Source organism: Zophobas morio, unplaced genomic scaffold, assembly GCF_036711695.1.
Source record: "Zophobas morio isolate AGI-343-1 ecotype UQ-CSIRO unplaced genomic scaffold, CSIRO_AGI_Zmor_V1 ptg000030l, whole genome shotgun sequence".
NCBI lineage: Eukaryota > Metazoa > Arthropoda > Insecta > Coleoptera > Tenebrionidae > Zophobas > Zophobas morio.
The window spans coordinates 6918500-7040395 of record NW_026972135.1 but is presented as its reverse complement, the minus strand read 5'-3'; the positions used below and the strand labels follow the sequence as shown (position 1 = coordinate 7040395).

The following is a 121896-nucleotide window of genomic DNA, read 5'->3' as shown; positions in this document are numbered from 1 at the left end:
TTTTGTAGTTCCTGATTAAATCAATAAAATAAATTTACGCATTCATTAATTTTTTTGAGTCACTCTGAATATGCAAATCCAAAAAATATGAATGGAGTGATAAATGACAAGTACAGGCTCATCATATTTTGTACATTTTAGATATGATTTATTCGGCAAACTTTCGAGCTGACGTCATCAAGTTTTTGGAGGAGATAAGCAAATATATTTTGACTAAACATTTATTATGCTCTTTATGACCTTAAAACATCTGCAAGATTTCAGAGCATTCGGTTTTGTAGTTCCTGATTAAATCAATAAAATATATTTACGCATTCATTAATTTTTTTGAGTCACCCTGTATATGCAAATCCAAAAAATATTAATGGAGTGATAGTTCACAAGTACAGACTCATCATATTTTGTACATTTTAGATATGATTTATTCCACAAACTTTTGAGCTGACGTCATCAAGTTTTTGGAGGGGATAAGCAAATATTTTTTGACTAAAGATTTATGATGCTCTTTATAGCCTTAAAACATCTGCAACATTTCAAAGCATTCTGGTTAGCAGATTAAAAATTAAATTTCAAAATGTTGTTTTATAATTTTGATTTTTTTTCCAAAAATCTGGACGTTTCGGGTGAAAAGTCGATTCAGAGTTGTAAACTACATGTGTAGGACTATGTTATTTTATACAATTGAAAACCCATTTACTATGTACAATTTTGAAGTGACGTCATCGCTTTAGTGGTGGGGATGATTAGACAAATTTTGGTTAGCGTTTTACCATCTACATGATATTCTTAATATAAGTACAAAATTTCACAACAATCGGTCGAGTACTTTCGGAGATTATCTGTCTAATAAAAATCCGTGACAACAGACGGACAGACGGACAGACGGACAGACGGACGGACAGACGGACAGACGGACAGACAGACGGAAATGGGAGACCTATTTCTTCGTCTTCTAGGGGTCATGAAAGATCGAGAAAACGTAAAAGTAGAGAGTCGGCCGACGGACTCGATTACAATACTTCCTTTGCTTACGCTCGGGAAGTAATAAAAGCTGGAATTTTCAAAATTTGCAACCACTTTTCAAACAACCCTTGAAGAGCAATTGTCGAGCTTGTAATTGTGAGTTATATTGTGATTATTATTATTACAATGACCACCATAAACAGTGATCTTCATTTACCTTGGCTTGGCTCGCCTAAAAATTTAAAAGCGCAATGTAAGGTTTGGGTACCTGCAACAAAAATTTTATCTTGCAGCTTAGCATCGTCCTGAAGTCTGTAGAAACATATTTTGGTAAGTACCGAAATAATTTATTTTCAATTAGATCTATTGAATCAATGTGTTCCATATTTTAGAGACACGTTTATAAAAAATGTAATACAACAAATGTGAAACGTAAAAGGTGATTTTTATTTCGCGCATAATTAAACACCATTTATTAACTTTATGTATTTATTCGCTAAATAAAATCGTCACCGCCAAAAAATCTCACGTGTGTTGTTCGAACTAACATGAAATTTCACACTAGTGATACTGATAACACTGATAACAGTGTTTAGAAATAACAGCTACCTTTTCAGTCGTGAATCCGCTTAATTAAAAGGTTGACTAATGAAGTTATCAAGTGGACAAGTTTGTGACTTCTTGTGAAAAATATTAAAAAAATTAAAAGTAAGTAAAATAAAAAAAACCGTTAGGATGTCTTAGATTAAATCTACCGATTAAAACTGTCGAACATTTCATTTTTTTTTTTTTTTGGAAAATTGCACGAGATATCTTTTTTATTTTAAAACTCATTCACTCACTATTGGGTCGCTCACTCTCTCACTTTAAAACATAGCATTAGTAAAAATGAAAGAATCAGACAACAGGGAAACATTCTGCCTTCATTTCTTCCTATTTATTTTATAACTATTAAAAGAGTATGTTAAAAAAATCATCGAAAATATTTTGTTAATTGTGATGGGTGGATTTCAATTTTGCATTAGGTATTCATTGCTTGAAAGTGAATTTTGTTTTTCAAAATATACTGATTTCCATAAAAATCCGAATACCTTGAATTAGTTAACTGATAAAACTGACAGTTACACCAAATGTGCATTAAATCGAACCAAATAAATGATTAAAATAACTGGCCTAAAACTTGTGAAATAAAAAATTTATCAATAATGTGTGGGTCCACTGTGATTTCTAATGCACTCATTTACTCGGCGATGCATGCATGAAAGAAGATGGTTTATGGTGTCCTGTGGGATCTCGCCCCAAGCTTCCTGAAGCCGCATACGAAGGTCATTTAAATTATTCGGGGGATGCTGCAAGTAACCTAGACGTGTGCCCATGATATCCCACACATGTTCGATTGGTGACAAATCTGGTGAACAAGCAGGCCAGGGGAGAACTTCAACATTATGTTGTTGAAGGTACTGCGTTGTGTCTCTTGCCGTATGTGGGCGTGCACTGTCTTGCTGAAATAGGGGTCGATCTAACCCTCTGAGATAAAGCACTGCAAGGGGCTCCAGTACTGGATCGATGTATCCCCTTGCATTCAAATTTCCCTGAATGAAAACTATAGGGGACCTGCCACCCTGCGGCCTTTTTCAAACTCACTCACTTGATGAAAATGAACCGGCTAACGACGTCTTGGCATTTCACTTTGTTTTCTACGCGATAGCCCTAAAATTTTCTACACAACTAACGCAGATCAACTAGCAAAGCCAAATTCCGCTAGACGAAACTTTGTTTTTAAAAAGTAATTACGTTAGTAGTTTTTGTTGAAATTTTAATCAGTTCTTCCATGACTGTCCCCATATCGAATCCGATAATATGAACAAAATGGGTCAACTCCTTCGAAGTGTTCGGATTTTTATGGAAATCAGTATATTTCACTGTGTCATGTCAATAAAATTGCTTTTTTTTATATTCCTCCTCTAAATCATTATTCATCAAAGATACCTTATGCCTGATATTGTGATCGAAAATATTACTGTATGTTTTATAATTGATTTTCAGGTCTGCGTGTTTACGTAGTGTAAAATTATCACTTATCATTATGGAAAATTTATACCATAAACAATCCAGCCATGAATTGTCGCCTAATTTTCAACCGAAAGAGAGTGCATCTTCCCCAGAAAAGGTATTACAATTTCTAATTTATAAAATTAAATATTTAAGTCTAAGTAAGTATACAAAAAAATATTCTTTTTCTATAAATGCTAGTAAAAAACGAAATTATACGAAAATTGTAGAGATGTGGCGATAAGATGAGAACGTCATAAAGTTTATAATTATTATTAATAAATAACATTTTAACATAAATGATTGAAGTTCAATTACAAATAATGCAAAATCTTAGGTATATTATACTTTTGTTTAAAAAAAATAACTTGATGCTGAATTTTAGAAACTAGTCAAGATGACTACTGTTTTCAGCAAATATTTAATTTTCGAATATTTGAAAAGTGGCCCCATAAATTTAAATAGCATTTTATTTACTGATATTAAGTCACTTTACATTATTTTATAACGTTCTAGATCTTTCGGAAAAGACTTGGTACTACAGATAAGGGGAAGAAGTACGAAAATATGGTAGCTGCCAACAGCATACTTCGTATGGTAACCACCGACAAAGTAAAAAACTTCTACATTTCGTCGGATGATTCAAATTTTGGAGTATTCGATGATGTAGTTATTGAAATGGAGACAGATGAAGGAATCAAAACAATTGCAGTGCAGTTAAAACACAGCAACAGTAAAGGAAGTTTAGGCATACCGCGACTAGCAAGTGAAACGGGAGATTTTAGCCTACTCAAATATTATAAATCGTTCCAAGAGTTGAACAAGAAACCACATCAATCCATTTTGTTCACGAACCTTAAATTTAAGGTTTCTAAAGACACAAAATTTCAGCTCGACGGAAAAGAATTTTTCTTGGAACCGTACAGAGTAGAAATTGCTGATGATTGTTTGAAAATTTCTCAACATATAAGTCACTGTTATAAGTTCCGAATTCGAGAAGACCAAGATGCTGGAGTGGTTCATTCAGAACTTCAACAGTTCAAGACATTTTTTGAAAGCTTTTATCTTTATACTAACCAAGAAAGTCTGGAAACACTTGAAAACTCGACAGCGAACAACTTCGTGAAGACGTTCTGTTCTAATCAAGAAACTTTCGAAAAGTACGTTAGAATTATATCTGAGTGGGATATGATAGAAGGATCAAAAATAAAGTTATACAAGAAGTTGATGCAACGTGCAATTGCGCTTTGTCTGTTATCTCCTTACGTCGAATGTTTTACTTCTGGTCCAGTCAGCGACAAAGGGAAAATTCTTCGAGAAGCGATTTGTTCATTTGATATTACGCTGTTGGAAAACACCGAGTGCGATGTGGTGAAAGAGTTGTGGGACGACTTGGACAAGAATATTGACATCAAGGAACTAAATAGACTGAGATCTTTTTATCGCCTTTCTCCTAATTACATATCCAAGATAGAAGATGTAGATGGAAATGTGTTGGCGCAATTGTTGTGGTTGATGGAGAAACGTCCCTTAATTGTAAAAGAAAACGAAAATATCGGAAAAGCTATTCAACTTTGTCCAGATGGTAAATTCATCTTGATTGGGGAAGGAAAACGGAGAGAATGGATGAAAGGTCGCTCCGTGTTTCAGAACTTGCTGGATTTGAAATCAGAAGACAATTTGTATGAAACAGTGATGCAGAATTTTACCATTTCCTTGCAAGGGAAAGGTGTGCTTAATCTGATGGATATATGTGGAGGAAATGAAAAATGTTTAAAGAATATTGTTGTAAATGGTCTTTTAGGGATGATAGACAGTCCATGCTTAATAGATGGGGAAAAAGAAGTTCTTCCCAATCCTTACATCGAAAGGTATTTGTCGTTAAATGTTATAGATATTAAATATTTACAACATGTTAATCGTAATACCGTAGTTATTTTAGATGGCGCAGATAGTTCTAATGAAATAGAAAAACTTCCAAATATTATAATGAGAAACATCGACGATTATTTAAATGAACCAGAATATAGAACTTCTGATGATCCAATTTTCATTATAAGTAAAAACCAATGTAGCGAGTCTGAATTTGAGAAAATATGCTCCAAAACTCCAAAATCAAAAACTGTTCATTATTTCAAATTTCTTAAAAACAACATTTTAGAATGGGTCCGGAGCAAAGGCGATGTCGGAGATTTGCAAAATTATAAATTAACTAATCATTCTAAAATCGAAAACGAATTCTGGTCCTGCGAGTTTAAGAAGAGCATTAATTTAGTAGTAGGTGATCCGGGGATGGGTAAAACTGAACTAACAAAAAGCTTAAAAAATAAGTGTTCTTCTAAATTCTGGACAGTACTTGTTAGCCCTCAAGAAGTTAATTTATTCTTTAAACAATCAGAAGAGTGTAAAGTATCAGATCATGTAAATTTATTTGAAAAATTCGTCTTAGACACGAAATATCAATCTCTCAGAAGGTTAGACAAAGTATTTTTTAAATTGTGTTCGGATCAAGCGCGTGTTTTCTACGTGTGGGATGCCCTTGATGAAATTTCTACTAAATATTTGGAAGACGTATCAGATTTGATTGTTTTGCTATCAGAGAAAGGATTCATCCAATGGGTTACCAGTAGAAAACACTTGAAATCTTTCCTTGAAAAAAAATTTAATACATTTTCGTTGAACATAAGTCAGTTTAACCAGCACGAACAAGAAGATTATATTAGAAAACGTCTTGATTCTATCGTTTCAACTGACAAGATAGAAGGTGCTGTTCAAAAAATTAAGTCTAGCTTTGCTTTCATAAAACATGTGGATATTTTAGGAATTCCACTTCAAATTTTTATGCTCACAGAAATAGTTCTTCAAAATGACAATTATTTAAAATTATTAGGCGATTCTTGGCGCTTAACTGATTTATATCATTATTTTATTGAAGTCAAGTTCAAAATTTTCTTTCAAAATAAATTGTCTCTTAATTTTCAGGATTCTAAGTTTAAGCGTATGTTTAACAATCATAAAGAAAAAATCTTAACACATTATGAAAAACTTGCCGTTAACGTAATATTTTTGGACTGTGAAGATATTAAATGTCAAGAAGATATAGACCGCACTTCTTACGAATACGAATCCATCGGTATTATAACTGGTTTACAAAGTAACACACCGCTTTTTCTGCATGCATCTTTTGCGGAATATTTGACTGCGGTGTATTTTTCGAAGAATTTTCAAGTTATACCTGGGGATAAATTTTTTGATCGGAAATATGACAACGTACGATTTTTCTTTGATATGTTGTTGGCAAAAAACTCACCAGTTCACATATCAGTCTTGTACAGAAACTTTGGCACACTAAAGGGCTATGACGAGGACATATTAACAAGTAAAGATGACGGTGAAAGAAGTGTTTTACATTTGATTTGTTCGTGGGGACAAAGGCATCCGCGGCTACGAGTTACGAGTTCTAAAATAGATAGAAATTTGTTTTCACATTTTACTTCTGTCTTGGTAAACAAAATTTTCTTTTTAAGTAATATACGTACCGTGAGATACACTGTCGATGATCCCGAATTTCCTGCAACATCACTAGAAACAAGAGAATATTTAGATGCGGTGCTACGCTTGTGTAGTAAATGTAACATTTCAGAACCCGATGGGCTATTTAAACTGACGCCTTTTTCATATGCTCAAGTCAGTGAAAGTTTAGGTGTGGAACTCGAATTGTTACAGTCAGAAATGTTACAAACAGAGCAGCTGTATAGTGATTGTGATAGAATTAATATTTTATATTATTCTAGTATGTTTGGTTATGAGAAGGCTATTAAAACCGTTGTTACTAAAAAATTAAGTACTTATTACGACGAAGTAAATTTTAGTTGTGAATGGTTGGATGACACTGCTCTTACGATAGCGTCCGCAATGGGGCACACAGCAGTCGTTGAATATTTGTTACAGTTAGGGAGCGAAATTAATCGGGCTAATAAAAATGGTCTGACACCGCTTCATGAAGCTTCTTCGAACGGTCACGAAAAAATTGTCGAATGCCTAGTGAAATGCGGAGCCGAAATTAATCACGCTACTAGTAGTGGTTGGGCCTTTGAGTTGGCCAATGTGCATTTGAAATTGGAAGCCATACTTTCCGCCCTACGTAGTAGCCCGCAAAATCTCGAATTCCACATGAGAGACAAACTTAATCGGTATTATAACAGTTTGGGCTGGACACCGCTTTACACAGCTTCAATGAACGGTCACGAAAAAATTGTCAAATGTCTAGTGAAACACGGGGCCGAAATCAATCGCACTGATAGTGATGGGAAGACACCGCTTCACGCAGCTTCCATGGAAGGTCACGAAAAAATTGTGGAATTCCTAGTGAAATGCGGAGCCGAAATCAATCGCGTTGATAAACATGGTCGGACACCGCTTTACGCAGCTTGCTTGGAAGGCCACGAAAAAATTGTAGAATACCTAGTGAAAGGTGGAGCCGCAATCAATCTCTGTAATAATGATGGTGAGACACCGCTTTACATAGCTTCGTTGAGCGGCCACGAAAAAGTTGTCGAATGCCTAGTGATAGGCGGAGCCGAAATCAATTGCACTAATCGCCTTGGTCAGACACCGCTTTATATAGCCTCCACACTGCGCCACGAAAAAATAGTAACTTATTTAAAAGCAAATGGTGGAAAATTAACATTATCATTACCCAAAAAATCGTGACCATGTAGGCCATTTTTTCAATTAAAACTAAAATGTAGTAAGATTTTAACGTAACTATTATTGACCCGTCAATTTTGAAATGTTTTCACTCTTTGGTTGGTAATTGTTTCAAACATCCAAATTAGTTTGTAGGTATGCAAGTGACCCAAACTAGAACACTGGGTTCCTAAATAGCATCAATATATTCTTAAATTGGACCTACTTGATAAAAACCCGTGAAATGAACATAATTTTATTTAAAACTAGCTTTTACCTGTGGCTTCGCTCACGAAAATTTAGTTTTGTTACTTTAGTTGCCTTCTCATAATTGTAGCAGTTACAGCCTACTTCTTTTAAACTTGGATGTCTATCTCTGGAAATATCTACTTAACTGAAATAGACAATATCTTAAAAATTGTGTAATACAAAATAGCGTCACGGGCTATCCCGTCGGGAAATCGGTGTGATGCTAAATCTATACCTAAGCACTATATACGGCAACACTGGTTTACTTGCCATATGAAATTTAATGCCGCCAAACACGTACATATACAGGCTGAATCACTAAAAAAGTCAAAGACCAAAATTTCACGGTTCTGTTTTTACGGCGTAACATACACTTATTTTTTTAATGAAGCACTTTGTACAACTTTGCATATTTGAATCGGCCTCTTCTTAGGCTAAATCTACTACAACACCTTACTTTTGAAATTCCGATGCGACGTCGCCACGTTATTCCATTTTCGATGGTCTCTTGCGCGTTCTAATGCATTTAAATTTTTTGTGTGGGCACCTATTCATAATAATATTTTTTGATCTTTCATAGGTTTGCTTGTTTTAATAAAATGTTTGGTAAATAAATTAAAATTTATGTGTCCGTTTTCCGATAATTCAGCAAGACTTCCCGGTGGTACCCCATTTTTTAGAGATTTTTAAGAGATTAATAAACAGCGAATTAACCATTAAAACATGGTTTACCAGTTTCAAATCTAAGCCATTATAGACGAATAATACACCAGTAAGACATAAACAAAATTATGTTGACATTTGTAAAATTGGTTTATTTAGATTTTTCCTGCGATTCAGTGTTTATTCAAATTTTACTCGTAGAGCCTAGAGCGAATGATGGTAAATAATAACTTCTTTTAATAATTATTGATCAAAATTACAAACTTTCTGTTTTAACTTTTAAGCAAGCCTGACTAAACACAAACATCAATTACATACATATTACTATTGTATATTAAATATACAGAGTGTCCCAGTTAGAACTTCGCGACCTTATATCTTGATAAGGGAGAAATAATGAAATTCTGTAAACGCTATTGTTTTTTGCTTCAAGTGGAAAGCTTAATTTAGTACATTACAAAGCTATATTTTTTTAAACTGCAACGTGTATTTTTTAAATGGACAAAAGTAAAGATCATCACTACATTCACACAAGAGGTAATTTTGAAATTACTGTTCTCTTATCTGAAAATCCTCTGATTAACCGGTATTTATTTATTTCCATATGTATAATTTTATGTAAATAAAGTATTTTATTTATTATGTAGAGGAATTTTTTGAAAATAATTCTAGTGATAGTTATGTGTGTACACCGAGAGAACAATAACAATACAACCAAAGACTAACCTTCAAAAATCCATGACTGTCTTTGATCGTATTTTCTATTGCTCTCTCGGTAGTTTATATTTTTTGTTATTAATTGAAAGTAAATTTATAATACATATCTTATGTTTCTAATTAGCTTGACAAATATTCTGAGACTGACTATATGTATGTACCTAATAACCAAACACGGAAAAACTTTTCACATATATGTATTTAGAACTCTGCGTAATAATTGTCGATTGTATAAATACATCTCCAAGATTTCAAAGCATTCGGTTTTGTAGTTCCTGATTAAATCAATAAAGTAAATTCACGCATTCATTGATTTTTTTGAGTCACCCTGTACATACATGCATATCCAAAAAATATGAATGGAATGATGAATCACAAGTAGAAACTCATCATATTTTGTACATTTTAGATAGGATGTATTCAGCAAAATTTTGCGGTGGCGTCATCGATTTTTTAGGGGGGATGAGCAAATACATTTTGATCAAAAATTTTCCATACTTAAGTCTTTATACATCCTGTCATCGACAACGGTAAATACTCTAGGTTTTTGGGTTTTCGTATCTAGAATGTTAACAACAAGAACAGAACCACGATCTTCTATTATACATATATATATATATAGCTCTACAAACTTGAAGGTTTGACATTCTTTGCTTTTTCGGACAAATAGGCGAGGATTATATCCTCATTGACGCCTCTGGCCGCTTTCTGACTTCTCCAGTTGCAAAACTTCGTGTATTTTTTTCATACAATTTGCTTGATTTTTCTGGGAGCAAATTGTGTTGCCGTTTCAGCTGTTTCGGCAACATTGTTCGGAACAATATACTTCTGAAACTGCTTCTAAGTCCATCTTAGCACACCCAAAAATCTCAATTGACATTTTTTTTTTTTCAAATAAACAACGTTGCTATCAATTCATTTCAAATAAGACTAATTTTGACGTGTGCAAATGCCAAATGCATAGGTTGCATGCTTGCACTAATAAATAGGAGTACCTACATTATTCTTGCAAAATTGCGAAATTAATATTCAAGATTCAGTACGAGTTGATGATGTTTAAAATAAACCACCAAATAAAATACTCACCATTGGAAAATATCCAGTATGTTGTTCGAGTAAACATCGAATTTCAATGCTGATAAGTGATAACCTGATAACAGTCTTTATCGGATCGGTAGATCAGTTACAGAAATGGGTTAAACAGAACAACTCGAGAAATAACAGCCACTCAATCGTGAATCCACTAATTAAAAGTTTAACTAGTGAAGTTATCAAGTTGACAAGTTTGTAACTTCTTGTGAAAAATATTAAAAAAGTGAAAAGTAAGTAAAATGAAAATAACCGTTACGACGTTTTAGATTATATCTACCGATTAAAACTTTCGAATATTTCCTTATTTGTTCTTTTGGAAACAAGCGCGAGATATCTTTTTCGTTTTAAAACTTATTTACTCACTCACTCACTCATTCATTGCCTCGCTCACTCAATCACTCTAAAACATAGCATCAGCATATTTTGTTAAATGTGATGGGTAGATTCTAATTTTGTATGTATTAGGAATTCATTGGCCGAAAAGAAAAACTTGCTTGCATTTTCTTATATTCCTTGTTGATATTATAGAAAACTACCCTTTTGCTAACTGTATTACCGACATAAGCTTGCGCATGTGCGCACTTGACACAGTAAGTTCAGTTGATGTACCACGTTGTTGCAATACACATTTCAATCGTTTCGTTCAGTTTTATTCACCTATAATTTCCAAACAATCAATTCCACTGGATAAAGCAAAACCTTGCTACAGGTTATGGGCCCAGGGTACTGCTGATTGTTTGGCCGCGTGTAAAAATAAGGTGAATCCGATATATCTCAGTGATAAAAACTTTTGTGTTCCGGCAACAAAATGGCAGCGTCCACGCTACCACCGATCGAAAAACTACTAGGGCGCGAAAACTTCAACTCATGGAAATTCGCAATGCAAACATATTTGGAGCATGAAGAGTTGTGGGAATGTGTTGAGGGTACGAACACTACGGCAAAACAAGTTGCAAAGGCTAAGGCCAAAATAATCCTGTCGATACACCCCATAAACTATGTCCACGTGCAAAATGCGAAGACCGCGAAAGAGGCATGGGAAAATTTAATCAAGGCCTTCGACGATAAAGGACTTACGCGAAGAGTTGGCCTGTTACGTACCTTAATCACAACTCAGTTGGAAAATTGTGATTCCGTAGAAGAATACGTTAACAAGATTATTTCAACAGGACATAAATTGACGAATATTGGTTTTGTTGTAAGTGATGAATGGCTCGGGACGTTATTACTTGCTGGATTGCCAGACCATTATCGCCCAATGATAATGGGACTAGAAAGCTCCGGTATCGCCATTACCAGTGACTCCATCAAGGTGAAACTATTACAAGAGGTCAAGGTCGATACAAGCAGTTCAAACAAAAATGGAGTAGCGTTCTTCGGAAACCACGCCGAAAAGAAGAACTATACTAAAAATGGGCCACGGTGTTTTGAATGTAATAAAATTGGTCATCTCGGGAAGAATTGTTTTAAACGAAAGGCTCGCCTGCAGAGAGAAAATGGCAAATCTTCCAACACGAAGGAAGCGAAATCCTTCTTAACAGTCTTGTCAACGGGAAACGATCATGTTGAAAAAAATGAATGGTATATCGACTCCGGCGCATCGGTCCATCTAACAAACGACAAAACATGGCTGACATCCGCAAGCAAACCTCCTTCATCCACGCAGGAAATTATAGTAGCCAATAAAAATCGTCTAAATGTCGATGCAGTGGGGGAGGTAAATTTGGACGTTTGTACAGGTGGTACACCTGACAAAATAAACGTAAAAGAGGTTATGTTTGTGCCAGATTTGACAACAAACTTGCTGTCTGTAAGCAAAATAACCAATAAGGGGCACAAGGTCTACTTTGAGAGCAGTAAATGCAGTATATACGACAAAAGCAACGCCCTCATCGCCAGTGCCACACTGAAGAATGGCATGTACAAACTGGATCGACCGAAAAATAAGGTGCACGGTGCTAACTCAGTATCGGTTGCTGACAATATACATCTATGGCATAGTAGACTAGGCCATCCGTCAACGGACAGCATGAACCGAATAAAAAACGGGGTCGTTACGGGAACGAATTTCAAAAATTCGCTGAGTGAACCTTGCGAGGTATGTGTGCAGGGCAAACAACACCGTCTACCATTTAAGCCACATGTCAAGAACTCAAGCCGACCCTTGGAACTAATCCATTCAGACCTATGTGGTCCTATGGAGGAAAATTCATTGGGAGGATCAAAATACTTTCTCACTTTTGTGGACGACTTCACCCACAAAGTATTTGTTTACTTCCTAAGAAACAAATCAGAAGTACACGATGTTTTCCAAGAATTCAAGAATATGGTAGAAAATCAGACGGGAAATAGGGTCAAGACTCTGAGGACTGACAATGGAACTGAATATGTCAACAACAGGTTGCTCAAGCTGCTGAAATTGTCTGGTATTTGTCACCAAACAACGATTCCACATACGCCCGAACAAAATGGAGTTGCAGAGCGGATGAACCGCACCATCATAGAAAAAACGCGTTGCTTATTAATTGGTGCCAATTTGAAGAAAAGGTTTTGGGCAGAAGCCGTAAATACAGCTGTCCACTTGATCAACAGAGCACCGACAAGAACATTGAAAGATGTCACACCAAATGAAGCTTACACAGGTAAGAAACCTGATCTATCCTATTTAAAAGTGTTTGGTTGTAGGGCATTTGTTCACGTGCCTAAACAACAACGCAGAAAATTGGACCCGAAGTCAGAAGAATGCATTCATGTGGGCTATGCAAATGGTTCGAAAGGCTACCGGCTCTATCACATAAGAAAACAGAAAATTGTGGAGGCTAGAGATGTTGTATTTTTTGAAAAAGAACTTCCAAAGGCATCGCAATGTGAAAACAATGATTGGTTGTTTTACCCAATCACCGATGAAACGAACCTCCATGATCATACCGAAGAAAGTGAAGAGTGTGAGATCGAAGAAACTCAAGCAGACGAAATTGATGAACAAGAAATTGAAGAAATTCAGGTTGAATGTAATGTCCATGAAATTGAAACCAATGATGATGTTGAGCAAGTCGAAAACACTGAAAGAGAAGAACCCGCTATAAGAAAATCAAGTAGGGAAAGAAAAGCAAAGGAATTTTCTGAATATATTTGCTACCATGTTCAGTCGTTGACGAGGGAGCCCAAAAATGTTGAAGAAGCTGTTTCGAGTCCTGAGTGTACAAGATGGCTTGAAGCAATGCAAGCTGAATACGATGCACTCATTGAAAACAAAACGTGGACTCTTACAGATTTGCCAACCAATGCCAAAGTGATTGACAGCAAATGGGTATTTAAAACAAAATTAGATCAAGACGGGAACATAGATCGATTTAAAGCCAGACTTGTAGTGAAAGGTTGTTGTCAACATAAGGGGATAGATTATCAAGAAACCTATTCACCTGTGGTACGATACAATTCGATTAGATTGATCTTAGGGCTTGCAGTCAAGTATGACCTTGACATTGATCATATGGACGCAGTGACTGCGTTCTTGCAAGGAGATCTTAACGATGACATTTTTATTCAGCAGCCTGAATTATTTGAAGTTAGAGGCCAAGAAAATAAAGTTTGCAAATTAAACAAGGCAATGTATGGTTTGAAGCAAGCTGGAAGACAATGGAATTTGAAGTTACATCAAGCGTTTATAGAAATTGGGCTAAATCAATCAAAACGAGATGAGTGCATATATTATCTTTGCAAGGATAATAAGATTGTAATTGTCGCAGTCTATGTAGATGATTTACTCATTTTGGGCAACGATTCAAAAATGAAAAATGAATTGAAGAAAGAATTGGAAAGCAGATTCAAAATGAAAGATTTGGGAGAATTACAGTATATCCTGGGAATTCGGGTAACAAGAGACAGAAAAGAGGGCAAATTATGGTTGGACCAATCAAAATATTTAGAAGAGGTTTTATCAAAATTCAACATGGCAAACTGCAATCCGACTAAAACTCCGTTAAGTCCATCCGAGAAGCTAACAAAAGAAATGTGCCCAAAATCAACGAACGAGGTTCAAAACATGGAGAATGTACCATATCAAGAGGCAGTTGGGTCATTGATGTATGCATGTCAGGGTACGCGTCCGGACCTGGCATATTCTCTAGCGTTATTGAGCCGATTTAACAATAATCCAGGCTCTGCTCACTGGTCAGCTGTGAAACGAGTCCTTCGATACATCCAGGGCACAAAGGACTTCAGACTCTGTTTTACAAGGACAGAGAATGGAAAACTTGCAGGTTTTTGTGACGCAGACTGGGCAGGTGATGAAGATGAGAGACGGTCAACCACAGGATATGTCTTTACATTCCAAGGGGCCCCTGTATCATGGAATAGCAAGAAACAACCCACCATTGCTTTATCCACAACTGAAGCAGAATACATGGCTCTAAGTGCAGCGGCGCAAGAAGCTATTTGGTTACAGGGCCTTCTAAATGAATTAATGCCTGAAGTCGATGACGAAGGACCTATTCTGAAATGTGACAATAAAAGCGCAGTGGATCTGAGTCGAGTGGGAGGATACAGAGCAAGGACAAAGCACATAGATGTGAGACATCATTTCCTTCGTGAGCAAATTCAAGAAAAGGCCATACAAGTTCAACACATTGCTTCGAAGGAAATGACAGCTGATGTGATGACCAAAGCATTACCTCTGGAACTGCATGAAAAGCACCTGAAGGAAATGGGACTCAAGAAGCGTTAATTTTACTTTATTTAAATTTAAAAATTTTTGTTGTTGATAGTTGTAGTTTTCTAGTGGGAGTGTTGATATTATAGAAAACTACCCTTTTGCTAACTGTATTACCGACATAAGCTTGCGCATGTGCGCACTTGACACAGTAAGTTCAGTTGATGTACCACGTTGTTGCAATACACATTTCAATCGTTTCGTTCAGTTTTATTCACCTATAATTTCCAAACAATCAATTCCACTGGATAAAGCAAAACCTTGCTACATTCCTCCTCTATAATCATTAGTTCATTACTCATTAAACATAGGTATGTCTGATATTGTGATCGAAACTATTACTGTATGTTCTATAATTGATTTTCAGATTTGCGTATTTACGTAGTGAAAAATTATCACTTATCATTATGGAAAATTTGTACCACAAACAATCCAGCCATGAATTGCCGCCCACGTTTCAGTCTGAAGAGAGTGCATCTTCCCCAGAAAAGGTACTACAATTACAAAAAACGAAATTATACGAAAATCGTAGCGATGATGAATTTAAAACATTTACAAAAGCTTTGTGTACTAGACAAACTTGTATCAAATTTTATTTACCTAAAACCACAGTTACATTTTATTTACTGATATTAAGTCAAATTTTTTTTATAACGTTCTAGAACTTTCGGAAAAGACCTGGTACTACTGATAAGGGGAAGAAGTACGAAAATATGATAACTGCCAACATCATACTACATTTGGTAAGCACCGATAAAGTAAAAAACTTCTACGTTTCGTCGGACGATGCCAATTTTGGGGCATTCGATGATGTAGTTATTGAAATGGAAACAGATGAAGGAATCAAAACAAACGCGGTGCAATTAAAGCATAGTAACAATTCAGGAAGTTTAGGGATACACCGACTAGCAAGCGAAAAGGGAGATTTTAGTCTACTGAAATATTATAAATCGTTCCAAAAGTTGAACAAGAAACCACATCAATTCGTTTTGTTCACGAACCTTAAATTTAAAGTTTCTAAAGACACAAAATTTCGACTTGACGGAAAAGAATTTTTCTTAGAACCTTACAAAGTAGAAATTACTGATGATTGTTTGAAAATTTCTCAACATATAAGTCACTGCTATAAGTTCCGAATTCTAGAAGACCAAGATGCTGGAGTGGTTGATTCAGAACTTCAACAGTTCAAGACATTTTTTGAAAGCTTTAGTCTTTATACTAACCAAGAAAGTCTGGAAACACTTGAAAAATCGACAATGAATAACTTCGTGAAGACGTTTTGTTCTGATCAAGAAACCTTCGAAAAGTACGTTAGAATTATATCTGAGTGGGATATGCAAGAAGGATCAAAAATAAAGTTGGACAAGAAGTTGATGCAACGTGCAATTGCGCTTTGTCTGTTGTCTCCGTACGTCGAACATTTTACTTCTGGTCCAGTCAGCGACAAAAGGAAAATTCTTCGAGAAGCGATTTGTTCATTTGATATTACGCTGTTGGAAAACACCGAGTGCGATGTGGTGAAAGAGTTGTGGGACGACTTGGACAAGAATATTGACATCAAGGAACTAAATAGACTGAGATCTTTTTATCGTCTTTCTCCTAATGACATATCCAAGATAGAAGATGTAGATGGAAATGTGTTGGCGCAATTGTTGTGGTTGATGGAAAAACGTCCGCTAATTGTAAAAGAACACGAAAATATCGGAAAAGCCATTCAACTTTGTCCAGATGGTAAATTCATCTTGATTGGTGAAGGAAAACGGGGAGAATGGATGAAAGGTCGCTCCGTGTTTCAGAACTTGCTGGACTTGAAATCAGAAGATAATTTGTATGAAACAGTGATGCAGAATTTTACTATATCCTTGCAAGGGAAAGGTTTGCTTAATCTGATGGATATATGCGGAAGAAATGAAGAATTTTTAAAGAATATTATTGTAAATGATCTTTTAGGAATGATAGACAGTCTACGATTAATAGATGGGAAAAAAGAAGTTCTTCCCAATCCTTACATCGAAAGGTATTTGTCACCAAATGTAATAAATATTAAGTATTTAGAACATGTTAATCGTAATACCGTCGTTATTCTAAATTGCGCAGATAGTTCTAATGAAACAGAAAAACTTCCAAATATTAAACTGAGTAACATCGACGATTATTTAAATGAATCAGAAAGTAAAACTTCTGATGATCCAGTTTTCATTATAAGTAAAAATAACTGTAGCGAATCTGAATTTGAGAAAATATGCTCTAAAACTCCAAAATTAAAAACGGTTCATTATTTGAAATTTCTTAGTGATTGCAGTTTAGAATGGGTCCGGAGCAGAGGCAATGTCGGAGATTTGCAAAATTATAAATTACTTAATCATTTTAAAAACGAAAACGAATTCTGGTCGTCCGAATTTAGGAAGAACATTAATTTAGTAGTAGGTGATCCGGGGATGGGTAAAACTGAACTAACAAAAAACTTAAAAAATAAGTGTTCTTCTAAATTCTGGACAGTACTTATTAGCCCTCAAGAAGTTAATTTATTCTTTAAACAATCAGAAGAGTGTAAAGTATCAGATCATGTAAATTTATTTGAAAAATTCGTCTTAGACACCAAATATCAATCTCTTAGAAGGTTAGATAAAAAAATTTTTAAAATGTGTTCGGATCAAGCGCGTGTTTTCTACGTGTGGGATGCCCTTGATGAAATTTCTACTAAATATTTGGAGGGCGTATCAGATTTGATTGTTTTGCTATCAGAGAAAGGATTCATCCAATGGGTTACCAGTAGAAAACACTTGAAATCTTTCCTTGAAAAAAAATTTAATACATTTTCGTTGAACATAAGACAGTTTAAGCAGCATGAACAAGAAGATTATATTAGAAAACGTCTTGATTCTATTGTTTCAACTGACAAGATAGAAGGTGCTGTTCAAAAAATTAAGTCTAGCTTTGCTTTCATAAAACATGTGGATATTTTAGGAATTCCACTTCAAATTTTTATGCTCACAGAAATAGTTCTTCAAAACGACAAATATTTAAAATTATTTGGTGATTCTTGGCGTCTAACTGATTTATATCATTATTTTATTGAAGTCAAGTTTAATATTTTCTTTCAAGATAAATTGTCTCTTAATGCTCAGGATCCTAAGTTTACGCCTATGCTCAACAGTCACAAAGAAAAAATCTTAACACATTATGAAAAACTCTCAGTTGACCTAATATTTTCCGACTGCGAAGATATTAAATGTCAAGATGATATAGACAGCATTTCTCACGAATACGAAACCATCGGGATTATAACTGGTTTCCAAAATAACACACCGCTTTTTCTGCATGCATCTTTTGCGGAATATTTGACGGCCACGTATTTTTCAAAGAATTTTCAAGTTATACCCCGAGATAAATTTTTTGATCGGAAATATGACAACGTACGATTTTTCTTTGATATGTTGTTGGCAAAAAACTCACCAGTTCACACTGCAGTCTTGTACAGAAATTTTGACGCTCTAAAGGGTTATGACGACAAAATATTAACAAGTAAAGATGACGGTGGAAGAAGTGTACTACACTTGATTTGTTCGTGGGGACAAAGGCATCCGCGGCTACGAGTTACGAGTTCTAAAATAGATAGAAATTTGTTTTCACATTTTACTTCTGTCTTGGTAAACAAAATTTCCTTTTTAAGTAAAATACCTACCGTGAGATATACCGTCGATGATCCCGAATTTCCTGCAACATCACTAGAAACAGAGGAATATTTAGATGCGGTGCTACACTTGATTAGTAAATGCAGCATTGCAGAACCCGATGGGCTATTTAAACTGACCCCTTTTTCATATGCTCAAGTCAGTGAAAGTTTAGGTGCGGAACTCGAATTGTTACAGTCAGAAATGTTACAAACAGAGCAGCTGTATAGTGATTGTGATAGAATTAATATTTTATATTATTCTAGTATGTTTGGTTATGAGAAGGCTATTAAAACCGTTGTTACTAAAAAATTAACTACTTATTACGACGAAGTAAATTTTAGTTGTAAACGGTTGGATGACACTGCTCTTACGATAGCGTCCGGAAAGGGGCACACAGCAGTCGTTGAATATTTGTTGCAGTTAGGGACCGAAATTAATCGGGCTAATAAAAATGGTGTGACACCGCTTCATGAAGCTTCTTCGAACGGCCACGTAAAAATTGTCGAATGCCTAGTAAAATGCGGAGCCGAAGTTAATCACGCTACTAATAGTGGTTGGGTTTTTGGGTCGGTCAATTTTCGTTTCACATCGAATTCCATACCTTCCTCAATACGTAGTAGCCCGCAAAATCTCGAATTACACGAGACATACAGAAGCAAACTCAATCGGGCTTATAACAGTTTTAGCTGGACACCGCTTTACACAGCTTCCGTGAACGGTCACGAAAAAATTGTGGAATTCCTAGTGAAATACGGAGCCGAAATCAATCGCGGTGATAAATTTGGTCAAGGGACACCGCTTTACGCAGCTTCCATGGAAGGTCACGAAAAAATTGTGGAATTCCTAGTGAAATGTGGAGCCAACGTCAATGGCCTTAATGATTATGGTGAGACACCGCTTTACGCAGCTTGCTTGGAAGGCCACGAAAAAATTGTAGAACGCCTAGTGAAAGGTGGAGCCGCAATCAATCACTGTAATAGTGATGGTGAGACACCGCTTTACATAGCTTCGTTGAGCGGCCACGAAAAAGTTGTCGAATGCCTAGTGATAGGTGGAGCCGAAATCAATCGCACTAATCGCCTTGGTCAGACACCGCTTTATATTGCCTCTCGACTGCGCCACGAAAAAATAGTAACTTATTTAAAAGCAAATGGTGGAAAATTAACATGATCATTATCCAGAAAATCGTGACCATGTAGGCCATTTTTTCAATTAAAACTAAAATGTAGTAAGATTGTAACGTATCTATTATTGACCCGTTAACTTTAAAATGTTTTCAATATTTGGTAATTGTTTCAATTTTTTTTAAACATCCAAGTTAAGTAGTTAAGTTTTTTGTAGGTCTGCAAGTGGTCCAAAATAGGACAATGGGTTCCTAAATTGAGTCACTATATTGTTACTTGGTGAAATAAACATAATTTTATTCAAAACTAGCTTTACCATAGTTGTTTTTTCACAATTGTAGCAGTTACAACCTAACTCTTTTAAACTCGGATGTTCTATCTCTGGAAACAGACAATATTTAAAAAATTGAACCATGTTTTACCAGTTTCAAATCCAGGCCATTATAGACGAGTAATAGACCGGTAAAAGACAAACAAAATTATCGGCAGCAATGTTAACATGTCAATTCAGAGTTTGACTTGGTGTCCTAAATTTCATTTTGACAATTAGAGTCATTAATAATCATCCAGGTTATTAACCTTGAATAGTTACCCGGTACATCAGTGACAATAATTAACGCACAGACGTCATTGATAGAAATTATTAGCGAATGATGGTAAATAATAACTTCTTTTAATCATTATCGATCAAAATTACAAACTTTCTGTTTTAACTTTTAAGCAAGCTTGACTAGACACAAATATCAATTGCACACTTATTAATTACTACTGTAAATTACCTGTACAGAGTGTCCCAGTTAATTCTCCGCGACCTTATATCTTGAGAAGGAAGAAATAATGAAATTCTGTAATTGCTTTTTGCTCGAAGGGAAAGCATAATTTAGTTACAATATGACGCTCCACCACCATATTTTACGCACTTCTAAGACGCTCTTGAAACAAATCGTGTTGGTTGTAACTTACAGCACAGAGCCTGACTACTTCATTTCACTAAATTTTCATTTTTTTATGTTTATAAATTTTATTTTTTGATCAACAGATAATAATATAATTATGTGTTTTATATCATTGTAATTCAGTTTAAAGCTCCATCAAAGTCCCTGTACATTTATGTTGATAGAAATTTGAACTGATGGTAATTCTGTAAACACCATTGCTTTTTTCTTGAAGAGGAAAGCTTATATTTTTAAGGGTACTTAATTGCAAATCTTACCAAATGGACCAAAGTAAATATCGTCACTACATTCATACAGCAGGTAATTTTGAAATTACTGTTCTCTGATATTTGAAAATCCTTTGATCATCCGCTATTTATTTATATTTATATGTATAATTTTATGTAAATAAAGCATTTTATTTATTCTGTATAGGAAATTCTTAAAAATAATTTTAGTGATAGATATGTGTGTACACCAAGAGAGCAAAAACAAGTACGACCAAAGACTAACCTTCAAAAATCCACGACTGTCTTTGATCGTGTTTTTTATTGCTCTCGGTAGTTTTATGTTCTTTATTTTTAATTAAGTAAGGAAGTTTATAATATCTTATGTTGTTAGTTAGGCTTGACAAATATTCTAAGAATGGCTATATCTATATGTTATAAGATAATGTACAAGATGTACCCTAACACCTAATGTAAAAAACCAACAAAACAAAATCAATAAACCATAATAATAGTTATAATAAAACTGAACGAATTAATTTTCGATGCCGCTGGAAACAAAAATACAGATAACATAAATTCTTAATTAAAAAAAAAACATTCTCAACCAGATGGTCCTTATCACCTGAATTACAAATGTACAAATATCCAAAAAACTGGAAGACCATCGTAAAACAGTTATGCATTTGCTACAATAATCATGCAGTTTAGTATTATTGGTTGCCTATAGTCAAAATTTAAAAATATTAATCAATGTTTCAAATTCTCAAACAGGTTTCAGCCCTATTACGCAAACAAGAACAACAACAACAATATCAGAAAAAACAATATTAGACAAAACACAGGATTAAATTGAAGCTAAAGATACTAGCAACAGATGCGTTTAATTCTTTTGTTTTTTATTTAGACTTCTTTTTTACAATATATTGTTCCAAAAAATCACAAACAAAAAGATTTTGTCAATATTTTTGTAAATTTTAATTAATGCCTTGATATTAAAAAAAAACTGTAATGTCATGTTTGACTTCACTTTTTGTAATTATTGCACCCGCATGCTTTCACCTTGCACCGCCACTGAACGATGACACATTGCACAAAGATAAAGATTGTGTTGAACAGTGATATAAAACAATAATAAATAACAAGAATCAGCAGGGCACAATAAAACCGCTGGCTGACGTCATAGCAAAATATTTATTCAACACCGATAAAAAATCCCAATCGCAAATCCCAGGAAAGGAAAAAACCCTCGACCTAATCTCCCTCTTCCTCCCACATCCCATTGACGCAACATTTTCAAAAAATGACATTATTGTAAACAATGGCGATTCCGTGCATGTGTAAACGTGGCTTTAGCACTCTCATACCACTTTGCGCAAACGCAACAATTCCAGATCATAGTCGCCATATTCCAATCTGTCTAATCTGAAAATTCAGTAAGTAAATATTCGTATTTGAACGGAATCGTGGTGAAATTGGGCGAAATTGTCGGAAAAAGCCGAAAGATCTAGAAATTGCGTGTAAGTAGCTCTAACCCCGTCGAAATCCCCGCGCCCCCTTCGCCACAAATCCGTCCTTAAATTTTCCAACTATTGCATAAAGTACAATAGAAGTAGCAACAAATTAAATTCCGCACAAAGGGGGCCAGCGCGTTTCGACGCTTCCTGGGGCATCCTCAGCCCCGGCGGGGCCGTCGCCTCGCTCTGACACGTCGCGAATCGCGAAAAAACCCGCTGTGAAAATTTGACAGATGTTGGAAATCCGTGGGAAATTTTCTCCGCATTCGCAATAAGCAGCCCCAAAGCGACAGATGTTGGGGGTTTGTGCGGCGCCTGGCGCGGCCTCGGGCCATCCGCAGCCCCCTCGGGACTACTCTAGATTTGTGCATTGCAGGTGACCGTATTGAGCAGTCGAAGCCATGTCAGTGTTGAACCAGAGCGGCGAAGAGCAAGTGGAGTGCCCCCTCTGCATGGAGCCTCTGGAAGTGGACGACCTCAACTTCTTCCCGTGCACTTGTGGCTACCAGGTAGCCCCCTCGATTTCCGCGTAGCTGTAAAACATTCATTGTGTGTGTCGCAGATCTGTCGGTTCTGCTGGCACAGAATCCGCACCGACGAGAACGGGCTGTGTCCAGCGTGCCGCAAGGCCTACTCGGAGGACCCCGCCGACTTCACGCCCTTGTCGCAGGAGCAGGTGGCCAAGCTGAAGGCCGAGAAGCGCCAGAGGGACCAGCAGAGGAAGGCGAAGCTGAGCGAGAGCAGGAAGCACCTGGCCAGCGTGAGAGTGGTGCAGAGGAACCTCGTGTTCGTGGTGGGGCTGCCGATGCGGCTGGCCGACCCCGAGGTGCTCAAGAGGCACGAGTACTTTGGCAAGTTCGGGAAGATTCACAAGGTGGTTATCAATCAGAGTACGTCGTATGCGGGATCGCAGGGGCCCAGCGCAAGTGAGTAGCGTAAACAAAGAGATTAGTGGGTTCGTATGATCGGCGATAAGATAGCGCGTTTCCGCTAATTAAGGGGTCAACTGATCAAAAAATCGCGTCTGAAGTGAAAGTTGGAAGAAATGATTTGAGTTAAAGTTGAAGGTCGCCGCAAACAAAAACAAAGCTGGGAAGGATTGGGTGGACAAAAACGGTGTCGTTGACATCTGGGGGTTTTTGCGCTGGCGTTTTTGGGGTGAATGTGGCCGGCGATGTTTGCAATGTTTGTTGAATAAATTAGACGCTGAATGTGCCTTTCACCTAAAGGAATTCTAACCTCAAATTTATGCATTACCTAACGCGATAAAACTTTATCAAAAACAAATAAAATTATAATAACAAATGCACTTTTTGATATTGGAATGTTTTAACGTGGAAGTGAGCCAACGTGACTACCATGACCTTCACAGATGAAATATAAGTTAACTCGGTTGGTATTTATATTAATTTTTTTTCAAATTGAATTCCTGGCTGAAGAATCCTGGAAGGATGTTGCAAATATCCACTTAATTAGTTTTTAACGTGATGAATACTCCAACTGGAGGTCTTCATATGTTTCAAAGCTACCTTCAGAATTCAGAAGTTAATGTAGGTCAGGGCTGCCAAACTAGCAAACTAATACTAATTTTGTCTAATTATTCAAAATCTCGCTATTAACTTTCAAGGAAAACATTTTTTCGAGTCGATAATACTTTCTTTCGTCGGTATTTGTGTGCATTTAGAATGTGAGCAATAATTTTCATAGTGGTTTCAAAGGAAATTTTATTAAAACACGTAGATTCTCGCCCACATGGCGTTCCGGAAAATCGATACAATGAACGATTGGTTTTATTATTTTGCTGCGGTTGGTTATGGTGTTATGGAACTGAAAGGTGATAGTTGTTTGTTTTATTCACTAGGGAGATTGATTACACTTGGCATCACACTAAATTTTTTATTAATTGCTGTGTCCTCTCAGGGGTTATTAAAGTCAGTTTTACCGACCAGGAAAGGTCGAGAAATCTTTTCATTTAAGTGGAACAAAAGTAGTTAAAGTTTGTTTTCTTTTTGATTGATTTTAAAATACCAATAACTTGATTATTAATTAATTCTCAGCTCAGGTTGACCTATTTTTTGCATAATCGTGTTTATGTTCTAAATTGTTGCGTTCTAATTTAAACAAAACGTTTATTTTCGTGGGTTTACATTTCTAAGGTTAAATCATTCACATGAAAGTAAATACTAATTTGGGAAGAACTGTACACAAATCGTGTTACATTATTTTCCTTTTTACGTACTAGTAACAATTGTTCAATTTAATAGTATTAATGCCCTGTGTTTTAACGATTACAAGTCATGACAAAATCCACCAATGACAGCGAAGCATTGAGGGGAGGGGGATGGTCCGTATTGATGAGCGATTATACTTTTAACGACGAGATATACTCACTTATTTGATCAAAATACAATGTTGTGTTATTTATTAATTATAGTAAATGTTGAAAATAAATAAAACATGGAAAACGAACACACTAGTGACTAAAGTAATTAAAGATGTGTTTTCGTTCGAGAATGTTTAATATTTTTTACACTATTTTTTTGTCTCATTTTGCGTCAGGAACCTACTACGACAATAATTATAGCAATTTTAACGCAATGATAATTAGTGTTTGTTCGTTTTTGTTTTTTCGGAACGTAGTGTCAATCGGATTTGGTGATTTTTCTTTTCTAGAAGCTTAGTTCCATTGACTACAAATATAGGCCATTAATTTTAATTTATGTGTTTACAGCTATTATTGTTCAGATAAAAATTATGTAAAATAATATTGTTGTTTTTATTTATTGTATATTTTGTTTATAATGGCTTATAGTTACAAAAGAAAAAAAGTGGCAAACATGGTAAGAACAAGCATTTAATAATTTTTGACATGACGTCATCAGTTTTTGCAAGTGATCGATAAATCAATGTGACGTGAAGATAAAACATTTTCAAAAAACATCAAGTCGCCCTTGATTTTTTTATAAGCATTGTGAAGTATGTCCACAATAAACCCAAAATTTAATCGGTGAAACGTAAAATGGTACAATTTAACCTCACTTTTTCGTATAATAAAATTAACACTTTTCAACAACTTTTCTTTCAAATGTCAATTATACACAACAGAGTGGATTAATAAGACATATTGCAGGGCTTGTGAGATTCAGAGCTATTTTCTATTTATTTATTGTTCTATATACAGGGTGTTTTTTTATTTGATACAACTCCTGTAACTTTTTACTTCTGGGCGTAAGCTAAGGAAGTATAGTAATCGAGTCCATCGGATGAATGACCACTAGAGGACGAAAAAAGTTGTGTCCTGTTTCCGTCCATCCGTCTGTCTGTCTGTCTGTCTGGTGTTTGTATCCATTTTTATTAGACATGTAGTCTCCGAAACCGATTGTTGTCAAATTTTGATGTATATTAGAAATACCATGTAGATGATTAAATGCTAACCAGAATTTTGCTAATCATCCCCACCAACAAGTTGATGACGTCAGTTCAATGAATTTTATATTTATTTAATTTAACTGTTATACAACAATATATTCCTATTGGCCTTTCGTTTTTTTTTCCCCTTTTTTTTTTCTCGTTTTCTCTCACAGTGTATTGTCTATATTTATGAGGTCACAACAAATTTTTTATTGATGTAATTACCCCACTTTCTCGAATACGCCCTTCTTTATTTAAAAATGTAAAACCTCCTCGGGGGTGCGAAATGTATTTTTTTAAGAATATGAAACCGTCTTGGGGGTCCCAACTGTCTTTTAAAAATCTAAAACCTCGGGGACCCCAAATGTATTTTTTTAAGAATGTGAAACCTTCTCGGGGGTCCCAACTGTCTTTTGTAAAAATGTAAAACCTTCTCGGGGGTGCTAAATGTTTTTTTTTTAATGTGAAACCTCGGGGGTCCCAAATGTCTTTTGTAAAATTGTAAAACCTTCTCAGGGGCCCCAAATGTCTTTTTTTTAATGTAAAACCTTCTCGGGGACCCCGAATGTATTTTTTTCAAGAATGTGAAACCTTCTCGGGAGTCCCAACTGTCTTTTGTAAAAATGTAAAACCTTCTCGGGAGCGCTAAATGTTTTTTTTTTTTTTTTTTTAATGTGAAACCTCGGGGGTCCCAAATATATATTTTTTTTTTCAAAAAACCTTCTCAGGGGCCCCAAATGTCTTTTTAAGAATGTGAAACGTTCTCGGGGGTCCCAACTGTCTTTTGTAAAATTATAAAGCCTTCTCAGGGGCCCAAATGTCTTTTTTTTAATGTAAAACCTTCTCGGGGACCACGAATGTATTTTTTTCAAGAATGTGAAACCTTCTCGGGAGTTCCAACTGTCTTTTGTAAAAATGTAAAACCTTCTCGGGGGCGCTAAATGTTTTTTTTTAATGTGAAACCTTCTCGGGGGTCCCAAATGTATTTTTTTTTTTTTTTCAAAAAACCTCAGGGGCCCCAAATGTCTTTTTAAGAATGTGAAACGTTCTCGGGGGTCCCAACTGTCTTTTGTAAAATTATAAAACCTTCTCAGGGGCCCCAAATGTCTTTTTTTTAATGTAAAACTTTCTCGGGGACCCCGAATGTATTTTTTTCAAGAATGTGAAACCTTCTCGGGGGTCCCAACTGTCTTTTGTAAAAATGTAAAACCTTCTCGGGGGCGCTAAATGTTTTTATTTTAATGTGAAACCTTCTCGGGGGTCCCAAATGTTTTTTTTTTTTTCAAAAAACCTCAGGGGCCCCAAATGTCTTTTTAAGAATGTGAAACCTTCTCGAGGGTCCCAACTGTCTTTTGTAAAATTATAAATCCTTCTCAGGGGCCCCAAATGTCTTTTTTTAATGTAAAACCTTCTCGGGGACCCCGAATGTATTTTTTTCAAGAATGTGAAACCTTCTCGGGGGTCCCAACTGTCTTTTGTAAAAATGTAAAACCTTCTCGGGGGCGCTAAATGTTTTTATTTTAATGTGAAACCTTCTCGGGGGTCCCAAATGTTTTTTTTTTTTCAAAAAACCTCAGGGGCCCCAAATGTCTTTTTAAGAATGTGAAACCTTCTCGAGGGTCCCAACTGTCTTTTGTAAAATTATAAAACCTTCTCAGCGGCCCCAAATGTCTTTTTTTAAGAATATGAAACCTTCTCAGGGACCCCAAATGTCCTTTTTTTAATGTAAAATCTTCTCGGGGACCCCAAATGTATTTTTTTTTTTTTTCAAGAATGTGGAACCTTCTCGGGGGTGCTAATTTTTTTGTTTTTTAATGTGAAACCTTCTCGGGGGTCCCAAATGTATTTTTTTTTTTCAAAAACCTCAGGGGCCCCAAATGTCTTTTTTTTAATGTGAAACCTTCTCGGGGATCCCAAATGTATTTTTTTCAAGAATGTGAACCCTTCTCGGGGGTCCCAAATGTCTTTTGTCAAAATGTAAAACCTTCTCGGGGACCCCGAATGTATTTTTTTTTTCAAGAATGTGAAACATTCCTGGGGCTCCCAACTGTCTTTTTTAAAAATGTAAAACCTTCTCGGGGTCCCAAATATATTTGTTTAAAAATGTGAAACCTTCTCCTGGGTCCCAATTGTCTTTTGTAAAAATGTAAAACCTTCTCGGGGGCGCCAAATGTTTTTCTTTTTTTAATGTGAAACCTTCTCGGGGATCCCAAGTGTATTTTTTTCAAGAATGTAAAACCTTCTCGGGGACTCTAAATGTATTTTTTTTTCAAGAATGTGAAACCTTCTCGTGGGCGCTAAAATTTTTTTTTTTTTAATGTGAAACCTCGGGGATCCCAAATGTATTTTTTTTTTTCAAAAACCGCAGGGGCCCCAAATGTCTTTTTTAATGTAAAACCTTCTCGGGGACCCCGAATGTATTTTTTTCAAGAATGTGAAACCTTCTCGGGGTCCCAACTGTCTTTTGTAAAATTATAAAACCTTCTCAGGGGCCCCAAATGTCTTTTTTTTAATGTAAAACCTTCTTGGGGACTCCAAATGTATTTTTTTTTTCAAGAATGTGAAACCTTCTCGGGGGTGCTAAAATTTTTTTTTTTTAATGTGAAACCTTCTCGGGGGTCCCAAATGTATTTTTTTTTCAAAAAACCGCAGGGGCCCCAAATGGCTTTTTTTTAATGTGTAACCTTCTCGGGGATCCCAAATGTATTTTTTTTTCAAGAATGTGAAACCTTCTCGGGGGTCCCAAATGTCTTTTGTCAAAATATAAAACCTTCTCAGGGGCCCCAAATGTCTTTTTTTAAGAATATGAAACCTTCTCAGGGACCCCAAATGTCCTTTTTTTAATGTAAAATCTTCTCGGGGACCCCAAATGTATTTTTTTTTTTCAAGAATGTGGAACCTTCTCGGGAGTGCTAATTTTTTTGTTTTTTAATGTGAAACCTTCTCGGGGGTCCCAAATGTATTTTTTTTTTCAAAAACCTCAGGGGCCCCAAATGTCTTTTTTTTAATGTGAAACCTTCTCGGGGATCCCAAATGTATTTTTTTCAAGAATGTGAACCCTTCTCGGGGGTCCCAAATGTCTTTTGTCAAAATGTAAAACCTTCTCGGGGACCCCGAATGTATTTTTTTTTTCAAGAATGTGAAACATTCCTGGGGCTCCCAACTCTCTTTTTTAAAAATGTAAAACCTTCTCGGGGTCCCAAATATATTTGTTTAAAAATGTGAAACCTTCTCCTGGGTCCCAATTGTCTTTTGTAAAAATGTAAAACCTTCTCGGGGGCGCCAAATGTTTTTCTTTTTTTAATGTGAAACCTCGGGGATCCCAAATGTATTTTTTTCAAGAATGTGAAACTTTCTCGGGGGTCCCAACTGTCTTTTTAAAAAATGCATAACCTTCTCGGGGGCCCAAATGTATTTTTTTAAGAATGTGGAACCTTCTCGGGGGACCCAAATATCTTTTTTTTTTTAATGTGAAACCTCTTACCAGAAAAAATCAAAGCAACGAATGTTCAAAAATTAATAAAATAGTTATTCAATAAAATAGACAACATATAAAAAGACCCATATTTGTGGAAATAATTTTAAATTTTAGCCCTTATTAACACGATAAATTCGTAATGTTTAAATATTGTACACGATATGTATATGTACAGTTAGTTGTCGCTTGAACGAAGAAAACAGTGCCCAGTATATTTTTAATAGTGCGCAAATGAATGTCTCTAACTGTAACAAGCGAAAATTAACATTTTTAAACGTGAACAGCATCGTCGTTATTTTCCAGGTGCCTACGTGACATACATGAAGAGCGACGACGCGTTACGGGCCATCCAGAGCGTCAACAACATAACCATAGACGGTCGCCTGATAAAATCCAGTTTAGGCACGACAAAATATTGCAGTCACTTTATGAAAAACCAACCTTGTCCGAAACCAGATTGCATGTACCTCCACGATTTTGGTGAGTTCCGGTCGAATTGCGAACGTTCACGAAACGTACGTATCGTGTGTTATCTTAAAAAACTATTAGCCTAAATAGACCACGTCCAGACGAAGTTGGCGAACCGGTTCACTTTAATAGTGCTGTTCTTTGTTTAAAGGAGATCCAGAAGCCAGCTTTACGAAAGAACAGATGCACGCGGGGAAACACCAGGAGTACGAAAAGAAATTGCACGAGGCGCTACTGCAGAGGAGCAACAATAATAACACTAATAATAGTAATCAGAATAACATAACTCAAGGTAAGGATGATCGCTGTGGGTGTCGTTGAGGATTGGGTTTATTATTAACGTAATAAATTGCTTTAAAGGTTGTGCATAATTTTTTCCGAGGTGGCATGTGTTCGTTCTAATGTATCTATGTGAAGGTATTTGGTTTCGAAAAGGCGGGAATACTCAGATTTTGGGAAATTTTTGGGGTATTTATCTTTTATTTACTCAAGTAAAAGTTGAATGAAAATACATATATTACAAGAAATAAATGCTGTGTTGTGCTCATGTGACAAACATCCGACAGTAAAAATTAGTACAATCAAAAACAGTCTGCTTTTGTTTTGATAAGTTCAAATTGGTTACAGATTTGATAACTTACGTTTGCTTATAAATATTTCGATATCGTTATCAGATAAAAAAATAACCGTCTTATCCGAAACAAAATCTGAGACACCCAGCTTGCAAAGTATTTTTAGAAGTTAGAAAAGTTTATTAGTAACTTTCGGTCTAAATCATTAAAATACCTGGGATTGCTAGACGTCGAGAAATATTTTTATTCAATGAAAAGCAAGAAAGCGTGAAGGTTAATTACATAAATATATAATGCAAAATTCATGACTATATAGGTACTTTATTTATTGTTAACGTTTTACCTATTTTGTACAGCTGTTACATAATATAGAAGCTATTTTGTAAGACGTAGATAAAAATAAAACCATATTAGAAATTCTGTTGATCAAATTTAAAAAACTCCCTTTTTATTTTTTCTCACTATTTTCAGAAGTTTTCACGGTTTTCGTTGTTTATAATAAGAACTGAATTACAAAATCGTCAAACCAATTTCTGTTTAAACAATTTTGCACGTTTTCAAGTTCCGCGTTTAAGATGTTTGTGTCTTAAGGTCGATTTATAAACTTGTCGTTGACGTTGTCGTAAGATAAATACGCAGCGAAGGTATGCGTCGTTTATATTATCCGCTGAAAGTTGGCACGCCTGAAGGAAAATCTCCTGAAGTAGGAGGGGCATTTTCTGGTTGACACCACTAATTGACGACGAATAAAAAAATCATCAGAATTGAGATAGGGCGGGTGGGCGGGGCTTATATTTTACCGTTTTTCTTAATATGTGTAGACTTATTTCGACAACGAGAAACTTAAAAAATGCCTAAAATGGTGAATTTTTGCAAGGAAATATAGATTTTTCAATTATGGGGCGGAGCCTAATTGCAAAATCGATATTTCCTTATAGAAATTTTCCATTTTAAACTTAAGTTTCCTGTTGTGAAAAGAAGTCTACACATATTAAAACGAAAAGATAAAATTTAAGCCCGCCCACCCACCCTGTCTCAATTGTGATGATTTTTTTTATTCGGTGTGAATCAAGAGGGCGGAGCTTAACTGCAAAATACTTATTTCTTTACTAGAAATTAAAAACATGTTTTTGAGTATCGTGTTCAAAAAATACTATGTATATTAAGAAAAAAAGGCACAATATAAACCCCGCCCACCCACTCCATCTCGATTGTGATGATTTTTTATTCTTAGAAACTTAAAACACTTTTAAAATGGTATTTTTTTTACCATGTCTTACATGGCTTATATTTTGCCTTTTTTCTAAATATACATAGTATTCTTTGAACAACAGGATACTCAAAAACATGTCTTACATGGTAATTTCTTGATGAAATTTCTTGTAGAGAAATAATAAGGATTTTGCAATTAAATTCCGCTCTTTTGGCTGTCGACGATTTAAAAAAAAATCATCACAATTGAGATAGGGTGGGTGGGCGGGGCTTATATTTTCCTTGTTTCTTAATATACATAGTTGTCTTTTCAGAACAAGAAACTTAAAACATGTTTAAAATTGTAAATTCTTGTAGACAAATATGGATCTTGCAATTAAGCCCCGCCCCTCGATCTGACAACGAATGAAAGATTCATCACAATTGTGAATTGAGGTCGGGGCGGGTATGGGTGGGGCCTAATCTTTGGCTTTATTTTTGTCTCAAAACAGATAATATTCTTTGAACAACACGATACCCAAAAACATATTTTTACTTTCTCGTAAAGAAAGAAGGATTTTGCAGTTAAGCTCCGCCCTCTTGGGTCACAACGAATAAAAAAAATCATCACAATTGAGATAGGGAGGGTGGGCGGGATTTAGATTTTGCCTTTTTTTCTTAATATGTGTGTGCAGTCATCTTTTCACAACAATGAACTTAAAACATGTTTAAAATGATAAATTTGTATAGGGAAATATCGATTTTGCAATTACGCTCCGCCCCTCGGTCTGACAACGAATGAAATTTCATCACGATTGAGATCGAAACGGATGGGTGGGGCTTCTCTTTTGGTTTTCTTTTTTAATTAGTACATTTAGTTTTCTTTGTATAACACGAGTACTTAAAAACATATTTCATATGGTAATTTCTCGTAGAAAAATCAGGATTTTACAATTAAGTGCCGCCCCTCGGCTTACGAAGAATAAAAAAAATCATCAGAATTGAGATAGGGTGGGTGGGCGGGGCTTATATTGTCAATTTTTTTCTTAATATACATAGCCATCTTTGGATAACAGGAAACTTAAAACATGGTTAAAATGGTACACTTTTGAAAGGAAATATGGATTTTGCAATTATGGGGCGGAGCCTAATTGCAAAATCGATATTTCCTTAAGAAAATTTCCATTTTAAACATGTTTTAAGTTTTATATCGTGAAAAGAAGTCTACACGTATTAAAACGAAAAAGTAAAATTTAAGCCCGCCCACCCACCCTGTCTCAATTGTGATGATTTTTTTTATTGGTCGTGAACTAAGAGGGCGGAACTTAACTGCAAAATACTTATTTCTTTACAAGAAATTAAAGACATGTTTTTGAGTATCGTTTTGTTCAAAGAATACTATGTATTTTAAGAAAAAAAGGATAAATATAAACCCCGCCCACCCACCCCATCTCGATTGTGATGATTTTTTTTCTTATAAACTTAAAACACGATTAAAATGGTACATTTTTGTAAGGAAATATGAATTTTGTAATTAAGCACCGCCCCTCGGTCCGCCAACAAATGGAAACTTCATTATTATCAAATCAGAGCAGGTATGGGTGGGGTTAATCTTTGGTTTTAATTTTTTATTGATATACATAGTGTTCTTTGAACAACAGGGTACTCAAAAACATGTCTTACATGGTAATTTCTTGATGTAATTTCTTGTAGAGAAATAATAAGGATTTTGCAATTAAATTCCGCTCCTTTGGCTCTCGACGATTTAAAAAAAAATTATCACAATTGATAGGGTGGGTGGGCGGGGTTTATATTTTTCTTGTTTCTTAATATACGTAGTTGTCTTTTCAGCACAAGAAACTTAAAACATGTTTGATATGATAATTTTTTATAGACAAATTTGGATCTTTGGCTTTATTTTTGTCTCAATACAGACAGTATTCTTTGAACAACAAAAATACCCAAAAATGTTTTTAATTTCTCGTAGAGAAATAAGGATTTTGCAGTCAAGCTCCGCCCTCTTGGCTCACGACGAATAAAAAAAATCATCACAATTGAGACCGGGTGGGTGGGCGGGGCTACATTTTGCCACTTTTTTCTGAATATGTGTAGACTTATTTCGACAACAATAAACTTAAAACTTGTTTAAAATCGTCAATTTTAAACGGTTGAACATCAAAGGTACTGTCAACGGCAACTTCAACGTCAACAGCAAGTTTATAAATCCCACTTTAGCAGTGAGATTTGCTTAAACAGCGCATGCGTTTGTGAACGTTTTTAAGCATGGTTCAAAAAGTGTGACGTTCCTCCTGAGAATTGAAAAAGTACAGTTTTCTCCCTGTCCTGCATGTAGTAGAAAAAGATAGACTAACAAACTTAGAAGAAAATTTATAAACTAACATCTTAGAATAAACAATGTTAAAAAGAAAAGTTTAAAACACTAATAAACACAAAAACATTGGTCGTAATTTTGAATTGCATGGACTAAGTAAGTACACACATAGAAGAAGTAATTATGCGACAAAACAAGTACAGTTGAGGTTATAAAAATTTTTGTGACAGTCCTTCGGTAGCGCCATCTATACCAGTCGTCTGTACGTCTTGGTTATATCCTTCGTTCGTGCTCTTTGTTCCATAAAAAATCTACAATAGCAAAATTACAACTGAAAGACCATATTCAGTGAAATTTCGTTCCATAAAGTAATTCGGTTGTTTTGGTTAATAGAACTTGCTAAATATTTTCATATTTTTTCAAAAGAGGACGATCACAAGAAAACCGCTCCGTTTTTTGTTTAATTTATAAACTATAGTGACGTCATTGTGCAAACAAACTTAAATAAAATCTTCAGAACGGTCACTCGGTGCACTGACACAAACACGTTATTAACTGTCGACGTGTTTCGACAACTTCATTGCCATCTTCTTCACACTAAATTGATTAATTGATTTGAGTTTTTTAATAATAACGTGCTTGTGTTAATTTAAACTGACTTAAACAAATATTATGTGCTTAGTGGTTTCTTGCAGGTAAGACGATGAATGGATTATTTTTCTTTTTTGTACATTCATTCAAGTGTTTTATCGTCTCTCATTCGTCCCAGCACATGTTTTCACCTCATTCTCGTTCACGTCAAAACGTATCCATTTTTAATAGTAACCCCGTTTGAATTGACAGATGTCAAAAATAATCCGAAACGTCAAGTCTTGATCCATGCCTACTATGTTTGTTGTATTTCAGAATATCGTTACCGACTTTCATGCAAATTTTGTTTTTCACTGAATATGGGCTTTAACGAAATTACTATTAGTATTATCATTCCGGGTGAATTTTATCCATATTTAAGTTGAACTACATTATATCATAAACTTTATTTTCTTGTATTTAAATCGGTGACAAATTTGATGACACACTTCGTCCACAGGTCAAAGTAACACCACCACAACAGCAACCACCACGACGACGACTTCGGCAACGACGACAGAACAAACGAAAGCGACCTCAAAAAGCAAAGAAACGACGACGACGGGGGCGGCGGCGGCGGCGGCGAACGGAACAAACAAAGAGAACTGGCCACAGTTGACCGACAAAGAAAAAGAAAAGAAACAGGAAAAAACAGAAGGCAGTAAAGACAAACCAAAAGGCAAAAGCAAAGTCGCGAAAGAAAAGAAAGAGAAGAAGTCGGGCGAGAGCACAAGTCAAACCGCAAAGACGGAGAAGGAGAAGGAGAGCACGAGTAGCAAGAGCGCGAAAGAGGAGAGCATCGAAAAGCTGTCGATCCTCGACGACAATTCCAGTTTCTTTTCGCACAACACTTTCCAGAAAATCGTTCCAGAGAGCCGGGAGGACGACACCAGCCCGGCCCACCCCTCCCCCATCCTGACCGACTCGATGCCCGACATCGGCACCAGCGAGGACTGGGCGGCGGCGTTCGGCTTCAACAAGATCGAGACCCTCCAGAACTGCACCGAGAGCAGTTCGCCGATAGACTCGTTCTTTCGTACGGACGACTTTAGGAACTTAATCGAGGCGTCGAAGCTGCAAGACAACATCAGGGACGCGCTGGCGAAGAATAACGGGTACACGATGAAGCCGCAACCGCAGACGCAGGACAGTTATTTCGGGAAGGAGTCGGGGTTGGACCAGCACATGTCGAAATTTTTCATGGACTTCCACCAGAAGAACGGCCAGAAAGAGAACTCGTACAATATGGGGGTGAATCATAGTATGAACAGCGGTATGAACGGGTTTAGTCATCTGAACAACTACTTCATGAATCCGGATCGGTTGTTGTTGTTGCAACAGAAGAAGTTGGAGGAGCATCTGATGAGTCTGTCGATGAAGCAACACCAGAGTTACGGGCCGATGAGCACGCACAGTAGTGGACAGTATAGGAACGGGGACGTGGGGCAGAATGGGTACGGTGATCAGTGGTCCTTCCAAAGCCAACAGACGCAGATGAGTAAGAGTAGGACACATTCGGAGGACGATTTGGGCTTCGATCCGTTCCAAGAGACGCAGAAGGCGTTAGCGGAGTTAATAGCGAACGAACAGAGTTATAAGACACATAATAATGGTGAGTAACTGCAAGGGTACGTGGAACGAGTTATTTATTTGTATTAGTGTGACGAACGCTGCAAAAATGTGCTCTAGATGCTGGTTTTTTCTAATTGTAAATTGGAAATGTAGCAGGTGTCTCACTTTTTGTTTCACAACGAAATGCGGTATTACTGGATGAGCAACCTTTTTTTTTTCACAAAGTGAGTCATAGACCAAAATTGTACCGTTGTTCGAGGACTACTCTCTAAAATTGTTTTTAACTATACACCCTATATATTTTTACATATTTTAAATGCTTACAATTACAGTTCATTTTTGAGATTTCGATCCAATGTTGCCACGTTATTCCAATTTTCTTGAACTTTTTTAGTAATAGGAAGGTCCGAAAAAATATTCCATTAAGGTTATTTTTACCATCTGTGTTACAATATTTTGTGGAGGGATGAAATTAAATTTTCATGTATAGAGTGTTTATTAAAAAAATAATTATTACAATCTTCAAATATCGATATTTCAGTTTTCTCAAATAAAACACCGTACATTTTGTTTTCTTTCTTTTTTATTAAGTATTTTCTATATTTAAAGTTGATAGTTACCCACTGCAGTTTTTTACTTTTTAGGACACATCGACATATTAAAAGAATAAGAACAGCAAAGTAGAGTAAGATACAGTAATAAAACACAGGGTGTCGTATTTAAAAAAATTGAAATGTCGATATTTGAAAGTTGTAAAGTTTACATTTTTTATAGACACTCAGTATATTAAAATTTGATTTAATTGACACCACAACAAAGCTCCTATTAATATGTAATAAATGAAACAGTACTAGCCCCGCCCACCCACCCTTTATTTTTAAGGTAGTTCTCTTTTGATTAGATTTCTTGTGATCAATGCTCCTATTTTTTTTTTTTTTTGTTAATACTTTTACTTTCCATACAGGTGAAACGTCAATTTTACACACTACGTGTTACTATTTCTACATAATGGAGACTACACCAAATAAAATTGATATTATGATATTAGTTAGTTTTCGAGGAAAAAAAGGTCCAATATCCTTTGAATGCGTTCTGTTTTATCTCGATTTCGTTTTAATATCTACCTTGAATTTATATTCTAACCTATAAAAATAACTTTTTGAGGTCAGCGACTACCAACAATTATTTTAAAATAAATTTCATGGCCTACTAGACGACTCGATTTTTTCAGTCGCATGGTGAAATGGATAAAACGAATTAAAAACAATAAAAATTGAGGATAAAAATAAACGTGAAGCCATAGGTTTGCATTTTTATGTAACTTATGGTTATTTTTTTCTATTTTTAGTCTGGTACATCATTAATTTACATTGACAAACTAAGTAGTTAATAATTTATGAAGTTTCGTTAGATTCATGTTTATTTCATAAAAAATTGGCCGAAGGTTATTTAGACAGGACTCTAAGAAAAGAGGGCTAGTAGCTGTCAAAATGAGACTTGATTTTTTCTAATGAGATACTTTCTAAGATAAAACAGAGGGTGGGTGGGCGGGGCTAGTACCTGTTAAGATAAAACTGAATTTGGCAAATGAGATACCTTCTAAGAAACGAGAGGGTGGGTGGGCGGGGCTAGTACCTGCTAAGATAAAACTGATTTTGGCAAATGACATATCCTCTAAGAAAAGAGGGGGTGGGTGGGCGGGGCTAGTACCTGCTAAGATAAAACTGATTTTGGCAAATGACATATCCTCTAAGAAATTTAATTAAATTATTATAAGAAAAGACATTACAGACTCCAAAGCACTTTGCATTTTTTTCCAAACACGAATACCCACAACCTCAAGATTGTTTTAAATTTTTCAAAAAAATCTCCATGGGCTCCCAAAATAATACACCATGGTTACCCAAGAGTTTCCCGAATTAAAAAAAAAACACTGCGGCACTGAAAACTTTTTCAAATTCATAAAAAATAAAACACTAAAAGCTCATTTGTTCAAGTTCATCCAGCAACGAAACACCAGATTCCTGTAAATTTATCCGAAAATAAAACACCAAGGGACCTAAAATTAACTGTGAACATTTTAAATGTAGGGTTTTGAAAACTTTGACAATTTTTGATACGTCAGTAGCTGCTAAGATACTTTGGCAAATGACATATTCTCTAAGAAAATAAAGGGCGGAGCCTCTAGTGTCTCCTCTTATGACTTCTTCTTGAATTTTTTGCTGATTTTTAAACAAATTCGCCAAAATTTCAAAATTGTAAATGAAGCTTTTTACTTTTTCCCAAGTATCGTCAGAAATTACCAAAGGAGATCTTTGGGTTGGTTGGATTTTCAAAAGTGTCTTCAAGCTTTATTTCTCGAAATTTTCACGCATTTTCCAAAATATCAATTACGAAATATGGCAATATATTTTGAAAATTTGAATTTGACCAAGATTTTTTTTCATAATTTTTCCCCCGAGTTTTTGGTAAATTTTTTAACAAATTCGCCAAAATTTCGACATTTCAAATTTAAATTTTTGACTTTTTCCCGGCATCATGATTCTACAGAAATTACTAAAAGAGATTTTTGGTTCATTTGGGCTTTCAAGAGTGTTTTATAGCGTCGTTTCTTTAAAAATATTCACCAATGTCCCAAAATCGCCATTATATTTTGAAAATTTGAATTTGGTAAAAGTAGTTCGAAAATCAGTAGTCGTTTAGGCTTGAGATTACTTTTTCTCATAGATTCATAATTCCTTCGACAACACGATTTTTTCATTACTTTCTTGTAGATTTTTTTGCTGATTTTTAAACAAATTCGCAAAATTTCAACATTTTAAATGAAACTTTACGTTTTCCTAAGTATCGTCAGAAATTACCAAAGTAGATCTTTGGGTTGGTTGGATTTTCAAGTGTCTTCAAGCTTTATTTCCCGAAATTTTCACGCATTTCCCAAAATCTCAATTATGAAATATGGCAATATATTTTGAAAATCTGAATTTGACCAAGATTTTTTTTCTTAATTTTTTCCCCCGAATTTTTGGTAAATTTTTTAACAAATTCGCCAAAATTTCAACATTTCAAATTGAAATTTTTGACTTTTTCCTAGGCATCATGATTATACAGAAATTACTAAAGGAGATTTTTGGTTCATTTGGGGTTTCAAGAGTGTTTTACAGCGTCATTTCTTTAAAAATATTCACCAATGTTCCAAAATCGCGATTATGAAATATGGCAATTTTTGATATATTTTAAAAATTTGAATTTGAAAAAATAGTTCGAAAATCAGTCGTCGTTTAGGTTTGAGTTTACTTTTTCTCATAAATTCATAATTCCTTCGACAACACGATTTTTTCATTACTTTCTTCTAGATTTTTTGCTAATTTTTAAACAAATTCGCAAAATTTCAACATTTTAAATGAAACTTTTTACTTTTTCCCAAGTATCGTCAGAAATTACCAAAGTAGATCTTTGGGTTGGTTGGATTTTCAAAAGTGTCTTCAAGCTTTATTTCTCGAAATTTTAACGCATTTCCCAAAATCTCAATTATGAAATATGGCAATATATTTTGAAAATTTGAATTTGACCAAGATTTTTTTTTCATAATTTTACCCCCGAATTTTTGGTAAATTTTTTAACAAATTCGCCAAAATTTCAACATTTCAAATTGAAATTTTTTACTTTTTCCCAGGCATCATGATTCTACAGAAATTACTAAAGGAGATTTTTGGTTCATTTGGGCTTTCAAGAGTGTTTTATAGCGTCATTTCTTTAAAAATATTCACCAATGTCCCAAAATCGCCATTATGAAATATGGCAACTTTTGATATATTTTGAAAATTTGAATTTGGAAAAAATAGTTCGAAAATCAGTCGTCGTTTAGACTTGAGATTACTTTTTCTCATAGATTCATAATTCCTTCGACAACACGATTTTTTCATTACTTTCTTCTAGATGTTTTGCTGATTTTTAAACAAATTCGCCAAAATTTCAACATTTTAAATGAAACTTTACTTTTTCCTAAGTATCGTCAGAAATTACCAAGGTAGCTCTTTGGGTTGGTTGGGTTTTCAAAAGTGTCTTCAAGCTTTATTTCTCTAAATTTTCACGCATTTCCCAAAATCTCAATATGAAATATGGCAATATATTTTGAAAATCTGAATTTGACCAAGATTTTTTTTTTCATAATTTTTCCCCCGAATTTTTGGTAAATTTTTTAACAAATTCGCCAAAATTTCAACATTTCAAATTGAAATTTTTGACTTTTTCCCGGTATCATGATTCTACAGAAATTACTAAAGGAGATTTTTGGTTCATTTGGGCTTTCAAGAGTGTTTTATAGCGGCATTTCTTTAAAAATATTCACCAATGTCCCAAAATCGCCATTATGAAATATGGCAATTTTTGATATGTTTTGAAAATTTGAATTTGGAAAAAATAGTTCGAAAATCAGTCGTCGTTTAGACTTGAGATTACTTTTTCTCATAGATTCATAATTCCTTCGACAACACGATTTTTTCATTACTTTCTTCTAGATGTTTTGCTGATTTTTAAACAATTCGCCAAAATTTCAACATTTTAAATGAAACTTTACTTTTTCCTAAGTATCGTCAGAAATTACCAAGGTAGCTCTTTGGGTTGGTTGGGTTTTCAAAAGTGTCTTCAAGCTTTATTTCTCGAAATTTTCACGCATTTCCCAAAATCTCAATATGAAATATGGCAATATATTTTGAAAATCTGAATTTGACCAAGATTTTTTTTTTCATAATTTTTCCCCCGAATTTTTGGTAAATTTTTTAACAAATTCGCCAAAATTTCAACATTTCAAATTGAAATTTTTTACTTTTTCCTAGGCATCATGATTCTACAGAAATTACTAAAGGAGATTTTTGGTTCATTTGGGCTTTCAAGAGTGTTTTATAGCGTCATTTGTTTAAAAATATTCACCAATGTCCCAAAATCGCCATTATGAAATATGGCCATTATGAAATATGTTTTGAAAATTTGAATTTGGAAAAAATAGTTCGAAAATCAGTCGTCGTATAGGCTTGAGATTACTTTTTCTCATAGATTCATAATTCCTTCGACAACACGATTTTTTCATTACTTTCTTCTAGATTTTTTTGCTGATTTTTAAACAAATTCGCCAAAATTTCAACAATTTAAATGAAACTTTTTACTTTTCCCCAAGTATCGTCAGAAATTACCAAAGTAGATCTTTGGGTTGGTTGGATTTTCAAAAGTGTCTTCAAGCTTTATTTCTCGAAATTTTCCCGCATTTCCCAAAATCTCAATTACGAAATATGGCAATATATTTTGAAAATCTGAATTTGACCAAGATTTTTTTTCATAATTTTTCCTCCGAATTTTTGGTAAATTTTTTAACAAATTCGCCAAAATTTCAACATTGCAGATTGAAATTTTTTACTTTTTCCCAGGCATCATGATTCTACAGAAATTACTAAAGGAGATTTTTGGTTCATTTGGCCTTTCAAGAGTGTTTTATAGCGTCATTTCTTTAAAAATATTCACCAATGTCCCAAAATCGCCATTATGAAATATGGCAATTTTTGATATATTTTGAAAATTTGAATTTGGAAAAAATAGTTCGAAAATCAGTCGTCGTTTAGACTTGAGATTACTTTTTCTTATAGATTCATAATTCCTTCGACAACACGATTTTTTCATTACTTTCTTGTAGATTTTTTTGCTGATTTTTAAACAAATTCGCAAAATTTCAACATTTCAAATTGAAATTTTTTACTTTTTCCCAAGTATCGTCACAAATTACCAAAGGAGATCTTTGGGTTAGTTGGATTTTCAAGTGTCTTCAAGCTTTATTTCTCGAAATTTTCACGCATTTCCCAAAATCTCAATTATGAAATATGGCAATACATTTTGAAAAACTGAATTTGACCAAGATTTTTTTTCATGATTTTTTTCCCCCGAATTTTTGGTAAATTTTTTAACAAATTCGCCAAAATTTCAACATTTCAAATTGAAATATTTTACTTTTTCCCAAGTATCATGATTCTACAGAAATTACTAAAGGGGATTTTTGGTTCATTTGGGCTTTCAAGAGTGTTTTATAGCGTCATTTCTTTAAAAATATTCACCAATATCCCAAAATCGCCATTATGAAATATGGCAATTTTTGATATATTTTGAAAATTTGAATTTGGAAAAAATAGTTCGAAAATCAGTCGTCGTTTAGACTTGAGATTACTTTTTCTTATAGATTCATAATTCCTTCGACAACACGATTTTTTCATTACTTTCTTGTAGATTTTTTTGCTGATTTTTAAACAAATTCGCAAAATTTCAACATTTCAAATTGAAATTTTTTACTTTTTCCCAAGTATCGTCACAAATTACCAAAGGAGATCTTTGGGTTAGTTGGATTTTCAAGTGTCTTCAAGCTTTATTTCTCGAAATTTTCACGCATTTCCCAAAATCTCAATTATGAAATATGGCAATACATTTTGAAAAACTGAATTTGACCAAGATTTTTTTTCATGATTTTTTTCCCCCGAATTTTTGGTAAATTTTTTAACAAATTCGCCAAAATTTCAACATTTCAAATTGAAATATTTTACTTTTTCCCAAGTATCATGATTCTACAGAAATTACTAAAGGGGATTTTTGGTTCATTTGGGCTTTCAAGAGTGTTTTATAGCGTCATTTCTTTAAAAATATTCACCAATATCCCAAAATCGCCATTATGAAATATGGCAATTTTTGATATATTTTGAAAATTTGAATTTGGAAAAAATAGTTCGAAAATCAGTCGTCGTTTAGGCTTGAGATTACTTTTTCTCATAGATTCATAATTCCTTCGACAACACGATTTTTTTCATTACTTCTTCTAGATTTTTTTGCTGATTTTTAAACAAATTCGCCAAAATTTCAACATTTTAAATGAAACTTTTTACTTTTTCCCAAGTATCGTCAGAGATTACCAAAGTAGATCTTTGGGTTGATTGGATTTTCAAGTGTCTTCAAGCTTTATTTCTCGAAATTTTCACGCATTTCCCAAAATCTCATTTATGAAATATGACAATATATTTTGAAAATCTGAATTTGACTAAGATTTTTCTCATAATTTTTCCCCCGAATTTTTGGTAAATTTTTTAACAAATTCGCCAAAATTTCAACATTTCAAATTGAAATTTTTTACTTTTTCCCAGGCATCATGATTCTACAGAAATTACTAAAGGAGATTTTTGGTTCATTTGGGCTTTCAAGAGTGTTTTATAGCGTCATTTCTTTAAAAATATTCACCAATGTCCCAAAATCGCCATTATGAAATCTGGCAATTTTTGATATATATTTTGAAAATTTGAATTTGGAAAAAATAGTTCGAAAATCAATCGTCATTTGGACTTGAGATTACTTTTTCTCATAGATTCATAATTCTTTCGACAACACGATTTTTTCATTACTTTCTTCTAGATTTTTTGCTGATTTTTAAACAAATTCGCGAAATTTCAACATTTTAAATGAAACTTTTTTACTTTTTCCCAAGTATCGTCAGAAATTACCAAAGTAGATCTTTGGGTTGGTTGGATTTTCAAGTGTCTTCAAGCTTTATTTCTCGAAATTTTCATGCATTTCCCAAAATCTCAATTATCAAATATGGCAATATATTTTGAAAATCTGAATTTGACCAAGATTTTTTTTTCATAATTTTTCCCCCGAATTTTTGGTAAATTTTTTAACAAATTCGCCAAAATTTCAACATTTCAAATTGAAATTTTTTACTTTTTCCCAAGCGTCATGATTCTACAGAAATTACTAAAGGAGATTTTTGGTTCATTTGGGCTTTCAAGAGTGTTTTATAGCGTCATTTCTTTAAAAATACTCACCAATGTCCCAAAATCGCCATTATGAAATACGGCAATTTTTGATATATTTTAAAAATTTGAATTTGGAAACAGTAGTTCGAAAATCAGTCGTCGTTCAGGCTTGAGATTACTTTTTCTCATAGATTCATAATTCCTTCGACAACACGATTTTTTCATTACTTTCTTCTGGATTTTTTTGCTGATTTTTAAACAAATTCGCCAAAATTTCAAAATTGTAAATGAAACTTTTTACTTTTTCCTAAGTATCGTCAGAAATTACCAAAGTAGATCTTTGGGTTGGTTGGATTTTCAAAAGTACCTTCAAGCTTTATTTCTCGAAATTTTCACGCATTTCCCAAAATCTCAATTTTGAAATATGGCAATATATTTTGAAAATCTGAATTTGTCCAAGATTTTTTTTCATAATTTTCCCCCCGAATTTTTGGTAAATTTTTTAACAAATTCGCCAAAATTTCAACATTTCAAATTGAAATTTTTTACTTTTTCCCAGGCGTCATGATTCTACAGAAATTGATAAAGGAAATTTTTGGTTCATTTGGGCTTTCAAGAGGGTTTTATAGCGTCGTTGCCTTAAAAATATTCACCAATGTCCCAAAATCGCCATTATGAAATCTGGCAATTTTTGATATATTTTGAAAATTTGAATTTGGAAAAAGTAGTTCTAAAATCAGTCGCCGTTTACAGTTGAGATTACTTTTTCTCATAGATTCATAATTCTTTCGACAACACGATTTTTTCATTACTTTCTTCTAGATTTTTTGCTGATTTTTAAACAAATTCGCGAAATTTCAACAGTTTAAATGAAACTTTTTACTTTTTCTCAAGTATCGTCAGAAATTACCAAAGTAGATCATTGGGTTGGTTGGATTTTCAAAAGTGTCTTCAAGCTTTATTTCTCGAAATTTTGACGCATTTCCCAAAATCTCAATTATGAAATATGGCAATATATTTTGAAAATCTGAATTTGACCAAGATTTTTTTTCATAATTTTTCCCCCAAATTTTTGGTAAATTTTTAACAAATTCGCCAACATTTCAACATTTCAAATTGAAATTTTTGACTTTTTCCCAGCCATCATGATTCTACAGAAATTACTAAAGGAGATTTTTGGTTCATTTGGGCTTTCAAGAGTGTTTTATAGCGTCATTTCTTTAAAAATATTCACCAATGTCCCAAAATCGCCATTATGAAATATGGCAATTATTGATATATTTTGAAAATTTGAATTTGAAAAAAGTAGTTCGAAAATCAGTCGTCGTTTAGACTTGAGATTACTTTTTCACATAGATTCATAATTTCTTCGACAACACGATTTTTTCGTTACTTTCTTGCAGATTTTTTTGCTGCTTTTTAAATAAATTCGCAAAATTTCAACATTTTAAATGAAACTTTACTTTTTCCCAACTATCGTCAAAAATTACCAAAGAAGATCTTTGGGTTGGTTGGATTTTCAAGTGTCTTCAAGCTTTATTTCTCGAAATTTTCACGCATTTCCCAAAATCTCAATTATGAAATATGGCAATATATTGTGAAAATCTGAATTTGACCAAGATTTTTTTTCATAATTTTCCTCCCGAACTTTTGGTAAATTTTTTTACAAATTCGCCAAAATTTCAACATTTCAAATTGAAATTTTTGACTTCCCAGGCATCATGATTCTACAGAAATTACTAAAGGAGATTTTTGATTCATTTGGGCTTTCAAGAGGGTTTTATAGCGTCATTTCTTTAAAAATATTCACCAATGTTCCAAAATCGCCATTATGAAATTGGCAATTTTTGATATATTTTGAAAATTTGAATTTGGAAAAAGTAGTTCGAAAATCAGTCGTCGTTTAGACTTGAGATTACTTTTTCTCATAGATTCATAATTCTTTCGACAACACGCTTTTTTCATTACTTTCTTGTAGATTTTTTTGCTGATTTTTAAACAAATTCGCAAAATTTCAACATTTTAAATGAAACTTTACGTTTTCCTAAGTATCGTCAGAAATTACCAAAGTAGATCTTTGGGTTGGTTGGATTTTCAAGTGTCTTCAAGCTTTATTTCCCGAAATTTTCACGCATTTCCCAAAATCTCAATTATGAAATATGGCAATATATTTTGAAAATCTGAATTTGACCAAGATTTTTTTTCTTAATTTTTTCCCCCGAATTTTTGGTAAATTTTTTAACAAATTTGCCAAAATTTCAACATTTCAAATTGAAATTGTTGACTTTTTCCCAGGCATCATGTTTCTACAGAAATTACTAAAGGAGATTTTTGGTTAATTTGGGCTTTCAAGAGTGTTTTACAGCGTCATTTCTTTAAAAATATTCACCAATGTCCCAAAATCGCCATTATGAAATATGGCAATTTTTGATATACATATTTTGGAAATTTGAATTCGGAAAAAATTGTTCGAAAATCAGTCGTCGTTTAGACTTGAGATTGCTTTTTCTCATAGATTCATAATTCCTTCGACAACACGATTTTTTCATTACTTCTAGATTTTTTGCTGATTTTTAAACAAATTCGCAAAATTTCAACATTTTAAATGAAACTTTTTACTTTTTCCCAAGTATCGTCAAAAATGACCAAATTAGATTGGAAAATTTTCATCAAAATTTTCAGAATTTTGTTACGAAAACACTGTTAGCTTGTTCATATTTGGTATGAAGTACACTTTTCTTACACCCTTGATAGAAAACGGATTAACAATGGTTCAAAAAATATCGGGTGAGAAGAAATTTAAAAAATCACCAGGTATGAATCCATTGACAAAGGATACGTATGTCAATTCCAACACGTGCAGTGTAATATTAATAATAAAACACTGGGGTGCAGCATAAGAAATCGTTGATAAAAATTTGTCCGTTTGTCACAACAAATCGACAAATATACAATCAAACCTAAATGAAAGCAGCCGAAGCTACGCTGTCAAATGACAAGCATATTTTCCACCGCGCTTTGTTTAGAATATAAAAATCTCCTGAAAATTTTGACACAAATGACGTTTCGTTGTATGGAGTTATTCGCGTTAGTAATGTTGGTTGCATAATCATCGAATTTTAACTGGGTTAATTTTAAAACCTAATATAGCCATATTTAAAAGTGTGGGTGTAATAATTCGATGGGACTAGCTGTATTATTGTGGCCATTTATGTATTTTTATATCGAAAAATTGAGGCGCCATTTTGTTTCCAGTACGGAGCGGTATGCCTAGCGGTCAAATGAATGGAGTAGTACACAATCAAGGGAGTAAAAATCACTTACCCCCGCCCCCACCCGGTTTCGTTCAGCCAACAACACATATGAATTCGTTCGGTAAGTGTGGGGTCTAAGTTTAAAAACAAAATTAAAGTCACGATTTCAGGTAGTAAAATTTTACCTTTTTTAAATATGTCAAATAATCAACAACAAATTAACTCGACAACACAAAATTGGCCTAGCTATAACGTGCAGGTGCAACAACAACAACAACAGCAGCAGCAGCAACAGCAACAACAACAACAACAGCAGCAGCATAAAAGTTCGTATTTTGTAGCCAATGTAGGTTGCGATTAAGTTGAAGTTGTTTCAGATATGAACAGTAACGATTGGAAAGATTTCGACTCGGCAATAGTCACGACCAGTCGTCACTACCCCCTAATGCCCCCAATCAGTAACCCCTTTAGGTCGTTACAACAACAGTTAGGCACACAACAAATACCGAACGGATCGCTAAGGTCCCACGAGTATACAAATAACGCATTTTCAAATTTCACACAACAACTCCAACAGCCAAATTATACTAATTATTCATCACATTTAAATTCGACATCGACAACACAACAACAGTCAAACTTGAGTTGGTTCACTAGCGAATTAAATACACAAATATCAAGTCCACCCGGATTTAGAAGTAATCAAACGTCGAAACAGCAGGAGTGTTAGATCAGATTATTAAAGCAACCAAACTTGATGCGATGGTGTGTGGATCCGTTAAAATATATTATTTCTTTCATTTCGGTTTTTTCCTTTCCTTGTATTCAGCTGCAGCGAGTCCGAGTTCTACGATTTGTGCAATATGAAGTTAACAACGGAGTTTTCAGAAGATCGGTTTTAAGTTTATCGTTATCGTGATTTTCGTATTTGGATCCATGCCGTTTAATTCGTCTAATCGGTGAAACAAGTACTAAGATGTGCTTTATTTTTATTATAAAATTCTGTGGGTGCTTGGCCAACAATCTTCAAATGATTAAAAACTAATATTATCATTATATTCATTTGATTATATAAAATAAAACAGCTAAATATATAATACAATATCTGAGTGGGGCGTTTCATTAATCGTACCTTGGCCAGCGCCGACCACCCATGTCATAATGAATCAATAGAACGTTGCACGCTATAAATTTTTCAAACGACGTCATCAATTTTTTAGAGGGGATGACTACACAAATTTTATAAAAATTACACGTAAGTAGAAAATAAAACCACGAAATGTTTATTCTAATGGTGTATATTTATATGCTTTTTTAAATTAGAGTTAACTGTACTTTTGAACATACACTGGTTGCATTCATACCATTTAACGTCTTTCTCGTCTGAATGTCGCGTATTTTCGTGGCTTCTCAAATGCGAACTGTACTTGGCTCTATATGGGCATTCTTTACACTTGAACCATTTAATCTCGTCTCCAGTCAAGTGGCACGCATTTATGTGACTTTTCAAAGCCGATTTATACTTAGACTTGTACGAGCACTTTTCACATTTAAACCACTTAATATCCTGCTCGTCCAAATGACTAACGTTTATATGACTTTTCAAATTGCTCTTCTGTTTAGTCTTGTACTCGCACATTTTGCATTCATACCACGTAATAAACTGCTCATCTAAGTGCTGCGTCGTTATGTGTCTTTTTAAATAAAAACTCCGTCTTGTCTTGAATGGACACTTTTCACATTTGTACAATTTCACGTCTTTTTCGTCCAAGTGCTTGAATTTTACGTGTTTTTTTAACTCATAGCTGGTTTTAGTTTTATATTGACACTCTCGGCATTTATACCACTGGACATCTTTGTCTTCCAAATGTCGCGTAATCACGTGTCTATTCAACGTCGACTTATACTTGCTTTTATAGACACACTTTTGGCATTCATACCATCTAATTTTCTCTTCACTTAAATGACACATACGAGTGTGAGCTTTAAGATTTGCTTTGTATTTAGTTTTGTAGGGACACTTTTTGCATTCACACCATTGGATATCGCGTTCATCCAAATGGTGAGTGTTCATATGGCTTTTTAAATTGTGGTTTTCTTTAGTTTTGTAGGGACACACTTTGCACTTGCGCCATTTAATATACTGTTCATCTACGTGGCGAGCAATTACGTGTTTTTTTAAGTAACTATTTCGTTTTGTTTTGTATGGACACATGTCACAATTGAACCATTTAATATCTTTTTCGTCCAGATGCTTGTACATTATGTGCTTGCCTAAGTCACAGCTGGTTTTAGCTCTATATGGACAGTCATTACAGTTGTACCATTTGATGTATTTTTCGTCCAGATGGTGTGTAATAACGTGTCTGTTTAGTGTCGATTTAAATTTAGTTTTATATTCACATTGTCCACAGTTGTACCATGTTACATCTTGGTCGCTTAAATGTCGCGAGATTAGGTGACTTCTTAATCCAGATTTGTTTTTAGATTTGTACGAACATTGTGTGCAGTGGTGCCAAACTAATTCATCTTGTCTTGTTTTTTCGTTGTTTATCAAACATGCTCTAACATGTTGGAGCCAATTAATAGCGGAATGTGTTAAAAAGCTGCATGTTTCACAAAAATAATTTTTAATCCGGTATTCATTATTTAGTGCGCCTGGATCTTCTTTCTTCACGGAGTGATATCTTGAAACGTGTTCTTTAAAAAATACTGTTAGTTCAGTCTGGAAATCACACTTCTTGCAATAATAATCTTCGATGATTGCGTTTTCGCAGTCGAAAGGTGTTAACATGGGATGGACAGACATTTCAGGCACCTGAAGTAATTCATTGCCATTTTAGTATTAATTCGTCTATCTGTTAGGACTATTCTCACCTGATAATTCAAACAGAAATTGTTAAAACTTTGAAAAAACCGATCAAAATAATCAGTCAGTGACAGATCCCACCATGTTGCAGAGTCGAACTGTCAATTGCAGGTGCACCAATCACGAACACAATATCCCTAATTAGTGGATTGGGTTATTGGAAAATTAAAATTGTAAGTAACAATTAAAATATATCCCTTATAACTCGTTCTTTTAATACCAGATTTAGCTTCTTTTTGAAAAATAACTACAAGAGTCAATGATCTAGTTGTGTGGGGTTTTTCACTTGTGAGGTTGGTTGTATGAAGTGATAGCTGACACATCGAGATATTGATTGGATTATCTAATTAAAAAAAAAAACAATTTGAAACTAAACAAGATTTTATTGAAAATTGTCAACAAGGAACAAAATTGCAGTCAGTTTTGTAATTTCTTCTCTTGAATTTTTCTGTTGAAGCCATGCCGTGATTTATCATAAGAAAAAGGATGTTATCATAGTTACAACATCGCTTTTTCTTATGATAGACCAAAGTGGGTAAACTCTGATCGTAGACTTGTGCGTAAAAACAATAACATGTAATATCTTGAAGCCATGCCGTGATTTATCATAAGAAAAAAGATGTTACCAAATTTACAACATCACTTTTTCTTATGGTGGACCACGATGGACAAAATTTACCAGCTGGTTCATTCAGTTCTTAGTTCCACGTGTCTGTTACCTTTGAAAGCTTGAAATTACAATTGTAGTTTTGGTTTACCTGAAGTAAATGTACCACGTAGATCTATCTATATTTACCAACATGTGGACGTTGAGCACCCACGTGTTGACCACTACTCGGACCACTATAAAACCAAGCAAAGAATTAAAATACTAATCACTCTCGTTTCAAATAAGTGAAAATAAGATTACTCTTAACTTACTTGTGTTTTAAAGTTTTATTTTCATTGTTTCATGTCAGGGTTGCGAAAAGAAAGAACATCTGAACCCACAGGTTATAACAGTTATGGCAATTATGGCATGAGTTTTTGCGCCATCTGCTGAGAATTATCAATATTTTAACGCGGTAAATTTAAAAGAGGTAACAACGTATTCTTGGCTATTTTCGAATTTTATCTACTCTTTTGAAATTGCAGTGGTTGAAGGTTATTTGGACAGAAAATTGTTTGCGATTTTTATTTTCTGATAAACTTTATCAGAATTTTTCGATTCTCCATTTTTTTCCTTTTTTTTTCACTTCAGTTTTTCAATTTTCCAGCCTTCGAATTTTTCAATGTCTAGTGTTGGACGTAAAGGCTTTGAAAACACCTTTTTTTTTCGCGGCGATTTTACAATTCCAAAAAAATATATTAAAATTTGGATCGAAGCTGACAAACGCATCAAAAGGTCACCTACCTTGTTTTGTTCAGCCTCCTGGGTTGAGGGTTTGTAGACCGCATGCACAAAGGAACCACGTGTCTAAGTTTCGCGACAACAATTCGCGAGTGACGTCACACAAGATGGCAACTGCGTTCACTTAACGCCCACCTTAGCGATGTTACCTCTCTGAGGGTTTCTCGATGACTCTCTTCGATAACAGCGCCAACCCCAAGTACCGGGCCTTTTTGCTCGGTACTATGGCGCCTCTAGTGGAAAGTGACCAAAATACACTTGTCAGCAATCCGCGGGATAACAAACAAAATCAAAACAAAATTTTAAACAAACTTCGAACCGGAACATCTAGATTTTGCTATTTTTTAGTTTTGTTTTTTTCAGTTATTCGATTTTTCTCGTTTCTCGTTTTATCAATTTTTCATTTTGCGATTTTTCGATTTTCAATGTTTTTGTTTTTTCATTTCAATATTTTAATTTTTCAATTTCTCGATTTTTCAATTTATCATTTCCTCCATTTTAGGATTTATAATTTTTCGTTTCTTCAATGTGAAATTTCTTAATTTTTGGATTTTTCAATTTTACGGTTTTCAGTTTTTCGATTTTTTCAGTTCAAATTATGCAGTTTGTCAAATTTCCAGCCTTCGAATTTTTCAATTTTTAGATCTTGTAATTTTTCGATTAGTTTTTTCTGTTTTGACTTCGTAGTTTTTTTGTTTTTTCAACTTTAATTTATTTTTTCAGTTTCCCGTTTCATCAATTTTTCAGTTTTTCGATTCTTTAATTTTTCAATTCTTCAAATTTTTAGTTTATAGTTTTTCGTTTCGATTTTTTGTTTTCTTTATTTTACAATTTTTGGATATTCGGATTTTATAATATTTTGTTTTTTAATTCAATGTTTCGTTTTCCAATTTTTCAGTTTTTAATTTTTTTCCAACTATGCAATTCTTTGAGTTTTCATTTTAGAATTTTTCTGTTTATCGTTTACCAACTTTTGGATGTTTCAGTTTTTAGATTTTGCAATTTCACGAGTTTTCAATTTTTCGGTTTTTCAAAGTCCTGATTTTATAATTTTCTTTTCTTCAATGAAATTTTTTTATTTTTGGATTTTTTAATTACTAGATTTTGTACTTTTTCGATTCGTTTTTTTTTCTTTATTTTTTTCCATGTTTTGATTTTGTAATTTTTTTGTTTTTTCAACTTTAATTTTGTCAGTTTCTCGTTTCATTAATTTTTCAATTTGCGATTTTTCAGTTTTTCATTTTTTTGTTTTCAAAATTTCCCCATTTTTCAGCTTAAAATTTTTCAGTTTTTAGATTTTTCGAGTTTTCATTTTAGAATGTTTCTGTTTTTCGTTTACCAACTTTTGGATATTTCAGTTTTTAGATTTTACAATTTTTCGTTTTTTTTCCTTTATTTTTTCCATGTTTTGATTTTGTATTTTTTATTTGTGTTTTCAACTTTAATTTTTTCAGTTTCTCGTTTCATCAATTTTTCAATTTGCGATTTTTCAGTTTTTCATTTTTTTGTTTTCAAAATTTCTCCAATTTTCAGCTCTTAATTTTTCAGTTTTTAGATTTTGCAATTTTTCGATTTGCATTTCATGAGTTTCAATTATTAATTTTTCGTTTCGGTTTTTTTCTTTATTTTTTCAATTTTTCGGTTGTTCAAAGTTCTGATTTTATCATTTTTCTTTTCTTCGATGTGAAATTTTTGATTTTTGGATTTTGCAATTTTTAGATTTTGCACTTTTTCGATTCGTTTTTTTCTTTATTTTTTCCCATGTTTTGATTTTGGTTTTTTTTTTGTTATTTCAACTTTAATTTTTTCAGTTTCTCGTTTCATCAATTTTTCAATTTGCGATTTTTCAGTTTTTCATTTTTTTGTTTTCAAAACTTCTCCAATTTTCAGCTTTTAATTTTTCAGTTTTTCGGTTCTTTAATTTTTTAATTCTTAAAATTTTTAGTTTTTTCTAATTTTACGATTATTCAACTCTTCAAGTTCATTTTAGAATTTTTCTATTTTTCGTTTACTAACTTTTGGATATTTTAGTTTTTAGAATTTACAATTTCTCGATTCGTTTTTTTTTTAATTTTTTTGATTTTGTATTTTTTTTTGTTTTTTCAACTTCAATTTTTTCAGTTCCTCGTTTCATCAACTTTTCAATTTTCCATTTTTTTTATTTTCCAAATTTCTCGAGTTCCCAACTTTTAATTTTTCAATTCTTCAAATTTTTAGTTCGGAATTTTTGGTTTCATTTTTTTATTTTCTTTATTTTACTGTTTTTCGATATTCCGATTTTATAGTTTTTTGTTTTTTCATTTCAATTTTTCGTTTTCCAATTTTTCAGTTTTTTATTTTTTTCCAATTTTACGATATACAACTCTATGCAAGTCTTTGAGTTTTCATTTTAGAATTTTTCTCTTTTTCGTTTACCAACTTTTGGATGTTTCAGTTTTTAGATTTTACAATTTTTCGATTTACAATGTTACAAATTTTCAATTTTTAATTTTTCAATTTCTCGATTTTTCAGTTTATCATTTCTTCAATTTTTGGATTTATAATTTTTCGTTTCGGCTTGTTCCCCTATTTTTTCAATTTTTCGGTTTTTCAACGTTCTGATTTTATAATTTTTCTTTTCTTCAATGTGAAATTTTTGAATTTTTCAATTTTTCAATTTTTCGGTTTTCAGTTTTTCGATGGTTTCAGTTCAAATTTTTCAGTTTGTCAAATTTCCAGCCTTCGAATTTTTCAATTTTTAGATTTTGCAATTTTTCGATTGTTTTTTTTTCTTTATTTTTTCCATATTTTAATTTTGTAATTTTTGTTTTTTCAACTTAAATTTTTTCAGTTTCTCGTTTCACCAATTTTTCAATTTTCCATTTTTTGTTTTCAAAATTTCTCGAATTTCCAACTTTTAATTTTTCAATTTTTCGATTCCTTAATTCTTCAATTCTTCAAATTTTTTTTTTTTTCAATTTTACGATATCCGACTCTTCGAGTTTTTATTTTAGAATGTTTATGTTTTTCGTTTACCAACTACTTTTGGATGTTCCAGTTTTTAGTTTGTTTTCTTTATTTTTTCGATTTTTCGGTTCTTCAAAGTTCTGATTTTATAATTTTTCTTTTCTTCAATGTGAAGTTTTTTAATTTTCGGATTTTTCAATTTTTTGATTTTGCAATTTTTCGATTGTTTTTTTTTCTTTATTTTTTCAAAATTTCTCGAGTTTCCAACTTTTAATTTTTCAATTTTTCGATTCTTTAATTTTTCAATTTTTCAAATTTTTAGTTTTTTTTTTCCAATTTTACGATATCCAACTCTTCGAGTTTTCATTTTAGAATTTTTCTGTTTTTCGTTTACCAACTACTTTTGGATGTTCCAGTTTTTAGTTTGTTTTCTTTATTTTTTCGATTTTTCGATTTTTCAAAGTTCTGATTTTACAATTTTTCTTTTCTTCAATGTGAAGTTTTTTAATTTTCGGATTTTTCAATTTTTTGATTTTGCAATTTTTCGATTCGTTTTTTTTCTTTATTTTTTTAATTTTTTTTGATTTCGAATATTTTTTGTTTTTTCAACTTTAATTTTTTCAGTTCCTCGTTTCGTCAACTTTTCAATTTTCCATTTTTTTTATTTTCAAAATTTCTCGAGTTTCTAACAATTTTCAATTCTTCAAATTTTTAGTTTGGAATTTTTGGTTTCAGTTTTTTATTTTCTTTATTTTACAATTTTTCGATATTCCGATTTTATAGTTTTTTGTTTTTTCATTTTAATTTTTCGCTTTTCGATTTTTCGATTTTTTATTTTTTTGTTTCTTCAATTTTACGATATTCATTTTTTAATTTTTCTGTTTTTCGGTTATCAACTTGTGGATGTTCCAGTTTTTAGATTTTGCAATTTCTCGATCTTTCAATTTATAATTTCTTCAATTTTTCGATTTGTAATTTTTCGTTTCGGTTTTTTCTGTTTTTTCGGTTTTTCAGTTCTGATTTTATAATTTTTCTTTTCTTCAATGTGAAATTTTTCAATTGTTGTATTTTTCAATTTTTTGATTTTGCAATTTTCCGATTCATTTTTTAATTTTTTTTTCAATTTTTTTATTTTGCATTTTTTTGTTTTCAAAATTTGTCGAGGTTCCATGTTCTAATTTTTCAATTTTTCGATTCTTTAATTTTTCAATTCCTCAAATTTTTAGTTTGCAGTTTTTCATTTCTGTTTTTTCAGTTTTTCAATTTTTTATTTTTTTTTGTTTCTTCAAAATTGAAAAATTTCAAAATTGGAAAATCAAATAATAAAAATGTAAAGTCGAGAAAATGATGACTAAAAAATTGTGAAAATGGAAAATTGAAAAAATGCAAAATTCAAAAATTGTAAATCGAAAAATTGAGAAATTTGGAAGTCGAGAAACTGAAATATTGAAGAAATTAAAGTGGAAATCACGAAAAATTATGAAACCGAAACGCCAAAAATGGAAAAATTGAAAAACGAAAGAAAATGAAAAAACGAAAAATTGTGAAATCAAACAATTGTAAAAATCAAAGGAAAAGGAAAAACGAAAAATTGTTTTTCAAGGTTTTTTTGCCGATTTTATTTTGTACATACCTTTCAATAACACGCTGTATATACTACTTGATTTTGCGAAATTTAGTTGTATTTTTTACAACTAAAAAAACGTATAATTAATTTTAGGCAACCCGTAATGTCGCAGTGAAAGTGATGTTATTTTGGTTGCCTACTTCAAAAGTTCGTCTAGCTTTCTATTTTGAGGTTATGTGTTAATAAAAATGCTGTAAAAGTCATTTTGAAAGTTACAATCTATTTCAACCATTCTCCTTTAAGCCTTGAGGTAAGAAACAACCCATTAATTGTTTTTGTACTTAAACACAATTGTAGAGAACGGATTAAACATAACCAAAATGTCACTGTTGGAACACTCCAAGACAACACCCTCAAAGAGCCGTTCACCATTACCCCCCTTCAACTGCGAAAACGCCAACATCGCAAATTATTCCTGCAAAAACTGCAATTTCCAAACCCAACTAACCCTTCTCTTCAAGCAACACGTCAAGCACAACCACAACATTAAAAAAGACAACCAAATAAACAAATCAAATGAATTTATTATTCACAACTATATTTGTGAAAAGTGCAAATTTGAAACCCATTTTTCAATGAAGTGGCTTCAACATTTTGAAGAATGTTCGGAAGATGAAAAAAATACCCAAGTTACGAACAACCATGACCAGTGTGAGAGTTTGTTAAAAAGATACTTACTTGCCGAAAACATCAACGACGTCGAAATAACCCGTGAAAATAGTTCAAACAGAACCAAACACAAGCACTTCAGTGTACCCTACCGAAACACGAAAAAGAGCAAGTGGTTTGAATGCAATCAGTGCCCCTTTAAAACCAAATACAATTATAGTTTAAAACTTCACATAAATTGCTTCCATTTGGATGATCAAGATGCTCAGTGGTATCAGTGCAGTGCGTGTCCGTACAAAACCAAACATAGCTCGTGTATAAATAGGCACATCGACGCGCTACATTTGGACGAGGCGGAAATTAAATGGTACAAATGCGAAAAGTGCCAATTTAAAACCAAACGAAGCAATTATTTGAAAACGCACATTAATGCGTTGCATTTGGACGAGGCTGAGGTTAAATGGCACCGGTGCAAAGGGTGCACCTATAAAACTAAACACAAAAGCCATTTAAACAGTCACCTAAGAATGCGACATTAGGTGAAGTACAAAGTTGCATAATTGTATGGAATTTGGACGAATATGCTGTTAAATGGTACGAATGTGACAAGTGTTCATACAAAGCTAAGAAGTATTCATTTTTAAAAAAAGACAAGTACACTCGTCGTGTGGACGAGCAAGATATAAACCGGCGTGAATAATGTTTTTTTTATTTATGTATTTAATTTTTAATTAAATAAAAAAATTTGGCGAAGGCTATTTTACGAATTTTTGTTTTCCAATAACCTATATAAATTTGCAATTTTTGGGTTAAATTTTTTAGTGTTTCAATTTCCAACTTTTGAATTTTTCAATTTGCAATTATTAGATTTTTCAGAATTTTTCAATTTTTTTTCTTTCCAATTTTTCGATTCATTAATTTTTGGATTTTTAAGTTTCTCGATTTTCACTTTTTCAAGGTTAGTTTTTGATTTTGCAATTTCACAAATTTTTGAATTTCTCGATTTTTTAATTCATCATTTCTGCAATTTTTGGATTTGTAATTTTTTGTTTTGGTTTTTATTCATTATTTTTTCAATTTTTCTGTTTTCAATGTGTTGAATTATAAATTTTTCTTTTCTTCATTTTCTTTTAGTTTTCGTATTAAATATGTAATAATTATTAGATTTTTTTTTAATTTTCACTTTTTCTATTTTACAATTTTAGAATTTTTCCATTTTTTTTTTTTTTTTGGCTTATTAGATTTTAAAACTTTATCATTTATTCGATTTTTGAAATTTTAGATTTTTAATTTTTCAGTCTCTCAATATTTAATTTTTTGGGTTTTCCAATTTTTCGATTCCATTCGTTTTTTCTTCTTTCCAATTTTCCGATTGATTATTTTTTTCGAATTTTAAATTTCTCGATTTTGAGTTTTTCAAGAGTACAATTTTTCGTGTCTTCAGTTTTTCAATTTTCAATTTTTCGTTTTTTCACCTTTTCGAATCAAAAAACTGAAAAAATTACAAAATTGTAAAATTGAAAATTAAAAATGAAAAAATGAAAATGTTCAAATGAAAACTCTGAAAACTCTAAAAAACTAGAAATGAAAAACTTGAAAAAATGCAGAAACGAAAAATTCAAAAATTGAAAGACTAAAATTGAGGGACTTGAAAATCGAAAAAGCAAAATCTGTATTGTAAAATCGATATATTGAAGATTTAAAAAATCGCAAAATTGGGTAACTGGTAATTCAAAAATTGCAAAATTAAAAAATTTGGAAGTCGATACATTGAAATATTGAAAAAATTAAAGTGGAAAAAACCAAAAAATCACGAAACCGAAACATTGAAAAATAAACAAACTAAAAAACGAAAGAAAATTCTATATCTAATAGGTGTAGACTTAAAAAAAATCACTGTTTCAATTTTACGATTTTAGAATTTTTGTTTTTTTTTTTTGTATATTAGATCTTAAAACTTTTTCCATTTATTCGATTTTTCAAATTTTTAATTTTTAATTTTTCAGTTTCTCGTCATTTAATTTCTTTCCAATTTTTCGATTAATTAATTTTTCTCGAGTTTTAAGTTTCTCGATTTTTAGTTTTTCAAGGTTACAATTTTTCGAGTCTTCAGTTCTTCAATTTTCAATTTTTCAATTTTTCACCTTTTCGAATCAAAAAATTGAAAAAATTACAAAATCGTAAGTTTGAAAAATCAAAAATGAAGAAACGAAAACGTACAAAATGAAAACTTTGAAAAATTCAAAAACTGGAAATCAAGAACTTGAAAAAATGCAGAAACGAAAAATTCAAAAATTGAAAGACTAAAATTGAGAAACTGGAAAATCGAAAAGCCGAAAATTGAAAAACCGAAATCTGTATTGTAAAATCGATATATTGAAAATTTAAAAAATCGCCAAATTGGGTAACTGGTAATACAAAAATTGCAAAATTGAAGTATTGAAAAAATTAAAGTGGAAAAAACGAGAAAAATCACGAAACCGAAACATTGAAAAATACACAAACTGAAAAAGGAAAGAAAATGAAAAACACAAAATTGTGATATAAAAAAAAATGGTCTAAGGTAAATAAATCCATATTTTTCGAAACATTTGATTTTGCGAATTTTATTTTTATGATAAACATTTTACGTTTTGGATGTTTCAGTTTTTAGATTTTGCAATTTTGCGAGGTTTCAATTTTTTATTTTTCAATTTCTCGATTTTTCAATTTATCATTTCTGCAGTTTTCGGATTTGTAATGTTTCGTTTTGGTTTTTATTCTTTATTTTTTCAATTTTTCTGTTTTAAATGTTCTGAGTTTAAAATTTTTCTTTTCTTTATTTTTTTTAGTTTCCGTATTAAATATGTAAAAATTATTAGATTTTTTTTAATTTTTCACGTTTTCAATTTTACGATTTTAGAATTTTTCCATATTTTTTTTTTATTAGATTTTGAAACTTTTTCGTTTCTTCGATTTTTCAAATTTTAGATTTTTAATGTTTTAGTTTCTCGATATTTAATTTTTTGGGTTTTCCTATTTTTCGATTCCATTCGTTTTTTCATCTTTATAATTTTCCAATTCATTTTTTTTTCGATTTTTGAGTTTCTCGACTTTGAGTTTTTCAAGAGTACAATTTTTCGTGTCTTCAGGTTTTCAATTTTCAATTTTTCGATTTTTCATCTTTTCGAATCAAAAAACTGAAAAAATTACAAAACTGTAAAATTGAAAAATCAAAAATTAAGAAAGGAAAACGTACAAAATGAAAACTTTGAAAAATCTAAAAACTAGAATTCAAAAACTTGAAAAAATGCAGAAACGAAAAATTCAAAAACTGAAAGATTAAAATTGAGAAACTTGAAAATCGAAAAGTGGAAAATCGAATAAGCGAAATCTGTATTGTAAAATCGATACATTGAAAATTTAAAAAATCGCAAAATGGGATGGATAATTGGTCATACAAAAATTGCAAAACTGAAAAATTTGGAAGTCGAGAAATTGGATTATTGAAAATATTTAAGTGGGAAAAACGAAAAAAAATCACGAAACCGAAACATTGAAAAATAGACAAACTGAAAAACGGAAGAAAATGAAACACAAAAAATTGGTCTAAGTAAATAAATCCAGATTTTTCGAAACATTTGATTTTGCAAATTTTATTTTTATGATTAACCTTATAAGTTTTGGATGTTTCAGTTTTTAGATTTTGCAATTTCACGATTTTTCAATTTATCATTTCTGTAATTTTTGGATTTGTAATTTTTCGTTTTGGTTTTTATTCTTTATATTTTCAATTTTTCTGTTTTCAATGTTCTGAGTTTAAAATTTTTGTTTTCTTCATATTTTTTTAGTTTTCGTATTAAATATGTAATAATTATTAGATCTTTTAAAATTTTTCACTTTTTTAAACTTACTTTTCGATTTTTAAGTCTCGATTTTTACTTTCTCAAGGTTACAATTTTTCGTGTTTTCAGTTCTTCAATTTTCAATGTTTCGGTTTTTCACTTTTTCGAATCAAAAAAATGAAAAAATTGCACAATTGTAAAATCGAAAAATCAAAAATGAAGAAACGAAAAATTCAAAAATTGAAAGACTAAAATTGAGAAACTTGAAAATCGAAAAAGCGAAATCTGTATTGAAAAATCAATATATTGAAAATTTAAAAAATTTGGAAGTCGAGAAATTGTAATATTGAAAAAATTAAAGTGGAAAAAACGAAAAAATCGCGAAATCGAAACATTGAAAAATAGACAAATTGAAAACGAAAGAAAATAAAAAACAAAAAATTGTGATATCAAAAAAATTGGTCCAGATTTTTCGAAACATTTGATTTTGCAATTTCACGAGTTTTCAATTTTTAATTTTTCAATTTCTCGATTTTTCAATTTATCATTTCTGCAGTTTTCGGATTTGTAATTTTTCGCTTTGGTTTTTATTCTTTATTTTTTCAATTTTTCTGTTTTAAATGTTCTGAGTTTAAAATTTTTCTTTTCTTCATTTTTTAGGTTTTCGTATTAAATATGTAATAATTATTAGATTTTTTTTAATTTTTCACTTTTTCAATTTTACGATTTTAGAATTTTTCCATTTTTTTTTTGTTTATTAGATTTTGAAACTTTTTCGTTTCTTTGATTTTTCAAATTTTAGATTTTTAATGTTTTAGTTTCTCGATATTTAATTTTTTGGGTTTCCCTATTTTTCGATTCCATTCGTTTTTTCATCTTTATAATTTTCCAGTTCATTATTTTTTTTCGATTTTTGAGTTTCTGGACTTTGAGTTTTTCAAGAGTACAATTTTTCGTGTCTTTAGTTTTTCAATTTTTAATTTTTCGATTTTTCAACTTTTGGAATCAAAAAATTGAAAAAATTACAAAATTGTAAAATTGAAAATTCACAAATGAAAAAACGAATATGTACGAAACGAAAATTTTGAAAAATCTGAAAACTGAAAATCAAAAGCTTGAAAAAATACAGAAACGAAAAATTCAAAAATTGAAAGACAAAAATTGAGAAACTTGAAAATCGAAAAGCGGAAAATCGAAAAAGCGAAATCTGTATTGTAAAATCGATATATTGAAAATTTAAAAAATCGCAAAATTGGATAACTGGTATACAAAAATTGCAAAATTAAAAAATTTGGAAGTCGAGAATTTGAAATATTGAAAAAATTAAAGTGGAAAAAAAATAAAATCGCAAAATTGGGTACCTGGTAATACAAAAATTGCAAAATTGAAAAATTTGGAATATTGAAAAAATTAAAGTAAAAAAAACGAAAAAATCATGAAACCGATATATTGGAAAATAGACAAACTGAAAAACGAAAGAAAATGAAAAACAAAAAATTGTGATATCAAAAAAATTGGTCTAAGGTAAATAAATCCAGATTTTTCGAAACATTTGATTTTGCGAATTTTATTTTTATGATAAACCTCATAAGTTTTGGATGTTTCAGTTTTTAGATTTTGCAAATTCACGAATTTTCAATGTTTAATTTTTCAATTTCTCGATTTTTCAATTTATCATTTCTGCAATTTTTGGATTTGTAATTTTTCGTTTTGGTTTTTATTCTTTATTTTTTCAATTTTTCTGTTTTCAATGTTCTGAATTTAAAATATTTTTTTTCTTCACTTATTTTACTTTTCGTATATGTAATAATTATTAGATTTTTTAAAATTTTTCATTTTTTCAATTTTACGATTTTAGAACTTTTCCATTGTTTTTGGCTTATTAAATTCTAAAACTATTTCATTTATTCGATTTTTCAAATTTTAGATTTTTTTTCAGTTTCTCGATATTTAATTTTTTGGCTTTTCCAATTTTTCGATTCCATTCGTTTTTTCTTCTTTCCAATTTTTCGATTCATTAATTTTTTTCGGTTTTTAGTTTTTCAAGAGTACAATTTTTCATGTCTTAAGTTTTTCAATTTTCAATTTTTCGAATCGAAAAACTGAAAAAATTACAAAATTGTAAAATTGAAACAACGAAAACGTATAAAATGAAAACTTTGAAAAATCTAAAAACTGGAAATCAAAAACTTGAAAAAATGCAGAAACGAAAAATTAAAAAATTGAAAGACTAAAATTGAGAAATTTGAAAATCGAAAAGTGGAAAATCGAAAAAGCGAAATCTGGATTGTAAAATCGATATATTGAAAATTTAAAAAATCGGAAAATTAGACAACTGGTAATACAAAAATTGCAAGTCGACAAATTGAAATATTGAGAAAATTAAAGGGGAAAAAACGAAAAAATCACGAAACCGAAACATTAAAAAATAGACAAACTGAAAAACGAAAGAAAATGAAAAGTTTTGGATGTTTCATTGCAATATTTCGATTTGCAATTTCACAAGTTTTCAATTTTTAATTTTTCAATTTTTCAATTTTTCGATTTTTCAATTTATAATTTTTCCAATTTTTGGGATTTTAATTTCTCGTTTCGTTTTTTTTTATTTTTTCAAGTTTTCGGTTTTTCAGTGTTTTGATTTTATTTTTTCTTTCAATGTGAAATTTTTCCATTTTTCGAATTTTAATTTTTTGTTTCTCGATATTTAATTTTTCAATTTGTCAATCTTTCAGTGTTGCAGTTTTCGACTTTCCAGTTTCGAAAATTCTTTTTTTTAAGTTTTCCGATTTTTAATTTTTCAAGGTTACAATTTTTCGATTTTTCGACTTTTCGAACCAAAACACTGGAAAAACTACGAACTTGTAAAATTAAAAATTCAGAAATTAGAAAACGAAAACGTATAAAATGTTTGAAAAATCTAAAATGTGGAAATCAAAAACTTGAAAAAATGGAGAAACGAAAAAAATTGCAAAATTGAAAAATTTAAAAATTGGAAAATCGAGGAATTGAAAAATCAAAGATTTGAAACTAAATAAACGAAAAAGTATAAAATCGAAACGAACGTTGAAAAAATTAAGGAAATGAAAAATTGAAAAATCGAAAAATGGACGAACTGAAAAATTGCAAACTGCAAAATTCAAAGTTGCAAATCGAAAAATTGAGAAATTTGGAAATCGAGAAATTGAAATTTTATTTGGTCATGGTTTGAGGTTAGGTTAATAAAAACTTTAATTGTTTTGAAGTTTACTCTGGATTCTTCCTGCTACGGATACAGTGTCATTCACTATTTTTTTTATTTCACAGCATATTAAAATTCAGTGGATACAAAAATTAAACTTTTGAACATTACTGGTTGCCTATCTACGTTTTTAGATATTTTGAAATTTGAGGTTATGAAGTTTATTGAAAAAAGTTGCTTTAATTTCCCCATTTATTTATATTTTAATTTTAGCTCCGTACATTCGTTTGCAAGGTAAGAAACTCTTCGATATTTACTTTTATACAAAAATGTGCCCAGAGTAAATAATTTCAGGCAAATAAGATGTCGATATTGGAATACTCAGAAAAGTTTTCCCACTCGAAAGCGTCTCTCAAAAAAGTGCATCGCTGTGAATTATGTCCCTACATTACAACATCATTTTTTCTCTTTGTGAACCACCGTCGACGTCATTATTCTTCAGCCTTATTTAACTGTGAAACTACCCAAATTGAAAATTACTACTGCAGCGACTGTGAATTCCACACAGACCTAACACTCCTTATGAAAAAACACATCAATGAGTGTCACAACATGCAAAGAAAAAACGTGTGGAATGAGAATTTCACCAGTGGAAACTATGTGTGTAGAAAATGCAGCTTCGAAACACATTTTTCTTTAAAGTGGCTTCAACATACTTCTAAAGAATGTTTAATAAACCCTATAAAGAATCCACCCAAATGGCGTAATTGTGATGAATGTGAATTTAAGACCAAATATCAGCATAGTTTACTTAGACACAAAAAAAGAAGACATGAAGGGGCACACAAAAACCTGAAACACACAAATAACGAAATTCAGTGGTACCAATGCAGTGAATGTCCCTATAAATCTAAACGTAAGCGCTATTTAAAAATACACATAAACATATTACACTTGGATGAGCAACATATTAAATGGTATGAATGTAAAGAGTGTTCACACAAAACTAAAAGCTCCTCTACTTTAAAAACTCACATGAATGCACACCATTTGCGTGAACAAGACATTAAGTGGTACAAATGCACAGAGTGTGCATTTAAAGCTAAACAGAAGCGCAATTTAACAGTTCACATAAATGCGTTCCACTTGGATGAGCAAGACATTAAATGGTATCACTGTAAAGAGTGTTCACATAAAAATAAAAGCTATCCTGCTTTAAAAAGCCATATGAATAGACACCATTTGCGTGAAGAAGACATTAAATGGTATGAATGTACTAAATGTGCATATAAAACTAAACACAAATGCAATCTAAAACAACACATAACTGCCTTGCATGTGGATAAACAAAATATTAAATGGTACGAATGTAAAGAGTGTCCATATAAAACTAAACGCAAAGGGGATTTACTAAAGCACATGAAGTCGCGCTATTTGGATGAAGGAGTGATAAAATGGCACAAATGTACAAGTGACGATAAAAACTAAAGTAAAAAAAAACTATGAAGAATGTACATATTAATATTTTTGTTTCGTTTTTTTTTTTAAGTTATTTTGGTTTTAGTTGTATATGCTTACGTCTGTAATTGAAGATGCTCTTGTATTTTATTATTGTTAATTTGGTTAATTATATTAGTCAAAGGTTTTGACGTATTAAGGTCGATTTACACACTTGTCGTTGACGTTGCCGTTGACGTTAGGTTTTCAACTAATCAAATTGCGGTCGCAAGAAATTTTGCTGCAAATATCCAGGGTGCATCAATCAACTCCTAGAAAAGCAAAAATGTATGAAATTAATCGTAATTTAAAGTCTAAAATGTGTAAATTGACTAAACTTTTGAAAATGAAAGAGATAAAGTTAAAACTTTGCAAATATTCAATGATTCTGGTAAATTTAATTTCATTGATGAACATTTAAATTCAGTCAATAAAGATTTTATTAATTCTCAGATTCGTAACTCTTCACAAAAGCCTTATGCACGTAGGTGGACAGATCAAGACAAAGCTTTTGCCAGTGACTATGTGTTTATACAAGGAGGTCTACACATATTAAAACAGAAAGGCAAAATGTAAGCCCGCCCACCCACCCGATCTCAATTGCGATGATTTTTTTTATTCGCTATGAACTAAGGGGGCGGAGCTTAACTGCAAAATACTTATTTCTTTACGAGAAATTAAAAACATGTTTTTGAGTATCGTGTTGTTCAAAGAATAGTATGTATATTAAGAAAAACAGTCAAAATATAAACCCCGCCCACCCACCCCATCTCAAATGTGATGATTTTTTTTATTCTTAGAAACCTAAAACACGTTTAAAATGGTAAATTTTTGTAAGGAAACATGGATCTTGCAATTAAGACCCGCCCCTCGGCTTACGATGAATAAAAAAAATCATGAGAATTGAGACAGGGAGGGTGGGCGGGGCTTATATTTTCCTTTTCTTTTTCTTAATTTACATAGCCATCTTTTCACAACAAGAAATTTCGAACATGGTTAAAATGGTACATTTTTGCAAGGAAATATGGATTTTGCAATAATGGGGCGGAGCCTCCATGTTGCCTTTTTTACTTAATATGTGTAGACTTATTTCGACAACAAGAAATTTAAAACATATCTGAAATGATAATTTTCAGTTCTGAAAACAACGTCAGCGGGAACGTCAACGTCAACAGCAGAGAACATAGAGAAGCGTCATAGTTTAAATTAAATGACGGTTGAGGACTCCTCGACTTATGTTGGTGACAGTGTTTGTTTATAACTAGGAATAAAATTAACTAGAAAAAATGTCATAATATTTTTAACGACGGGTTTTACTTTTGACAAATTGACACTAGATTTACCAGAATATTACAAGCTGCTTACTTGTTTGATCTACAGACCAGAGCGCACTCAGGTCAATGTCGACTCTAAGCGTTCGGAAACGATTTGATTTATAAGCCATGATCCGTGATCTGACACATATCCTAACCGGTTTCGACTATAATTTCTGCTGTTTCAACTTTCGAATTCTCAGTTTTTCGAAATTTTAGTTTGGGGACTTTTCAGTTTACTCTTATTTATTTTTTCTCTTCAATTTTACGATTTTTTAATATTTCGATTTTTCAATTTTTGACTTTTATAAACTCTTTATTTGTCGATTTTTTAATTAATTGATTTTTCAGGTTTTTTGTTTTTTCAATTTTTTTATTTTTTGAGGTTTCGATTTTTCAACTTCACTTTTTTGACTTTTTCGTTTTCTCAATTTTTCAATTTTTTAATTTCTCAGTTTTTGGACATTTCAGTTTTGGAATTTTTTAGTTTACTTATTGTTCAATTTTTCGATCTTACGATTTTGCAGGTTTTTGATTTTTCTATTGCTCAATTTTTCGACTTTTTATGTTCTCAGTTTTTCGATATTTTAGTTTTCGGATTTTATCGGGTTTTCCATTTTTCAGTTTTTCGATATTTCAGTTTTGGGATTTTTCATTATTTTGATTCTTCGGCTTTTAGATTTTTGGCTTCTGGAGTTTTCGATGTGTCGATTTTTTTACTTTTTCGATCTTTCAAATTTTCGATTGCTTAATCTTTCGATTTTTCGACTTTCCGGTTTTAGATTTTCTGTTTTCAAATGTCTTGTTTTAATTTTTTTGATTTTTCAATGTTTTGATTTACCGATTTAGTTTCCCATTTTTAGTATTACTTTCATTTTTTAAGTTTTTCGATTTTTCAGTTCTGGGATTTTTCAATATTTCGATTCTTCGACTTTTCGATTTTTAACTCCTGGATTTTTCGATGTGTCGATTTTTTTAACTTTCGATTTGTAAATTTTAGATTTAGTAATTTTTAAAATTTCTCCGTTTCTCGATTTTTCATTTCAGTACTTCGATATTTCAATTTTTCAAGTTTTTGAATTTTTCAAATGTTTCGATTTCTTAATCTTTTGATTTTTCGACTTTCCGGTTTTAGATTTTCTGTTTTTCAATTGTCATTTTGTCAAATTTTCGATTTTTTTATTTTTCAAATTTCACTTTTATAAACTCAAATTTTTCGATTTTTCAATTAATCGATGTTTTGATTTTCCAATTTCTTGACCTTCGAGTGTTTCGATTTTCCTGTTCTTCAATACTTTAATTTTTTGATTTTTCAATTTTTCGATTTTTTAAGGTTTCTATTTTTCGGCTTCACTTTTTTGAATTTTCGATTTTACAGTTTTTAGGATTTTTCAACATTTCAATTCTTCGGCTTTTCTATTTTTGACTTCTAAGTTTTTCGATTTTTAAATTTTTGGATTTTTAAATTTTAGATTTTTCAATCTTTTGATATTTTAATTTTTCAATATTTCTTGATCTTTCTATTTTTCGACTTCCTGGTTTTAGATGTTCTGTTTTTCAATTTTTCGATTTGTTAATTTTTCATTCCCGATTTATTGAGATTTGATTGTTCAAGTTTTCGATTTATCATTTTTTCAATTTTTTATTTTGACTTATTTCGGTTTTTCAGTTTTTTCAGTTTTCCATTTTTTCGTTTTTTGATTTTTCCGCTTTTCCAATTTTTCAACTTTTAACTTTTTGTTTGTCCATTTCTCTATTTTTCGATTTTTCGACTTGATCACTTTTCGATTTCTCGTTCTTTGGATCTTTCAATCTCTCAGTTTTTCAATTTTTCGAATTTTTAAGTTTTTTGATTTCTCGATTTATCGAAATTTGAATTTTTCAATATTTTGATTGTCCATTTCTCAATTTATACATTGTTCAATTTTTAACTTTTCGATTTTTCGATTTTGACCTATTTCGATTTCTTAAATTTTCGATTCTTTAGATTCTCAGTTTTTGGATATATCAGTTTTGGGATTTTTCAGTTTTTCTTTCATTTTTAGTTCTTCGATATTTTAGTTTTGGGATTTTTCCATATTTCTGTTCTTCGACTTTTCCAATTTTGACTTCTGGATTTTTCGATGTGTCACTTTTTACTTTTTCGATTTTTAAATTTTTAATTTTTCAATTTCTCGATTTTTCATTTCAGCTCTTCCATATTCCAATTTTTCAAATGTTTCGATTTCTTAATCTTTCGATTTTTCGACTTCCCGGTTTTAGATTTTCTGTTTTTCAATTGTCGGTTTTTCAATTTTTCGATTTTTAAATTTTAGGTTTTTCAGTTTTTTGATATTTTAATTTTTCAATATTTAAAATTTTAGATTTTTCGATTTTTCATTTCAGTTCTTCGAAATTTCAGTTTTTCAAGTTTTCGAATTTTTCAAATGTTTTGATTTCTTAATCAATCGATTTTTCGACTTCCCGGTTTTAGATTTTCTGTTTTTCAATTGTCGTTTTTTCAAATTTTCGATTTTTCAATTTTTCAAATTTGACATTTATAAAGTGTCAATTTTTCGATTTTTCAATTAATCGTTGTTTTGATTTTCCCATTTCTTGACTTTCGAGGGTTTCGACATTCCTGTCCTTCAATGCTTTAATTTTTTTGATATTTCAGGTTTTTGATTTCTCAATTTTTCGATTTTTTAAGGTTTCTATTTTTCGACTTCACTTTTTGGATTTTTCTATTGCTCAATTTTTCGACTTTTTAGGTTCTCAGTTTTTGGATATTTGAGGTTTCGGATTTTTCAGGTTTTCCATTTTTCAGTTTTTCGATATTTCAGTTTTGGGATTTTTCAATATTTTGATTCTTCGACTTTTCGATTTTTGGCTTCTGGAGTTTTCGATGTGTGGATTTTTTTACTTTTTTGATTTTTCAAATTTTCGATTGCTTAACCTTTCGATTTTTCGACTTTCCGGTTTTAGATTTTCTGTTTTCAATTGTCGTTTTAAATTTTTCGATTTTTCAATGTTTTGATTTCTCGATTTAGTTTCCCATTTTAAGTTTTTCCTTCATTTTTCAGTTTTTCGATATTTCAGTTTTGGGATTTTTCAATATTTCGATTCTTCGACTTTTCGATTTTTGACTCCTGGATTTTTCTGTGTCGAATTTTCAAATTTCACTTTTATAAACTCTTAATTTTTCGATTTTTCAATTAATCGATGTTTTGATTTTCCCATTTCTTGACCTTCGAGTGTTTCGTTTTTCCTGTTCTTCAATTCTTTAATTTTTTGATTTTTCAGGTTTTTGGTTTTTCAATATTTCGATTTTTTAGGGTTTCTATTTTTCGACTTCACTTTTTTGATTTTTCGATTTTTCGGTTTTTAGATATTTCAGTTTTAGGATTTTTCAATATTTCAATTCTTCGGCTTTTCTATTTTTGACTTCTGGGTCTTTCGATGTGTCTACCTTTTTACTTTTTCGATTTTGCAATTTTTGGATTTTTAAGTTTTAGATTTTTCAATCTTTTGATATTTTAATTTTTCAATATTTCTTAATTTTTCTATTTTTCGACTTCCTGGTTTTAGATGTTCTGTTTTTCAATTTTTCGCTTTGTTAATTTTTCATTTCCGATTTATCGAGACTTGATTGTTCAGGTTTTCGATTTATTGTTTTTTTTAATTTTTTATTTTGGCCTATTGCGGTTTCTCAGTTTTTCCAGTTTTCCATTTTTTCATTTTTCCGCTTTTCCAATTTTTCAACTTTTAACTTTTTGTTTGTCGATTTCTCTATTTTTCGATTTTTCGACTTGATCTTTCAATCTCTCAGTTTTTCAATTTTTCGAATTTTTAAGTTTTTTGATTTCTCGATTTATCGAGATTTGGATTTTTCGATATTTTGATCGTCAATTTCGCAATTTATAAATTGTTCAATTTTTAACTTTTCGATTTTTCGATTTTGACCTATTTCGATTTTTTTTTTATTTTTCGACTTCCCGGTTTTAGATTTTCTGTTTTTCAATTGTCATTTTGTCAAATTTTCGATTTTTTAATTTTTCAAATTTCACTTTCATAAACTCTCAATTTTTCGATTTTTCAATTAATCGATGTTTTGATTTTCCCATTTCTTGACCTTCGAGTGTTTCGATTTTCCTGTTCTTCAGTTCTTTAATTTTTTTATTTTTTAGGTTTTTGAATTTTCAATTTTTCCATTTTTTAAGGTTTCTATTTTTCGACTTCACTTTGCGGATTTTTCTATTGCTCCATTTTTCGACTTTTTAGGTTCGCAATTTTTGGATATTTCAGTTTTCGGATTTTTCGGGTTTTCCATTTTTCAGTTTTTCGATATTTCAATTTTGGGATTTTTCAATATTTTGATTCTAGGACTTTTCGATTTTTTGCTTCTGGAGTTTTCGATGTGTCGATTTTTTTACTTTTTCCATTTTTCAAATTTTCGACTTAATCTTTCGATTTTTTGACTTTCCGGTTTTAGATTTTCTGTTTTTCAATTGTCGTTTTTTCAATTTTTCAAATTTTAAATTTTAGATTTTTCAGTTTTTTGATATTTTGATTTTTCAATATTTAAAATTTTAGGTTTTTCGATTTCTCGATTTTTCATTTCAGTTCTTCAAAATTTCAGTTTTTCAAGTTTTCGAGTTTTTCAAATGTTTTGATTTCTTAATCAATCGATTTTTCGACTTCCCGGTTTTAGGTTTTCTGTTTTTCAATTGTCGTTTTTTCAAATTTTCGATTTTTCAATTTTTCAAATTTGACATTAAGAAACTGTCAATTTTTCGATTTTTCAATTAATCGTTGTTTTGATTTTCCCATTTCTTGACTTTCGAGGGTTTCGACATTCCTGTTCCTCAATTCTTTAATTTTTTTGATATTTCATTTTTTTGATTTCTCAATTTTTCGATTTTTACGACTTCGCTTTTTGGATTTTTCTATTGCTCAATTTTTCGACTTTTTAGGTTCTCAGTTTTTGGATATTTCAGTTTTCGGATTTTTCGGGTTTTCCATTTTTCAGTTTTTCGAAATTTCAGTTCTGGGATTTTTCAAAATTTTGATTCTAGGACTTTTCGATTTTTAGCTTCTGGAGTTTTCGATGTGTCGATTTTTTTACCTTTTCGATTTCTCAAATTTTCGACTTAATCTTTCGATTTTTCGACTTTCCGGTTTTAGATTTTCTGTTTTTCAATTGTCGTTTTTTCAATTTTTAGATTTTTAAATTCTAGTTTTTTCAGTTTTTTGATATTTTAATTTTTCAATATTTAAAATTTTAGATTTTTCGATTTCTCAGTTATTCATTTCAGTTCTTCGAAAATTCAGTTTTTCAAGTTATCGAATTTTTCAAATGTTTTGATTTCTTAATCAATCGATTTTTCGACTTCCCGGTTTTAGATTTTCTGTTTTTCAATTGTCGTTTTTTCAAATTTTTGATTTTTCAATTTTTCAAATTTGACATTTATAAAGTGTCAATTTTTCGATTTTTCAATTAATCGTTGTTTTGATTTTCCCATTTCTTGACTTTCGAGGGTTTCGACATTCCTGTTCTTCAATTCTTTAATTTTTTGATTTTTCAGGTTTTTGATTTTTCAATTTTTCGATTATTTAAGGTTTCTATTTTTCGACTTCACTTTTTGGATTTTTCTATTGCTCAATTTTTCGACTTTTTAGGTTCTCAGTTTTTGGATATTTCAGTTTTCGGATTTTTCGGGTTTTCCATTTTTCAGTTTTTCGATATTTCAGTTTTGGGATTTTTCAATATTTTGATTCTAGGACTTTTCGATTTTTGGCTTCTGGAGTTTTCGATGTGTCGATTTTTTTACTTTTTTGATTTTTCAAATTTTCGATTGCTTAACCTTTCGATTTTTCGACTTTCCGGTTTTAGATTTTCTGTTTTCAATTGTCGTTTTAAATTTTTCGATTTTTCAATGTTTTGAATTCCCGATTTAGTTTCCCATTTTTAGTTTTTCTTTCATTTTTCAGTTTTTCGATTTTTCGGTTCTGGGATTTTTCAATATTTCGATTCTTCGACATTTCGATTTTTGACTCCTGGATTTTTCAATGTGTTGATTTTTTTACTTTTCGATTTTTCAATTGTGCGATTTTTAAATTTTAGATTTTTTAATTTTTAAAATTTTAGATTTTTCGATTTCTCGATTTTTCATTTCAGTTCTTCGATATTTCAGTTTTTCAAGTTTTTGAATTTTTCAAATGTTTCGATTTCTTAATCTTTTGATTTTTCGTCTTCCCGGTTTTAGATTTTCTGTTTTTCAATTGTCATTTTGTCAAATTTTCGATTTTTTAATTTTTCAAATTTGACTTTTATAAACTCTCAATTTTTCGATTTTTCAATTAATCGATGTTTTGATTTTCCCATTTTTTGACTTTCGAGTGTTTCGACATTCCTGTTCTTCAATTCTTTAATTTTTTTAATTTTTCAATTTTTTAAGGTTTCTATTTTTCGACTTCACTTTTTGAATTTTTCTATTGCTCAATTTTTCGGCTTTGTAGGTTCTCAGTTTTTGGATATTTCAGTTTTCGGATTTTTCAGTTTTTCGATATTTCAGTTTTGGAATTTTTCAATATTTTGATTCTTCGACTTTTCGATTTTTGGCTTCTGGAGTTTTCGATGTGTCGATTTTTTTACTTTTTTGATTTTTCAAATTTTCGATTGCTTAACCTTTCGATTTTTCGACTTTCCGGTTTTAGATTTTCTGTTTTCAATTATCGTTTTAAATTTTTCGATTTTTCAATGTTTTGATTTCCCGATTTAGTTTCCCATTTTTAGTTTTTCTTTCATTTTTCAGTTTTTTGATTTTTCAGTTCTGGGATTTTTCAATATTTCGATTCTTCGACTTCGATTTTTGACTCCTGGAGTTTTCTGTGTCGATTTTTTAATTTTTCAAATTTCACTTTTATAAACTTTCGATTTTTCAATTAATCGATGTTTTGATTTTCCCATTTCTTGACCTACGAGTGTTTCGATTTTCCTGTTCTTCAATTCTTTATTTTTTTTTATTTTTCAGGTGTTTGATTTTTCAATTTTTCGGTTTTTTAAGGTTTCTATTTTTCGACTTCACTTTTTTGATTTTTCGATTTTTCAGTTTTTAGATATTTCAGTTTTAGATATTTTCAATATTTCAATTCTTCGGCTATTCTATTTTTGACTTCTGGGTTTTTCGATGTGTCTACCTTTATAATTTTTCGATTTTTCAATTTTTGGATTTTTAAATTTTAGATTTTTCAATGTTTTGATATTTTAATTTTTCAACATTTCTTAATCTTTCTATTTTTCGACTTCTTGGTTTTAAATGTTCTGTTTTTCAATTCGTAGATTTGTTAATTTTTCAGTCCCGAATTATCGAGATTTGGTTGTTCAGGTTTTCGATTTGTCAGTTTTTCAATTTTTTACTTTGGCCTTTTAAATTTTTGTTTGTCGATTTCTTTATTTTTCGATTTTTCGACTTCATCACTTTTCGATTTCTCGTTCTTTTGATCTTTCAATCTGTCAATTTTTCAATTTTTCGAATTTTTAAGTTTTTTGATTTCTCGATTTATCAAGATTTGGATTTTTCGATATTTTGATTGTCAATTTCTCAATTTATAAATTGTTCAATTTTTAACTTTTCGCTTTTTCGATTTTGACCTATTTCGGTTTTCGGCTCCACGATTTCTTGATCTTTTGATTTTTCGATTTCTCAGTTTTTCAATTTTCCAGTTTTTCGATGTTTCGATTTTTCAGTTATCCGATTTTTTAAATTTGGGAATTTCGATTTCTCGATTTTTCGTTATTCGATTTTTAAATTTTCACGTTTTTTCGATTTTCAGTTCTTCGATATTTCGATTTTTCAATGTTTCGGTTTCACGATTTTTTAAGGTTTCGTTTTTTCGATTATTTTAATTTTTAATTTTTTTTTCACTGTTAATATTATACAGTGTATCGAAAACAACCACAAAAATTGTCACTAAAAACATTTAAAAATTCATACAAAATAGAACACAGTGTTTCCAAAACATTTTCCCGAAAAAAATCCATTGGGTTATTACGATTTCAACAATATTCTTAGTTTAAGACGTTTTGCTAGTATAAAACACAAATAAAGAACTAATTCTTAGTTAAACAAAATATGTAAAATCATTTAAATATGTACCAAAAATATTCACTTAGACGTTATAAAAACCGACCAAACAACTATTTCCCGCAGAAATTATAGTCCAAACGAATCAAATCGCTTCTGAACGCTTAGAGTCGACATTTAAATTTGGCGCTCGCCTTTGGCGGTTGAGGACTCCAATTTCAATAAGGGTGGTTTTGCAAAATCAGCTTGTATGTCGCATCTATATTAATCTATGTCAGTTTGTCGCTGAATAAAAGTGTATATGCAACCAATTATACATATATTTGAATAATGCGTAAAAAACGATACATTTTTCGTATTTTATCACATACGAAGCGTCGAGAATTAGCAAAATATTTTTGAAGGTGTTTACATATTTGATTTTTGAGGTCGGTTATGGTTTGAGCAAAGATATCTTATTATATCTAGTTTGAAGTTAGGTTAATAAATTTTCTCCTTAAATATGTTGTTTTGGTTGCCTACCTTAGAAATGTGTAATTAGAAATTTCACAAGTTTAATCAAAATTAATGTTACTTTTAAGCGAAAACAACTTCAAACCAATTAAAGTTTTTATTAACATAACCTCAAACCACGACCTACTATCAAACTATTTTATTTTTATCATCCAAATGACGCGCTTTTACATGTTTTCTTAAATTCGAATTGTCTTTTGCTTTAAATGTACAAACTTTGCACTCATACCATTTAACATCTTGTCCAACCAAATGGCGTGCATTTATATGAAGTTTTAAAGAACTTCGGTACTTAGTTATAAATTCACACTTTTCACATTTGTGCCACTTAATACCTTGTGCGTCTAAATGCATGGCAATGATGTGACGTTTGAGCGTACACTTGACTTTAGTTTCACCTGGACACTGTGTACACTTGTCCCATTTAATATATCGTTCGTCCAAATGGCGCGACTTCATATGCTTTGTTAAATCACCCTTGCGTACACTTTTATATGAACACTCTTTACATTCGTACCACTTAATATTTTGTTTATCTGCATGCAAAGCAGTTACGTGTTGTTTTAAATTGTTTTTTTGTTTGGTTTTATAAGGACACTTTGCACATTCGTACCATTTAATGTCTTGTTCACGCAAGTGGTGTGCGTGTATGTGACTTTTTAAAGACGAAGAGCTTTTGGCTTTGTAGGGACAATCTTTACAATCATACCATTTAATATCTTGCTCAGGTAAGTGTAACGAATTTATGTGTACTTTTAAATATCGCTTACGTTTTGTTTTATATGGACATTCTTTGCATTGGTACCACTTAATTTCCTCATCTGAGTGTTTCTCAATTTCGTGTGTCTTTTCATGTCTTCTGGTTTTGTGTCTATGTAAACTATAATGATATTTAGTTTTAAATTGACATTCATCACAGTTGTACCAGTTGGATATATTCTTTATATGGTTTTCCTGATTTATTAAACACTCGTTAAACGTATGTTGGAGCCACTTTAAAGAAAAGTGTGTTTCGAAGCTGCATTTTTCACATGTATATTTTGTAGTGGTGAAATTCTCACTCAGTACATTTTTTCTTTGCAAGCTGTGACATTCATTGATGTGTTCTTTCATAAGAATTGTTAGGTCTGTGTAGAATTCGCAGTCGCTGCAGTAGTAATTTTCAATTTGGGTAGTTTCACACTTAAATTCGGCTGAGGATGAATGATGACGTCTAAGGTGGTTCACAAAGAAAAAATATGATGTTGTAATGTAGGTACATAGTTTACAATGGTGGACATTTTTGAGAGATGTTTGCGAATGGACCAACTTTTCTGAGTATTCCAAAATCGACATTTTATTTGCCTGAAATTATTTACTATACGTAAATATAAGCATAAAAATAAATACCGAAAATGTCTTACCTTGGGGGCGAATGTTCACATTTAAAGTTAAAAAAGACATGAAGGGGGCAATAAAAACAAATTTTTTCAATAACGTTCATAACCTCAAAATACTAAACATAAAAGCACAGTAAAAGCGTGGGTAGGCAACCAGTAATATCACTTATTAAATAATAAAGAAATAAATACAACCAAATATACATTAAATCATTTTTTCTAAAGCATTTTTTATCAGGATTTTCATTCTAGAGATTTTTTTTCTTTCAAGAATTTTAATACTTAAAGAAACCCCCAAAATCTGTTCTCTCTTCAAACCAAAATTTTTATTAATTTTCCACCCCCCACCAACAGTGCGTGTGCGCACAATCCTGTAATCTAATACCTAATCAATTCCCTTGCCCAAACCCTCCCTATTTATAACACATCTTTGGAGAAAATGTTCCAAATGTAAATAATTGTCGTCAAAAAAGAACCCTATCTATAATTCACAGTTAATCATGTGAATTAAATTTTGAGGTTACGTTGTCACAGCCGGCTTGAACTATTTTTATTGTGTATTTTTGACAGTTGTTGCTTTTTATCCACTTAATAGGTGAGAAAATACAAATAAATCACCATGTTTAAATTATAACAAAGCATTAATCGTTGTAGACAAACAAAAATGTCGCTTTTAGTATTCCCGGAGAAGCTTACTTCAGTGAAACCCTCAAAGAACGTCCACAAGTGTCAAATTTGCCCGTACTTCACAACGCTGGTTTTCCGCATGGCAAACCACGTCAGAAGTCACCACACAGCATTAATTCCTTTTAACTGCGAAAATACCGACGTTGAAATTTATTCCTGCTCGGACTGTGATTACCAGACAGATCTAACACTGGTTTTTATACAACACCTGGAAAAGTGTCACAGTCTTAACAAAGCAGTCTGTGAAAACTTGCTAAATGAAGAGTACGCAGTTAAAAGCTACGTTTGCGAAAAGTGCGACTTTGAAACCCATTTTCTGATTAAATGGTTCCAACATAGCGCAGACTGTTTGGAAATTAAAGAAAACCCCGACTTACTGAATTCCGCTAAAGACTACTTCACACGCTACAATTGCGGCCAATGTGGATACAAATGCCGGACTAAACACAACTTGAGGACACACAAAGTGTTAAAACACGTAAACGACGATAAAGTGTTTTGGTACAACTGTGAGCAGTGTTCATACAAAGCTAAACTTAAAGCAAATTTAAAAAGGCACGTAAGTTCGCGCCATTCAAAAGCCGACGACATTAAATGGTTCAAATGCAAAAAATGTATGTATAAAGCTAAAGATCAGTCTACTTTACAAAAACACACAATTGCGCGCCATTTAGACGAACGCGAAATTAAATGGTACAAATGCACCCAATGCCCATATAAAGCTAAACATAAAGCAAACTTAGCCAGACACGCGATTGTACGTCACGCACACGAGAACGATATTAAGTGGTATGAATGTAAAAAGTGCCCCCATAAAGCTAAAGATAAAGCATCTTTGAAAAAACACATAATCGCACGCCATTTGGACGAACAAGACATTAAATGGTTCAAATGTGAAAGTTGTACGTATAAAGCTAAGAACAGATCGTCGTTGCAAAAACACTTAACTTCTCGACACTTGAACGAAGAGGATATTAAATGGCACGAATGTGACAGTTGTCCGTATAAAGCTAAACTGAAAGAAGCGTTAAGGCAGCACATAATAGCTCACCATTTGGACGAAAAAGATGTTAAATGGTACGAGTGTAAGGAGTGTCCATATAAAAGCAAAAAATCCTCGCGATTAAAAAGTCACATAATCGTGCACCATTTAGACGAGAAAGATATTAAATGGTTTGAGTGCAAAAGTTGTCCGTATAAAGCTAAAGATAAGTCGAGTTTGAAAAACCACATCAACGCGCACCACTTGGCCGAGAACGATATCAAATGGTACGAGTGTGACAAGTGCCCATTTAAAGCTAAGAATAGTTCGAATTTAAGAAAACACATAAATGTACGCCACTTGCACGAGTGTAAAAAGTGTCACTATCAAGCTGACACTAAAGCGCTTTTAATAAATCACATAAACGAGGTTCATTTTGGTGAACAGGTTATTAAATGGTACGCATGCAAAGATTGCCCATATAAAGCTAAGTATAAAACGGCGCTGAATAACCACATTGCCGTGCGGCATTTAAGCGAAGACGAAATTAAATGGTACGAATGCACAATGTGTCCGTATAAAGCTAAACAAAACGCCCATTTGAAAATCCACATCAATGCTAGTCATTTGGATGAGAAAGATATTAAATGGTATGAGTGCACGCAGTGTTCATATAAAGCTAAACAGAATTCACATTTGAAAAGTCATATTAAAGTACACCATTTGGACGAGAAAGATATTAATTGGTATAGGTGTGATAAGTGTTCGTATAAAGCTAAGCAAAGCTCGCATTTGAAAAGTCACTTTAAGACGCACCATTTGGATGAAAAGGATATTGAATGGCATGAGTGTGCACAGTGTCCATACAAAGCTAAACAAAAAGTGTCTTTGAGGAATCACATCAATTGCCACCATGTGAAGGAGGAGGATATTAAGTGGTATAGGTGTGAAAAGTGTACATATAAAAGTAAATTTCAGTCGAATTTAAAAACTCATATTAATAAGTGTCATGTGAACGAGCAGGAATATAGTAATTAGTGAAGGAAGTGTCTAGTACGTTTTTAGAATTTGAATGTTGTTATATTTATAATCAGACCTGATTTTGTACAAATCACAATAAAATGTCTTAATGCAAGCTTTAGTTTGTTTTTAGTAACACTGTATTCGTCAGATTTTTGACTAAATTAACAATAAAATACAAAACATCTTCAAAAATATTTTGCTACTTTTTTCTTTCAACAACAGGATAATTAAACATGTTTTCAGTTTCTCGTTGGGAAAAGAAGACTTCGTATATTAAGAAAAAGTGGACAAAATATAAGCCCCGCCCACCCACCCTTTCTCAATTCTGATGAATGTTTTATTCATTGTGAGCTGAGGGGCGGAGTTTAGTTGCAAAATCCTCATTTCTCTACAAGAAGTTATCATAAGAAACTCATCGCGATTAAGATTTTTTTTTTTATATACGTAGTTTTCTTTCAACATTTTTTTGGCGCAAAGAACAAGAGATATTATAATAAAAAACATAAAGTCAATCTATTATTCAATAATTTTGGACTGTACTCCTAATGTAAGTCACCTAGAATAACTGTACTTTCTCGTTTTTTTCGAAAAACTGAAAAAATGAAAAACTGAAAAATCTAAAACTTGAAAAATAAAGTCGAAAACTCGTGAAATTTCAATTCGAAAAACTGCAAAATCTAAAAATTTAAACGTTCAAAAGTTGGAAAATCGGAAAACTGGAAAATTTAAAAATGAAAACTAAGAAATATCGTAAAATTAAAGAAAAAACCGAAAAATTGAAAGATTGCAAATTGAAAAACTGACGAAACGAAAAATTGGAAAAAAGTGAAATTAAAAAACAAACAATTATAAAATTGGAACATTGAAAAATTGTAAAAAGAAAGAAAATAAAAAATTGAACCGAAAAATTTAATGGATTTTGTCTCCTCAGTTTTTTCCCAAAAATTAAAAAAATGCAATTTTGATTTTTTTCCAAAAATCTGGATATCTAGTAAAAACTTTCCTCGGTTTCTTAAAAATTTAAATAAGATTTACTGATGTAAATTTTGCAGATGACGTCATCTTATTTTTGGTAAGCGTTTTACCATCTACACGATATTTCTAATACACAAATAAAATTCGACAAAAATCAGTTAAGTAGTTTCGGAAATTATTTGCCTAATAAAAATCCGAACAGACGGCGGACAGACAGACAGACGGAAAGAGGAGTCGTAAGTTTCTGACCCACACTTTTTAAAAATGTGGTAATTCTAAAAAACTGGAAAATTTTGGAAATTGTATGTAACAAGAAAGTGAATTAAAGCTTAAAAATTGGTTAAAAAATTTTTGGAAATTACAAAAATTCTGTATAAGATTCAGAGTCAAATTTTTGAAATTCTACAATATTTCGAAATGACGGGATGAACGAACAATTTTCGAAAAGCCCAAAAAAATTTTTTAACTAAAGGTTTCTTTCAAGTTTAGATCATATCAGATTTGTAAAAAAATTAAGAATAAAAAATTTGACAGGGAAGGAGGGAATAAAAAAATCAGACTTCATTTTCTAGATTTGACCAAGAAAGAAAAATTTTGATAAAATTCGCCATTCTGACATTTCACAAATTGTCAAAAAATTCTGAATTTTTATAAAAAAAAATGTCGGATTTGTTTAGAAAAATCGCCAGTCGAGCACGATGAAGTCTAACAAAATACTAGAACGAAACTGGAAACCGACATTTTCATATTCCACTAGCTGTGAGCACAATATATTTAATCCCAAAAAAAACCCGAACTCTTTCGTAACATCTAGAAATTAAAATTGCATTTAATTCTTGTCAAGATGTCAACGTTTTTATAAAATTTTCAAAATTTTCAGAAAAACGAATAAAATTTGTTGAAAGTATCTTTACAAAATATTTCAAAAAACTTCATTAATTGGCATTCTTTCACGTTTGTTATTTTACAAAGTCTGAAAAGAATGAAATTTTTTTAACTTTCTAACGTACGCTTTTTAAAACGAGGTAATTTTCAAAAACTGGAAATTTTCGGAAATTATTCATGAATGTAACAAAAAAACATATTAAAACTATTCAAAAATTTGGTTCAAAAGTTTTTGGAAATTACAAAAATTCTGTACAATATTCCTAATAATCTAACTTCAAAAATTCATGAAGATTAGAATGTTCAAGATTTTTATCTTGTAATTTTATCAGTTACAAAAATTGGTTGAAAGCTCTTTCGACAGAACTTCTAAAATGCTACATTTTTGCAATGAAATATGATTATTAAAGAATCTCGGGGGTCTCCAATGTCTTTTTTAAGACATTTATGAAGGAATCTCGGAGTTCACAAGTGCTTATTTTAAATGATTTTGACACAATTTCCTAGGCCACAAATGTCTATTTTAAACGATTGTCATAATCTCAAGGTCACGTATGTCAATTTTAAAATAATTATGGCACAATCTCGAGGGCTACGAATGTCTATTTTAAATTATTATTAGTGTCTTTTTTAAGACAATTATGAAATAATCTCGGGGGTCACGAGTGTCTATTTTAAATGATTTTGACACGATGTGGAAGGTCACGTGTGTCAACTTTGAATGAATATGACACAATTTCCGAAGCCACAAGTGTCCATGTTAAATGATTGTCTCATCCTTAAAATAATTATTACACAATCTCGAATGTCTATTTTAAATTATTATGACACAATTTCGGGGACCCCAGTGCTTTAAGTATCGTATAAGTATTTTACAATTAAGCTCCGCCCCTCGACTTACAACGAATAAAAAAAATCATCGGAATTGAGATAGGGCGGGTGGGCGGGGCTTATATTTTATCTTTTTTTTTTTCTTAATATACAAGTCTACACATATTAAAACAAAAAGGCAAAATGTAAGCCCCGCCCACCCGCCCTATCTCAATTGTAATGATTTTTTTATTCGCCGTGAACAAAGGGGGCGGAGCTTAACTGCAAAATACTTATATTACAAGAACTTAAAAACATGTTTTTGAGTCTCGTGTTGTTTAAAAACACTATGTATACCCGGTATACTAGGAATAACCTTGGTAAACAGACATAACGGGTGTTCAGTTGAAAAAGTCATCAAGTTGGCGTTGCTTTTTTGATAAAAGAGGACATACGATTGGTGGACAAAAAAAATGGGACGCAATTCGTAACTAGACAATCTAATAAATTTAAAACGTTTAATAAGTTGGGTTCTTGTCAAAAAAATACCAGTTGTGACATATGGTTGGTAGGCCAACAAAAGTCTTTGAAAAACTTTGAATTATTGGTAGTTGTAACGTTAATTCATCATTTTCCTACTATTAGCTACAACTAGGTAAAAACAAACTGCTGAACAGATTATTTGGACTGACCTAATGTCGTTTTTAAATCAATGCAGCCAACCACACAACGTATCTTACGCCCTACCACAGCTCAAAAAATGTGTGGCATTCTAGACACGATTAGCTTCACCTTATGTTATGTAGAAATTTGAATTTCCAAGCAACTGTATTGTGTGTTGCATACATAACCAAGTTTCACGTTTGAGGTTATGTTGTAATATTTACAAAAAAATAATTCTAAACACAACTTTGGACTAGTTTTTACAAAATTTATTGCTAAAAAGGCGCAAACGTGTTTAATTGTTTGAATTTTACAAAACTGTAATATGAGACAAGTTGAATCGAGCAGAATTATTTAAAAAAATTTTGGGTTTGACAACACTTCGAACGACTTTAAATTAATGTAGTAGGTAAGGACAACTTAAGACATTAGTATTTTATAATAATAACACAACAATTTAGGTAGCCTGGTAGCATGGTTAATCACATCAGACGTCACTCCTTATCATCCCAGCATTTCAACTGTAAAAACTCCAACATCGAGACCTACTACTGCAAAGACTGCAATTTTCAAACAGAACTGACGCTTATTTTCAAACAACACCTTCAACAACACCAACGAATATTAAATATCCACACTATCCAACAATATAGTTGTGAAAAGTGCTCCTTTGAAACACACTTTTCACTGAAATGGTTGCAACATGTTTTACGATGTTTAAAAAACGAAAAAAACAAAACTTCTGCAATGAACGCCTTGAACTGGTTTCAGCATGATGAGCGTCAGTGTAAATATAACTACAGAAAATTTTTCACACTGCACACTATTTCAGAGCACGTTAAATGGTACAGCTGCAGAAAGTGTCCATATAAAGCTAAAAGAGCCGATCATATAAAACGACATGTAATAGCTTGCCATATGGACGAACGAGACATTAAATGGTACACTTGTAAAAAGTGTATCTTTAAAACTAAGCAAAAAGAATATTTAAAAATCCACATAAATTGTCAACATTTGGACGAACAAGACGTCAAGTGGTATAAATGTGAAAAGTGCTCGCACAAAACTAAGTACAAATCGCATTTAAAAATCCACATAAATGTGCACCATTTGGACGAACAAGACACTAAATGGTACTATTGTAAAGATTGTCCATTTAAAGCTAAGGTTAGTAGCAATTTGAAGCGGCATATAATCGCACGACATTTAGATGAGCAGGATATTAAATGGTACGTGTGTGAAAAATGTCCATACAGGACGAAAACTCACGGGCATTTGAAACGTCACGTAAATGCGCACCATTTGGATGAAAAAGATATTAAATGGTACGAATGTGAACAGTGTCCGTATAAAGCTAAGCAGAAGATACAAGTGAAAACTCACGTGAGTTTGCACCATGTGGATGCGAAGGATATTAAGTGGTATGAATGTAAAAAGTGTTCATTTAAAACTAAATATAGGTCGGAGTTAAATAAACACACGAAGAAACGGCACCAATGATGAGTGTGATTGTAAATTGTAGAAATGTTGCAAGTTTCAAATACACCAAGGATAGGTAGTACAAGTTGAAAACAATATTTATACAAATTCAAGGACTTTTTTGTTAATAAACACGTTTCAGGATGAGTTTATATGAATGTTTTTTGGTACCCTTTTTCAGAACATTATAAACTACTACTAAGTCGATATTCGATTTTTAGACGAATATTAATTTTTATCAGTTGAAAATAAAAATTATACTGCCAGTAACGAATGGTACAATTTTCGATTTTTAGATTTTGGGGTTTCTAATTTAAATTTTTTCATTTGATCGATTTCAAATTTTGAATTTTTCAATTAGTCGATAGATTTTAATTTTTCGTTTCTTCAATTTTTCGACTGGAAATTTTTTGATTCTAAAGTTTTTAAATTTTTAGATATTTGAATTTTTTCGATTTTTAGTTTCTTTAATTTTTCAAATTTTTAATTTCTAGTTTCTTCAATTTTTCTTTTTTACTTTGTTCGATTTTTCAATATTTCGACTTTTCAGTTTTCCAATTTTCTATTTTTTCAACGTTTCAGTTTTGCGTGTTTTCAGTTTGTGGATGTTTATTTTTTTCATTTTTTAGTTTATAATTTTTCGGCTTTTCGATTTTTTGTTTCTTCAATTTTTCGATATTTCAGTTTCTCGAATTTAATTTTTTTGATTTTTCAACTCTTAAATGTTCAAATTTTTCGATTTCTCATTGTCTCGAATTTTCAATTTTAAGATTTTTCGATTTTTCATTTTTAAAATTTTAAGTTCCTTGAATTTTGATTTTTTAAAATTAGTTTTTTAATTTAATTTTTCGTATTTTCAATATGTACATATTTCGCTTTTTCATTTTTTCGTTTCTTAAATCTTTGGATTTCACAATACATATTTCGATTTTTCAATTTTCCAATTTGTAATTTTCCATTTATAAATTTCCCGATTTTAATTTGTCCTTTTTTCAGTTTTTCGTTGTTTTCAATTGTCGATTCGTACTTTTATTTTACAATTTTTCAGTTTTTTGAGTTTTTAGTTTTTCGATTTTTTAATTTTTCGACTGACAGATTTTTGAGTTTACAGTTTTTCGATTTTTCAGTCTTTCGACTTTACTTCTGTCGACTTTTTAGTTTCTCGATTTTTAATCTTTCAATTTTTAGATATTTCCGTTTGTCATATTTTCAATTTTTCGAGTTTTCTTTTCTCGATGTTTCAATTTTCGTGTTTCAAGTTTTTCCATTTTTCATCTTTTAAACTTTTCAATTTCTCATTTTTCAACTTTTTGATTTTTGAAATTTTTAGATTTTTCAGTTTTTTGATTTTTTTCATTTTTAATTAGAATTTTAAGTTTCACGATTTTTAATTTTTCGGTTTTCCAATTTTTCGTTATTTAGTTATTTCAGGACATCTGCTTTTAATTTTTCTATTTTTCAATTTTTCATTTTTTCAATTTTTCTATTTTTCAGTTTTTAGATGTTTCAATTTTCCGTGTTTTCAGTTTTTGATTTTTTCCTTTTTCTTGGTTTTTCAGTTTCACGGTTTGTAATTTTTCGGTTTTACAATTGTTAGATTTTTCGTTGATGTATTGAGGTTTTGTTTTTAAGTTTCTGTTTTTCAATTTTTAGTTTCTTAAATTTTTTTGAGTTTTCAGATTTTTGTTTTTTTAATTTTTCGGTTTTTCAGTTTTCCAATATGTATTTCAATTTTTCAACTTTTCAGGTTTTCGTGTTTTCAATTTGTGGATGTTTAATTTTTTTGATTTTTAAATTCCTAATTTTTCGGTTTTTCAATTTTTGGTTTCGTCAATTTTTCGATATTTTGCTTTCTCGAATTTAAATTTTTTAATTTTTCGAATCTTAAATGTTCAAATTTTCCGACTTTTCATTTTCTCGAATTTTCAGTTTTAACATTTTTTGATTTTCAGTTTTTCGAATTTTGGTTTTTGATTTTTTAAATTTTTTAATGTAACTTCTTATGTTTTCAGTTTTTGGATTTTTCATTTTATCTTCAATTATCTTAAATTTTTAAACATTTAAATTTTTCATGTTTTACTATTTGGATTTTTCAGTTTTTCAGTTTGTAATTTTTCGGTTTTTCAGTTTTGCGTTGTTTTCAATTTTTCGATTCGGATTTTACTTCCCGAGCGTAAGCAAAGGAAGTATTGTAATCGAGTCCGTCGGCCGACTCTCTACTTTTACGTTTTCTCGATCTTTCATGACCCCTAGAAGACGAAGAAATAGGTCTCCCATTTCCGTCTGTCTGTCCGTCTGTCCGTCTGTCCGTCTGTCCGTCCGTCTGTCCGTCTGTCCGTCTGTCCGTCTGTTGTCACGGATTTTTATTAGACAGATAATCTCCGAAAGTACTCGACCGATTGTTGTGAAATTTTGTACTTATATTAAGAATATCATGTAGATGGTAAAACGCTAACCAAAATTTGTCGAATCATCCCCACCACTAAAGCGATGACGTCACTTCAAAATTGTACATAGTAAATGGGTTTTCAATTGTATAAAATAACATAGTCCTACACATGTAGTTTACAACTCTGAATCGACTTTTCACCCGAAACGTCCAGATTTTTGGAAAAAAAATCAAAATTATAAAACAACATTTTGAAATTTAATTTTTAATCTGCTAACCAGAATGCTTTGAAATGTTGCAGATGTTTTAAGGCTATAAAGAGCATCATAAATCTTTAGTCAAAAAATATTTGCTTATCCCCTCCAAAAACTTGATGACGTCAGCTCAAAAGTTTGTGGAATAAATCATATCTAAAATGTACAAAATATGATGAGTCTGTACTTGTGATCTATCACTCCATTCATATTTTTTGGATTTGCATATACAGGGTGACTCAAAAAAATTAATGAATGCGTAAATATATTTTATTGATTTAATCAGGAACTACAAAACCGAATGCTCTGAAATCTTGCAGATGTTTTAAGGTCATAAAGAGCATAATAAATGTTTAGTCAAAATATATTTGCTTATCCCCTCCAAAAACTTGATGACGTCAGCTCGAAAGTTTGCCGAATAAATCATATCTAAAATGTACAAAATATGATGAGCCTGTACTTGTCATTTATCACTCCATTCATATTTTTTGGATTTGCATATACAGAGTGACTCAAAAAAATTAATGAATGCGTAAATTTATTTTATTGATTTAATCAGGAACTACAAAACCGAATGCTTTGAAATCTTGCAGATGTTTTAAGGTTATAAAGAGCATAATAAATTTTTAGTCAAAATATATTTGGTTATCTTCTACAAAAAACTGATGACGTCAGCTCAAAAGTTTTCCGAATAAATCGCATCTAAAATGTACAAAATATAATGAGTCTGTACTTGTGATTTATCATTCCATTCATATTTTTGGATTTGCATATGCAGGGTGACTGAAAAAAATTAATGAAGGCGTGGATTTATTTTATCGATTTAATCAGGAATTACAAAACCGAATGCTTTGAAATCTTGGGAATATTTTAAAGTTATTATAAGCATGGTAAACTTTTGTTCAAAATGTATTTGTTCATCCCTCCTAAAAAAATTGATGACGTCACCCTTAAATTTTGCTGAATAAATCCTATCTAAAATGCAAAAAATATGATGAGTTTGTACTTGTGATTTATCATTCCATTCATATTTTTTAGATTTTCTTAAGAGGTGGTTCAAAAAAATTAATGAAGTCAATTTATTTTATTGATTAAATTAAAGGCAACACTTATTATTAGTATTACACCCCAACCAACCCAATTTGGTAGACACAAAATTTGTTAAAGGAAAAACTCGGTTGAAACATAAGGGTAGCACGCTTATTTACATCGACTTTAACGTTACAGATCTGCATTTGTTTTATGCGGTCACTTGGTTCCGCGAATGCGAAATAGACATGTTTATAATCAACCAATTGTGAATTTCACCGTCAAGAATTAAAATAAAACCCAATGTTTTATATAATAAGCGGAAGTCGAAGCAATAAAACCGACGGTCGTTTTGTTTACAGTTTCTGTGTTTGGCTCTCACGTATGCTGTTACGCCTGTCATCTTAAATTAACAATGTTTATACATACACGATTTTTAGTTGCCTCTGATACGTAGGTATACGTGAGTAAATTGTTTCGTTATTTTATTGATTATTACAAATCAATATTCAAACGACCCAATTCATTTTCCCGAAAATTTGAGAATATAATAATTTTATTCTTAGTATTACACTACATCTATCCCAACTGATATACGTGTCCTTGCAAAAATGTTGATGACGTCATCGCAATTTTTTTTTAAATTCCCACTACAAAAATGTAATGAGAAAAAAAACACAATAGGCATGCAGTCGTCAAGTTTCCGACAGCGAGGGAAGTACTGTCTAAACTCTTTAGACCAATTTTTTTATTTTACAATTTTTCAGCTTTTTGAGATTTTCATTTTTCGATTTTTTAATTTTTGGCTCCTTTAACTTTTTCGACTGACAAATTTTTGATTTTACAGTTTTTCGAGTTTTTAGTTTCTCGATTTTTAATTTTTCAATTTTTGGATATTTCCATTTGTCGTGTTTTCAGTTTTTCCATTTTTCATCTTTTAAAATTTTCAATTTCTCATTTGTCAACTTTTTAATGTTTAAAATTTTTAGATTTTTCAGTTTTTCGTGCTTTCAGTTTTTTTTTATTCGACAATTTTTTAGGTATTTCAGTTTTTTCATTTTTTCGTATTTTAGATTTTTTAGTTTCAAGATTTCTAATTTTTCGATTTTTAATTATCTCAGAATATCTATTTTTAATTTTTAGATCTTTCAATTTTTAATTTCTTAAATTTTTGGATTCTACAATTTTTCGTCTTTTCAATTTTTAGTTGTTTCAATTGTCGGAGTTTTCATTTTCCCGATTTTTCAATTTTCGTGTTTTCAAGTTTTCGTTTTTCCATTGTTTCGACTTTTCAATTTATCGAGTTGTAGTTTTTGGTTATTAAATTTTCAGATTTTTCAATTTTTCGTGTTTTCACTTTTTGCTTTGTTCTTTTTTTTTGGTTTGTCAGTTTCACGGTTTGTAATTTTTCGGTTTTACAATTTTTCGTTTTTTCAGGTTTGCTATTTTTAATTTAGGTATAGATTTTTCAATTTTTAGTTTTTTCAATTTTTGTATTCTACAACTTTACGATTTTTCAGTTTTTAGATGTTTCAATTTTCCTAGTTTTCATTTTCTCGAATTTTCAATTTTTCCATTTTTAATTTTTTAATTTTTTAAATTTCTGGATATTTTTAGTTTTTCGACTTTGCATTTATTCGTTTCTTAAATTTTTCGATTTCCAATTTTTCGATTACACAATATTTCGATTTTTCAGTTTTTCAGTTTGTAATTTTTCGATTTATAAGTTTCCCAATTTTTCATTTTTCGTTTTTTCAGCTTTTTGAGATTTTAATTTTTTCAATTCCACAACTTTTCGACTGGCAAATTTTTTCAGGTTTCCGTCTTTTCAATTTTTCTCGATTTTTAATTTTTCGAGTTTTCATTTTCTCGATTTTTCACTTTTCGTGTTTTCAGTTTTATTTCTTTTTTACATTTCAGTTTCTAATTTTTCGATTTTCCATTTTCTCGAATTTTCAATTTTAAGATTTTTCGATTTTTCATTTTCCAAATTTTCAGTTTCTCGAATTTTGGTTTTTTGATTTCTTATTATTTCGTGTTTTCAGTACATATTTCAATTTTTTATTTTTTCGTTTCTTAAATATCTCGATTTCACAATATGTATTTCGATTTATAAGTTCCCCAATTTTTAATTTCTCGCTTTTTCAGTTTTTCGATTTTATTTTTTCGAGTTCGGTTTCTCGATTTTTAATTTTTCGATTTTCAATTTTTAGATGTTTGAATTTTTCGAGTTTTCATTTTCTCGATTTTTCAATTTTCGTGTTTTCAGTTTTTTGATTTTTTATGGTTTCAACTTTTCAGTTTCTCGAATTTAAGTTTCTTGGTTTTTCTAATTTTTGAATTTTCCAATTTTTCGGTTTGTAATTTTACGGTTTTACAATTTTTCGATTTATCCTTTTTCAGTTTTTCAGGTTTTAGTTTCTTCAATTTTTGGATGTTTTCAGTTTTACGATTTTGCAATTTTTCTTTTTTTAAATATTTCGATATTTCAGAATTTTATTTAGTTTCTTCAATTTTTCGGTTTCTCAATTTTAAATTCGATTGTTGTCTAGATTTAAATCTTTAGTGCATATTTTCAGTTGTTCGTTTCTTCAGTTTTACAATTCTACAATTTTTCGATTTCTCAATTTTTCAGTTTTTAGTGTTATACTTTCATGTAACCTTTATTAGGGAAAATAATCCAAGTTTTAATAAATCTGCTTTTTTTTGTTGAAAAATTGAAAAATTAAAAATTAAGTACGTGGAAAATGGAAAAATCATAAAATCATCGGTGCCAATTAAATATACAACTAGACCGTACAATATAAATAAACACGGGAAAAGTTAACTCACTCTCCATTTATCCGCTCAAAAAATTAGTGACGTCATCTTAGATTATTGCCAAGAAAAAAACATAAGTAACGTATAAATTTGTAATTCATCTTAAAAACGTCACTTGTTTGTGATAAAGTCACATATAATTATAAAGAAATCTTTTTAGAAAATAAAATGAATCACCCTGTATATCCTGTTATAATAATATTATAGGAGTATTTGTCTATCTATGCCGGTCAAGCTGATTATGAAAATAAGGTTAAAAATGGAACTTCGAAAAAGGTAAATTTTGTTTTAATATTCTTTAAACACAAAGTAGAAAGTATTAAATTCGCAAAAATACAAAATTCTTCTGTTGTGTCTACTTATTTTATAATCATCACAATTGAGATAGGGCGGGTGGGCGGGGCTAGATTTTGCTTTTATTACTTAATAGCTGTAGAATTATTTGGACAATAAGAAATTTAAAACATGTCTAAAACGGTAAATTTTTCTGGTAATCAAGTTAAATCCTCCACTTTTCTTCTACAAACGCTTTAAATATGGCAAAAGTTGAACTGAGTGCGTGATTTCGATTTCTGACTGAAAACAAATATTTTAAGCTTTCAACATATCTTTATTTACTTATTCTTCTTAAGCTTCGTCACTGTCGGCTGCTTCGTGAAACACAAACTCGTTATCTTCTTCAGGACAACGAAAAATACAACACAACCTACAACCATCACAAAACCCAAAAACGCGAACACGTCCAGCAAGTGTCGCTGGTACCACATCAAATCCAAACCGGCATTTCTAAAATGAGGAGCTCCTTGATGACGAATTACGTGTTCAATCCAATAAATAGCCGCATCTATAGGTTTGAGTGGTCGATCGTGCATTATTTCCGAACGCTGCTTAACATTTTCTCTATATCTGTGAAAACAAGATAGGTATTCACACTTTTAAAAAATCACACTTACTTAGGGTTGTTGATGATTTCATCAAGTGCCCATGAGAGCTTCTCTTCTGATAATTCAGCTAAAGGTACGCTCACAGCGTAGCCGTTTTGTGCAGCGTTAGCTACATTTGTTTTCTGGTCAGCGAAAACAGGAATTCCAATAATAGGAACTCCGAAGTAGACGGTTTCAATGGTGCTTAAGAGGCCACCGTGAGAGATAAACGCTTTAACATTCGGGTGGGCTACAAATAGTTAAAATGGTCGCTTTTGTCTAAGAACTAGCAAGCTTTTAGTTACCTAAGACATCTTGTTGTGGTACCCACTTCATCACCTTCACGTTTCCAGGAGCATTCGGTAGCTCTTCTTCAAACTTCCACAACACCTTCTGTTTGATTTTTGCAAACGAACGTAGAAGAGCATCACGGGCTTGAAGTTTCAGATCTTTACTCTTCAAATTGGACCCCATGGAGAACAGGATGACACCTTCGGAAGACTGATCTAGGAAGGTTTGTAGATCTTGAGGTAATTTTTTTGGTGGGTTAACATGGAAACCTCCTATTTCTACCATGCTAGGGACGTGAGGCAAGGCATCGTTGATGCTCACGTGTGACGTTGTAAGCATCATACTCACGTTATACAAAACGTCATCTAATTCTAGATCCGTGTGTGTATATTTTTTGAAAATTTCTCTTTGCTTGGAAAGAAATACCGTTTCTCTCATGATATCATTCAAGACATTGTAGTAGAAGTTTTCCAATCTTTCCCAAAAATTCATGTGTTTGGTGAAGGTCCCAAGAATATTTGGAACGTAGGAAGAGGGAGCTGGATTGGCAAAAATATAGTTGTTGATGCTGCTAGCCCGCGTACACCCTATTAATACCACTGGTATTTTGAAACGGTGGGCAATTCCAACCAAAGCGTCGTTAACAAAATGCTCCATTATCATAACGTCGAAAGTTTCGTCAGATTTTAACAAATCTTGGACGCTTTTCTGGCTGAAGGTTTTCTCTGTTATCATGTTGCCCATTGTGAACGCAAAATTGAGGATGTCACGTGGGCTGAATGCGTTGGCAGCGAACAGATTCTTCTTTAGTTCTAAAATAATGTATTACTGTTATCCGTTCACGAGATTTTTATATAGTAAGGTTGGCTATGAAAATCTAGTGAGTTTGTTGGTATTCGATGCAGAATAATAAAAATTCCCTGAACTTTTTTCGTTAGGTTATGTTTTATTATATAATAATAATAATAATATTAATAATAATAATAATAATAATACTTTATTTCAACGCCAAAATAGCTTTAAGTACATGGATTTACAAAGAAGGAGGATACATAGAGTAAAAAATACACACACCTATAATTACCTACATAAGAACAAGAATTCGTAATTTATGTTTAAAAGAGTTGAATGAAGCATAACAAAAGAAATCAATTTCATTGTAATACAAGTTAGAAACATTCAAAATTTCATGTAAAGGTGAAGCTTTAACATAATTAGTTACGGCAAAATCAATATAAAATAGAGACTTAATCCTAGTCAGATGTTGGGGCACTCTAAATTTGATCATGTTAATAATAATAATAATAATAATAATAATACGTTTATTCATTCCAACAGACGTTAGTCTATGGTGGACATGTATACACAAAAAGACATTAAATTCAGCTTAAACTAAACTTACAATTTAAAAAAAAATCTAAAAAAAAAAAAAATAAATCTAACATCAGAACAAATATTATGTACATATATTATTGTGCATATCGTGCTAATAACTTTTTTTGAAAGATGCTTTATTAAAATTAGCGTGAAAAATATCAATGCTATCGTCTAAAGTACAGTTATTATAAAGTCTAAAACATGTAATTAAGGGGCTATTAAAGTGATGATAAGAATTTGGAATTTGATAGTAAAAAGTGGATGGATTTCTGCACAATAAACGAGGAACACAAAAGTTAATATTATTTAGTAACGCTGGACAGAATATATCACCACGCACCAATTTCTGCAAAAATACAAAACAAGCAATATTTCGTCTATACTCGAGAAAATTTTCATTCACTATATTAAGAAGAGCTCTCTGGTTACAATGACTAACAGGATAACAGTTGAACATTTTAAAATACAGATACTTAGCAAATTTCCTGTTAACGTTTTCTATAATATTAATATAAATTTGGTGATGAGGTCTCCAAATTATAGAACAGTATTCTAACTTTGACCTAACTAGACTATAATAAAGCTGTTTAATACATAAAATATTATTAAATTCTTTAGTATTTCTACAGATGAAGCCAAGTGTTTTGATAGCTGAATTTGTTATATCAATGATATGAGGAACAAATGACAATGCAGAGTCTACAATTATGCCTAAATCGCGTATTTGATTACAGTTTTCTAGCAAAGTTCCATTAATATTGTAATAAAAATTAAAATTAGTGTCTTTCCTGGAGAATGTAATTTTTCTACATTTTTTTTTATTAAGGCTTAACTTATTCTGTTCACACCACAGCGCTAATTTATCTACATTATCTTGTAAAACTAAACAATCTCTGTTCGTTTTTATTACTTTAGCTATTTTTAAATCATCGGCATATATAAACGCTCTACAACTAATAACATTTAGGACATCATTGAAGAAAACAGTAAATAACAGCGGGCCTAGGTTTGAGCCTTGAGTAACTCCGCTGTTAACAGGAAATAATGTTGACTGGACACCATGAATTTCAACAAATTGTTCCCTACCAAACAGGAGATTTCTAAAAATCATTACTAGCTGATGACATATTCCTAATGTATCAAGTTTTTTTAACAATATGCAATGATCTACTCTATCAAAAGCTTTGGATAAATCAGTGTATATGGCATCAACTTGAAAGCGATTATCTAAAGCCAAGGATACGTATTCGGTGAATTCACATAAATTGGTGAGAGTGGATCTTCCTTTTATAAATCCATGCTGTTCTAAGGCAATTGTTGAAATACAGTGGGTATATAGGAAGTCTGACATAATACATTCAAATAATTTAGCATAGTTCGATATAAGTGCTATCGGTCTGTAATTTACAATGTTAGCTTTGTCACCAGCTTTAAACACAGGAAATACACGAGAGACTTTCCACATTTGTGGATAAATAGACGACTTTAAAATTAAGTTGTATATATGACATAAAGGTTTTAACAAATACTGAAGACAATCAATCACTAAAAATGCCGGTATATCATCTGGACCACAAACGAAATTTGGTTTAATTTTTTTCGCAGCTTTTAAAATATCACAGTCATTAATCACAGGCAGGTTGAATATGAGATTGTTATCACAGACAGAATTATCACAGATGGAATTATCACAAATAGGATTATCACTTACTAAAGAGCATCGGCAGCTTCCGCAGTATTCACAGTTAATTTTATTACAACTTGATGCAACACAGGGTTTATGGTTGTCATTGGTGTAAACACTTGCGAATTGTGATGCAAATGCGTTCACTATGTCTTGCGGATTAGATATTATAACACCATCACCAGCTGTCATGCAACTGGGAACACAAGTAGTTTTCCTCCTTTTATTTACGAATGACCAAAACTTCTTTGGGTCATTATGAAGTGAATTTTCAGCCTCACTGATGAAGACTTTATAAGCTTGCCGAATATTACGTCGTATGTCGCATTTTAGAATTCTTATTCTATCCAAGTAAGTTAACAATTTACTTTTCCTATAGAGATTCCATAGCCTGTGTTTTTCTTTAATGCTGGATATAATCGTTTTTGTGAACCAGGGAGGGTAATATGTCTTCGCTGATGACGAACACTTCGGAACATAAACATTTAATAATTTAAGATTGATATCATAAAAAGTAGAACATGCTGTCTCAACATCCACTGTGTCTAAAACTTCTGACCAATCAGTTTCAATAAAGGCATTATACAATCTTACTAAATCTGCTTTACGAAAATTAAATTTTACTGTGTTCGATGTTCTTGGAAATGGATTACTTGATTGGTCTTTGATAAATAAATTGATGTCCAAGCAAGGGTGGTGAGCATCTTCACGAACTAATGGAAAATTGCTATTTGTTACTTCAGCTGAGACTTCATGAGTTGTCAAAACTATGTCCAAGATTCTGTTGTTGGAGTTTAAAACTGAATTATGTTGTTTCAAATTATTCATGGAAATGAAGTGAGAATAAATATTGAAGATGTGTGACGAGTTCCGGCCAGATGCACAATCTACTAACTCAGGTATATTAAAATCGCCTACAATAACAACCGGATTTGAAAAATCAATGGCACTTTCAATATAAAAAAAAAAAAAAAAAAAAAAAAAAAAAAAAAAGTAGATCAGGCACATCAATAAGGTTATTAAGCAGTTTATAAATGAAGCAAATACTAAAATAAGTTTTCCTAGTATAAAAGGTAGACAAATGAAGGTAAGACAGCATAAGCTCTAGAGAGCAATTTATATTTGAAGGTAATCTAAACTTGACAAAACGTAAAAATTTTTTTAATATCGAATCAATACGCTCCAGGTGAGTTTTGTAATGTGGAGCCCAAATTATACATCCATAGTCAATAATGGGTACGACTAAAGTTTTATATAACTGAACAATAGTTGTAAAATCAAGGAAGTCTCTTGAATACCTTTTGATGCATCCCAGTACCTTACTTGCTTTGTTAATAACATGATCAATATGAAAAGAGAAATTCAGCTGACTATCAAGAAATATACCGAGATGCTTAACACAGGGCACAGATTTTAAAACAGTATTGTTAATTAAGTAACGAGGAATCGATTTATTTTTTTCCGAGTAAAGCATATACTGTAACATTTTTCCAAGTTTAAATTCATGCTATTATCAACACACCAACGATATAAACTGTTAAGATCTGCTTGCATTAATTCACAGTCACTGTTACTACATATTAATATTAAAAAAAAAATTCAAGTCGTCAGCAAATAAACTGTAATTACATTTAAAATTCTTTCCAACATCATTGATAAATAAAGAGAACAGAAATGGTCCCAAAATAAATCCTTGAGGAACCCCCGAAGGCACATATCGTCTGTCAGATAAGATACTTTTAATTTTAACCTGCTGAGTTCTACTATCCAGATAATTACCAAACCATTTAAGGAGAGGGTCAAAGACTCCGTAAGCAGCTAATTTTTGTACTAAAATATAATGATTGACTTTGTCAAATGCCTTACAAAAATCACTATAGACGGCGTGAACCTCCAGACCATTACCCATGGATTCAAGAATAGAATTTACATAATGAAATAGATTAGTGATTACAGAGCGCTTTGGAAAGAACCCATGCTGACATGGAGAAATTACAGATTTAAACAAAGGAAATAGTTTCTCTAACACAATAGATTCAAACAGTTTACTTATAGTAGATAACAACGAAATTGGACGGTAATTATTGATACGATTTCTAGCACCATTTTTGTATACTGGGACTACAAACGCGTGTTTCCATGTATCAGGGAAGACTCCTGATGAAAGAGAAAGATTAAATAAAATTTGCAAAGGCAAGACAAGAGCTTCATGACACATTTTTAAAAATTTAGGTGGCAGTCCATCAGGCCCGGATCCCTTATTGACGTCTAACTTATTAAGAGCATTTTCAATTTCAACAAAACTAACAGAAATAGATCCAACATTAACAGACTTATCAGGTAGCAAAGTACATTTCACAAAATTATTGAAATCAAATGCAGTAAAGAAGTATTCATTAAATGCTTCACAAATGGTTTTATCATCACTTAAAATATGCAAGTCCTGAGATAACATAGGCGAAGGTGTATAATTAAGTTTAGATTTTTTGCTAACAAATTTCCAAAAATTTTTGGGATTAGACTTAAGATCATTTTCAATGCCAGCTAAATATATACTATGGGCAATCTTAATTTCAGATTTACAACGTTTTCTAAGAGCTTCAAAAGTTAGGAGATCACAATTACGATTATACATTTTAAAACGTTTATGCACTATTTTTTTTTCCCTTATGAGAGAAATCAAAGATTTCGAGAACCATGGAGGAAACAAATTATTTACAAATTTCCTTTTAAAGGGAACAAACAAATGACAAGCTTCATATATGTACATATAAAAAGTTTCAACAGCTACATTAACATCAATACTAGTAAGGACTTGATTCCAGTCAATGGACATCAAAAAATTTAAAACTCTATTATAACTAACATTATTGAAATCATAGAAATATTCAAAATAATAATTATAGTCACATGCAAGAAAATTATCAATAATAACAATAAAAGTAGGGTGACTCGGATCAGGCCTAATTAAAGGATTACATAATTGCAACTCAATAGTTGATACATTATAAAAACATAGATCTAAAACATGATTACAATTATTTTTAAAATTATTAAATTGACTAAAACCTAGAGAAGCATAATGATCACAAATATAAGATGAGCGTTCGTCACTGAGATCAAAGGGTACAAAGCCAAAATTATCATCAACAATCTTCCATTCAATATTAGGTAGATTAAAATCACCAATAATAATCATATTATCATGACATGATTGATCACAAACAAAATGTAGTGAATTTATGTGACTAACAAGTTTTGAAAAATCGCAATTAGGAGGTAAATAAACACAACCTACTATTAAGGTACTAGATTCAGAACAAATCTTGACCCACAGCTCTTCCACCAAGGAGTCATTGAACATTGACTAGATTTTAAATATTTGTTAACCGCTATTAATACACCGCCTCCATGACTTTTGACACTATTAATAGCATTTCTGTCAGTACGAAAGACTATATAGCGATCATCAAAAACAGACGTACTAATAATATCATCAGATAACCAAGTTTCTGTAAGAACAATAATAGGATATTCCTCAGAGAGGACGGCACAGTAGAAGTCATTCAATTTTGTCTTTAAGCCCCTTACGTTTTGATAGTACACTAAGGGATTGGCAAGTTTAGGTTTTTGGCACTTATTTGCGGCTGTTTTCCTCCTAAAAAATAATTTTTAGGAAAATTAAAACGTCTAATGCTAACACCCTGTGGCCAGAAATCTTCCTTTAAAACCATATCCTTGTATTCAAATGGAACTCCTAATTTGAAGGCTTCATAAATCCCATTGACAGAGATATTCTCAACAACCATATCATTAGACGAGAGCTTGTTACGGACGTACTGTTTGACAACTGAGGCTTCAGTGCCCTTAACGACTTTCCCTACATAGAACCGTGCCCTCTTTACATAACTAGAGCGAAGTTCACCACACTCATTAACATTTTTTAAAGTACCAACTATTGTGGGAGCCTTCCTTCGTCCGGATTTATGAGAACGACGTTGCACAACCCAGTCATCATCTTGAACATCCTTACAGACAATTTTATCCTTCGGTTTGTCACGGGACGATGAACTCATAATGTCTTGTGTTGGATTATCAGCTGTTGCTTTTTTGTCTCTAGTATTTACATACTTTTTACCAACTCTGTACTCATTTTTAGTGTGTGAAAATACAGGGTTTTTAGGAGCACTGACTTCAGACTCAGAAAAATTCATGCTCTTTTCAGAGTTTGTGACATAATAAGATTTCAACTGTTGCATCTGTTGACTATTCACCATTGAGGGACATGTTAACAACCTTACCAATTCCACATTGCTTTCTTTGAGATTACGTACATCATTTCGTAACGATTCAATTTGCATAAGCAGTGGCTCTATTGCCTTTGTAATAAGAATTTCGAACTGTGATTGCGGGATAAGTAATTCATCTGGTTGCGATTGAAGAACACTATTATCAAAGTTATCACTATTATCACAACAATTAATACGCGTTTCACTTATTGTTTTTACGTTTTTTAGTAATTTAACACAGCTAGGGTGGCTTAGTGACCCACATTTAATACATGTGAGACCAGCTACCGGCATAATTTTGCACTTTTTACATGGTAATACGGGGAGACCCGGAGACACGTCTTTATTCTGCGACATCATACGATGTAATATTTATTAAATTAAAGGTTAAAAAATATGCCAGAAATATAAACATTGTTGCGAATCTTTCAGTTTTCAGTAGCAATGACCAAGTTAACGGTAACCATTTCTTAGAAAGCATTAAACTTTACGCTATTTAAAACAGTTATCGGCTTTTTGTAAGTGTTTATTTCATATGTAAGGAACAAACACTAAAATTTCACTTAAATATTGTTTTTGTATGAATGGGGGTTCTACATACGACTATTGTCGCATGCCACATTTAGCACCTCATTTTTAATTCTCAATTATCAGTTCGTTATCTTCCAACTTCTTTTTTCACTTTTCTAAGATTACTAAAAGGGTTGGTAAAAGACAACAACCTTGCTCTAGTGCTTTGATGGGTTTAGCTCTTCTGAAACATTTTATAGCGTATTTTTACAATACAGAAAATATGTTCGAGACCCGCATAGTTACTTCTTCGAAGGAAAGATCGGGTATGTCTTTTAGAAACTGCAAAAAACATCTTTTTATTGCAATTTTTTGTGGCAGTAAAACTATTTTAGGCATTTTCTTTTTAAATAATGTCGCAATGATCTGTGAATCTGTCACAACAACAAATTATCTATGCCGACAAAATTAAAACATTTGTTTGCTTGATTAAAAAATTGCGTCTAATAATTCTGATCTAATAAATGAAGTAGAAAAGTGGCAATCCAGCTCAAAGCAAATGTCAATCAGACTACTGACAAACGAAACACTAAATCATCAACTCAGTTTATCCAACTTAAAGAAAAAATATCAAAGCCTACTTTACTATATAAAGATCGTGAATGGATAATAGTTGTCGACTAGTGCTATAATTTACCTTCCACAAAAGGCACGAGTTCTTCCAGAGACACATCTTTGTAATTCTTGATGGGGGTCTTCTGGGGGTATGGACTAATTGCGGTGACTTGATGGCCACGGTCAGCTAGTTCTTTGGCGATTCGGAAACCCAGTTGGAAGTGACTGTAGGAAGGCATTGAGAAGACGGCCAAAATTTTCGCACCATCTGTTTGCCATGTTAATGTAGCAAGGACTGTTACTGAGATTAACAAAAACGAGTTAGTCATTTTAATGCAAGATTGCAGCTAATATCACATCTTATTTGAACTAGTTACAACACCAGACTTCACTAATTTATAGAGCGTAGATTTAGACTTTATTAGATAGACGTGAAGACGTGTGGGGTCACAAATCACGTTGTGCAGATACGCTGAGATTTGTCGCTGTTATGTAATCTTCTGGCGTAACTAACAATTTGTTTTTGCCAATTGTCCTTGATTAGGCTATCGTCTCTATTAATACTTTAGTGTTCTTATCTTTATCTATTAGTTTGCGTTATTCTAAGAAATATTTTGGAATTTTGTACAAAACTTGCAGTAAGTTTGTCAAATTTATCCTAATAATAATTCATAGAAACTATCAAGACCATGGACAAATTAATATGAAGGAGGGAGTGAGAGTTCAAATAAGCGATCGCGCGCCAAATTGCAGAAAACTTCAATATGGTTGCCGCTTCAGTAGCGTATCCGCCACACAGTCATTAAAAGATGCCAAAATAAGGCAAAACGCCAACCCATTTTGCGCCTTTATTTTAACAGTTGAAGAGCAGGGCGATACATGTGCGTGCTCATGACATAAAAATCTTTAAGGAAGCGTCTTGTATTTTTTAAAAAACGTAGCAGTTTTTAAAATAAAAAATAAAGTGCGTAAAACCCCAGCGGATTTTTAGCGAAAACTATAACTCGGTGTGCTTTTAAAAAATATCGAGGTGATACAGAATTTTTTTCTGCTTTAGGCGCCATTCTTCGTTTTCTGTTAAAATTTTACTTCTTTTAGTTATTGTAAAAAAACTGCAAAGCATTTTGGGCAAATTTTGGTAAGTTAGGCAACCCAAAATATTAGCTGAGGCGGTAAGCTGTAATTTATGGCCCACACAATAGAGCACCTTTTAAATACCTTAAGCTTATTTGACCACCCTTTGAAGTACCTGACAATAGCATTAAGAAGGATATATATATATCTTTTAGTTATATGCACTGGACCCTGTTTATACCTGATACATACCTATAGTTGTGGTTCGGGTTCAAACTAGGTAATTGTAATAACTGCATTTATTGAACAATAAATTAATGATTTTATTTTTAATAGCTCTTTAATATTTTTACTGTAAGCCGCATATGAACATTTAATCTCTGCAATTGAATTAGAATTTATTAACCCATCTGGAGAAGCTCCTAAAAATTTTTTTCAAATTTGTTAGAGCTTCAAATTTTTCTTTGGCCTTTTCTTCATTGTCAATAGCAAATTGTATAGACTTGGGCAATTTTTTCATAAAGTTTTATCGGAATGCACAATACTTTTAACGGTATTTGCGATGTTAATTCCGTCTCTCATTTTGTCCTTTCTTTACTCCATTCCCTACACATTCGCTGACCACAAGAACGGTAAAGACGGTCAAACTTGTATTATTTCAGTTTTGAGATTATTCCTTACAGATTTTCGGCCGTTTTTTTGTACACTAGATGGCAATTTTGGACAAACAAGATCTGGCAAAATTGCTAATTGTTTGTTGATCCATCTTTGTCTATCAGCAATTTTCACATTCGTGCCATTCAATGTCTTGTTTTCTTAAATGGACAACATTTATGTGGATTCTTAAACCCGGGTTCCGTCTGTTTTATAAGGACACTGTTCACATTCAAACCAACTTAAATTTTTTCCAAAGTATATCTAGGGACTCTACGAAAATCTATATCTATACTCTTCTCAAGGCCAGCAAAAGAATACCATATCTGTGTTCTGTGTTTGTTTCTAACTTGATATCGCTGTCAGTCGTGTCCACATTCTTAAAAACGACATATTCTGTCAAGGCACTCTAATCTTAGCAGATACTAGCCCCACCCACTCACCCTCCCCTTTCTCACATATCCTCTAAGAAAATAAAGGGTGGGTGGGCGGGGCTAAAACTTGCTAAGATATAACTGAACAATATTAAAAGTAGTAACTGGAATGAAAAACGGGTGGGTGGGCGGGGCTACTGCTTCCTCATAAAACTAGAAAAAAGTTAAACTTCGCTCCACCCACCTGCCTTCTCCATTTCACTAACTTTTTATTCCCCTCTTCAAATTTCGACACATTTTCGGCGATTTTCGAAATTTAACTAAATAGATTTTCTTGTAGATTTCGGGCCACTGTAGTCACTTCCGACCTTATTTCTTCGATAATTCCAATCGTTTTTCCATCGTAATTATTAAAAATTTCAAAAAATTGTCATTTCATTTCGAATATTTCGAAAATATTGCTCCGGAACCCTAAGTACGCTATATTTTCGGAATCAGCATCTCAAGATCTATAACCCTGATTTTTGAGAACTTTTAGGCGCCTTTTTCAGAAATTTCCTCTCATGCAAATTTCGACTCATTTTCGACGATTTTCGAAATTTAACTAAGTAAATACATTTTCTTGTAGATTTCAGGCTGCAGAAGTCACTTCCGGTCTCATTTCTTCCATAACTCAACTCGTTTTTCAAAAAATTCTTATTTCATTCCGAATATTTCGAAAATACTGCTCCCTGACCCTAAACACGCTATATTTTTGGAATCAGCACGTCAAGTTCTATAACCATGATTTTTTTAGGAATTTTTAGACAACTTTTTTGAAAGTGAAATTTTTCCCTTCCTCAAATTTCGACCCATTTTCGATGATTTTCGAAATTTAACTAAATCTTGGAAATTTCAGGCTACAGAAGTCACTTTCGGTCTCATTTCTTCGATAACTCCAAGCGTTTTTCCAGAATCGCGGACTGAAATATCGTAATTTTTAAAAATGTCAAAAAAGTCTCATTTCATTCCGAATATTTCGAAAATATTGCTCCCTGACCCTAAACACGCTATATTTTTTGGAATCAGCACAAGATTGCTTACTTGTAAAAGACTCTGTAAGAAAAAGCTAAACTTGCCCCACCGAACCACCCGTTCTCTCACTTTTTCTTCTGAAATAAGACGTAAATCTTATCGAACGAAGGTACCTGTCGTGCAGACGAACACTTCTGAAGATCAAACGACATGGAGAACTGTCGAGAGAAACAAAGGTAACAAGAAAATATCCAGGCAGAAGGGGATTATTGGAAAACAAACGGAAATAAAATCTATACAGGTGGTTCCAAAAAAAGGTTTTATTTATGTTTCGAGACTAGCGCCGCAAACTAAAGCAGAAGACATCTGTAACTTGTTAAGACCAATGTTTCCGGAAGTACAGTGTACAAAATTGGGCACGAAATATCCAGATTACTACTCTGCTTTTAAGGTTATGGTAGATCTATTCAACTTTAATGATGTAATGGATGCTAATATCTGGCCAGTGGGTACTTACGTCTCTCGTTATTTTCACAAGACCAATTCGAGGAAAGAAACAACGTAACATCTCCAATATTTAACGAAAAGGTCAACGAAAATACCGACGTCAATGTAAGTGTGAGGGTGTCTTCAATTATACATCAAAATATGCAGTGCCTTTATAATAAACTAAACAAGTTAGATGTTATTCTGTCAGAAGTGCAACCTCTTATATTGTTAGTAACAGACCACTGGCAATCGCAAGAGCAGCTAAACTGTATTAAATTAAGTAACTATAAACTGTCGGCTAGTTTTTGTAGAGAAAAACAGAAGCATGGCGGTAGTGCGATTTTTGTTAAATCGGGCGTTCCTGTCAGGAATTTACCTTTATTTCAAATGCGATCAATTACAAATACTGTTGAATGTTGCGCCATAGAACTTTTGCAATATAGTTTAGTAGTAGTAGTTCTATATAGACCGCCTAAAGGCGAATTTATTAGTTTTCTTAATTTTTTATACGAGGTTTTAGGTACTGTTTCAATCAAAAAGAATATAATCCTAGCAGGCGATTTCAATGTAGACCTTTTTGAAAACTCCAGTCAGAAAAATGATCTTCTAAGCCTGCTTAATACCTTCAACATTATACCTACAATTTTTGACGGTACTAGGTGTATGCAATATAGTGAGACTTGCGTCGATAATATTTATGTTAGGATCTCCTTGGGTAACGGTAAAACTTATAATTCATATGTACGAGATTGGTGTGTATCAGATCATAAAGCACAGCAAATTGATTTGGAGTTCACTGATTCAAAAGAGGTGACCTTCACTTATAAACTGGTTAGAAATTTTTCTAAGAACAATATTCAAACATTTCAAGAACGCCTTAAAGCAGAAGAATGGTTACCAATTTTAACAGAACTAAATGCTGAAAACTCTTTTAACAAATTCATGTCATTACTTGATAAACACTTTGAAATAGCTTTTCCTTATAAACGGATTAGTAAAAAACCATATCAACCAAACAATAAATGGTTAAGTTCTGAAATTCTTGAATTCAAACGTAGAGTATCACTTCTTGCTGATTTAAGTAGGCAGTATCCAGTCTTTAAGGACAGCTACAAAAAAATCAACCAAGAGTACCAGGATCTTATCACAAAAAGTAAACAGACATACATATAACGAATATCGAGTAAACAACAGCTCTAATAAAAATAAAATAATGTGGTCCCTGGTTAAGGAATATACTGAAGACAAAAACGAAAGCTCTAAAATTGAAATCTATGAAAATGGCATCAGACTTAGTGATAAAGAATCTGCTAATCGTTTCAATAAATATTTTTCACAAATTGCAAATCAAACAGTTAAATCACTAAACAATCATATAAATATGAGATTTGACCCTGCTATAAATATTGAGTCAGTAAGAGATTCTGTTTATTTTTTGCCTGTGTCACCACCAGAAATTATAAGTTTAATTTCTAAACTAAAAAATAGTAATGCATGTGGTGAAGACAGCATCTCTAACAATCTATTGAAAAAGGTGGCATGTCTAATAGCGGAACCATTTTGTCACGTCATTAATTTATCTTTGGAACAGGGACACTTTCCGACAGGTCTCAAAAAAGCTTTGGTAAAACCTCTATTTAAAAAAGGTGATTGTAAATCGGTTGAAAACTATAGACCTATCAGTCTATTATCAAGTATCTCAAAAATATTTGAAAATATAGTAAATAAATATTTAATTGATTTTTTAATGAAACATAAAATATTAGACAAAGCACAGCACGGCTTCACCAAAGGTCGTGGTTTGGATAGTGCCCTCGCTGATTATCTAGCCAACGTTTATTGTCATGTTGATAAAAAAATAACAACTTTAGGACTTTTTATTGATTTTACCAAGGCCTTTGATTGCGTCCACCACTCAATTTTATTACAAAAATTACAACGTTATGGTATTAGAGGTAAAGCATATGAGTGGGTTGCATCTTACCTTAACAACAGAACACAAAAAGTAATAGTAAATGACACATCTTCTGAAGCTACATCCATTGATATCGGGGTTCCGCAAGGGTCCATTTTGGGCCCGACTTTATTTATCATCTATGTGAATGATTTGCCATCTTACTTAAGAAAAAAATGTAACGTAATGCAAATGTCTTACGCAGATGACACTAACTTTGTACTTACAGGTGCTGACGCTGAAGAAAAAGTAAAGATAATTTATTCAAATTTGTGTGAGTGGGTTGATACTAATAAGTTATGTATAAATGAAGACAAAACATCGCTTATCACCTTTTTCAATGGAAAATCCAACTTTAACGATGATGTATTGCTCAATAATCAAAATATGAAGCTCTCACAGACTGTAAAATTACTAGGATTGACACTAGACAGTCAAATGACGTGGACGTATTATTTAGAAAATCTATGCAAAAGATTAGCAACTGTTTGTTATGCTTTGCGTAACCTAGTGCGACAATGCAATTTGAATACAGTTATGATATTCTATTTCGGATGCTTTCAAAGTATTTTGCAATACGGAATCGTGCACTGGGGTCTTTCTTCCAAAGCCCAAAGGGCCTTTGTTATTCAAAAATGGGCCATTAGAATTATTACTGGTTTGAAAAGAAGGGAGTCTTGCAGGAAAGCCTTCAAAGAACTTAGGATTTTAACATTACCAAGTCTGTATATTTATAATGTTGTTTGCTATGCTTTCCAAAACGTACAAGTTTTACAAGGTAGTAGAAACTCATACACCTATAATACTCGACACAAGGACCACTTGCTACCTAGACAACATAATACGACATATTTCCAGAAAGGTCTTCAATATAATTCTTGTAGAATGTTTAATAAATTACCGACTGATATAAAAGAGGTAAATAATATTTTAAAGTTTAAAGCTAAAGTTAAATCGTACCTGCTGGGATTAAATTGTTATTGTATAAGCGATTTTCTTGCTGCTTAGTAAAGCTTTCTTGTTCATTTGTGTTTGTTGTTACTATTTCTGTTTGATACAATAGTATTGCTACTGTTAATGTCTAAATTTCTTGTTTATTGACGTAACTGTAAGTCATTTACATAACAATGTACATGATTTATTAAGTTGTAAATAAATATTATTATTATTATTATTATTATAGCAAATAGTATAACAACAAATTTGGTACATGACTTACCTTGTAAGAAAATAAATGGTGGGTGGGCGGGGCTAATACTTGTTAAGATGGGATTCATTTGGAAAATGACATATCCTCTATGAAAATAAAAGAGTGGGTAGGGGGGGCTAAAACTTGCTAAGATAAGACTGAACAATATTATGAGTATTAATTGTAATGAAGACGGGGTGGGTGGGCGGGGTTGCTGCTTGTTCATAAAGCTAGAAAAAAGCTAAACTTAGCTCCGTCCACGTCCTTGCTCCATTTCATTGATTTATTTTATTCAGTGTAAAATGGGAAGTGAATTCTATTTTTAACATGTGAAGAATCTAAGATTTAAAACAAAATTGTTAATGAGTTGAAAAAAACAGCGTTACAGTCTTTAATAAAAAAGGTGGAATTAAATTCAGCCCAGCTGATGGGTGGGGCAAATACTTATTATGGCAAATGAGAAACCCTCATGAAAATAGAGGGTGGGTGGGTGGGGCTTATGTCCTTGAATTTAATCAGAATTTTTGGACGACTTTTTCAAAAATGAAATTTCCCATTATGTCTCCTTTATGCAAATTTCGACCCATTCTCGACGATTTTCGAAATTTAACTAAAAACTTTCACTTCTGGCTTCATTTCTTCATTAATTTAAATCGTTTTTTCCGTAATCGTCCATTGAAATATCGCAATTTTTAAAAATTTCATAAAACTTATAAATACACTCAGCTGACCAACATTGTTGAAACTCTTTTACAAGTCGACTTCTTTCATTGCTGACATAATTTGATTTAAAAGTATGCAAATTTTTATAATTTTATACATTCTACTAAAATATTTTCTTTGAAAAAATTATTCAAATATTTTTTATTAATCTGTCATTTTATATATTAATCAATACACAAAACTGACAAGATTTAGATTCTCATCACTTCACTAACCACTTATTTACCTGAACAATCATATTTATTTAAATTTAATTTTTTGATACTCTTTTCGGCACCACCTATGAGGTAGAGTATTATAGGCACGTTTTTTACGTAATATCTCCAGTAAACCTATTCCAATATTACTATTTATTCCTGTGTGTGTTTATACTAGAAGGACAAAAGATTTGTATGAACTACACATGACGCGAATGCAAATAAAAAATTTTAATTGTACAATTTTTTTTTACAATTTGTCTCATGGCTTGACTTGTTTAATAACGAGAATCTACTCTCTCCGGAAGTAAGGCATATAAATAAAATTTTTCTAGGGCTCTATCATATTATTTTCCCAAAATTTACCATCTCGTTGAATTAAACATTATTTAAATTGGACATTTTATATATTTCTACGATAGCGTTTTGGTTTATTAAGCCATCTGGCGATGCCGCTAAAAATGTACAAACCGCATTGTCTCATTGTCAGTTTGGTGTTACTGCAAAATGCTTCAGTTGCTCTTGCTTCATTTTCTATGCAAAGATTTTGCTGAACTAGATTTGCAGGGATGTAAAATGTTTTTCACAGTACAGTAGGATTAGCCGTGTTACTTGTTCTCTCATTTTGCAAATTTTACCAAAATAATGTTCGGTTAGTCTAAAGGATTTTTCTGCGCACCATTCTGCCAATTGTGTTTTGTTCGATTAAAACAACGTTGAAAGTTTTCTGAGAAATACTTTTTGCGCTGTGACATATCAGGTATTTCAACTGCCTCGTTAGATACATCGTCGCCCGAGAACTTGTATGATCCACAGACCGGAGCGCGCTCAAGCCAATGTCGACTCTATAAGCCTCCAGAAATTCTGCGGGAAATAGTTATTATTTAGATGCTTTTGTTTACACACATCTCACATGTTTCACTCGATTTTGATACTCAGCTATTTTTTTGTTTAACTAAGAATTAATACTTTCATTGCGTTTGATACTAACGTCCTAAATTAGCAATACTTGTGGAACAGTAATCATGCAATAATTTTTTTGGGAAAGTACAGTTATTTTTATGTTTTAGCAGCAATGTGGTCTACTTTCTATTAATTTTTACATATTTTTAGTCACAATTTTGGTAGTTATTTTTGCTTTTATTTTTAGCAATAATAAATAGTCCAAACATGAAAAAATAAAAAAATAATAAAATTGGAAAATCTAAAATTTAGAAATCGAGAAATTGAACAATCATATAACTGAAAAATCGAAACATCGAAAAACTGGAAAATCGAAAAATTAAAAAAAAAATGGAAAATCAGAAATTTAATGAATTCCGAAAATTGAAAAACTGAAATATGTATAGAAGAACTAAAAACTCGAGAAATCGAAAAATCTAGAATTTTAAAAATTGAAAAATTAAAATATCGAAAAGTTGAAAAATTGCGAAATCGTATCATTGAAACATCGGACAATTGAGAAATCGAAAGATAAAAATAATGGAGAAATCGAAAATTTGAAGAATGGAAACATTGAAAATGTCAAAAATTAAAATACTGAAAAATTGAAACATCAAAAGTTGAAAAATTGAAAAACTGAAAAGTCGAAAAATCTCAATAATGTATTTTTTATAATGTTCAGGATTATGCTACTAAAAATTGATAACGTCATCTCAAAATTTTACCGAATAAATTCTACTAAAAATGCGCAAAATATGATGAGTTTTTAGTTGTAATTTATCATTGCTTTCATATTTTTTAGATTTGCTTATATACCTAGGTGGCTCAAAAGAATTAATGAATGAGTCAATTTATTCTATTGATTAAATCAGTTTCGACTCACTCCACTTTCCCAGAAATTTTTGCAATACTGTTATTTTTAGTCTAATCCACATTGATTTACGTGTCCTTGCAAAATGTTGATAATTTCATCACAAAATTGTGTACTTAAAGTAAAAATTTAACTCGAAAATGCTGGATATGTTTCATTGTATTTTAGGTCCGAGGGAAGTTCTGTCGAAACAACTTTCCACCAATTTTTTTGCTGTTATATTTGAACATAAACAGTTTATTTTATATATTTTTAAAACATTATAAAGAAAATGAAAAGTTGTGTTAGACTGAACCTTGTGGGTTTCTCAATCTATTTTCCGCAGCATTTTAAACTTTCAACTCAATTTCTTTCGAAATATGTACATACAAATGGATTTCGATGGTTATTTCCCTGTACCCTTCATTTGAAAATAAATATCTGGTGTTGTTTACCGATTTGCATTTTATGACGGACTCCCCACAGTGACCATATTCTCTCCTCTCTTGGCTCGCTACCTGCCGTGGATCGGTACTTTGGGTTGCATAGTTACAAAAAATAATTCTTCTCACTGAAACCGATTTTGTGGGCGACGACTCGGGTTGCCCTAGTGGTTTATTAATGCCAAAAATCTTGTATCTTAGCAAATACTAGCCCCGCCCACCCACGCTCTATTTTCTTAGAGGGTATATTATTGCCAAAATCAGTTTTATCTTATCAAGTACTAGCCCCACCCACCCACCCTCTCTTTTTTTAGAAGGTATGTGATTTCCCAAAATCAGTTTTATCTTACTAAGGACTAGCCCCACCCACCCACCCTCTCTTTTCTTAAAAAGTATATCATCTGCCAAAACTGATTTTGGCAGATAACATACTTTCTAAGAAAAGAGCATTTTAACTCTTTCTGCTTTATTCTCATAGAAATGTAGAAAAAAGTATCTCAACAAAATCAGTCTTGTCTTCAAATACTAACCCCGCCCACCCGCCCTTTATTTTCTTAGAAGCTATATCATTTGCCAAAATCAGTTTTATCTTTACAAGTAGAAGGTCCACCCCCTAGAACTGATTTTGACAAATGACATATCCTCTAAGAAAAGAGAGGGTGGGTGGGTGGGGCTAGTACCTGCTAGGATAAAACTGATTTTGGCAAGTGACATACCCTCTAAGAAAAGCCGGTCTTTATTTTCTTAGAGGATATGTCATTTGCCAAAATCAGTTCTATCTTAGAAGATGGTACCCCCACCCACCCACCCTATCTCTTTTTAAAAGGTATGTCATCTGCCAAAATCAGTTTTATCTTAAAAAATACTAGCCCCACCCACCCACCCTCTCTTTTCTTAAAGAGTATATCATCTGCCAAAATCAGTCTTATCTTACATCCCAAAATCATATTCACTAAAAATATATTTTTTTAAATATCTCAAACTTGAATTTTACTCATTGAAATTTAGTTTATAATAAAAATTTAAAAAATACAATTCGAGAAACACCGCCCACCAACCACAATATATCACAATTTAACCAAAGAGGATAAATGGAGGGAATATTTCCTAACCGACCCATGCAAAAATTATTTATTAAACGTTTATTAAAAATTGTCGGCAAACAAAGATTCTTTCACATTCTAGCTACGAATTGATGAATTTAAGCAAACTAAAACATTGATTCTAAAATTCATTGATTCCAGTCTCGACTTTTTTGTTTATCAAGTTTGTTTTATAAAAAAAATATAGTCCCAATATTTCGTTTATTTATTTCTTTATTTTAACATAAAAATATAAAAACTATTTGGTAATCGCTTTGACTGCATGTCGTGCCTTAAAGTGCCTTTTCAAATGACAATTTTCCTTCGCCTTGTAGGAGCACTTTTTGCACTCATACCACTTAATATCCCGTTCATCTAGATGCAGAGCTATTACGTGTTTCTTCAACTGCGAGCTTCTTTTACCTTTATACGAACACTCTCCACATTCAAACCACTTAGCATCCTTTCCATCCAAATGCCTCGAATTTATGTGTCTTTTCAACGACGCTTTCTCTTTAGCTTTGTATGAACACTGTTCGCATTCGTGCCACTTAATTTCCCGTACATCCAAATGGTGCGTTTTTATGTGTCTTTTCAAATTGGAATGATCTTTACTTTTATACGGACACTTGTGACATTCATACCACTTAACGTCACGTTCGTCCAAATGCTGCGCATTCACGTGTATATTCAAAGACAACTTCTGTTTAGCTTTATATGGACATACTTCACATTTGTACCACTTCACGTCGTTTTTGTCCAAATGGTGCGCCCTCACGTGACGCTTCACATAATATTTTTGCTTAGCTTTGTACGGACACTTATCACAGTAGTGCCACAAAATTTCATCATCGTTCAAGTGTTTTGAAATTTTGTGGCAGTTTAATTTATGTTTATACCGGAACTTGCCGTCGCATTGGTCACATTTATACCACGTTAACACCGTATTGTTAGTGCGATTCCCTGACTTATTTTCATTTTTTTCTAAACACGCGACACTGTGTTGGAGACATTTCATCGAGAAGTGTGTTTCGAACTTGCACTTTTTGCAAATGTATTCCTGGATCGTGAAGGAATTTGTTTTTGAAAAATCTGCTTTGTTGGTTTTATGATGTTGTTCGATGTGTTTTTTCAGCAGAAGTGCCAGATCAGTTCGGAAATTGCAGTCCTCGCAGGAGTATAATTCGACGGTTTGGCCACACTTGAAATGAATTGAATAGGGGGCTATTATGGGGTTCGACGTGAAACACAGTGATGGTGTGAAGTTTGAGTGGGCCTGATGGTGGTGACCATTGATCGTGGGTGTTTTTGCTTGAGCGAACTCCTCAGGACAATCCATTTTGGGGTTTCTGGATTTGTAAATTCGTTGGTGTTTGACAATAATAACTGGTTATTTCTCACCTTTTACTGCGTTTGCAACTTTTTAGAATTATGTAACAGTCCAAAAACACATTTTCTTTGCAAAAATAAACTTCGTGTTTCCTAACCTCAAAAATGATTGGGAGTTATGCAACACAATATACATAATAAATTTTCCTCTTTTTTTGTTAGTGTCGTACATATGAGATGTACGAGGGAAATGTTTTTGACTTATATCTAGTAGGCCATAATGTTTGTCGTGTAGTTGGTATTGCTAATTAATTTTGCTAATTAATTTGAAACTTTTTGAAATAAAGAATTAGGAAAGGAGAGAACGGAGAGAAGTAGAGAAAAAGAAGGGAAGAGAGGGAAGAAGAGAGATATAGAAGACAGAGGGAGAGAGTAAAAAGGAAGAGAGATGGGAGGGGATAAGATGAGAGAGGAAAAACTAAAGAGAAAAAGAAATAAAGAATAAGGAAGGAGGAGAGATAGAGGAAAGTGAGTGTGAGAGAGAAACAAAAAGAGAGAAACAGAGAGAATGGGGGAGAGAGGGAAATTGTGGGAGAGGGTAAAGGAGCTAAAAATAGAGAACGAGAGAAAGAAGACGACAGAGAGAAAGTGAGGAGGGAGAATGAGAGAGACAGAGCAAGAATGACAGAAAGTGTTTCCTTGAAAATTTTGTTTTTCGATTTATCAATTATCCAGTCTTTCAATTACTGTTCATTCAGTTTTTATTTTAAAAATGTCGATTTTTTAATGTTTTGTTTTTTCAAGTTTGATTCTCCAGTTTGTGATTTTTCATTTTTTAATGTTTTAATATTACAATTTTTCGATATTCTGATTTTTCAATTATCCAATTTCTTAATTTCTTTAGTTTTTTCGATTTTTAATGTTTTTATTTAACAATGTTTCGATTTTTTAGTTTCTCGACTTTTATTTTTGGATTTTTCGACTTCTAAATTTTTCAATTTTATGATTTGTCCATTTTTCGATTTCTCGATTTTTAATTTTCCAATTTGCTCAAGATTCAATGTTATAATTTTTCTACTTTACAATTTGTCATATTTTCAATTCTTCGATTTTACAAATTCTGAATTTCTAGATATTTTTATTTTTAGATTTTTCAATTTTCCGATTCAGTTTCCCTATTCATTTAATTTTTCAACTTAAAATGTTTCAATTTTTCAGTATTTTGTTTTTTTTTTCAATGTTTCAATTTTTGTATTGTCACTTTTACAATTCTTCGAATTTTCAACGTAAAATTTTTTTTTCAATTTCCATTCTTCAATTTTTTGATGTTTTAGTGCTACACTGTTTTGATTTCCCGACTTTTCAATTAGTGTCCGATTTTTTAATTTCTCTAGTTTTTTTGATTTTTCAACTTTAAAATTTTTCGATTTTTAATGTTTCGATTTTTCAGTTCCTCCATTTTTATTTTTGGATTTTTCGACTTCTGGGTTTTCCGATTTTGCAGTTTCCGGTTTTCCAATTTTTTAGTTTTATGATTAGTCCATTTTTCGATTTCTATATATTTAATTTTCCGGTTTATTCCATAATTCAATTCGATTCTTCAAATTTTAAATTTCTAGATATTTGTATTTTTCGATTTTTCAATTTCTCGATCTTTACTTGTTCAACTTTCATTCTAATCTTTTGATGTTTCAATATTACACTTTTCCAATTTTCCGGCTTTTTAATTATCCGATCTTTTTCGCTTTTTTTATTTTTCAATTTTAAAATTTTTCAGTTTTTACTGTTTTAATTTTTCGATGTTTCGATTTTTCAGTTTCTCGTTTTTTATTTTGGATTTTTCAATTTTTCAATTTTATGATTTGTCAGTTTTTTCAATTTCTGGATTTTTAATTTTCCAATTTGTTTATTACTCAGTGTTACAATTTCTGGTTTTTCCAATTTTTTTAGAAAATTTTGTTTTTCGATTTTTCATATTTTCGAGTTTTTAGTTTCTCGATTTTTAATTTTTCAATTGTTAGATATTTCCATTTTAGTCTTCTCAGTTTTTCGATTTTTGTAATTTTTCATTTTTGCAACTTTTCAGTTTGTGGATGTTCAATTTTTTGATTTTTTAGTTCCAATTTTTCAGCTTTTCAATGTTTGGCTTCTTCAATTTTTCGATATTTCAGTTTCTCGAATTTAAATTTTTTGTTTTTTCAAATCTTGAATGTTCAAGTTTTTCGATTTTTTTTATTTTCTCAAATTTTTTAATTTCTCGAATTTTGGTTTTTTATTTTTTTTAGTTTTTTAATTTAACTTTTCATGTTTTCAGTTTTTGGATTTTTCATTTTATCTTAAATTATCTTAAATTTTTTAACTTTTAAATTTTTAAAGTTTCTCGAATTTTAGTTCCTTGGTTTTTTAAATTTTTACATTTTTAATTTTTCGTGTTTTCAGTTTTTGAATTTTTTTTGATGTTTCGATTTTTCAGTTCCTTGGTTTTCATTTTTGGACTTTCCCAATTCCGAATTTTCCGATTTTTTAGTTTTCGGTTTTCCAATTTTTCAATTCGTGATTTGTGAATTTATCCATTTCTATATTTTCAAATTTCCAGTTTATTAATGATTTAATGTTATAACTTTTCGATTTTACAATTTCTCGTATTTTCAGTTCTTCGATTTTTCAAATTTTGAATTTTTAGATATTTTAAATTTTCGATCTTCAATTTTTCGATTTTTCAGTTTCACTATTTAAGTATTTTACTTTTTCAATTTCCATTCTAATTTTTTTATGTCTCAATGTTACACCTTTTCCATTTTCCGACTTTTCAATTATCCGATTTTTCAATTTCCCTGGTTTTTTCGATTTTTCAAATTTAAAATTTTTAAGTTTTACTGTTTCAATTTTCGATGTTTCTATTTTCATTTTTGGATTTTTCGACTTCGGAATTTTCCGCTTTTTCAGTTTTCCGTTTTTCAATTTTTCAATTTTATGATTTGTCCATTTTTCGATTTCTATATTTTCAATTTTCCAGTTTATTCATGATTCGATGTTATAATTTTTCGATTTTACAATTTCTCGTATTTTCAATTCTTCGATTTTTCAAATTTTCAATTTCTAGATATTTTTATTTTCGATTTTTAAATTTTCCGATTTTTCAGTTTCACTATTTAAGTATTTTACTTTTTCAATTTCCGTTCTATTTTTTCATGTTTCAATGTTACACTTTTTCGATTTCCCAACTTTTCAATTATCCGATTTTACAATTTCTCTGTTTTTTTCGATTTTTCAACTTCAAAATTTTTAAGTTTTACTGTTTCAATTTTCGATGTTTCTATTTTCATTTTTAGATTTTTCGACTTCGGAATTTTCCGATTTTTCTGTTTTCGGTTTTTCAATTTTTCAATTTTATGATTTGTCCATTTTCCGATTTCTATATTTTCAATTTTCCAGTTTATTTATGATTTAATGTTATAATTTTTCGATTTTACAATTTCTCGTATTTTCAGTTCTTCGATTTTTCAAATTTTGAATTTCTAGATTTTTTTGTTTTTTGATTATCAATTTTCCAATTTTTCAGTTTCACTATTTAAGTATTTTACTTTTTCAATTTCCGTTCTATTTTTTTATGTTTCAATGTTACACCTTTTCGATTTCATAACTTTTCAGTTATCCAATTTTTCAACTTCAAAATTTTACAGTTTTACTGTTTCAATTTTGCGATGTTTCGATTTTCATTTTTGGATTTTTCGACTTCCGAATTTTCCGATTTTTCAGTTTTCGGTTTTTCAATTTTTCAGTTCTATGATCTGTCCATTTTTCAATTTCTATATTTTTAATTTTCTAATTTATTCATGATTCAATGTTATAATTTTTCTATTTTACAATTTCTCGTATTTTCAGTTCTTCGATTTTTCAAATTTTGAATTTCTAGATTTTTTTGTTTTTTGATTATCAATTTTCCAATTTTTCAGTTTCAATATTTAAGTATTTTAATTTTTCAATTTCCATTCTAATTTTTTTATGTTTCAATGTTACACCTTTTCGATTTCCCAACTTTTCAATTATCCGATTTTTCAATTTCTCTGGTTTTTTCGATTTTTCAACTATAAAATTTTTAAGTTTTAATTTTCGATGTTTCTATTTTCATTTTTGGATTTTTCGACTTCGGAATTTTCCGATTTTTCAGTTTTCAGTTTTTCAATTTTTCAATTTTATGATTTGTCTATTTTTCGATTTCTATATTTTCAATTTTCCAGTTTATTCATGATTCGATGTTATAATTTTACGATTTTACAATTTCTCGTATTTTCAATTCTTCGATTTTTCAAATTTTCAATTTCTAGATATTTTTATTTTTCGATTTTTCAATTTTCCAATTTTTCAGTTTCACTATTTAAGTATTTTACTTTTTCAATTTCCATTCTATTTTTTTTATGTTTCAATGTTACACCTTTTCGATTTTCCGACTTTTCAATTATCCAATTTTTCAATTTCTCTGGTTTTTTCGATTTTTCAACTTCAAAATTTTAAAGTTTTACTGTTTCAATTTTCGATGTTTCTATTTTCATTTTTGGATTTTTCGACTTCGGAATTTTCCGATTTTTCAGTTTTCGGTTTTTCAATTTTCCAGTTTATTCATGATTCGATGTTATAATTTTTCGATTTTACAATTTCTCGTATTTTCAGTTCTTCGATTTTTCAAATTTTCAATTTCTAGATATTTTTATTTTTCGATTTTTTAATTTTCCGATTTTTTAGTTTCACTATTTAAGTATTTTACTTTTTCAATTTCCGTTCTATTTTTTTATGTTTCAATGTTACACCTTTTCGATTTCCCAACTTTTCAATTATCCGATTTTTAAATTTTTCTAGTTTTTTCGATTTTTCAACTTCAAAATTTTTCAGTTTTACTGTTTCAATTTTTCGATGTTTCTATTTTCATTTTTGGATTTTTCGATTTCAGAATTTTCCGATTTTTCAGTTTTCAGTTTTTCAATTTTTCAATTTTATGATTTGTCTATTTTTCGATTTCCATATTTTCAATTTTCCAGTTTATTCATGACTCGATGTTATAATTTTTCGATTTTACAGTTTCTCGTATTTTCAATTCTTCGATTTTTCAAATTTTCAATTTGTAGGTATTTTTATTTTTCGTTTTTTCAATTTTCCGATTTTTCAGTTTCACTATTTAAATATTTTACTTTTTCAATTTCCGTTTTAATTTTTTATGTTTCAATGTTACACCTTTTCGATTTCCCAACTTTTCAATTATACGATTGTTAAATTTTTCTGGTTTTTTCGATTTTTCAACTTTAAAATTTTTAAGTTTTACTGTTTCAATTTTCGATGTTTCTATTTTCATTTTTGGATTTTTCGACTTCGGAATTTTCCGATTTTTCAGTTTTCGGTTTTTCAATTTTTCAATTTTATGATTTGTCCATTTTCCGATTTCTATATTTTCAATTTTCCAGTTTATTCATGATTCGATGTTATAATTTTTCGTTTTTACAATTTCTCGTATTTTCAGTTCTTTGATTTTTCAAATTTTCAATTTCTAGATATTTTTATTTTCGATTTTTCAATTTTCCGATTTTTCAGTTTCACTATTTAAGCATTTTACTTTTTCAGTTTCCGTTCTAATTTTTAATGTTTCAATGTTACACCTTTTCGATTTCCCAACTTTTCAATTATCCGATTTTTCAATTTCTCTGGTTTTTTCGATTTTTCAACTTTGAAATTTTTAAGTTTTACTGTTTCAATTTTCGATGTTTCTATTTTCATTTTTGGACTTTTCGACTTCGGAATTTTCCGATTTTTCAGTTTTCGGTTTTTCAATTTTTCAATTTTATGATTTGTCCATTTTCCGATTGCTATATGTTCAATTTTCCAGTTTATTCATGATTCGATGTTATAATTTTTCGATTTTACAATTTCTCGTATTTTCAATTTTTCGATTTTTCAAATTTTCAATTTCTAGATATTTTTATTTTTTGATTATCAATTTTCCAATTTTTCAGTTTCACTATTTAAGTATTTTACTTTTTCAATTTCCATTCTATTTTTTTTATGTTTCAATGTTACACCTTTTCGATTTTCCGACTTTTCAATTATCCAATTTTTCAATTTCTCTGGTTTTTTCGATTTTTCAACTTCAAAATTTTAAAGTTTTACTGTTTCAATTTTCGATGTTTCTATTTTCATTTTTGGATTTTTCGACTTCGGAATTTTCCGATTTTTCAGTTTTCGGTTTTTCAATTTTCCAGTTTATTCATGATTCGATGTTATAATTTTTCGATTTTACAATTTCTCGTATTTTCAGTTCTTCGATTTTTCAAATTTTCAATTTCTAGATATTTTTATTTTTCGATTTTTTAATTTTCCGATTTTTTAGTTTCACTATTTAAGTATTTTACTTTTTCAATTTCCGTTCTATTTTTTTATGTTTCAATGTTACACCTTTTCGATTTCCCAACTTTTCAATTATCCGATTTTTAAATTTTTCTAGTTTTTTCGATTTTTCAACTTCAAAATTTTTCAGTTTTACTGTTTCAATTTTTCGATGTTTCTATTTTCATTTTTGGATTTTTCGATTTCGGAGTTTTCCGATTTTTCAGTTTTCAGTTTTTCAATTTTTCAATTTTATGATTTGTCTATTTTCGATTTCCATATTTTCAATTTTCCAGTTTATTCATGACTCGATGTTATAATTTTTCGATTTTACAGTTTCTCGTATTTTCAATTCTTCGATTTTTCAAATTTTCAATTTGTAGGTATTTTTATTTTTCGTTTTTTCAATTTTCCGATTTTTCAGTTTCACTATTTAAATATTTTACTTTTTCAATTTCCGTTCTAATTTTTTATGTTTCAATGTTACACCTTTTCGATTTCCCAACTTTTCAATTATCCGATTTTTAAATTTTTCTAGTTTTTTCGATTTTTCAACTTCAAAATTTTTCAGTTTTACTGTTTCAATTTTCGATGTTTCTATTTTCATTTTTGGATTTTTCGATTTCGGAATTTTCCGATTTTTCAGTTTTCAGTTTTTCAATTTTTCAATTTTATGATTTGTCTATTTTTCGATTTCCATATTTTCAATTTTCCAGTTTATTCATGACTCGATGTTATAATTTTTCGATTTTACAGTTTCTCGTATTTTCAATTCTTCGATATTTCAAATTTTCAATTTGTAGGTATTTTTATTTTTCGTTTTTTCAATTTTCCGATTTTTCAGTTTCACTATTTAAATATTTTACTTTTTCAATTTCCGTTCTAATTTTTTATGTTTCAATGTTACACCTTTTCGATTTCCCAACTTTTCAATTATACGATTGTTAAATTTTTCTGGTTTTTTCGATTTTTCAACTTTAAAATTTTTAAGTTTTACTGTTTCAATTTTCGATGTTTCTATTTTCATTTTTGGATTTTTCGATTTCGGAATTTTCCGATTTTTCAGTTTTCAGTTTTTCAATTTTTCAATTTTATGATTTGTCTATTTTTCGATTTCCATATTTTCAATTTTCCAGTTTATTCATGACTCGATGTTATAATTTTTCGATTTTACAGTTTCTCGTATTTTCAATTCTTCGATTTTTCAAATTTTCAATTTGTAGGTATTTTTATTTTTCGTTTTTTCAATTTTCCGATTTTTCAGTTTCACTATTTAAATATTTTACTTTTTCAATTTCCGTTCTAATTTTTTATGTTTCAATGTTACACCTTTTCGATTTCCCAACTTTTCAATTATCCGATTGTTAAATTTTTCTGGTTTTTTCGATTTTTCAACTTTAAAATTTTTAAGTTTTACTGTTTCAATTTTCGATGTTTCTATTTTCATTTTTGGATTTTTCGACTTCGGAATTTTCCGATTTTTCAGTTTTCGGTTTTTCAATTTTTCAATTTTATGATTTGTCCATTTTCCGATTTCTATATTTTCAATTTTCCAGTTTATTCATGATTCGATGTTATAATTTTTCGTTTTTACAATTTCTCGTATTTTCAGTTCTTCGATTTTTCAAATTTTCAATTTCTAGATATTTTTATTATTCGATTTTTCAATTTTCCGATTTTTCAGTTTCACTATTTAAGTATTTTACTTTTTCAATTTCCGTTCTAATTTTTTATGTTTCAATGTTACACCTTTTCGATTTCCCAACTTTTCAATTTTCCGATTTTTCAATTTTTCTAGTTTTTTCGATTTTTCAACTTTAAAATTTTTAAATGTTAATGTTTCAATTTTCGATGTTTCTATTTTCATTTTTAGATTTTTCGACTTCCGAATTTTCCGATTTTTCAGTTTTCGGTTTTTCAATTTTTCATGATCTGCCCATTTTTCGATTGCTATATTTTTAATTTTCCAATTTATTCATGATGCGATGTTATAATTTTTCGATTTTACAATTTCTCGTATTTTTAGTTCTTCGATTTTTCAAATTTTGAATTTCTAGATATTTTTATTTTTCGATTTTTCAATTTTCCGATTTTTCAGTTTCACTATTTAAGCATTTTACTTTTTCAATTTCCGTTCTAATTTTTTATGTTTCAATGTTACACCTTTTCGATTTTCCGACTTTTCAATTATCCGATTTTTTAATTTCTCTAGTTTTTTTCGGATTTTCCACTTTAAAATTTTTCAATTTTTACTGTTTCAATTTTTCGATATTTCGATTTTTCAGTTCCTCGACTTTTATTTTGGGATTTTTCGATTACGGAATTTTCCGATTTTTCAGTTTTTCAATTTTATGACTTGTCCATTTTTTAATTCCTATATTTTTGATTTTCCAATTTATTCATGATTAAATGTTATAATTTTCTATTTTACAATTTCTCGTACTTTCAGTTCCTCGATTTTTCAAATTTTCAATTTCTGGATATTTTTATTTTTCGATTTTTCAATTTTCCGACTTTTCAATTTCTCCAGTTTTTCATTTTTTTAACTTTGAAATTTTTCAATTGTTAATGTTTAAATTCTTCGATGTTTCGATTTTTTAGTTCCTCGATTTTTATTTTTGGATCTTTTCAATCTTCCATTTTCAATTTTTAATTTTATGATTTGTCAGTTTTTTCAGTTTCTGAATTTTTAATTTTGCAGTTTGTTCATGACTCAGTGTTATAATTTTTCGATTTTACAATTTCTAGTATTTTCAGTTCTTCGATTTTTCAAATTTTCAATTTCTAGATATTTTTATTTTTTGATTTTCAATTTTCCGATTTTTCAGTTTCACTATTTAAGTATTTTACTTTTTCAATTTTCGTTCAATTTTTTTATTTATTTATTTATTTCAATACAGTGTCCAACGGGCTTAAAGCCCAATAACAGGACAATGTTTCAATGTTACACTTTTTCGATTTTCCGACTTTTCAATTATCGGATTTTTAATTTCTATAGCTTTTTCGATTTTT

At 31.3% G+C, this 121896-nt stretch overlaps 7 protein-coding genes and 2 long non-coding RNA genes across 13 annotated transcripts; 5 read left to right on the top strand and 4 right to left on the bottom strand.

The window, feature by feature from the left end:
* The first annotated feature begins 1606 nt into the window (after window positions 1-1606).
* Window positions 1607-9558, top strand: LOC135139015 (uncharacterized). Of its 2 annotated transcripts, none has more exons than XM_064069078.1 (3): window positions 1607-1671; window positions 3010-3133; window positions 3532-9558. In XM_064069078.1, the coding sequence occupies exons 2-3, from the start codon at window positions 3050-3052 to the stop codon at window positions 7726-7728; spliced, it is 4281 nt and encodes a 1426-aa protein (XP_063925148.1). In that variant the 5' UTR covers window positions 1607-1671; window positions 3010-3049; the 3' UTR covers window positions 7729-9558. The 2 variants fall into 2 exon arrangements, with proteins under 2 accessions (XP_063925148.1, XP_063925149.1); XM_064069079.1 differs by having other exon boundaries at window positions 1630-1675.
* A 976-nt stretch (window positions 9559-10534) lies between these two features.
* On the top strand, window positions 10535-21625 carry LOC135139006 (uncharacterized). Of its 2 annotated transcripts, none has more exons than XM_064069068.1 (3): window positions 10535-10655; window positions 15504-15627; window positions 15799-21625. In XM_064069068.1, exons 2-3 carry the CDS (start codon window positions 15544-15546, stop codon window positions 19981-19983), a joined length of 4269 nt encoding a protein of 1422 aa, XP_063925138.1. In that variant the 5' UTR covers window positions 10535-10655; window positions 15504-15543; the 3' UTR covers window positions 19984-21625. The 2 variants fall into 2 exon arrangements, with proteins under 2 accessions (XP_063925138.1, XP_063925136.1); XM_064069066.1 differs by lacking the exon at window positions 10535-10655 and adding an exon at window positions 15365-15447.
* Window positions 21626-22428: 803 nt separating this feature from the next.
* Window positions 22429-48411, top strand: LOC135139140 (alpha-protein kinase 1). 3 transcript variants are annotated; one of them, XM_064069264.1, is made up of 9 exons: window positions 22429-22535; window positions 22993-23125; window positions 23179-23542; window positions 29809-29985; window positions 30125-30265; window positions 35159-36310; window positions 47304-47423; window positions 47473-47628; window positions 47680-48411. In XM_064069264.1, exons 2-9 carry the CDS (start codon window positions 23018-23020, stop codon window positions 48030-48032), a joined length of 2571 nt encoding a protein of 856 aa, XP_063925334.1. In that variant the 5' UTR covers window positions 22429-22535; window positions 22993-23017; the 3' UTR covers window positions 48033-48411. The 3 variants fall into 3 exon arrangements, with proteins under 3 accessions (XP_063925334.1, XP_063925335.1, XP_063925333.1); XM_064069265.1 differs by having other exon boundaries at window positions 22478-22619; window positions 30128-30265; XM_064069263.1 differs by having other exon boundaries at window positions 22479-22619.
* A 173-nt stretch (window positions 48412-48584) lies between these two features.
* Window positions 48585-50258, bottom strand: LOC135139141 (zinc finger X-chromosomal protein-like). Its single transcript, XM_064069266.1, has 2 exons — window positions 50180-50258; window positions 48585-50120 (listed from the first exon to the last, which is right to left on the bottom strand). Exon 2 carries the CDS (start codon window positions 50109-50111, stop codon window positions 48591-48593), a length of 1521 nt encoding a protein of 506 aa, XP_063925336.1. The 5' UTR covers window positions 50112-50120; window positions 50180-50258; the 3' UTR covers window positions 48585-48590.
* Window positions 50259-50544: 286 nt separating this feature from the next.
* LOC135138717 (uncharacterized) lies at window positions 50545-51180 on the bottom strand. The gene is made up of 2 exons (XR_010282043.1): window positions 51093-51180; window positions 50545-51014 (listed from the first exon to the last, which is right to left on the bottom strand). It is a non-coding gene; the product is annotated as an uncharacterized LOC135138717 (long non-coding RNA).
* Window positions 51181-63963: 12783 nt separating this feature from the next.
* Window positions 63964-65271, top strand: LOC135138235 (uncharacterized). Its single transcript, XR_010282009.1, has 2 exons — window positions 63964-64039; window positions 64100-65271. It is a non-coding gene; the product is annotated as an uncharacterized LOC135138235 (long non-coding RNA).
* An 11611-nt stretch (window positions 65272-76882) lies between these two features.
* On the top strand, window positions 76883-79338 carry LOC135137937 (zinc finger protein 729-like). The gene is made up of 2 exons (XM_064067716.1): window positions 76883-77108; window positions 77168-79338. Exon 2 carries the CDS (start codon window positions 77178-77180, stop codon window positions 79218-79220), a length of 2043 nt encoding a protein of 680 aa, XP_063923786.1. The 5' UTR covers window positions 76883-77108; window positions 77168-77177; the 3' UTR covers window positions 79221-79338.
* Window positions 79339-91098: 11760 nt separating this feature from the next.
* LOC135138705 (UDP-glycosyltransferase UGT5-like) lies at window positions 91099-100684 on the bottom strand. The gene is made up of 4 exons (XM_064068688.1): window positions 100281-100684; window positions 91738-92535; window positions 91463-91682; window positions 91099-91415 (listed from the first exon to the last, which is right to left on the bottom strand). Exons 1-4 carry the CDS (start codon window positions 100525-100527, stop codon window positions 91124-91126), a joined length of 1557 nt encoding a protein of 518 aa, XP_063924758.1. The 5' UTR covers window positions 100528-100684; the 3' UTR covers window positions 91099-91123.
* A 10715-nt stretch (window positions 100685-111399) lies between these two features.
* LOC135138290 (zinc finger X-chromosomal protein-like) lies at window positions 111400-112671 on the bottom strand. The gene is made up of 2 exons (XM_064068231.1): window positions 112585-112671; window positions 111400-112532 (listed from the first exon to the last, which is right to left on the bottom strand). The coding sequence occupies exon 2, from the start codon at window positions 112520-112522 to the stop codon at window positions 111443-111445; it is 1080 nt and encodes a 359-aa protein (XP_063924301.1). The 5' UTR covers window positions 112523-112532; window positions 112585-112671; the 3' UTR covers window positions 111400-111442.
* Window positions 112672-121896: the final 9225 nt, after the last annotated feature.

Excerpts from the sequence above, each read along its gene's own strand:
- LOC135139006 (XM_064069068.1), top strand. The coding sequence starts at position 15,544 with ATGGAAAATTTGTACCACAAACAATCCAGCCATGAATTGCCGCCCACG. Across the intron at positions 15,628-15,798 it reads GTGCATCTTCCCCAGAAAAG|AACTTTCGGAAAAGACCTGG; the intron begins GTACTACAATTA and ends ATAACGTTCTAG.
- LOC135139141 (XM_064069266.1), bottom strand. The coding sequence starts at position 50,111 with ATGTCTGTCCATCCCATGTTAACACCTTTCGACTGCGAAAACGCAATC.
- LOC135139015 (XM_064069078.1), top strand. The coding sequence starts at position 3,050 with ATGGAAAATTTATACCATAAACAATCCAGCCATGAATTGTCGCCTAAT. Across the intron at positions 3,134-3,531 it reads GTGCATCTTCCCCAGAAAAG|ATCTTTCGGAAAAGACTTGG; the intron begins GTATTACAATTT and ends ATAACGTTCTAG.
- LOC135138705 (XM_064068688.1), bottom strand. The coding sequence starts at position 100,527 with ATGACTAACTCGTTTTTGTTAATCTCAGTAACAGTCCTTGCTACATTA. Across the intron at positions 92,536-100,280 it reads ACTCGTGCCTTTTGTGGAAG|AACTAAAGAAGAATCTGTTC; the intron begins GTAAATTATAGC and ends ACATTATTTTAG. Across the intron at positions 91,683-91,737 it reads ACCACAACAAGATGTCTTAG|CCCACCCGAATGTTAAAGCG; the intron begins GTAACTAAAAGC and ends AACTATTTGTAG.
- LOC135137937 (XM_064067716.1), top strand. The coding sequence starts at position 77,178 with ATGTCGCTTTTAGTATTCCCGGAGAAGCTTACTTCAGTGAAACCCTCA.
- LOC135138290 (XM_064068231.1), bottom strand. The coding sequence starts at position 112,522 with ATGGATTGTCCTGAGGAGTTCGCTCAAGCAAAAACACCCACGATCAAT.
- LOC135139140 (XM_064069264.1), top strand. The coding sequence starts at position 23,018 with ATGTCAGTGTTGAACCAGAGCGGCGAAGAGCAAGTGGAGTGCCCCCTC. Across the intron at positions 29,986-30,124 it reads CATGTACCTCCACGATTTTG|GAGATCCAGAAGCCAGCTTT; the intron begins GTGAGTTCCGGT and ends CTTTGTTTAAAG. Across the intron at positions 47,424-47,472 it reads AACACATATGAATTCGTTCG|GTAGTAAAATTTTACCTTTT; the intron begins GTAAGTGTGGGG and ends TCACGATTTCAG.